The sequence below is a fragment of the Pelecanus crispus genome, chromosome 12 (assembly GCF_030463565.1).
Source record: "Pelecanus crispus isolate bPelCri1 chromosome 12, bPelCri1.pri, whole genome shotgun sequence".
NCBI classification, from domain to species: Eukaryota; Metazoa; Chordata; class Aves; order Pelecaniformes; family Pelecanidae; genus Pelecanus; species Pelecanus crispus.
Genome location: NC_134654.1, coordinates 12899250 through 13042485, shown reverse-complemented (window position 1 = coordinate 13042485; position 143236 = coordinate 12899250). Strand labels below are relative to the sequence as shown.

The 143236-nt window shown below is 47.2% G+C and overlaps 3 protein-coding genes and 1 pseudogene across 3 annotated transcripts; 1 reads left to right on the top strand and 3 right to left on the bottom strand.

Moving 5' to 3' along the window:
* The first annotated feature begins 5538 nt into the window (after positions 1–5538).
* On the top strand, positions 5539–19144 carry LOC104024842 (myeloperoxidase). The gene is made up of 13 exons (XM_075719774.1): positions 5539–5632; positions 6197–6314; positions 8189–8364; positions 8998–9121; positions 11010–11139; positions 11747–11947; positions 12043–12358; positions 13530–13690; positions 14051–14303; positions 15739–15909; positions 16774–17011; positions 17513–17730; positions 19104–19144. The coding sequence occupies exons 1-13, from the start codon at positions 5539–5541 to the stop codon at positions 19142–19144; spliced, it is 2241 nt and encodes a 746-aa protein (XP_075575889.1).
* A 2069-nt stretch (positions 19145–21213) lies between these two features.
* Positions 21214–27598, bottom strand: LOC104025417 (1-acyl-sn-glycerol-3-phosphate acyltransferase alpha). The gene is made up of 6 exons (XM_009478516.2): positions 27373–27598; positions 25730–25863; positions 25095–25270; positions 24726–24821; positions 24137–24209; positions 21214–21359 (listed from the first exon to the last, which is right to left on the bottom strand). The coding sequence occupies exons 1-6, from the start codon at positions 27555–27557 to the stop codon at positions 21214–21216; spliced, it is 810 nt and encodes a 269-aa protein (XP_009476791.2). The 5' UTR covers positions 27558–27598.
* Positions 27599–34625: 7027 nt separating this feature from the next.
* On the bottom strand, positions 34626–57687 carry LOC104033145 (myeloperoxidase-like; annotated as a pseudogene).
* A 5525-nt stretch (positions 57688–63212) lies between these two features.
* Positions 63213–135355, bottom strand: TSPOAP1 (TSPO associated protein 1). Its single transcript, XM_075719626.1, has 31 exons — positions 135026–135355; positions 122199–122306; positions 120356–120484; positions 118007–118183; positions 114447–114716; positions 108694–108801; positions 107745–107828; positions 106191–106280; positions 105024–105146; positions 104514–104618; positions 104107–104157; positions 101840–101860; positions 97973–98156; positions 97423–97643; positions 94958–95067; positions 93229–93338; positions 90995–91810; positions 90323–90474; positions 88670–89260; positions 86356–86658; positions 85880–86059; positions 80129–81253; positions 79393–79519; positions 79087–79238; positions 78731–78899; positions 76573–76644; positions 76161–76196; positions 75007–75110; positions 72975–73046; positions 71732–71860; positions 63213–63425 (listed from the first exon to the last, which is right to left on the bottom strand). The coding sequence occupies exons 1-31, from the start codon at positions 135353–135355 to the stop codon at positions 63213–63215; spliced, it is 6462 nt and encodes a 2153-aa protein (XP_075575741.1).
* Positions 135356–143236: the final 7881 nt, after the last annotated feature.

Genomic DNA, 143236 nt, shown 5'->3' with positions numbered 1-143236 from the left:
TGACTGTACAAACATTCCAAGTGAACATGGTTAAGCATTGAATCAAACCCCAAAATTTGTGCTGGTTTTTTACATCTACTCATGTGTTCAGCCTCTCTAGAAATTAAGCTGTAGTCCAGGGAAAAGAGTTCACTGCAGCAAATGACTCCCATGTCTCCCAGTTGGTATGGCGTGATGAAAACTACAGTGAGTATCTAAAGCTTCTTCCACTCTCTCTTTGTTTAAATAGATCTCTGGAACTTTTGAAGCCATGTATTCTCCTAGTGCCTTTCTAGGGGCCTGACAACTGCTTCTGCTTTGATGTATGGTTGTGTTCCAGACTCCCAGATAAGATGGGAATGGGTTCCACAGCAGGAAAATAAAGTAAACTGGAAGAATGGAGAAATTTTCCTCCTGCTTGGCATAAACAGCAACTGAGGTCTCCTTCTAGACCTGTCAACTCGATCTCCAGGGAAGTCATCTCCCATACTCCAGCCTGAGCATGGGGGGTTACAGTCTGAAAGAAAAGTGGAAGGAATGGAAAGGGGGTTTTACTAAAAGATGGGGAGGAGTAAGTTTGAGTCATGAGGAGGAGCTGAAGATTTTATTCATGGAGAAGAGAAGGAGCTTGGTCCATGGGAAGAAGAAGAAAGGACCAGCTCCTGGGGAAGGAGAGTTGCTCACAAGAAAGAGGTGTGCTACCTGCTGCTGAGGACAGGAGTCATGTTTGGGCCTTGCATGGTCCAAACTGCATTTCCATGGATGGATGTGCAGTATCTTGTCCTGGTGGGTGTGGTGGGTCCTACCACTGTGCTGGAAAGTCACAGATGGCCTTCCACAGCTTTCCTGCCTTGGGAACTGTGCCTACTGCTAAGGGCCGAGATAAGTCTGGGCACCCTACCCTGCTGAGTCATGTTGAGTTGGTATAGCCTTATGACTGCAGGGACTGCCAAGAGTGCTGCAGGCAACAGCGGCAGCAAGAGTGCTTGGGCTGTCCTACAGTACAGCCTGAGAAGGCCACAGATGGTCAGCCCATGGGTGTCTTTTCTGGAAAGAATCATGAAGCAGTCTGTACTCACTGACAGCACTTCCCAGTCTGTTGGGCTCACCTACTTCTGTATGGAGGGCAGAGCCACTGTGCGCTTGCCTGGGGTACCTTGTTGTGACTGTGAAGTAGTCTTTGTGGCTGATGGAAAGCTGCCCTAAGAAGGCTTCATAACCTTGGGTGTTGATGAGTGGTGAGCCTTTAAAGGTGGACTTCAAAGAGAGGTAATAATCTCACCCCTGGGCATCATGCAGCTGGAGAAACCCCAGAAGTGAATACCTCAGTGATGCTGGAAAGACTTGTGGTGCGACCTCCTGAGCATCCCTTGCTGTTGCTGTGATTCCCACACCACCAATGTGAAAGGTCCCACTAAGAGAAGAGTCAGAAGTGAGCTGACCATGCTGTGGGCATGAGGCCCTCAAGGACATGTGCAGCTACTGCAAGATGGGTACCAGCTCCTGCTGGGGGACTCAGGGTCTTTTTCTCAGCAAACCTCACCAGTTACCATCCCAGGCTAGAGAGCAAGACCCTCCTGATGTTCCTATTCCCCTCCTCCAGAGCTGCTGGCTGATGGGGGTAGATCGGTTGAACCATAGACAGAAGGAAAGTGCTCTGGGTGGGAGACCTACAGCTCTACAGTATGATGACATAAAGAGGAAATAATCTCTTAGCCCACAGCTTCGCAGTTTTTAATTCATGTGCTTTCAACCCACATTGCTGCTCTGGGGTTGGCCCCTTACATGTTCCCCAGAGAGCATTCAGTAGCAATCCTGTATCCAAACCCTGGATGTACCCTTCAGTCACAGAATCATAGAATGCTTTGGGTTGGAAGGGACCTTTAGAGATCATCTAGCCCAACCCCCCCTGCAGTTAGTCCATAAGAGCTACTCCAGGAAGCTGGACTATGGAGCTGTGCAGAGTATTCTCATCACCAGCTTGCTTCTGTGGACTGTCTTCTGAAAGTCCTCTGCTGCCCAGGGGCTGTATTTGAGTGCAGCACCTGGCCTTGAGCATAGAACCAGTGAGCCTTCTCCATAACGAGTTGCAGTTACTTTTTAGTGCTGCAGCCTTTATATTTTTAAAGCTGGACAAACTGGTTTTATTAAACGTCACCCCTGAACTGCTGGGAACTTTTCTTCTTCTACTCACCCTACAATTTCTGTGCTGCTAACTTATCACTTCTTACTTTTTCCTGTTTTACCCTGCTTGTTCCATCCCTGTACAATCTCTGTCCTTCATCTGTTGGAGCAGAAGATGCACTGGACACAGTTTTGTAAAACCATAGTGGTTCTTCCATGCCACTGCGCCCTGGACAAGGACAGGCTTGGCTTGTACAGGCTTTTGGCTCTCAGTAGTATGTAAATGAATCCACAGTTTGAAATACAGGAAAAAAATGCCATTGGCAGGTGAAGAAGGAGCTTTGTATATTTGAAGATGTACCTGAATTAAGCCCTTAATCGCTGTTAACCTTGAGACATAGTGATTCATGCCTGGGTTTTACTAGCATAAATGTGTCTGTGTCATGAAAATGGGTGCTGAAAGAGCATGCAGGAAAATCAGAGGTGTGTCAAATGGGGTAGGGGAGGATGCTGCTTTTTTCCGTTAGGATGGGAAATAAGGAACGTAATAATGAGCTCTTTCTTTTTTGTGTTGCTTAAGTTTAATGATCTTGTTGCTACAGCTAATACTTAATCACATATTTAGCAAACACCATCAGTGGTCACATAGCTACAAGTTGCTAGGCTTACAGTCAGATTTACAGGTGAAGGTCTGCAGCCTCAATAGAGGAGTAATATATAGTAATACCAAGAAGAACATTAGTAATACCAAGAAGTAATATTAGTAATACCAAGGGCCTGGAAGAGAAGAAATCTGTAACTTCTAATCACTCAGGACAGAGAGGAGATCTGATGGAGGAACCTGCTGCTTGGTAGGTTAATTAATGGATAATTAATGCCCTGGCTGCCTGGATGTCTGGAGTGCTCAGCTGATGAACATCAGCCTTGGTGGGCAGAATACCCTGCTTTCTCTTGAAGCTCAAAAGGTTGCACCAAAACACCATAAATCCTAGTTGGAAGTGACATAGGACAGCTTGCCTGTGGACATATGAAAGCCCTGGGTACTGCACTTACACCGAGGCTAGAGTAATTGGTAGGACATATGTAATGTTAATGCAATGTTTGCACGGCAGGTGACTACAATCAGGAGCAGCATCGGGCCACCTGCAGGTGATGGGGCACAACCCTTGAAGACAGATGGTGCCACTGTACCAAGGGCAACCAGTGTTTCCCAGACTGTCACTGAGGCACTAATGCAATTGTAATGATACATGTCAAAACTACAAAAGAAATAGCAAAACCATCCTTCAGGTACCTGGACTTCTGCTTACCTACTTTCTGTAGGCAGAAATCTGGATGGGCAAGGTAGACCACCTGCCAGGGTGATCAGAGTCCCTCTGATACTATGGGCCAGCTTCTACTTTTGGTTTTGAATTTCTCTTTAGGGGAGAAATATTGACATTGTATTTTCAGCTTCTGAAAACCTGACCTTCACAATTTTTTTTTTTTTTCAGATTTAAAATGATACATATTTGTTAGCAGTTTCCTTTCTCATGTTTTCTTTTTATTTATTTTGGCTTAATAAGAACCATGGCAGAACGTCAATAAGAATTCAGCATTGTCTTTTGTGATCAGCCGGATTGATGTTCAAAGAATTAAATTATTTCTGCTACCTTCCCATTTGTCCACTAAGTAAAGCCTTTTTCTGATTGTATAGCTGTCATAATCCACTTTGAAGTGCTCGGCTGACCCAATTCTTTGTTCCTTTCTGGATATTTCAGGACGGAACCTCCCATTTTTTACCTCTGGCCTGTTCTTATATGCACATATATAACTTGTGATTGTCCATATTATTATGCATGTGATTTTACTGGAGACTGTGAAACTGCCTTGTTCTTTGTCCACAATGAACAGCAGTTATTTTATTGGCATTTCCAAATCACTGATGATCTGACTACTGTTTAATTACACAAACCATCTCACTAAGCAATTTTAAATGGGACACAACTTTGGTGTTCCTGGATACAAATTTTGGCAGGTCCACCATTCAGACATGCTGCATACTCCACAAATGCATGTTGGCAAAACAACCCATTTCTGGCTTCCCAAACCATCAGACATGCCAACCAACATGAAAAAAGAAGCCAAATTCCACCATTATCTTTTACTATCATAAAATTAAGCCGATCTCTTTCACTTGCAGAAAAGAAATGTGTGCCTTTACTCTTTTTCCTTTTTTACAGACTTGCCAAAAAGGAAGTCAACATTTACTCAGAAGGAATGGAGAAGTGTGCACCTTTCTGCTTAATCCGGGAAAGCAAACCAGCAGATATTTCCTCTTGGCTGAATCTGGTCCCAGTTTCTCCCTTTTTGGCCGCACCCAGGTCAGACCCAGCTAATTTCCACCCTGGTGCAAGTGCTATAAAGGACTGGCTTGTTTCCCAGTCCTACCAGCTCTTCAGAGATGGCAGGTAAGATCAGTGCTTTTTAATTTTATATCTGTATTTGACTGTTTTGACATTTCTGGCAGGGGTATTGGTGTATTCCATGGGTGAGCCCAAGGAGATGAGGAGACAGAGTAGAGCATTAGAAGCTGGTGGTCCTTCATACTTTCTTCTCCCCCCGTATATGAAATACACTTATTTTGAGAAGCAAGAAAAGGCAGCTTTCCTGCCTCATGTAGCAATACCCTGCAAGATTGCAAGGAATAAGCCATCTTGAATATCTGTGAAAATGGCTGAGGAATTTCCACAGATTATAAATGTAAAATAACCTACCCCACTGTGAGAAGTTCATTAGTTCTTCCAAATTTTGTCTGTCTTCCCTGTTCTAAACAATTAAAATATTGACTAAATTACTTAAAATATGTCTAATTGCAACCTTTTGGTTAAAGATCTCCTTTTGGGGAAGGCACTCTGCCATTGTATATAACACTGATGAGACCAAATGATACACATTCCTAGCATTAATGTGAAAAAGGAATAGAAATAAATTTCAGGGGGCATAAAGAAGACTAATAAAGGGGGTCGAAGGCTGGACGACGAGTGCTAGACATAGCAGTTTGTTTTGCTCAGACTGAGAGGGGGCAGAGATGGACATGTGGGGTCTAACCTCTACATCAGCCACCTGAGAAGGATGCTCCCACAGGCAGGACACCAGGACACTGTCCTCTTCCAATGCACCTTCCCAATAGTCTCCATCCCTGAAGCCTGGACTGTACTTGGCTCCCTCCTCCTTCGCAGTTACTCAGCCTAATCTACTGAACATCCCACACCACAGGGATGTCCCTGTGTTCTGCCAACACCTACAGCTACAGCCCTCACCAACCAGAGTCCCACCTATGGACCTGATCAGAGGGGTGCTGTATTTTATTCCTAGATCCTGACAGAAATATTCAAACCAAACCTGGCAATCTCTTCTGATGTTTTAGTGAAGTCCTGCCCATTCAGAAGATTTATGTTGCATTTCTCTCTAGGCATAAAAGGAAGAATTACTCTCTTAGGATCCATCATCACTCTCTGCTTAGTTGGAGCCTTAGACTCATCAAATAGTAAGTTTCTGTTTCTCATTGTGCTACTACTGTGCTTGAAAGGGCATGAGTCAAAACTCAGTCTGAGTTCCTAATTGGGTATAGCTCCAATATAAAATGGAAATATCTGTAGATTGACCCACTAACAGTGAAGTCAATGCCTAAGCAACTTGAATTGTCTATTTAATCAACAGGTCTTCCAAGCACATGATCATTTTATGACAGGGAACCTGGGCCACAGTTCATATATTTGGCTGCTTCTGTGCATGCCCCTTCTTACAGGGAAGAATAGCTTCAAAAAGAAGGGTGAAAAATAACTCCCTAAAAGCCTCCCAAAGCCATCAGAGCCAATTCTGTGAAATGGATAATAAACTAGTGCTTTACAGCCACTTCTTGTCCTGTGACTTTCAGGACCTCAGCAATGGTGTGAAGCAGATGAGCAAGAGGAGACCAGATAAAGGTATCCAGGTAGCACTAAACACACAGTGGAAACTGCATGTAAAATGAATCAGTGCACCTCAGCACCCAGTGATGGGGTGGGATGTGTAGCTCCTGGTGTACATTACAAAGTATCCCCCATTTCAGCTTTTTTTTTTCTTTTTTTAGTAGAGGACTCAGAGGTGCTATCAGACTCGTCTCTTCTGAGCAGCATTAGTGAAGCTAGGCAGCTGGTAGACACAGCATATTTACATGCCCGAAAAAGGTGAGTCCTTTTGGCATGACGGCCCCAACATTATAAGGAAGTAAGAGAAAATATACATGTGTTTCTTCTGTTTTCCAACATATATTTGTTATGGAGATGCCTTTGTTCAAGGGCTCTTGCTGTCATAGTTGGAGAGAATCTTTTGCTCAGTTTGGCTGTATTCTAGTGTCCCATCCCCAGGGCCACCCTTCATCACCAGCAGCTATTGTCTCCTCACCCACACTGAGGTGGGTGCACCACCCACTGCATGTCGAGTCCTCTCCTAGCTGTTCAATTTCTGCCCCTCTCCAGAAGGACCACAGTCATGAGGCAGTTGTGCAGATGAGGACCCTGTCACAAATAAGTTTCAGTGGAAGTCAAAACCTAGATGTCTTTCTGTGTATTGTTCCAAAAGGCTGGTTCCTGGCAGCAGGATGCTTTGGGGAGTAGTGTCTCTCCACTTACCCTATGGAAGGTTTTTCATTGTGCAAGAAAGAGCCATGGGACCAGGAAGAAAACCAACAGGACCAAGGTTGTCTCTTTGGTCATAGAACATATGACGTGACATACTAAATGTAAAATTTTATCCACTCACTGAATAACTCAGTTTTCCACTGATCTAGCTTTTCACATGATATGACAAAATTTATTGTGACAAGGACATAATGCAAACTGGGTGGGAGTGTTGATCTGCTCAAGGGTAAGATGGGCCTGCAGAGGGACCTGGACAGGCTGGACCGATGAGCCACGGCCAGCTGTATGAGGTTTAACAAGGCCAAGTGCCAGGTCCTGCACTTAGGTCACAACAACCCCATGTAATGCTACAGGCTGGTGGAAGAGTGGCTGGAAAGCTGCCTGGCGGAAAAGGACCTGGGGGTGCTGGCTGACAGCCGGCTGAACATGAGCCAGCAGTGTGCCCAGGTGGCCAAGAAGGCCAACAGCATCCTGGCTTGTGTCAGGAATAGTGTGGCCAGCAGGAGCAGGGAAGTGGTTGTCCCCCTGTACTCGGCGCTGGTGAGGCCGCACCTGGGTTACTGTGTCCAGTTTTGGGCCCCTCAATACAAGAAAGACATTTAGGTGCTGGAGCATGTCTAGAGAAGGGCAATGAAGCTGGTGAAGGGTCTGGAGCACAGGTCTTATGAGGAGCAGCTGAGAGAACTGGGGTTGTTTAGTCTGGAGAAGAGGAGGCTGAGGGGAGACCTTATCGCTCTCTACAACTACCTGAAAGGAGGTTGTAGCAAGGTGGGTGTTGGTCTCTTCTCCCAAGTAGCTAGCAATAGGACAAGAGGAAATGGGCTCAAGCTGCACCAGGGGTGATTTAGATTGGATATTAGGAAAAATTTCTTTACGGAAAGGGTGGTCAGGCATTGGAACAGGCTGCCCAGAGCGGTGGTGGAGTCACCATCCCTGGAGGTGTTCAAAAAACAGGTAGATGTGGCACTTTGGGACATGGTTTAGTAGGCATGGTGGTGTTGGGTTGATGATTGGACTGATGATCTTAGAGGTCCTTTCCAATCTTAATGATTCCTAGTTTTTACTTTCATTATAAATAATCCAGCCACCAAGCCAGGAAACATGAAATTGCTACTCTAAGCTTAATTGGTTTAGTGGTGGACTTGGTAATGTTAGGTTAATGGTTGGACTGGATGATCTTAAAGGTCTTTTCCAACCTAAACGATTCTATGATTCTATGAAACTTTAAATAGAGGATCACAATGTGTTTGCCAAAATCTGTCTGAGATGATGTGCAAAGCTGATGAGCAGCCAGCTTGTCCTAGGTGAGTAGAGCCTGCCTGGGACCCAGCTGTGCTGTCACATCTAACTGCACCCAACCTAGCATGACAGAGGAAGACTGACTTCAGAGAAGGCACTTCATGGGACTCTTTTATGTTCAGCTTAAAGACAAAACTAGAGGAAAAAGTTGCCAATCCAATGGATTTCCTGAAGCACTTAAAGGACCCAGTGGGAAGAACCAGATCTGCAGTCCGTGCTGCCGATTACTTTGAAACTACTTTGAAACTCCTCAAAATAAAGCTGCATCTCTCTGGGAAATGGAGATTCAATGTTACAGGTAATGTGGTTTAGACCAAAATGTCTTACAAACAGCTAAGAGCGGAAAATCAACTACAGTGGGAGTGTCAGAGAGCAGCTCTGCCATGATCCAAATAACTGGTGATAAAACCCTTCCCCGCAACAGGTGAATAGACTTTAAGCACGCTCAGAAGCAGACCAGACCACCTAGTGTTTTAATCATCATCTTTGGCAGTGCCTGTCTCATATCTTTGATGATAAAAGCAACAAACAATAAGTGTGATAAACCTGGGACAAAATGTGCTGAATGGCAGGAGACTCTGACTGCTGAGAACAGAAGCCCATCTTCCATTTCTGGTCCTCACACTCATCTGTCCAGGTTGTACCACACTCTCCATGCTCATAATTTTGTTCCCAGTCTAGTGTAAAACATTGCTGGTGATGATGCTCCCCATATTCCCCTGGAAAGTTGTCCATGCCAACCCAGTTTCCCGAGCCCAAAGGTGAGAGCTGATCCACAAAAGGGTTTGGGCACCAAATTAACAAAAATCAAATCCAGATGTTATATATCCACAGCTCTGACTCAGCTGATTCAAAAGTTGACCTAAAATACTGAGACACTAAAGTAAAAATGAGTAACAGCAGATGTTATTTTGCATGGTTTCTCTTGCAGACCTGCTAGACAGAAAACAGAAGGAGGTGATTTCCAAAGAAACTGGCTGTGACTATCAGATTCGCTCCATTAAATGCCCAAAGCATGACATTTACCGGACCATTACTGGGGAGTGCAACAACAGGTAGGATTTGCGTGTGGACAAGAAGAGTCTCAGGTCTGTACTTTGACCCAGGATAGATGGCTTAAGGTCATTTGTGTAAGTACCTTTCAACAGGGCAAGAAGAGTAAAATGCTCATTTTAGTAGTACCTATAACAAATGTTTCATTTCTACCTATGCCTGGTAGGAAAAATATGTCATTTCTTGAAAATTTCAGATTTGAGCCCATTGCCCTCCATGTGCTGCTTTGGGTGAAGGAAGGGACTTCTCAGGGTGGGGGGAGGTGAAGAGCTGAGGAAAGCAGATTTTGGGGCTATGACAGCCAGCCTCTCACTCAACTTGAGGCTCCAGGAAACCACCCTTCCACTCTTCTCTAGCATGGATAATACTATTTCCCAAGGCTGGTTCATATGAAAATATTCAGCTATCAGCATATCTGTGTGGCTACTGTTGTGATGCATAAGGATGGGAAGTAAATAAGACTTTGACTTTTCTAGCTTTGTGTATTGTGTATTCTTCAGCTTTTTGCACATAGCTTCCCTCCTGGTTCAAACCTGGGATTATACATTTATTTATTTCCTTGTTAGCTTTTTTTTTTTTTTTTTGACCAGAAGATGGCAAAATTTCTAGCCTAATACTTGGACATCAAAGCTCACTGTCCTGTTCTGCCATAGCCTGCTGTGTTAACTCCAGCTCCCAAGTCTGAGTGAGACTTGCATCTGATGTGCATCTGGCATGAAATAGATGTGCGAGATGTGAAGACATAGAACAACTCTGCAACACACATGCAGGGAGCTCACACTTACAGTGCTAGTGTTTACTGTCTGTACCTTTACCCACATATCCCAGAGCCTTCAGCTCCTCAAGGACAGCAGTGTCCAAGCTGACCTTTAGGCTCAGGGTAGGGTTGTCCTTGGATTTGCTAATCTAGTGGGCTGCCAGTGAGATAACGAGGCACTCAGAAACAAGGGGTCTGTGTTATATGCTAACATTTTTCTAAGGATCTTGCTCAGCTTGAGTCTCATACCATGAGATAATGCTTGAATATTTTGCAAAAATCTGCCTGCAAGGACAGTAATAGCAATCAAAACAAGAGCTGTGGTGGTATTGAGTTTTTAATATTTGATGGAATTGCTTCAGCTGTGATGTGGCAATTGTTCTAGGGCATGCTCTTATTTCACAGCACACAGCTGTAAATTCTGGGTATACCACTCCTTTTTCAGTATAGGCAGGTATTACCCAGGTTTTGTGGATTTATGAGCTTAAACACAGAAAGTTGCTGTTCACCAGCTGATATTCAGTAACTGCTTTCTCGAAAAGAACCTGTGTCTCTGTGTCCTTAGGGCCACAGATCATTGGCTCAATCAGCATTATTTTTCTTCTGAACAAGTGTTGCTGAGTTTACTGTTTCAAATTCTTCTGAGCAGTGTGAGGCAATATAACAAGTGTCCACAGCTGCATATTGCAGTGTGAGAGGTTCTGTGTTGGACATGGGGAAAAACTTCCTGAAGGGGCAGCCTTGGCACAGGTCCCTGGAGAGGTAGAGGATCTTCATCTTTGGAAGCTTCCAGCCCTCAGCTGGACAAAGGTATGGCCACCCTGATCATTGGTGATGGTCCTACTCTGAGACTAATTCTGTGTGGAGCAGCAGTGGAGACAGGTGCTACAGAGATTTAAATGCCAAATAAAATTAATATAACAGCATGAGGAATCTTTTCTAAATGTCAAAAAAGTTCCTTTTTCTCTACAGTAATTATCTTGTTATTATTTACATCTCAGTGTTTTCTGGCTATCACCTCTGTTACCAGAATAAACACACAGGGATTAAAGGGCTGCAAAACATTAGTCTCTATAAGCCTGTTCATTTCTGAAATAATACCGGTGTTTACTTTTCTTCTTGTGATGCTCCAGAAAGCATTCTCATCTGGGGTCCTCGAACCGTGCGTTTGCTCGCTGGCTTCCAGCAGCATATGAAGATGGAGTGTCTGTTCCCAGAGGAGCAAGTGAAGGAAAGCTGTACAATGGATTTCCTCTCCCACTGGTGAGAACACTTATTCTTGTCCAGATAACAGTAGTGGACACTGCCCTCACTGCATCTATCAGAAATGAAACAGTGGCAACATCTAGAGTGTAAATTGCTTGATCATTTCCTTTGATCTCAGGTGCTAATTTGAGGCTTGTTTTGTACAAGTGACATTTTTTGTTGCAGACAAACATGAACAAAAATGTTGTGAATATTTCACTAAGCAAAGCATGGACAACATAGCATCTTCAGAAACATGCATCCCAAGGTCTGATGCAGACAGCGCCACCGTGTGCTCAGATACACCACATGTTTATAGAAACCATAAGGCTTGGGTGTTTCTCAGCCGTCTTCTTGACTTTCTGGATGTGTGCATGCACATCAGTTTCAGCCATAAAAGGCTTTCCATGAAGCTGGGCTTGGATGAACAACTGTGGTGTCAAGAGGGTGCTACTTACTACATCTGTTTTGATAGAACTGGGGCACAGCATGGGTCTGTTTAATGCCATAATTAACTCTCATGAGCTTATCTAAGATCATCTTACACATGATCTCACAGTGGGTGTTTACCGAGAGGTAAATTCACTGTGGTAGTCACACATATTTTAATTTTGATTTTCTGCAGGTTAGAAAAGTGTCAAATGAAATTGCTCACACAGCCAATGAGAATATCACTCAAGATCAAGAGCTCTCTCTTGTCTTCATGCACTGGGGCCAGTGGGTCAGCCATGACATAGACTTAGCCCCTTCCAGCGGTGCAGGGGCGAGCCTGGAGCTTCACTGTGAGACTGATTGTGCCTTCAAGTCCCCTTGCTTCCCAGTTAAGGTATCCTGACTTCTATTCCATCCCACGCTATCTTAAGACAGTAAAAATAAAACCACATGACTTTCTGAGGTATCACTTATGTTTGTTTGCTTTAGTTTCCCCCTGATGACCCACGGATGCTGAGGTCAAACTCTTGCATGCCGTTCATCCAGTCGGCGTCCATGTGCAATCCCAGGACATTTACTCGTGAGCAGATCAATGCTGTCAGCTCATTCATTGATGCCAGCACAGTGTACGGCAGTGAAGACTCTGTGGCAAAGAGTATTAGAAATCAGACAAGCCAGCTGGGCTTGATGGCTGTGAACCAGAATTTTACTGATGCAGGGCTGGAATTATTGCCCTTTGAGAACAAAACTAAAAGTGTTTGTGTTCTCACCAACGAGAGCATGAACATACCCTGTTTTAAAGCCGGTAAGCATCTGTGGAGTAGTTTTCAGTGGCCCATAAAGTCAAAAAGGATCATTATGGTCATGTGTCTGATGTTTCTTTATATTTGTATGAGGCGCTGCAAGACATGATTGTGTAAGGTGAAAGACAGGGGACCCTCCCCCAAATTAAAAAAGAATAATAATTGAACAATAATTGTTTAATTCAACACAAATATTATTTTGTTTTAATTTCCCAAAAAGAGTTACAGCAAATCATCCCCCCTTTAAAAAGTATTTTCAAAGGCAGGAAAATTTTCAATTGAATAACCACCAGTGCTGAAAACTTATCAGTGACTTTTTTTCCCCTCCTACCTAGAATTCACTGTTCAGTTTTCAACTCAATCAGTATAAACAATTAAACACTCTTCATCAATTTAGTTAACTCTCTCTGGTACCACATTCTAAATTTTTAATATTTCAAATATCCCAGCCTACATCAGAAGACAAGTCTAGAAGTTTGTCTGAAATTTAAACAAACTGATGACTCAAAACACAGAACTTTTTAAAATGGGAATTGATCCATCATAGGCACAACATTAACGAAAAAAATTATAAAGAGTGAAGCTTGCCAAGTCAGTCATAAGAATATAGAGTGTTCCCATTGCACATTATTTTCTCATTCCCTGCACACGAGAAGAATTCCTTGCTGACTGAGGAGATAGTGCTTCTTCCATCAGCTGTCAGAGGGTCTTCACTTCATCCCCTCCAGTTTTCTCTCAGCATCTCTGCTGAAGGCACATTCACAGACCTCTCAGAGGTGTTTACAATTTGGGTGAACTGAGACAAATTTTCAAAACCAAACATTCACAGCATGGATATAAAAGAAGACTGTATCCTTGAGGTATGAAAGGAAGGCAGACATGAGATTTTTCACAAAATGAGACACCTACAGCTGCTTCACAACCATGTGCAATATAGTTTAAATTGCCAAAAGCCTGTTCTCCAATGGTTTTGGCTAAATGGTTTGGACAGAGAATGTTTCATCTGTGCTGGAAATAAATATCTGACATGAATGATGACTGCTAGGAAGCTTAACCATGAGCATTACTGCCAGTAACACTGACTATCAGTTGTTACTCATCTGTCCTAACATAAAAATCTGCTGCTGAAATAAAAAGCAATTTACAAAATTCCTAAAATATTTTAATTTTTAGGTGACAAACGGGTAACTGAAAACCTGGGACTTTCTGCACTGCACACTGTCTTTCTACGAGAACACAACCGCCTGGTTTCAGAGCTGAGCAAGTTAAATCCTCACTGGGATGGAGAAAAGCTTTACCAAGAGAGTCGAAAGATTGTAGTTGCCATAAACCAGGTACTGATCACTGCTTGCTGTTTATCATCTGCATGCTTAGGAATGTTTTTTCCCCCAGGAAAAGGAGGATCTGCTTTGCAGATCTAGTGGAGTTGAAAATTGTGAATAAGGATGGTCCATCTGAGACAGCACAGGTATCCAGAGCTCTTTTATACATTATTTTACCAATTTATCAATTATTTATTATATTAAATGATTTTAATATATTATGCCAAACTCATGCCATTGCTACAAGCTCTTTTTTCTGAAGATCTTAATGAACTCTGCTACTGGTCGGAGAGTCCATGTTCATGCTCTGCACTTTCAGCACATTTCTGCTACAGCTGCTGACAACTTGCTCTGCTTTTGTGCTTTTTTCAGATCATAACGTATAGAGATTACCTCCCACTTCTGCTTGCAGAGGAGACGAGCAAGTGGATCCCTTTGTACAGTGGCTACAATGAGAACGTGGATCCTACAGTCTCAAATGTTTTTTCCCTGGCTTTCCGATTTGGTCATACGTCAGTACAGCCTTTTGTATCCCGTTTGGATGACAGTTTTCAGCCTTTGGGTTCATTCTCCCATGTCCCTCTTCACTTGACCTTTTGCGCTACATGGAGAATTATAATGGAAGGTAAGAATATGGGGCAGCCAGCAGTCCTGGTCTGGTCCTGAAGCAGACACTCAGGTGGAGGTCAGCTGGTACGACACATGAGCCTGGACTCCAAAAACTGCTTTAGCTCCATTTATTTAACTGGCCTCACACAAATTGCAGTGCCATTCAGCTTGGAAGTTGCTCACGATATGTCCACCCAAGGTGTTGTGGACAAATCAGTCGTCTGCTAAATGCAGGGAACAAGGACAGTCCTGCAGAATTGTCACCAAACACAACCTAACACTGGTTCTGCATTGTACCCAGGCAAAGAAGCCCTGCCAAAAATTACATGCTGTTCTAGTCCAACCATTGAATGTTATCAAGCACCAGCTCCCGCAGAAGTAGCCCCATTGGAGCAGAATTTTGCATCAGAACATACGGTTCTGTAGCTTCTTTTGCACAGTTTGCCAGTGTTGTCTTTCTCAGTTCATTGCACAGTAATTGTATTCATATTCTGAACATGTCAGTAAATAACCAGAGTATGTAACAGATCAAACATCCTTCTCAGGTTGCCGTACATCTCTCAGCTCAGCGAGACCCAACAGTGTGAGCATTGCACATTCACTCAAATAGTGCAACTACTCATGCTGTTCCTGGAGGCCTGAGAGTCACAGAGCCAAATGTCAGTCAACCAAAATTTAGGTCAATCTAAGCTATTATATCCCCCTGTAATTAGTAGGCATTGCCAGAGGGTGATGCATCCAGTCTAACTGAGCTAAGACAGCATAATTACTTCCTAGTGGTGGCCATCTCTCTTCATGACTCTAAAGGGAGTTATGGGAACCTGCTTTTATATAGCTGATATCTGCAGGCATGAATCTTTCCAAGGAAGGCAAATGTCTCTTCCAAAATGAGTTATCTAACTAATTACAGAAAATATACCAATATACACATGTGAAGCCAATTTTCCTGTGTTTTACTAATAGTGTCTTCTTAATGGCTATGAAAAAGACATAGACAGACAGACATGAATTGATTCTATCATTGTATTTAATGTTTTAATAAATATTTGTCAATTAATAGCTAATTACAAACAAAATCAATTGCAAAACCTAAAACTTGGACAGAACCCCATGTATCAGTACATGCTGGGGTCTGACAGGCTAAGGAATGGTTCTGCAGAAAGTGATCTGGAGTCCCAGGTGGGCAACAAGTGGATTTAGGGCTGCAGAAGGGAAGGTTGAGGGATGGAGATGGGGAGGGGTGAGGAATCTAGTTACCAGAGGCCTCATCTACTGGCATATGCAGGTATGTACATATGCACTAGTATATGTTGAAACAGAAATATGGAGCTAGGTGAACCCCACACAGCCCAGAGTAGAAAAGAATGCAGCACTGTTTCAGCTGCACAAAATGGACCATCAAAGCTGGAACTTGGTACCAAAAGTCTTCTCCTGATTTGCAATGAATGCAGGTGGCATTGACCCACTGATACGAGGCATGGTGGTTGACCATGCAAAACTGATGAAACAGAATCAACTGCTTGTTGAGGAGCTCCGGAACCACCTTTTTGAACAGACAGAGATAATGGGTCTGGATCTAGCAGCTCTGAACATGCAACGGGGAAGAGACCATGGCCTCCCAGGTAAGGAAACACAAGTCCATACGTCCTGTGAACAACAGTCTTTTTTCTTCTGCTGTTTATAGTATTATAGTGTTTATAGTTCCACGAATGTAGTAAGCTTTTTCTATACCAACGGAAAGAAACAGTACCTTGATTTGAGGGCAAAGGATGAATAGATAGTCAAGCTCAGGGAAGAAAAGGTCTCTGTGTTATAAAGATCTTTTTCTGAGGGATTTAAGACAAGGACAAAAGGCTTGGAAAGCAAAGGGAATATTTGGGATAATGTAATAAAGGGAGTAGAAACAATGGTGTATTGCAAAGAGACAGCATGTGGGGTACAGAAGGTACAGATGCAAGCAACGAAGTTCAGCTTTCACATAGGCTAGACAAACCCTCTGTGCTTTGTTCTTTGCCCATTGATGCTTATTTTGTGTCTTCAGACAACCCAGAGCTCTGAGCAGAAGTGGCTTGCACCCACAGGTATGATTGCCCCCAGGTGCTGGAGAAGAATGGGTGCTCTTGGGTTAAGCACAACCAAATGTTGCTCTTTTCTAGGACTTTGATCCTAGAAATTTTGCCTCCCAAAACTGCAAAGACTGGTGCATTCACCCTCAGCACTACGTGGCTTTAACTGACAGGATGTAATGAACCTGTAGTTAGATGCAAAGACAACCCGAATTGTTAGTTTAGTGTGTGCATACAAAAAGGACTTTTGTAAACATGGCATTTGTTGTGACTGTCTAGGCAATAATGTCTTCCAGATCCTTTAATGCCATGAGAAGAAGCAGACATTGCTCATGGGCCAAGGGGTCTGTTTAGCTCCTGAGCCTAGGCAGATGGTGGGGAGGCATGGGTCCTGATCAGCTGCCGTTCCTGCTTTTGCAGGTTACAATGCCTGGAGGCGCTTCTGTGGGCTCTCCCAGCCTCAAAGCTCAGCTGACTTCTCTGAGGTGCTAGGCAATTCCAAACTGGCCAAGAAGTTCATGGAGTTGTATGGGACACCAGATAATATTGACCTCTGGATTGGGGCAATTGCAGAGCCCTTTGTTCCCCGGGGAAGAGTTGGACCCCTCCTGGCCTGCATCATTGGCACCCAGTTCAGGAACCTGCGTGATGGGGACAGGTAGGTAGCTCTGAGAGCAAACCTTCCCCATGGCATTTATTATGGGAAAAAATGCTGACATTTCATGCGACACAATAATCCAGCCCATCTCCAACATGCCAGTGAGTGCTCCCCACAAGGCTCACACCTTGATTTTAGCCCAGTTGCAAAAGGGTCATGCAGCTGAGGAGCACCAGCACCAGGCTATGGATGATCTACAGTAGTGTCTGCCTGAGGTGATATTTGCTCTCAGGGTACAAAAGGGGAGGATTAGTCACTGTGTCCCAGCAGCCCAGTGAAAATGCATGGAAGAGGCAGGCTCTCTGCATTGGCAGGTGAGTGGCAGAATCCAGACCTGACCACACCTGAAGACACCTCTTTCCAAAGGGGTATGCCAGCTGCCTGATGAATCAAGGTGGACCTGAGCAGAGACTCACCTTGGCCAGATTCCCATCTTGCCAAGTAACCAGCACCAAATGCCTTCAAGGAGACTATAAACTGCTTCTGAAAATATCATTGCAGATTCTGGTGGGAGAAACCGGGAGTTTTCAGTCCGCAGCAGTTGCGTGCACTGAGAAAAACCTCACTGTCGACAGTGATCTGTGACAATACTCATATCAAAAAGATACCCAGGGATGTGTTCAAGATCACCAGTTATCCTGAGAACTTTGTTGACTGCCATGAGATTGATGCACTCGACCTCTCACCCTGGAAAGATGAGCCTGAGGGTGGCACAAAAGGTAAGCAGTTGTCTGAGGTCTATCAAAAATAACAAATGTCTTACAAGGTCAGACTCTTGTGTACCTAAAGAAATAAAAGAATTAAGGTAATCACAGTGACTCTGCTCCCAAAAAGACTTTGACCATCCATTCAGCCCCACTTGGACACCACTGGACGCAGACATGCTGTTAGCCTAATCTCCTTGCAATCCATCACCTTCATCATCCCTTTGTAGCCTGACTCTTCCTCTTCAACTAGATCGGAAATCCCTGAAAATCCAGTCTGTTCTGGTCCCTGTGAATGTGTCCTTCTCTAAGCACCTTATTCAAGGACAACTGGAGTCTTCCTTCACAGGAAGAGTGTCCATGAAGAAATCAATCAGAATTAGCCAACCTGCTCCAAATCCTTACTTTGCTGCTCCAAGTCCCTGCTCTTCCCTTGCCTTCCCTAAAGCTTTGAAGCGTTTTAAAGTATATCTGGAGTTGTTCTGAGACTATATGGCCTGACATATCAGTAGTTTAATACACATAGTCAGAGATTATGATGTGCCACATCCTGAAAGACAGTAAAACAGAGTCCTCATATATGAGATGAGAAACTAGCTGTGTCCTACTGATATGTTTTTGGTGTGGGCTCTCCCGGTTGGAAATAATGTAAGGAGAACAGGGACTTGCAGAAGACAGGTATGGCCTGAGCAGAATGGACTGGATTGAATCTTTTCCTCTGGTAACGCATTTATAGATGGTCACAATACCTGGGGATCACCCACTCTGTCCTTCTGCAAAGCAGAGATCACAAAGCATCTCCATGCAGTTCCTGTACTGAGTTTGGTTGTCTCAGTATTTGAGACAGACACTGCCATTTAAGAAAGACATTTGCACTTGATATAAAGGCCAAATTATGGTGACTTCACCTCATTCTTTAGGAACAGAGTCCAGCTGTTGCTCACCTTCTCTCTAAACAATAGAGGCTTCCTGATTTCTTTTATTAAGTTAATATTATGGTCACTAAAATTTGCTGGGCCACTTCCTGTAGGTCTTTTATCACCAGGCTGGGAGGAAGCTGCACTGTGTTTGCATAACCCAGAGATAATGAAATCCCAGGGTATTAAAAAGAAACTGCTAGAAGTTTAACCTTTTCAAGTGCCAAGAAATTGCCCCAAAAGCACTCATCCAAAGGGCTGTTTGATGATAGGTCACTGGACGTACCTTTTGACAAGGCTGGAAGCACCACAGTGTCTCAGAGGTGTAAGTATACACAGGTGACCTGCTACTCAGTTACCTATTCACCAGTGACTATTTTAATCTGTGGAGTCAAATAAAAATGTGGGGAGAAATATTGTGACCCAGAAAGACTTTCTGCCTCTCAGTAGCTTTTTCTGCTTCATTGACAGTTTCTAATCCTGCTCATCAGACCAGTGTTGGAAACTCCTAAAGATGGCACTGAGCTGCTCTTAGGAAACTGCTGACTGTACATCATGCTCAGCTGAATGCTGTCAACTGAACCTCAGCACATGATTTGTCAGAGAGGAGCCCAAGACTATGCCTACTGTTTTATTTCCTATACTGTGATTTTAATATCATTTATTTGTAAAAGCTTCCAGTAATGTAAGTCTTGAGATGGAAAGGTAATGACATTTTATTGTCTGTTGCCCTAGAAAAATATTCAGAGGTGTGCAAGACTTAGTTAGGTGCTGGATGCTTTATGACTCTCTAAAGGCACAATCAAGACAAGTTTTTTACTTCCTGTCCTGAATGGGTGTCAAATCTGGAGGTTGGCATGCTTGCATTTCAAAATCAAATTCCTTATCCTTTGTACCTGCTCAGAAATTAGCAAGTTCCTGTAATCTTTATGAAAACTTTCCTTATCTCCTTCTTGTTTTGCACAAAAGCATAAACTGTTTTAGGCTGTTTCTAATTAGCAGTGAGATTTCAGTCTCTGAAGACACTGGAGAATAGCAACTGCATCTTGAAGCCTAGAGACATCTTTTATTTAAATCCTTTAGTGAACATGTGTGTGTTTGGGTGTGCTGGGCAGTAATAAAATACATTGGCATCAATTCTGGTAAATCAAATGTGTCTAAAACATTCTTTGGCTATGGTTCATAGCTAAACATATCAGCATAAAAAAGGAAACAATAAGCTGGCTGGTATGTAAACCACAAACATTAGGGCTAAAAATTAATAATCTGGCTGGGATGATCATTCCCAAGATGGTATTAATTCAATAAATACAAAATAAATACATGTAATAATCATATTAAGTATCCATCTCGCCTTGGCACAACCAGGAGGGAAGGAGGGGACTGGGAGCAAGAAGGCAGCAGTCTAAGGTAGAGCAATGGGTGAAGTTTTTGAATAGAACAGGTGCCTCTGATGAGGACTAATGAAGGAGATGCTTGGTAAAATCCCATGGCTATGGCATCTGCATGCATGCTTTGCCATGGCAGGGTGGGGATGTGCTGGCAAGTCATGCCCATCTCAGCCCAGTGCCCCATGCTGCCCACCCATGGCCCAGGGGGCCCACAGGAGACCCGCAGGGCTGCCAGGGTCCTGGGTGAGCGATAGAACATGGGGACAGTGCTGATCCACGAGTCCCCAGCGTGCGGGGAGCAGGGAAAGCTGTGGTGACCCTGGGCAGAGGAAGGCAAGATGCCATTCTCTGATGCGCAGAAGACAGGGCAAAACCAGGCAATATTCAGAAATCAGGAGCTGCAGCTCCCAGAGTATATTTGGACTGAAAAATATATAGGTTGTGTTAAAAACAATGAAATTATCAGAGCATGGCAAGGGTGTTAAGCAACATGTTTCTGCTGTTTGCCTCTGGTTTCTGAGTCCCTAGGCAAGTTCCCCTCACACTTTCAAGAGCTACCCAACCACTGAAAGCAAAATCTTGCTCTGCTTAAAAGGAAGGCTAAGAAAAACAAAGAGACCACCAACCTCTGCAGACACATGTAAGGTCTTTAATTCCCCTCTCCCAAAGCTGCCTTGGCTTTCCCCTCTTATGGCAGAGGTATCTCCCAAGTCCACCCCAGGGAAAGAGGCAGGAGACAGTGCCTTCTCCTGAGTGTACTTCCAGGGGAAAATGGCAGCCCTCAAACCCCAGGATAGCCACTTCCCTAGGCAGGAGGGCCACAGGTTCGGAATGAATGCATCCACCTTGTTGGTTTGGAATAGGAAAAGTTGATTATAAGATGTCCACAGGGAGGGTCTGGCTCTGCCTGGGGTCCAGCCGGAGAGAAGTTCTCAGGGTTACGATTACAAAGAAATGTCCAGCTATCTACTGTGTGTCTGTCCACACAGGTGGCACAGTTTTCTGGAAGGAATATGGCAACCCTTTCACCACCTACACTTACAAGGTTTTCTTCCTCTGTGGATGTTTTGCTTGTCTCTGGTATGTCAGGGTTGCAATCCATGGTTGTCTCTGCTTCCAGATCTTCTTGTGGTTGCCATGCCCTCCCCCTCAGCTGCTACACACAGAGCTGGAGCTGGAAGAGAGGTTTGCTAATGGGAAGCCCTGTTTGTCATTCCTGCTATGCCCTGATAGGTGGCGAGCATGGACTCACGGACCTGCTCGGTGAGCTTGGGAACATTATCTGGGCCCAGGCCTACAGTATCCGCTGCTGGCAGGATCTGGACGATGCTTTTCCCTGGAAGAGTGAGACAGGAGGGTCGGGGGGAGGGAAGGAAATATGTGAGTGGTGTAGAACAGCAAGAGAAGATATAGCAGAAGGATTGGTACAAATGAAGGAACAAGACAGATATGAAGGGAAATGCCCTCTTTCACACACCAACAGCTGTAGAGCAACCCAGCCATGTCCCACATGCACACAGCAAAAGCCTAAACCAGACTTTTCCCATCCACAGAGACCGCAACAATCACAAATACAGAAAGAGGTGAACCTCTCCCCAAATAGATTCACTGCAATGATTTATATCTAATAAGTTTTCACAATGGAAAGACCTTATGGTCTGTCTGGATCACAGCAAAGAGAATGAGATGTCTGTAATACAACACACACAAACTGGCCATACTCTGATTTATGTATACCAAATTCATAGAATCATAGAATGCTTTGGGTTGGGAGGGACCTTTAGAGGTCATCTAGCCCAACCCCCCTGCAGTGAGCAGGGACATCTTTAACTAGATCAGGTTGCTCAGAGCCCCAGCCAACCTGACCTTGAATGTTTCTAGGGATGGGACCTCCACTACCTCTCTGGGCAACCTGTTCCTGTGCTTGACCACCCTCACTGTAAAAAATGTCTTCCTTCTACCCAGTCTAAATCTATTCTTCTTTAGTTTAAGTTAGTTAAAATTATTTAGTTTAAATCTGTTATTTAGTTTAAATCCATTGTTCCTTGTCCTGTCACAACAGGCCTTGCTAAAAATTCAGTGGAGTCCCTCCTTCCAGAAACAAACTTTGGATAAGAGAAATTGCACCCAAGACTCCCTGTTTGTCCAAGGTGTGTCATACTCCTCTTGGGAAGCACCTGAGCAATGGACTGGTACAAACAGGATGACTATACTGGGGAGCTGTCATCATGCTCTTCTGCTCTTGCACCCAGTGGCCTTTGTTCTGGCCAGCAGAGACAAGACACTGCCTGCACAGACACCCACCTGAGGATCTGGGGAGTGTCTGTGTTATTTTTTAACTTTCTTGCATGTCTCTACACATGTGCTAGGAAATGGGATCCAGAAGTGTTGCTAGCAGACCCATGCAAGGGAGGCAAAACAGAAGCATAGAGAAGAGCTTCACAAAAGAAGAGGGCATTCTCCCTGCCCTCACACCTTACATCCAAAGGCAGGCCTCGTATCTCAGGAGTCTACTCTGCTTCACTTCGTCCTACAGAAAAAGCTGAGTGATGACGGGGCTGTTGCTGAGACGGTAGGTCTCTTGGGGTATAACAGACTTCCAGCAAACACCAGACTTCCTCCACGCATAACAGTGTGCACACACTGGACATGGAGTTGAGCTTTCCCGAAGCTTGTCAGCATGCCCAGAGCCACTGTGGACATGGCGAACTGTCTGGACCTAAGGATCAGCCTTCTCAACATGCAGAAATCTTGGCCACGTTTAGCACATCATCAGAATGAGCCCTGGCAAAACTTGCAGGTAGGAGAAGTGGGGAGGTACAGGAAAAGCTAACTGGTTCTTTCTCCAGCAGTGAAGGTCCTACCTGTTTAACAGCAATTTGGGAAAGGGTTTAGAGGTCAGCTAACCATGAACTCCCAGGGTGAGGTTATTATAAAGGCAAATGTACATGCAACTACAAATAGTCTTTCCTGAAAAGCTCAGGGATGTTGTGGAATCTTGTTCTGTGGAGTTACTCCAAACTTGGCTGGACAAGGCACAGAACAAACTCATCTATCTTTGGAGTTGGTCTTGCTTAAATCAAAAGGTTCAGCTGCTCCAGAGATGCCTTCCTACTGCCTAATTATTCTCTGATTTCCCAGAGGAGTGCTCTATCTTTGTTGCCCAACTGAGCAGGGATGTGATTGGGAGGGAGTGGGCTAGCAGAGCAGGGCTGACATCCCTGCTCATGTTCCTATCAACCCCCCATGTGGGGGAATGTTTCCAGTACCAAAAGGCTTTGGTGTGTGGCCAACAGAGACAGAATAGACCCAGCAGGTGAAAGACGAGTAGAAACAGATAATGCAGTGTTTAATATTTGCACCAACTCTCTCTTCCAGGTGTTTGCCTGCAAGGAATGACTACACCCAGGTACAAAAATGGGAGGAATGACAATTTCAGATGCAAGTCCTCCCCTTAGGAAAAAGCAGTGCTGGCCTGGGGGAGGGTGGGAAGTGACAGAAACCCATTTTGGGGTGGGCCTCAGGGAAGAAAGCGGAAGAACAGGGTGGTTTATTTTTCTCTGTTGGAATTTGAAAGATTTTTTCTGCATTTTTCTTCGGAAGCCCATGACATGTCTTTTTTCCCCATAAAATTTTATCAATGACCAGCAGAAATTTTTGTTACCATAATGGATGACACACAGAAAGAACAGTGTAACTGGGAGAAGACACACTCTCAGCATGACTTTTGGTTTTGGTCCCCAACTCTACATGCACCTGCAGATCCAATGACAGCATGGTGGGGCCAAGGGCAGGACTTGCCCTAGGACTCTGCTGCTTCTCCAGGTTCCCTCATATGGGTATTGGACAAGCTGCGAGAATGGTCTAGACTGTGCTTTTGCCAAGAGAGGTTGGACCAGATGATCCCTGAGGTCCCTTCCAACCTGGTATTCTATGATTCTATGATTGAAATCCAAGAGGTAAAAGTGATGCCTGAAATCCCACATTCCCTCCCCTCCCAAGAAGACAGAAACTGCCGCTGTCTGGCTGCTATCTCCATATTGCACATGGCTCCCTCCAAGGACTGAGCTCGCACCAACACGCAGCCCACTCTCTGCACCAAGTCATCCTCACCTGGTGTAAATCTCTTGTCCTTCTGGCTGTAGAAGTCGTGGTAGGAAGAGATCACTATAGGAATAATGGGGACCTGGAGGGGAGGCAGTCTACAATGAATTTACAAATTACCCCATTCCTCCACCAAAACGGAACTGGTGTTCTGATTCACAGCAAGGTGAATCCTGCACCTTGCTGATAATTATCCCATCCAGTTTCATAGTAGGCACTCAGAGGGATATTTAGATCATTTAACTGTATCACCCAATGTCCTTGCTGTTGGTTTTTGCACTTTCATCTCTCTATTTAGGCCAACAATGTATGGATTGCCAAATTAGTGTGTACAGAGGCCTGCTCAGCAGAAACTCCCCTCAGGCAGGTCCAGGGCTCTTGTCAAGGTCCCCCACCTTTTTTCCCAAGCTGAGTCATGAAGGTTTTTCACCTGTCCCAGAAACAACCCCCTCCTGTGCCATCTGCAAGCTCCTGCTGGGTTCTTGGATGCATGCTTGATCCAAGGGAAGCCAGGCACCAGAAGCTACATAGCCCTCGTTGCTGCTGGATGATGGTAGGCAAACAGCACCCCAAGAGGCAGGGGGAAGGTGGCTCTCACCTGGGCTTTCACAGCCAGATGGAAGGCTCCACATTTGAAGGGCAACATGGAGCCACCATGATTGCGAGTTCCTTCAGGGAAGATCAAGACACAGACCTGCAGGAGAGAGAAGACATTGAGATAGAGGGACCTCCAGTTACTATTCTAAACCACTGCGCAGATGTACTCCCCTGGGACTGATCTGTCTGATCCTGACCATGCAGGGACATCCACTTCAAGCACTTTATGGACACACAGCACACTGAAACCACCAGAGATGCTGTTACTCTGTTCTGCCCAGTGCCCAGGCCAGAGACAAAGATCCCTTTCCAGCCACATCAAGGTTCATGTTTTCCAGTGGCTCTTCACGAAAGAGTCCTCCCCACTCACTTTTTCCTTGTTCAGGGAGTGTGCCACCTCTGTCAAGGTAGTGATAGATTCTTCTTTCTTCTTGCGGTCAATGAAAATGAGTCCTGAAAGCCAGCATGCTAGGCCGAAAGTGCCCCTGTATAGGATTTCCTTCTTTGCAATGGGCACACAGCGACTTGGTAATATCTCCATCACCACTGGAAGGGGACAACAAGGACAGAACAAGTTGTCATCTGCACTGAGGTTTCCTCCAGATTCTGGGCTACAGCACTCTGCTCTGGGAGATGCCATGGCTGCAGTGCTTATCCAGCTTCATAGGATCAGAAACATGTTGGGAAAAGGATTCTGAGGGTCTCCAGATCAACCACCCACTTAGAGGAGGACTATTGCTGACACTGAATGAGAGCAGCTATGACACAGTTGTGGTCAAATGACACTCTTATCCCCATTCTCTTGGAAAAGATGAAGCTGATTTAGCTTGAAAATACCTATTGGGCTCTAATACCCTGAAGAACAGCCCTGGCTTGGGGCTAGCTGGTAATGGACTATGTAGCAGCTATGCACTCCTGCCCCTCTGCCTGTGGTACTTGGGATTTCATACTAACCTCCTCTACAGACAACTGGAGCCAGGAGCAGTAGGCAGGATCATCACATACCTATAATGTCAAGGGAGGTCTGGTGATTCAACATGAGGACAAAAGGTTTCTTGGTCCTGAGGTTCTCCTTGTCCTTCACTACTATCTTGAGCCCAAAGATGTATTTGAGTGGCAGGATTGACATGCACAAAAACCTGGAAAAGGGGAGCAAACATAAGCCAAAGAGACACTGAGACTGGGTAAAGGAACCAAACACCATTCTTCCAAAGCAGCCCATCTCACAGACTGCTCCTGCAGAGTATCTTGTTTCTCTGGCATTCCCAGATTTGACTTGCAGAAGAGCAACTAGTACATCTCTTCAGCTCATCACTTCATTAGAGAAGACAAATACACCTGGTAGGTTTTCTTTAAGACAGGTTAGACCAACAGCCAAGCAACTTCAGCTACAGCAATTCTGTGAATAGGCCAAATATTAGATAATACCTAAATTCATAGTGCAGCTGTTTGTACTCTACTTCCCTGCCCACCTTGCTGAATTGTGAACACAGCCTGCCACAAACATGCCGGGTTAGCTCAGTTGGTTAGAGCACGGTGCTACTAACACCAAGCTCACAGGTTCAATCCCTGCTTACTGCAGGGGCGGTTGGGCTCGATGATCTCTCAAGGTCCCTTCCAACCTAAAGCATTCTATGATTCTATGAATTATGCCACATACCTAACTCTGCTATTGCCCACGCTGTGGAAAGAGTGATTATTTTGCCTCTGGGTGACATTAGACTGCAATTCTGGTAGCCATATTTTAACAGATACTGGAAAAATAAAGAAAAGAATAAAAGTCAGGCACAAAAGTCAAGAACTGAAGAAAATTTCTTAAAGTGAATTGCTGATGCTCAATTAAGAGATATGAACTCCCACTGTAGCATACAACAATGAAGTAGTAAATCCTCCCTCTGCAGCACTTCAGGAGGCTACAAGCACTATGCTGCCATATAGCAGACTCAGCTTCTAGCCCCCACTCAACCCAAACCCCAAGTTACTAATGCCCACCACTGCTGATCACATGCATATACCCAGCTGTGCAGCCTCCAGGTAAGTCCAGCAGCTCATTGCAGAGGCAGTAACAGATGGAGAGTGGGGATGGGCAGCAAGGGGATGGGGTCAGAGACTGCCAGACCTGGGGGCACTGGGCTGTAATTGCAGTGATGAGGACACCAGGGACAATGCAGTTGCCAGCAATGCACCTTATTAATATCTGCTCGTGCCTGTTCAGGTGGGCATTGGGTCAGAGTAAAGTTGAGAAAGAGAAGAATACCTGCAGAAGCTTTCTCAATACAGCTCAGAAGTTGAATGATCAGCCACACGGAGGAGGGAAATACAGCTCCAAAGACCAGATAGGAGAGGTTTACCAAAAAAAGCAAGTTACTTTACCTGTGTATTACATCCAGTTTGTTGCCATTACCTAGTTTGTCAAATTTATGTCACCTTTTACATCCTTTCCTTCCATCATTCATTATTCTTTCTATCAACTCAAATACAATACTGAAACCCACATCCCTTCTCTGAATTGCAGGGCCTGGCAACTCTCCACACCAATATACAACAACTAATTCCTCCCCTCTGCAGCGCAACTCCCAGGACCCTCCAAAAGAGTGTGAGTTGACTCTATCCATGCCCAGAGCAGAAAGAAGCCACAGACAACTTACTTCATGTTTTCCACGTTACGTCCATGAGGAATACTGATCATAATAACCAGAATGCTTAGGGTGAAGAGCCACAGCTTATAGAAGGTCATCTTGCAGAAGTATCTGAATGCAGGATTCACCTGGTAAAGGACTAGAAACATGATGAACAGAAAAGTAAATGGGTAGCGAAGGAGCAAAAGCTCCATCCTTCCAGCCCAGAGTTAACCAGAGGAGTGTTGCACAGAGCAGTAAATAAGTCACAGGCACCTGATGTTGTGAGGCAGAGTTTAGATTCCCTTGATCAGCTACATGTGGTTGGTACAAGGCTGGAACGAGATTCGGGAGCAATGTTTCAGAAAGTCTGTGTTTGCTGCTTGGAGCTAAATTAACTGTGGAAAGCTGGTTTAGCAAGGGATCTCCAGCAGCACTGTGTGTAGGAGCTGGCTGGCAAGCAGGGGCAAACATGCAATAGCAAGGTTGCCTAAGCACAGGGGGTGTGTGTGGCTCTGGGCTGGTGGAGCAATGACTGCTTTGGAGACACAGCCCCCCTTCAGGGGGGCTCTGTGCATAGGAACCTTGAGAACTTTTAAGAAAATCTTTGACAGGAGGGAGCAGGATGTGTTGGACAGCACAGACACTAGTCTGCCTCACTCTCTGTGCAAGCATTGAACTTCAAGAAGTGAGCTGGCTGCAAGATATCCAGGAAATCAGAAATTAGTATTATGGAGGAGAGAAAGAGAAAACCAGTGATCCTAGGAGCCAGCTCCTGCCCCATACATCTAGGCATTAGAGGCACCAAGCCGAGCAATTGGACATTCTTCAAGTAGAGTGGGAAAAGTGGAAAAAGTGCCATCTAGACAAAAAGATAAACAAAGCAAGAGCAGCTACTCCTGATGTTTTAATGGCCAGAGGCAGGTACATGTTTAGACAGCATCTGCATACATAAGAAGTAAAACAGGAAAATGAACGTATAACCTGGCAGCACTCCAGCTGCATTTTATCTCCTAAAACCACTGCATGAAAAGGATCTTTGCAACAAGTACAATGACTAGGTTGAAAACCAAAAGCTTCAAGTTTCATCATCTGCACAACAGGCCTTGCTCAAGCAGCTGTCACTTAAGAGGAGCAACAATACTAAATTCCATCCAGGACTGAAAGCTGCAGATTCTCAAAAGGGAATAGTCCGAGGACCCATAAAACCACACTGATTGTCACCTGCAACCTAAAGAACAAGATGAAGTCCCTGAGAACAGTAAAATGGACAAGACTCAGCAATATTTCATGAAGAAACTGAGGAAAGGCATGATAATAAAGAAAGGTATTGGATGTGCTCCCTTGCCTTAGCCAGGGACCCATCTTCTCCTGTCTTTCATGAGAAAACTGGAGTGAAGTGACTGCAGGCCTTGCTGCTCAGCTCTCCCAAGGCTTCCCTGCAACCACAGGAGAGGCAGCCAAAGCAAAGAGCTTCTTCCACAGCCTCCTCACTGTCCCTGCACCAGCACATGGAAAAGACAAGCACTTCATGTGCTCACATTGGACCTGGGCATTGTGACCCCTCTGTGCTGGAGCTGCAGAGACTAGCTCCCTTTTGGAACCAGTTCATAGAGACTAGCCATGGATGCTTTGTGTTTATCCAAGGTCTGATCCAACAAACAGTTACTTTCCTAATGCCTTCTTAAGAATTAACCTTCCTAATATCTCATCAGTATCAATTATGGCCTTTCACAGTTGAGTGGAGGTTGATTTAACATGCAACTCGTTCATCCTGACCTACCAGGAGGGAGGTTCCTGAAATGTAATGCCAGTGAAAGGCACTTTGAATGCCTGTCCTGCAAGCACAGCAGTAGCTTTCAAATCACACCTGCTGTTGTCAGGCTCCTAATGCAAGAGGAACATCTTAAACAACTCTGCACATGAAAACTCCTCCAGAATGTCTAGGGACAGGGAAGAGTGCAAATAGGAACTCATCACAAATCACTGAAGAGCTTTATTTTTAAGTCACTGACAGTAATTTACAAACACTTTCATCAAGGCTGTAAGGAAATTATGTTCCTGGAGTATACAAGGTACTACCAAACAGGTACTAAGCTGTAGCAATTTGATGACTTACCCAAAGGAACACAGCCACCCTAAAATACAGCTGACCTACAAGAACACAAGATCCTGAACCTGAGGGAAAGACAGAAAAATGTCTCCAGCACATATGGTGGTCTGCATGCAGTCAAAACAAAGCATAAACAGAGAAGGACCCACATAAGCAGATTTACATGTGTGAGGATCTGTTAGACTCTCAGTGTAGCCAGTTTATGTGAGGAGTGCTTCTCCATGGCACCACCAAACTGAGGAGTAACCCAACAGCAGCTGAGCATTGCTGAGCTGCTCCATGCAGAAAGGTAAATCCACACACTCGGAGCACTGAGGATGGACATGGTCTCAAGAAGACATCAGATATGCAGGAGTTTGAAGCTAGGCTGATTGTTATTTGGGACTTTCAACAGCTGGTAAGTATCTTTGATGAGTATAGGAAAAGGCAAGGATGTAAAGAGATAAAAATTATACCATTCCCAACTCATCAGATAGACAGTCAGCTCAGATCTACCAAAACACTTAGGCTCCAAACCCACAAATACTAAAATCCTCAGCTATAATTCTCTTCTGTTGCAAGGATCCCTAGCACCTAGATCCATCATTCTTCTGTTCCAAAAGCAGTCAGGTCCTGCCTAACCTGTAAGGCATTTGCAGAAACTATAGCTCTAATGAAGCTCCCAGTTTTCACACTAAATGTATCCATGCTCAGTTGACTCCCTTTTGCCCGTGGGTCTTTGCACCCTTTTCAGAGTCTGGCCCAATTTAAGCTAATCTTAGTAAGGAGAGGAGGGGCTTGCTCATACCATGAGCTTTCATCATGCAGCTTTAATGACTCTCCAACCCAGCAACGCTGCTAAGCAACACATTGGCCAGAAAAGAGAGGTGGAGGCAGGGAAGGTGATCTAATCTAACGGGAAAATGCTATGAAAATTGTCTTGTTCACAAGACAAGTAAGCAAATGAAGGCTCAGAAGAAAATGGACTGTCAATAGAGCAAGAGAGAAGAGTTACTTAAGTTAAAGATCACAATTGACTTCTAAATGTGAAAGCAGTAATTTCAGGACAAAATAAGAAGACTGGATTCTGAAATGGGAGCAATTCCCACTGGAAACTGCTGGCAGAAGTAGCTCCACTGGAACAGACTGGAACAAGTTATCAAAGGGCAAAGACTGCTCATTGCCAAGAACCACATCAGCCACCCAGTCTTCAAAAGAAGAACAGCACTAAAGGGAACTCATCTAGTGCATACAGTTACTACACAGTTAGAGGCATTAACATTGATATTAAAAACTTCAGAGGGACTGCAGGGTAAATATATTAGAGACAGGTCATCAAGACTGAGGAAACTGTATTTATCATGCTCCAGCTGCAGCTCTATGATGAATCCATGCATCACTCAGTTTTACAAGGCACAGGTTAGCTTTGGATACCTACTTATGAGCAAAGACATAGCTGCAAATTTTCATAATGACAGGAGAAGAAGAGTTTCTACAAGAAAATGTGTACTGACTCATGAAGGTTCCTGTGGTATCCAGACAGCCCTGACAGAAATGTAATGTGACAGGCTAGAATAGCTTGTGCTATAGGACTTGCATCCAAGGGGGTAGTGCACAGTACAGCCAGGTCAACTGTGGGCTGTAAAATAAATCAGTTTATCACTGTAAATTACAGAAAAATTGATGTAGGAAGGGACCCCTGGAGGTCTGCAGTCCAACCAGCTACTCAGAGCAGGGTTAACTCCAAAACCAGATTAGCTTGCTCAGGGCCTTGTCTAGGCAAATTTGGAGAATCTCCAAGGATGGAGATCCCACTAGCTCTCTGTTCCCTGTGTCTGCATTGCACCACTATCATGGGGAATCATGTTTTTCTTTGTCTAACGGGAATTTCCCTTGTTGCAACCTGTATCTATTACCTCTTATCCTTTCACTGTGTGCCTCTGAGAAGCATCTGGCTTCATAGCCACTCTTTAGGAAGTCAAAGACTGAAAAGAAATCACCCCCCCTCTGCCCTTCTCCAGACGGAGTAAATCCAGCTTCCTCAGCCTTCCTTTGTACATCATGTGTACAGGCCCACTGACCACCTTGGTAGGTTTCAACTCAAGTGAAGTGTAATCACTGGGAGAAGGTCCTGAGCAAGATAGACTCGGGATGGACATCCATTCCCAGAGCTGAAACAGCTGAGGAGGCTGCAAGTGGAAAAAAAGTGAATGAGAGGCCCCAACAGAGCTGGGAAGCAGAGCTGCATTTCTGAAATCAGCAGCAGAGGCTGAGCAGAGCAAATGATCCCATCCTGGCTCCTGCAGGCTGTGTTCCCCACCTCAGTGGCTCCACAGCCAGGGAAGGCATGCTCTGGGCAGTCCTATTGCAACAGCCCCCATCCTGCCATAAATGCATTTTATGGGTTTGATTAAGCAATCAAGCTGATAAACTAGATTAAATTTTCCATATTTCAGCCTTTTCAGCTAAAATTGGAAAAACAGGTCCTCTGTGCTTAGTGCACACAGAAAGATGGTGGGTCACTTCGAGCCAGTCATTTCCTCCCCCTTAAGTTAATTGCTGAAGTCAAAAGGTAATGAATGAGACCTCCTCTGTCCCCAAGGGGCTGAACGGATGCTGGAGGTGCAGGCATTAGAGTTAGACAACTAATACTAGAAAACTAAAGCTAGAGAGACTGAAAAACACATCCCCCATGTAGTCAGGCATCTCACACCCATCACATCTGTTGACTCCCTTGTAGCTCTCAGCACCAGGAACTTACCCAAGAAACAGTGGCCTTCAACCCACTCCTAGGGCAAGCTTGTATGCTTTCTGCCTTCAAAACATGTCCAGGATTACGTTTATCAGCTACACACCTGGGGCATTATGCAGCCCCAGCATCGCCCCTACACTCTGGCCAAGTGCTGGCAGAAGTTCATATCTATGCTTGTTCTTTTTCTCCGAGAATCTCACAGGGGACTTTTCCCGTTTTGGGGGTGATAAGGAGGAGATTATTGTCATGTGTTTGTTGGAACTAAATCCCGCACCAGCCCCTTTCTCTGAGGAATATTTCATCGTACCACAAGACACAGGAGTATGGGTCAGAGACCTCAGCAATAAATATCTTATTTCATTAAAAATACACAGGTTCTTGAATCTACTTTGTCCAATATCCCCATACAAAACCTACCACCATCTTCCACTCACCTGTGGTTACTGCAACTTTTACAAAGTGCAAGGAACATTTTGGCCTTGGCTCAAAATTGCAATTTATTGATTGATAGCAGTAACTCAGCAAACTACAGAAGAAGGAGAAAGCGATTTTGATCCCTTTCAAGGTAAGATATTGAAGGGACAAAGTTGGAATAAGACTAGATTACCTTTTACTTTCTTGTGCTTTAAGACTGTTCTTATCTTTGCCAGGACACATCCCATCACCTCCACAGCCCAGAGTTAAGTCACTCTGGCTCATGCCAGGCTGCAGGAATAACTTGTCACAGTTTTCCATCACACTAGATGATGCGTTAGGCATTCTGGACTCAGGGTGAAAAAAGGTGAGAGAACAGCTTTCTTCCATGAGGCCAATTTCTTCATTCCACATTCAAGCAAAACCTGAAACAGGGCATTTTAAACGAGTCTATTTGGGGTGCATGACAGCTATTGTTGCTTCACTCAAAGGCACGATGAAATTAGTAGATTTTCTCTGGAAACTGAAGTATGTACTTTTTTTTAAGGAAAAAAATTAGACAGCAAGAATAAGCAGTCATTCCAGTGTCCCTATCTCTTTCTATGTAGGTTGGAAACTTTGAAAGGAGGGTCTAAAACATGTTTTTGACAGTAAAGCTTACTGACATGCAGTGTATATGAAGTTGCCTATGTTGGTTTGATTGGGAGTCAGTCTCTGGATAACTCATTTTGCTTTACTTTGTGATATTGAATGATCTGCACAGATCTGGGACATCTTTTCATCATGTTCTTTTATTGCTGGACTCCACCTCACTAAAAAGGCTTCATGCAAACTAAATTGAGCAAATTACAGCAATCATGCCCAAACATTTCAGGCAGTAAAAGCATACACACAGTAAAAAAAAAAAAAAAAAAATCAATCTCAGAAGCTTCCCAAGTCTGGACTTCTGGGGAATCCTCAATGTTCAGCATTAAAAGTCACCAGACACTTCTACAGGACATAAAAAACCATGTGTTAACAAAAGAGAAGAGGATATGCCATAGTTCCCTGTTATCTTGTGTGACTTGTTTCCATAGATTAAGCTGAAAAAGAGGGACCAATAACTATGGTACTAGTCCTGATTGCTCTAAAGACCTCCAGGAATCCCTCCTTGACTACAAGTCTCACTTTTTCTGGCACCATGAAGATGGTATTAATGGTTGTATCCTACCACACTTCCAAGCTGATAATCCCATAGCCCTGCATAGAGCATAATAAACCATTCTCACAGAAAGTGGGAGCTGACTGCAGATGGAGTTGTCTGAGATCTTAATGACTGCTGTTAGCTGCAGACATTTGTTCCTTCTCAGGGCCTGTATATTGTCATAAGAGCATGGCAGAGCCTGATGAGAGCAGTGCAGAGCAAAGGAAATACTGTTTTGTTAGGAAAAGGCATGGCCCTAAGGCACTGAAGCAGCCCACCTTTCCAAGGGGAGAGTCACTTTTGCCTACATCTACTTCCCAGGAATTTCAGAGAGAATTTTGGAAGAAAAGCATTAAACATCAAGAACTTTACAAATCCTTAAGGCAGCTGAGGGAAATAACTGAGGGAAATATAGGCAAAAACTTTCCTAGCAGAAGTCAAACTCCACGGTCTCTTCCATAAAGTGGGAATCTATACTCAAGTGCAGAGCTGCTTTTGGTCTGACCAGGATGTGCTGACAAGCCTGCTCAGAGCTGTGCAAAAGACAGACCAACCGCCTAGACAGAAAGACTAGCCTCCCCAATCCAGGCATCACTGCCTATGCAGAAAAGCATGGGCATCAACAGAGAAGAGCTAAACTGAAAAGTCTGTTAATCAGAAAAATCCCAGAGCAGTGAATTTAGCTTGGTCTTGCAAAGCCGATGCCAGAAAATCTGCATGCTGGAGGAGATACTCACAGTGGACCTGATGAAATGGAGTATCTAAATGTGTGCTAGATATGTACCTGGCACATATGTTCAGATCTGTGTTAGGCAATTGTGCTTTAGAGCCTTGCTGTCTGGTTATCCCAAAGGTTTGCAGGCAGGAACTGTCTGCTGTTTGAAGCTTATACCTTGCTCTGTAATTTCCTCAGTCCTCTTTGACTTCCGGGCTCTGAGGTCCAGCTTTGGGATCTGGCTGCAGCTCGCAAAGCCATAAGGGTATCTGTTAGCCTGGAAGATATGTCTTGGTACTTTAGAGATGTGGGTGTTGTCACATATTATTTGCGACAAAGAGATTTTGGCCAGTGAAGAGTGCTGCCAAGGAGTGAAAACCCTCTGTTCTCCCACCAAAATCTGCAGGAGAAAGAAGAAGGCACAAAAGATTTTTGCCTTCTGGCTTCTTCACATTCAAGACTCCTGCAACATTATTTCCCATTAACACCAATAACACATTTCTCTTGCCAAGAACAAATTTAAATTTCTATTATTTAAATCAAGAGCCCTGACTCACCAGCTGGATAATTTAACTTGCTTTTCTGCCATGGACATATCATAAAGATGCAAATGAATTAAAGCCTTGCCCTGTGTTCCCTCAAATGAGACACAGGCACCCTCTTTCAAATAGAAAAGTCTGCACATACCATACGCAGGCTGTGGTTACACCCACATGACTGCCATGCTGGAACCAGCCCTATAATTACTCCCTTAAAAAAAAATGGGTTCTTGTATCCTGCCATAAGAATAGGATTTCTAGATGTGCAGTAGAATGTTTGCCTTTAAACTCCCAGTACTGGGTTTTGAGCTCGTAGTAAGTCTTTCTAGGCAGAAAAGTTTCCCAGAAACGCTGGTCATGTCCCCATTTTCAAGCAATATTGCTAGCAAGTACAGGGACCTTGCTTCAGAAATTAAGCTTAAAATGGGGCACATAACTCCCTTCTGCATCTGACACCTCTGAGCAACTTCAAGGAGGAGGAGGACTACAGGGATGTTAAAAGCATAACAGTGCTCCAATGATTTTGGCTGACAAGCGAACTCCAACCCACCCATATCCCGGTGCAAGTGAAGCCCAAACGCTGCTACATGTCAGACCACAGGGTTCCAACTCAGAACTGGGGTGAGAAAGGAGAAATAGTGAAAAATCATCTCTAAGACCCCGAGAAGTGCACAAGACACTGTGGTGGTGCAAAGCTATGTATTGCAAACTCAGGAGATGGGAAGGTGGACAGAGGTTTGACTTTTGTAGGGCACAGCAGCCCAGGAGGAGCAGTCCCAGAGAGAGGGGACAGGGATACTGCCAGTGCCGAGGAAGCAGCTTGGGCTGAGCTGGGACTTAACCAAGAGAGAGCAATCAACCTCTTTTACTCCCTGCAAAGCCTGAGAGCATGTTAGTCCTTCAGCAACATCCCTTGGTCTGCAGGCAAATTTTCAAAACTACCCAAAGCATGAGCAACTACCCAACAGATGCTGAGAACCTACTGCCAGTACAAGCCACTTAGGCTGATTAAACCTGACAGCTTTTTTTCTAATTGGTGAAGTCAATCCATCTAGATTCTGGTTTTCCCACCTTTAGAACTGTAACTATTTTTGTTATTAAGGTATTTACATGTTTCCTTTTGCTGGATTGAGCTGCTGTTTGAACACACAGTAACATGGGCCTCCTTGAAACCATTTATCTGAAGGAGGAAAAGAGCTCAGACATTCACACTGGGTGTGAACCATCAACATGGAGAAGGGCAATCCAATTTACACAAGTAGTGATTGGCAGCAAAAGGGCTGAGAGTGAAAACATTTGGCTGGGAAGGGATCTTAGCCTAGGATCTCAACCATCATGTAGACAGGGAATAAGAACATCACCAGAAAGGGAAAGAAACATTTGGAGGAGTAATGAAAAAAAAGCAACAAACAACTGGAACAGTTTCCAAATCTGCATAAAGAAATCTGCATAAACTCGTCTGCCTCTGCCCTTTGGGATACCCAGCTCCACTCTTACCTGTCCCCATCACAAACATTCCTGAACTGGGTGCCAATAAGACAAGCTATGAGAGGCGCAACTCCGCCTACATTCACAAACGGTTCCGCAAGTGCCCCAAATCCAAATGTCAATATTCTTTGGTGTCCCCTACAGCTGTATGAACTTCTTCACCAGACCATGATTCCTCAACACTTGAGCAAGTGTCTTCAATCCAGAAAGTTGTGAGAGCCTGGTATATGAAACAATCTCCTGGTGGTAGGACTGAGGAACTATGGGAGACCCAGCCCTGCTGAAGCTGCAGCAGAGAGCCAGAGGAGCAACTCCAGGGCATTTCAAATAGCAAAGAAGCCCGCAGAATTGTCTCCAGGAGTTATAACCTGCAAGTAGTTGGGTATCAGAGCAGACAGCTCAGTAATGTGTTTCCCCCTCCTGGAAAGACTTTTTTCCTCTTTCCCAAAGCCAGGGCACAGGTAGGGTCCCAATATGTTTAAAACATTTTTCTAAATTTTTATTTATTTCTGTTAATGTCATCAACTTTCCACTCCTCCAGAGCCAGTTCATCCTGCCTAGCATTTCAATGTTGTTTATGGAAGGATCTTTGCAAGTGATCTCTGCTAGTGGGAGTTGCTCCACCACCTTCCAGCACCGTTTTGCTGTTCCACTCAGCGGCAAATGCAGGTGCCTGAGTACAGGCCATAGTATATGCAACAATCTCCTGGTGGTGTGACTGAGGAACTATGGGAGACCCATGAAGCTGCAGCAGAGAGCCAGAGGAGCAACTCCAGGGCATTTCAAATAGCAAAGAAGATGTATGTCCAGGCACCTGACCCTGCATGTGCTGTGACTGCTCCTAACTCTGTGTTGTGGGTGCTCAGCTGAAGGGTCTGGGCATGCCTAATGGCTGTCTCATATTCACTGTGACCCAGGAACCCTAAGGGAGCTCATGGAGCAATACAATCTTGGATACCTTCAGCTAGAGCCACAGGGGAGAAGTCCACACAAAACTCATTAATGTTGCCTTCATTGAAAGTGAATCTGGACACAATACTGATGCTACCTCTTTCTGTACAGCAGAATAGTAGCAAAGTACTTCCCCACAGCTGGTCTTACTTGTGTCCCTGTCTAGTCAAAGGGACAAGCCATACCACCCTGCAAAGAGAGCTCTACATAGCCCAAGTTACTTCAGGTGGAAGAGGACCACTGGACTTTGCCAGCTGGACTAATTTTTCTGTACTGCAAACAGCTGAAAATACACTGGTGCATAATTCTGCATCTTGGTGGACAGGGCACATACCCAGCAAAGGGCAATTTGTGACTCTGTCTTATCAAATGACCGCTGAAGTAGAGAAAAAGTCTATGGAGCACTAATGTGCCCTCCTACCTGCCAACTCAGTAACTCAGTGAAGTATAAGGTGCAGAGGTGAGATGATCATAGAATCACAGAATCGTTTAGGTTGGAAAAGACCTTTAAGATCATCCAGTCCAACCATTAACCTAACATTACCAAGTCCACCACTAAACCAATTAAGCTTAGAGTAGCAATTTCATGTTTCCTGGCTTGGTGGCTGGATTATTTATAATGAAAGTAAAAACTAGGAATCATTAAGATTGGAAAGGACCTCTAAGATCATCAGTCCAATCATCAACCCAACACCACCATGCCTACTAAACCATGTCCCAAAGTGCCACATCTACCTGTTTTTTGAACACCTCCAGGGATGGTGACTCCACCACCGCTCTGGGCAGCCTGTTCCAATGCCTGACCACCCTTTCCGTAAAGAAATTTTTCCTAATATCCAATCTAAATCACCCCTGGTGCAGCTTGAGCCCATTTCCTCTTGTCCTATTGCTAGCTACTTGGGAGAAGAGACCAACACCCACCTTGCTACAACCTCCTTTCAGGTAGTTGTAGAGAGCGATAAGGTCTCCCCTCAGCCTCCTCTTCTCCAGACTAAACAACCCCAGTTCTCTCAGCTGCTCCTCATAAGACCTGTGCTCCAGACCCTTCACCAGCTTCATTGCCCTTCTCTAGACATGCTCCAGCACCTAAATGTCTTTCTTGTATTGAGGGGCCCAAAACTGGACACAGTATCCCAGGTGTGGCCTCACCAGCGCCGAGTACAGGGGGACAACCACTTCCCTGCTCCTGCTGGCCACACTATTCCTGACACAAGCCAGGATGCTGTTGGCCTTCTTGGCCACCTGGGCACACTGCTGGCTCATGTTCAGCCGGCTGTCAGCCAGCACCCCCAGGTCCTTTTCCGCCAGGCAGCTCTCCAGCCACTCTTCCACCAGCCTGTAGCGTTGCATGGGGTTGTTGTGACCTAAGTGCAGGACCTGGCACTTGGCCTTGTTAAACCTCATACAGCTGGCCGTGGCTCATCAGTCCAGCCTGCCCAGGTCCCTCTGCAGGGCCTTCCTACCCTCCAGCAGATCGACACTCCCACCCAACTTGGTGTCATGTGCAAACTTACTGCAGGTGCACTCAATCCCCTCACCCAGATCATTGATAAAGATATTAAACAAGGCTGGCCCCAAAACGGAGCCCTGGGAAACACTGCTCATGTCCAGCTGCCAACTGGACTTAACTCCATTCACCACAACTCTCTGGGCTCGGCCACCCAACCAGCTTTTTACCCAGTGAAGAGTACGCCTATCCAAGCCATGAGCCGCCAGCTTCCCAAGGAGAATATTATGGGAGACGGTGTCAAAGGCATTGCTAAAGTCCAGGTAGATGACATCCACAGCCTTTCCTTCATCCACCAGGCAGGTCACCAGGTCATAGAAGAAGACCAGGTTGGTCAAGCAGGACCTGCCTTTCATGAACCCATGCTGGCTGGGCCTGATCCCCTGGTTGATCTGCACTTGCCTGTTGAGTTCACTCAATATGAACTGCTCCATAATCTTCTCCGGCACCGAGGTCAGGCTGACAGGCCTGTAGTTCCCTGGGACCTCCTTCTGTCCCTTCTTGTAGATGGGTGTCACATTGGCAAGCCTCCAGTCATCAGGGACCTCCCCTGTTAACCAGGACTGCTGATAGATGATGGAAAGTGGCTTGGAAAGCTTGGAAAGCTCCTTGTCAGTTCCATGGCAGCAAATCAGCAGTCAAAGCTACAAATTCAGGATTTGTGGTTCCGATCAGGTTCTGTCCCTAGATAAAGCATGGAAAAATCGCAACCTTCTGTTGCAAGAAAGATGGAGCAATCCTGTGACCTGACCATGCACCTGGATATATTGCAAAGCTGTTGTCTAGGCTTAAAACCTGTGAATCCAGCTCCAGCCAGGCTGTGACTTCCTTGCTCAACCTCCTATCCACTTACCTATGGTTGTACAGAAATGATGAAAAGATTTGGGAAACAGTAATTTCAGCCAAGCATGGGCTGGAGATGTTCTCAATGTTTAATTACAAGAGTACCTGATTTCCACTTGTTTTTCTTTGGAAGCTCTGCTCCCACAGCCAGCTTACCTGGGAGGCCATGATCTCTGCTATGCTGCATGTTAAGCATGGGTAAATCAAACCCAACCTTTTCAACCTGCTCAAACATCCAATCCCGGAGCTCATCCATGACCATTTGCTGCTGTGTCATCAACTTGGCCTGATTAGCCATCAGGCTCTGGAGAAAGGGGTCAATACCACCTGCAACAGTTACACAAGGACTTGTGAGCAGTGCAGGGTGGCAAGTGTGTGTATAAGAGGCTCAGGAGAGCTGAATGCAGCTTATATTTAATTATAAGCTTCTACTACAAAAGAAGTAATTTTCTTGCACTTAAAGAATTAAAAAGAAAATACTTTGAATAACGTTCTTAGAGTCTACAGCAATTAAGAAATCAGACTGCATACTTCATAATAAGATGGGCTGCATTTGACTGCAGAGAACAGCTATGCTGGGAAAAACTCTGGCTGGTAGTAAAGGTCATTTAATACATGCAAACTGCTTTTAAGTTTGGCTGAAGCAGGAAATCATCCAGAGAGGGCAGAAAAGGCTGAATGAAAGTTACACTGCAGAGGTGCAAGAAAGGCTTTACCTTCTTTAACAATCCTCCAGACAGCAAAGGCAGCTTTTCAAAATTGAATTTTGGGACCTATGGGCTTGTAATTTTGTTTTAAGTAGTCAACAGTTGTGGGAACTGAAGCATGAGCAAAACGAAAAGGCAGGGTGAAGACATTGGATATTCGAGGATCCACAGACTCATTGTAGCCAATGTAGCAAGGAATCAATCTCTGGAAACTGGAAACCAACAGAAGAGGCAGGTAGTCCCTGTAGATCATAATCTAGGGGGAAACAAGGAAAGTGTGAATCATTAATTGCTTGGCCATCAGTTTCTTTGGAAGCAAAGTTATTGTTCATGTCTCAAACTACAGGAGCTGTCACACCAAATTTCTTTGATGGGATTTATGTAGGAGATTTTGCTAGCACAGATGTGTAGCAGAGAGACTCCCCAGGGCCAACCTTTATTTCACCTCATCAGGCCTTCACCCAGCTGCTCTGACAGTGTGGTGAGGATCCTTTCTGGCACTGTTGAGTCATGATTTTGTTTCTTCAGCTCCATGGCCTTGGTTCAAAGCCTCTTCTGCACCTGGCCATTGTACCATGCCACAGGTGGTGCAGCTCCAGGCACAGACATAGGCACTGCAGGCCACTGCCTGGGTTCCTGGTTTCTCCAGCCATGCATGGTGGGATCTCTACACTCTTTAGCAGTGATGAGACTTGCATGAACTTGCAGTGATTTGCATGAACATGCAAAGAAGACATAACTGCTCCAGGAACATCAGGAAGCACAGACACTGCTTGTGCCTGACCCACGCTCATCCTCTGCTTGTGCAGCAGGATCTTCTGCATGTTGGTGCTAAGGACTTGGCACTCAGGTGTTCCCAGACATGCTCCTCCCTGCCTCAAAAGCTTGGCAGGTCAGAGCAAGATGAAAGCATGCCAAATCCTCCCAAACATTCCCTCCTTGTCTTAAAGATAGAATATATTCCTATCAGCCAGGTAGAACTGCATTTCCTCCTCCCTCCCACCCTACATGCTTCAGATGACAAAGTCTACAACGTTGGCACAGATGATATCACCACCCATGGGCAGCTGTGTTAGACCTCCCATAGTAGAGGTTTCCCATCCTGGTCTTATGTCTCTTTGGGATATTGAGGAGGTTGCACAATAATTTAAAAAAACAAATTCTTTGTCAGCAGATGAAAAGGTCTTAATTGTCTGAAAATTGCAAGAAGATGAAACCATTGATCTAAACATGATGATGGAGACAATGCTTTTAGTACAATAGTTTGAGTCTCTCCATGTTGGCTTACCCAACATGTTTATTCAATAATACTATAATATTTCAATTCACAGTTTTAAAAACTTAAACCTTTTGATATTCCTGGTTTTTGGTTTTTTGTTTGTTTGTGTGTTTGTTGAGCCAACTCAGAAGACAGGTTTCCAATTAGGTATGAATAAGCATTGCCTTTGGAAACCCCATGTCTTCTTCTATCATAGGAGCCAGCCTTTTCTGTTGGCTGTGAAACCTCATCTGGTTTTGAAGCTGGTCCTGTTCCAAACCAGAGGCTGGACAAGAGACTTGAGAGGTCCCTTCCAAGCACAGAAATATTTCTGTGACCCTAGGATCTCATTCAGGGTGAAGTCTGTGGTGCACCACAGTCCTGAGGGGCTCTTTGCCCCAAAGCAGTAAGGACAGAAGAATGCCATGGCTGGTTGCACCCACCAGCACATGGGGCTTCTTGAGAGGATAAGACTCACAACCCAGAGGAATTTTAATCCAGATCTCCAGTACCATTTTTGTCTTGTACCAAACACTGGTTAGAAGAACTTTTCCTCTGACTTTTCTGTCCCATGTTTCTCAAACAAAAATGTGCATTTAAAAACCCATCAAGCAATTTGGAAATTTAGCAGTAGAGGGACATCATTCAGGGGGACCCCTCTGTGCTTGTTATTTCAGGTATCTCCATGTGATTTTGCTTTGGATGAAGGGGGCTGGTGGAAAGAATTTGGTCATTTTCACCCCCAAATACTGCACCCTTTGGACACCCCACACTAATAAAGCCCATCACGTTAATTCTGTGAGACTGCAAGACAAGGCAGCAGAGCCAGGACATATGACATGGTGGCTGGTACCTGGATCATGGCACCCAGGATCTTTCATGCCTCCTGGTAAAGCTTCTCTCCATTCCAGTGGGGATTTAGTCTAGCCCAGGGGGTTGTGCTCCCACACAGAGTGTGTGCATGCATGCCGGCTCCAGCATCTCATTTGCTCGAGAATCACCTAGGAGTATCACAAGTGAGCAGATTTGTACTGCCAGTGACCTGCTGCTTGGCTGCTTCCCCCGGGAGGTGGCAAATGTCACATTGGGAAGCATGCCAAGAGAAATTTTTAGATGGCTTGATATCTGCATTGTGAAGAAAATGGGTAAGAAACACACAGGAGAAGGAAACCAGGGTCCGGGCTCCAAGTGTTGGAGAGCACCAGTGAAAAGCCAAATTTCTGCTGAGGCAGCAAAAGCCAAGGTGCCACCATGGTTGCGCTCAGCATCACAGAGAGATGGGGAAGATTTTTTTCAAATAAGGACTAGGAGCATTAACTTAAGAAGCCAAACACAAGTAGGTGTTCTCCAGGCTCCCATATCAGAGAGACAGTCTCACAGCTCAAGAGAGAAAAGAAAATGGGCAGAGGAGAGTCAGGACAGGAATTCTGAAAGTCAGAAGCCATCCTTCAAACCAGCTGAAACTATGGCCAAAACAAGATGACAGTCACAATCAAGTTCTCTGGTGAGTTAAAGTAAAAGCAAAATGAGTCACAACTTGAAGGAATAAATTACAAACAGTATCACAACAAAATATTAAATCCTTCTTCAAACATCTAGGGCAGGAAACCCAAGAGCAAGCAGGTGATGAGAGTATAAAGAGACACTCAGAGAAAAGTAAATACGTCGTATTTAGTCCCCTAGTCCCACAGTAAATAGAGGGATTTGCTCCTGCATTCATCACAGAGCCCTTTTCATTTACTGTCAAAGGCTGTCTGTAAAAGACTGCGGAAGAAGAAACAAAAGAAGCACTGTGCAGTTTCCTCAAGCAGAATGCATCCACCCAGGGCTTCCAACAGAGCTCCAGTAGGAAATCAGTGAACCTTGTTAGGCAACAGCACACATAAAATTTCCCCAGTTCTGAGGCACCGGAAAAGTCACAAATAAGACACTGAATTTTCAAAGGAGCTTCTGAGCCAGCCTGAACTGTTCACTATAAATTAATTGATGGCTATGCACCCAGCTATGGAACAGCAACTGCTCCAGCAGCCCCTAGCTGCAGAGTCCTGGCGGCTGGGAGCCCACCCTGGGAAGCATCCAATACACCTGTCCATTCTGCTCCTCAGCGGGTGTCTGCCTTTGGCCACAGGTCCTGTGTGGTCCTCACCAAGGAGGGACCTGCACAGAACTGGAGAAGCAGCTGAGACATGGAGCAACGGATGGGACAGATGGAGAGGTGTGAGAGGCTGAAGGAAACATAAAACACCAAGAGCTGAAAATGAGAATGCTGGAGGGTGACACCAAGCAGAGCTCTCCCATTGGTCACACCACCAGGTCCTGATGGTATCCAAGGACCATGGGGATGTTGTCCTGAGGAGCTTGGGCCACATATGTAGGGGGCCAAGGGAACAGAAATCAGCTCCACAGCTGATGAGATCTGTTGTGCCCTCAAGCTTTCTCCGGCAGTGCCATGAGTAGCCCAGTGTGGCCAGAGCCAGCAGGAGTTAGCCAGGAGGTCCTGCTCACCAAAAGAAAAGGACAAGGGAGTGAGACACTAATTCACAAGGTGTATCAGAAACATCCCTCTATGGGGTCCCACAGGCTTGTGGAAGCATCTTGGTCCTCACCAGCAGGGGCCAGGGAGAAGGGAGCAATGCTCAGAGCTCCAGGAGGTCAGTTATTTTGTCTCTGTGTGCTGGGGACAAGAGAAGACAGCAAACAGCAGCAGATGGGAAGGTTGTGGTGGCTCTGCAGTGTTTTGGTTGGAGCGGAGGCATGGCTTTGGGAGGCTGTGCGCAGGACAAAAGCAGTTATTTTGGGTGGAAGAAGTGGTCAAGAGGATACCAAAAGCGTGACAAAGGATAAATGGAGCAGGAGGCTGTCTTGATGGACTGAAGGCCTGTGCTGATGTCCTGGCTGGTGTGCTTCCAGTGAAACCCCAGTCTTCTCAGTGGTGGGGATGCATCTTAAAAGGTCACCTCAGTCTGTGGCTAGCCTCATTCTCAGTCCAGCTGGGATCTGAGCTCCTCTCACAGTGCAGCAGATGCACTGTTGTGCAGCAGCACAGGCAAATGTTTCATAGAGGTGACCCAGCCCAGCACCAACACACCTGTACCCATCCTGATGGAAGAGAGACAGCCACCAAGTGACAAGTATGGACAAGCCATTGCTTTCAGACCAGTCTGCTATTGCTGTGTTTGCTGGGCTCCATCATGGCACTGGTTCCCAGGTCACCTCCAGCACTGCCATGTGCTCTCTGGGCCCTACACCAGAGCTGCTGAGCACAGATGGGACAGCTTCACTCTAGGCATATAGTCACAAAGACGACTTGGAGACAGTGAAGACCTTTCTCCTACTTAGCATAGCCTGTCTCAGTCTTTCACAATGTTTTGCTATGCTCCATTTTCTACTTAAATAAGAAAAACAAACAATTAAAGAAATTAACTGGAGCTGGTGGAATTTTTCACTCCAGATTTCAGGGTTAGGAGTGCCAGTACCCAACTTACCTGCAAGAAAACAAGGGATTTTAGCTCCCCGCTGACTATAAGACAGGGGTCCTTCTGCATGCTATCAAAGGGCATATATGCCTTCCCCCATCAGTAAAATTCCAGTTAACAACCAGCAAGCCTAGCTGGCTGGTCTGATCCCTCAGTTTGCTGGCCAAAGGCACTTCACTGCCATACACCATGCTGCCATCAAGAAAGGAGGTGAGCATGTTGATCTGATCCCGAATTGCTCTGCCACTGGTACAAGCAGGAGCTGAGCAGAAGAAAGGAAGGCAATCTTATGTATTTTAAATTCATGGGTCATTGGGTGGGATCTGCAGAAAGATAAGAGAATAATTCATCACCAGTTCAGGGGTGCAGAAACTGCACTGTGATATTATAGCCATAAGAAAAGCCAGGCAGGAGCCATTTCAAAGGCAGTCTCCATGCTAGATTACATGGAGATCAGTCATAAATCCCAGATATGAAGGGTCAGACTGACAGCAGTGATGCTATTTTAGGAGTCCAAGTTCCAAATATGCATGAAAGCCTGGAGATGCCTAAATTTCCATGAAGTCCTACAGATACATAAACTTTTTCCCCAGAATATATACATATATATGTATATATATATGTCCTCAGGGACAGGGGAATGGAACAGAGCTGACAGATCTTTAAGGACACCTTCCATAGATCACAAGAGCTATCAGTCCCCAGGTGTAAGAAATCAGGCAAGGAAGGGAAGAGACCAGCATGGCTGAGTAGAGACCTGCTGGTCAAACTGAAGAGCAAGAAGGAACTGCACAGGCAGTGGAAGCAGGGACAGGTGTCCTGGGAAGAGTACAGGGAAGCTGCCTGGTTGTGTAGGGATGGGGTCACGAAGGCCAAGGCGCAGCTGGAGCTGAATTTGGCAAGGGATGTAAAGAATAACAAGAAGGGCTTCTACAGGTATGTCAACCAGAAAAGGAAGGTTAAAGGAAGCGTACCCCACCGATGAACAAGAATGGCAACCTAGTATGAACAGACGAGGAGAAGGCTGAGGTACTCAACAGCTTTTTTGCCTCAGTCTTCACCGGCAACCTCTCTCCTCACCCCTCCCAAATCGATGGACCGCAAGATGGGGACCAGGGGGGTAAAGCCCCTCCCACTGTAAGGGAAGATCATGTTCGAGAGCACCTGAAGAACCTGAATGTACACAAGTCTATGGGACCTGATGAGATGCATCCCAGAGTCCTGAGGGAATTGGCTGATGTAGTTGCCAAGCCACTCACCATGATATTTGAAAAGTCATGGCAGTCAGGTGAAGTCCCTGGTGACTGGAAGAAGGGGAACGTTGTGCCCATTTTTAAAAAGGGAAGAAAGGAGGACCCTGGGAGCTACCGACCTGTCAGCCTCACCTCTGTGCCTGGGAAGATCATGGAACAGATCCTCCTAGAAGCTATGCTAAAGCACATGGAAGACAGGGAGGTGATTCGAGACAGCCAGCATGGCTTCACCAAGGGCAAGTCCTGCCTGACCAACCTAGTGGCTTTCTATGAAGGAGTGACTGCATCAGTGGACAAGGGAAAAGCAGTGGATATCATCTCTCTGGACTTCTGTAAAACCTTTGACACAGTCCCCCACAACATCCTTCTCTCTAAATTGAGGATATGCGGATTTGATGAGTGGACTGTTCAGTGGATAAGGAATTGGTTGGATGGTCGCATCCAGAGGGTAGTGGTCAACGGCTCAATGTCCACATGGAGACCGGTGACAAGTGGAGTCCCTCAGGGGTCTGTACTGGGACCGGTGCTGTTTAACATCTTCATCAATGACATAGTGGGATTGAGTGCACCCTCAGCAAGTTTGCAGACACCACCAAGCTGAGTGGTGCAGCTGACACGCCAGAAGGACGAAGTGTCATCCAAAAGGGCCTGTGTGAACCTCATGAGGTTCAAGAAGGCCAAGTGCAAGGTCCTACACCTGGGACGTGGCAACCCCTGATATCAATACAGGCTCAGGGACAAAGGGGTTGAGGGCAGCCCTGCAGAGAAGGACTTGGGGGTACTGGTGGATGAAAAGCTGGACATGAGCCAACAATGTGCGCTTGCAGCCCAGAAAGTCAACTGTATCCTGGGCTGCATCAAAAGCAGCATGGCCAGCAGGTCGAGGGAGGTGATTCTGCCCCTCTACTCTGCTCTGGTGAGACCTCACCTGGAGTACTGCGTCCAGCTCTGGAGCCCTCAGCACAAGAAGGACATGGACCTGTTGGAGTGGGTCCAGAAGAGGGCCACAAAAATCATCTGAGGGCTGGAGCGCCTCTCCTACAAGGCCAGGCTGAGGAAGTTGGGGTTGTTCAGCCTGGAGAAGAGAAGGCTGCAGGGAGACCTTATTGCAGCCTTTCAGTACTTAAAGGGGGCCTATAGGAAAGATGGGGGCAATCTTTTTAGCAAGGCCTGTTGCGACAGGACAAGGAGTAATGGTTTTAAACTAAAGAAGAATAGATTTAGACTGGGTAGAAGGAAGACATTTTTTACAGTGAGGGTGGTCAAGCACTGGAACAGGTTGCCCAGAGAGGTAGTGGAGGTCCCATCCCTAGAAACATTCAAGGTCAGGTTGGCTGGGGCTCTGAGCAACCTGATCTAGTCAAAGATGTCCCTGCTCACTGCAGGGGGGTTGGGCTAGATGACCTCTAAAGGTCCCTTCCAACCCAAAGCATTCTACGATTCTACAATTCTATGATTCTATATCGGATTGAATCTTTAAAGCTCAGGTGTTCCTATCTCATGTTGGAGTCTAGTGTCTGTATCAACATTGTGGACAGTTGTCATCTAGAACTTGTGACCCTGCCTGCATTCTCAAATGCATGTTGGGCAAATACTCAGCGATGTTCCATCCATTCACAGTTTTTCTTGAAAGGAAATACAGGTACATGGGAGAGCCAGAGCTGCAGTACATCTTCAAAGGCAGGAGAGCAGGGCTGCAGGGTGGACACGTACATCATTAAGCATTTACTGGAGCAGAAACTGCAATGTGACTGTTGTGCTTATGCCTTAGCCACTATTGAGAGATGCTCATCACTTTCTTCCCCCACGCACTACTGAGCATTTAACCATCAAATGGGCATGGATTTGCTGGGGTCTTGACACCCATCAGCTCCTGTCTCTGACACATTTACTGTATTCCAAGTATCACTGATGTTGCCTTTGCACCCTACCTCCAAAGCAAAGCTGTATCATTGAGGAAGATGGGTAAATGGTTGGAAATGGGAGAAAGACAGGCTGTGACTGTGCCTGACATCTGGGGACAGCCCCTGGGACCCAGCACTGCCACATTACAGAGAGCGGTCTGTCTCCCTTGGCCTTCTTTGGGAGGATGTCCCTCCACGGCCAAGGACTGGGAGAGCGACCAACAACTCCTGGCTGGAAGGCAGATACTTTCTCCCCCTCTTCCCTGCAAGAAGAAGGCTGGGTATGCCTTGATGGGAAAGCAAGAGAGCTGCTTGGCATACCTGGTATCACAGTCCACCTTTCCGTGACTCTGGCTGGGGTTTCTGGAGAAATCCAGGTCGTGGTCAATAAACTGGCCCCACTGCACAAACACGAGTGATCTCTGCTGGTCCATCCTGAGCTGCACAGGGTGGAAGTGGACAATCTCATCTGACACTTTTCGAACCTGCAGGGGATGAAGGCAGAACATGTGCATTAGGAAATGACTTGTACAAACAGGTGCATCGGTTCATAGGGTCATCAGCAAAAATTCACAAGGCATTCTGTATACTTCACAGAAAAAAAGCCAAATCTCTGTCTGAGTTGGAAGGCATTAATGAGTGCCCCCTTTGCTGAGCATTGCATTGTTCTGGCTCTAGCCAGGTCCGTGAGCCTCTAGGCCAAGAATACCCCTTGATGGACATATGGAAACAGCTAATCAAAAGCCATACTAAGTAGCCTGGGAAGGGAGGCAAAAGATTTTAAAAGACCACTTGGCAATGGACATGTGGAAAAAAATAGTCTTTGGGAATTTCTGAAAATTATCTCAGTAAACTCCTTCCAGCAGGACACTGTCCCAAAGCCCTCTTCCTTTCTCATCCTTTCCCCATCCATCACAATTCTCCCACCATCATGTATTCCTTCCTTCCTTCCTTCCTTCATGTATTACTACAGAAAAAGTGGTCAGAACTCTGCTCAAGCCCTGACACTGTGCTCTAGAGCTGAGTTAGGAAGTACAATGAAAGCATGATCATAAGGCATACAACCCAGAAAATTGCAGAGCTCCTCATTAGTGCTGCTGTTGCACCAAGCCCAAGTGACCAGAAACCACATCACAGTGTCCCTGCTCCCGCCCAGGTGCCACAAGAGCCACATGGTGAATTTAACTTCCTCCTCCGAATCACCACCATGCCAGCTGGTGGTTGTGCACTTTGATGCCTGTGATCTATCCAAGGACTGGCAGTCCCTAAGCCCTGACACTGCATTTTCAGATGACTGTTACAAACGTTACCAGTGGAAAGGGGAATCCAGAGAAACGCTTTCCTTCTGTCCACCCGTGGGGGACTGACATGCCATCCTCATATTCTGCTGGCAACCATCTGACCAGGGCTCTGTTTGAAGCTCCTAGTGATGGGTTTCTCCTGTCAGAGAGAATGGAAGAACAAGAAACTATTAGTGTCATGAAGATCATAGCAGGGCCAAGAGCTCATGGATGTGGAGAGAGGCAGGAATGGGACCGCACAGCAATGTATGACAGCTGGGGAGCTGCTGCAGCCCTATGGATTTGGTGCTATCAATAAGCCACAGGTTTAATAATAATAACAACAAGAAGAATAATACACACCAAGCCTCAGCTTCTCTCAGGCAAGAACTCAGGTTGCTGGTGACTCCTTGTGTCTTCCAGCCTGAAGAAGGGCCCTCAACCTCAGACCATGGGTGGAAAACAAAGGTGAAAACTTAATGTCAGAGAAGAGGGGCAGAGACTTTTGCCCATTCATGTAATGGTATTACCAGTAATCTTTAATAGAAATGGGGTGATTTGGATTGTGAGTGTTACTATGCTGTAATTGGACTAAGTGGTTATTTTACTTTGATTAGACCATTACAGTCTTAATTAGACTAATAATATATTTAATTTTGGAGTGCATGTATAAGATGTGTTCTCTGGTTGCCTGTCATACACTGTGGGTGTAATACTGCCTAGGACCAAGCAATGGAGGGACACAGGGCACAGCTGAGCCCATCTTCTCCAGGGGTTCAGGGTCTGGTTCAGGTGTGATGGACCTGTCCTTATCCCAGAGCCCAGATCCCCCTCCTGAATGAAGACACCCCTGTCTGAAAAGGGAAGGAAGCAGGTAGGTCTCTCCCTGCTTCTTATACAGATACCTGAAGGCTAAAGCATCCCCTAGGCATGCAGAGCTGTCTGAACTCCTTCCTCTACCTGAGGTGCTTCCAGGACATGCTCTGCCTACCAGGTTCTTGGTAACAGAGGGAAGATGGGGAATGCTCCTATACTGTCCCTTTTAAAACACTCCACTGTTTAGCACAGCTTCCCTCATCTCTCACATTAGTCATGCTCCTCCATTTGTCCAACCATGGGACATGCAGAAGGTGCTCTCTCCCAGACCGTGTGCCAGAGTTCCTCCTGCACATAATGTGGGGCAGGAAGACAGCCAGATCACTGTGGGTTTGGGTCAGGAGCCAGATAAAACCCAGATAAAGCCCAGGGGAAAGAAGAAAGATGCAGCCTGATGACAGAGACCCTGGGCTGGAGAGTTAGTCCCCAACATAGATCTATTTGCATTTTGGCCAAAGAGTTAGTTCATGTATGTACAGCACCAAGAACCATCGAAGCAAGACTGTCATTTTAATTTAAGCTTTTAAGCTCCACACACGTAGGAAGCAACACTGTGGGGTGTAAAACCCTAAAGAAGGCATACTACATGGATCATCCCTGGGGACATGGGTCTAGTTCTACCAATGGAGGACCCATCCATCCATCCATTCATCCTCCTGTTAACACAGCCCCCTCATCTGTTGTTGCACTCACGAGTGACCATTTGGTAGTGGCGAGAAGCATCACAATTTATTTTCTTATCCTGCTAGCCACATCCGCTTGCCTTGAAAATCATCCCCAGCTGAGCTGGTGTCAGCAAGTCTGCCAGGTAACAACAGAGAATAAACGTACAGGAACATACTGGCCCTGCTGGGTTTGCGGTGCCTCCCAGGCTCAGGAAAAAGTTTTCCTTCTTGTACCGTTAATGGTTTCTTATCACAGTATTATCCAGAAGAGCACAAGGGGCTGTTATTTAAGGTTTTCCTGCTCAAAGATGTGCTGAGAATGCTCTCTAGAGCAGCAGATTGCTTTTTCTGGTTTGGAAAGCATTAAACCCAACAAAGTTGTGGTCAAGTCTTATAATTACATGTTAGGCCTGTGCAGCAGTGGAATGATTTTCTAGCATTAGCAATCCTTTTTCCTTCCTCTCCCCTCCCTTTTTATCTCTACCATAAATTGCTAACAGCTACAGTCATCCCAGTGGTGTGTTACAAGTTTTTGCCCCCTGTGAAGCAGCCACCAGTGTGTATCACCACTGTTCAGAGCTGCCTGGAGAAGAAACCACTAGGTGGCTGGGCATCATAAGGGGATGCTGGCTTTGCATTTCTACCATGGAGATTTCCCTATGCATGGCACACAAGTGGCCGAGTTCAGCCAGAAAAGCCTTCTTGGTTACTGCTGCTAGCACTCCATGTCCTGAGTCCCTTGGAGGTTTTCTAGTCACTGCTGCCACCTACAGTTTGGGTCACAGCATGGTTTAAGAAGCCACTGCTGCCTCCTGGGCAGGTGGGTAAGAGGTGGCAGCCAGGTAGTCTGGCAAGTGTCTGGAGCAGTGCTGGAGCATCACTCCTAGATGGAGAGGCTGAAGCAGAGCACAGTCAGCCCTGCCTCCCTCTTCCTGCTCACCCCGTGCTGGAGCACCCCATGATGTGTGTCTGGGCCTGCCAGTGCTTTGCTGTAATGCTGGGGAACCCCATGAGTTCATCTTTGTATGGCAGGAGCCCTCCCTGTGCCTCCCTGAACTGTTTCTCTTACTGCCCCTAATTTGCCTTCTGCTCTCAGCAAACTGGTCTTGCTTGGAGGCCAGGACTGCCACTTCACAGAGGACATTGCTCCTTCAAGACACATGCTGAAATATCCTTTCACATTGGTCTGTTCTCATTCTCTATTTGTGCCTTTCTCACAGCACCCTGCTCCAAATGCAGGACAATCTAGCAGTGACTTTGACTATTGCTAGCTGAAGTCTGGCAGAAAAACTGCTTACCTTGGGGTTGAGCTATTGTGAGTCACACTCCCTGTGTTTGCTCATTCCCTACACAAGTAAAAGAATATTGTCTAGCAAAGTCTTACAAGCTTTGACCTGTTGGTACATTAACTGCTATATTACAGAAAGAACCAGTGAAGTGCACAAAGCACTTTCATTAACTGATAAACCCCCAAATAATTTTTTAAGATGGAAAGAGGGCACAGAAAAAGAACTCAGTTTTGCCTCCCAGCAATCGCATGGGAGGGATTTGAATTGTGGCCCATCATAACCCTCTTTCATTCCCTCCTCCCAAGCCCCACAAAGACCCAGTGACCAAGCCCCATATCTTCCTCCTCTGTCTTTCTCCCAGCAAAGTGAGATCCCTACCTGTGACATTGAAGTCACCCCTCACAGCCCATCACAGCTTCTCCTTGAGGAGGGTCAGGTTGGTTTCCATGTAATCTGCATCCCAAATGGCAACCCAAGTCCCTGCCACCGGCTGTTTGAAATATCCCAGAAGCTCTGTTGGGGTCAAGGCATTGTTCTGCAGGTGCTCCTTTGTTCTGCAAGGGAGAATAAAACAAAACCTGCAGGACTGAAATGGGACAGAGGCAAGAGTACTGCAGGTTATACACCTGAGCATTGGGCACCCCAGCTCTCCTGGCATGTTACAATTCTGAATTGCAAACAAAGGCAGAGTCATCTACCTCCCTGCACAGTAGCTGGAAGAGACCAGGGCTGTTCCTGCCACCCTCAGGAGAGGAGCAGAGTGAGTTGCAGGAAGGGAATCTCTTAAATTGGCCAGTTCCACCTGCAAGAAGACAAATCCTAGGTCTTTACATCGTTGACACAACCAAACCTCACTCAACTGTTACCCAGCTCATCAATGTCTGCAGGTGCCAGTCTCCATCCAGAGGTCCCAAATGTCTCCAAGTCACCCTGTCTTAATGCTGCTGGAGCCTCTGCTCAAATGGATGGGTCTCTAAGCCAGTGAGAGGTTTCAGAGGATGGCTACTGAAGGAGGATATGTGCGGACTGGTGGAAGCCATACACTCCCAAACCTTGGTGGCAAAAGCTGGGCTCTCCTGCCAGATCCCACAAAACGTCCTCACTGCAGCCTAAAGCAGTTTGCTCCCTCTGTAGGAGGGAACCACTAGAAATCAGCAGGAGCCTGTGCTGGCTCCAGTCCTCCTGAGGGATGAAACAGAGCCAAGAAATACTGAACTGGGAGGAATGGCATGCATGGAGGAGGAGAGAGTTACAGCTCTTAGTGACCCAACAGACTGGAGGTGCAGTGTAAAAACAGGGTGAAGACAGGCAAAATGCTGGATTACAGCTCACTGTGCTCCCAGAGGACGTTGCACCCTTGCCCAGTCTGCTGGGGCAAGGAGGAAAAGCCAGTGATGCTGCAGTGAAGGCAGGGCATGCAGCATATGCCAGCAGCTGAGCCCAGCCCCGACTCTCATTGGTTGTGTGTGCACTTGTAGGCTGCATCCACCAGCTGCTTGGCCTTGTCCATGCTGCTCAGGAGGCATGTGTCCAACAGCTCCTCTGGCAGATCTTGGTAAGTGAAAGGAAAGAGCAGAGGTGAGAGCACTGTCTCCCACCTGGGAGCATCTCTGTGCTGCAGTGGGGTTCTCTTTGTGCCTCCAGCACCCAGGGATGTCAGCACTGCAGTGCTGGAAGCAATTGCTGCTGTTCTCTCTCTCTCTCTCTCTCGATATCTGTATATACATATATTCCTCAGGGGAGTCTGAAAGAGTCACTCCCAGGCATGAAAAGGGTACCTCTATCGGTGGAGGCTTCAAATAGCCACGGTGAGAGATGTAGGCATCATTCCTCCTGCTGTTTCACAGGAGAGCAGTTGCTATTTCTTCAAGACATTTTTCAACCCCAAGTAATGAGATTCATCTTATTTCTATGCCTCCAGCCATAGTTGTCTTCAGAGATCCTGCACAGATACCGCTGGCTGCCATGACAAGCATTAAAAGGCCAGCACTAAGAGCTCTCATCTGCTGTTTTTTTCTCAATGTCTTTACTCTTCCACTTTTTATCCTAGGTTGGTTATAGCCATGTTGCCAATACACCTATGGTAGGTTTGGGTCCTTCCCCATGGCACCAACTGGCCAAAGCTCATACATATCCCCCTACACCTCAAGGCAGAAGGATACACAGCCCAATTTCCCCACTGCTTTCCCCAGTCCATCCACCAACCTCCTGCCACCCTCACTGCTCCCCTTCCTGCTTGGAGGAACTCCCAAAAATTAATTGTGTCCCCATCATCTGCTGGCTGTGGATCACAGAACAGCAGAGTGGGCTTCTTGGAGTGAGAGCATTTTCCTACAGCTTCTAGGGAAGAAGAAAACTTCAGAAATCAGCATGAAGGAGATAAATATCTCTGAATTCTCCCCAGATTCTTTAAAATATCTTCCCTGATCAACCCAGAGTTCACCTCTTCGACAATCTTGGTGAGAAAAATTATTGCCTGGACCACCACTGGAGACAAATGAAAGGTCAGGCATGTGCTTTCCATAAGGATTTTACATTGTAAATTAACAGGCAGAGGTCTTTATATATTTTGGAGTAGTGATTCAGAGTTGGATGAGTGACTTCCCCACCCCAAACTCCACAGCCCCCGGTAGCTCCAATTCACCAAATGCTGCAGCAGCTGAAGCAAGTTCATTTCAGAAAGAGACAATAATTCATTCCTCACTTTGAGAGCAGGAACCAGCCACTCTGAGAAGAGGGGAGTTCAGTTTTCAGCCTCCATAAAAAAATAGCATGAATGCAGTAAGGGAGCTTTGGAGCTCTTTTTTTGGGATCCCTTTTTGGAGGGCCACAAAAATGATCCAAGGGCTGGAGTACCTCTCCTACGAGAACAGGCTGAGGGAGTTGGGGTTGTTCAGCCTGGAGAAGAGAAGGCTGCAGGGAGACCTTATTGCAGCCTTTCAGTACTTAAAGGGGGCCTATAGGAAGGATGGGGGGCAATCTTTTTAGCAAGGCCTGTTGTGACAGGACAAGGAGTAATGGTTTTAAACTAAAGAAGAATAGATTTAGACTGGGTAGAAGGAAGACATTTTTTACAGTGAGGGTGGTCAAGCACTGGAACAGGTTGCCCAGAGAGGTAGTGGAGGTCCCATCCCTAGAAACATTCAAGGTCAGGTTGGCTGGGGCTCTGAGCAACCTGATCTAGTCAAAGATGTCCCTGCTCACTGCAGGGGGGTTGGGCTAGATGACCTCTAAAGGTCCCTTCCAACCCAAAGCATTCTAGGATTCTAGGATTCTATGAGCTGCCCACTGCTGAACTGCACTCTCCCAGGAGAAGCTGCACTCACCACAGTGTGCAGGGAGGGAAGGAGCCGTTCTGAGAACTGTCCTCTCCTTTAACATGATTTTAAGAAATCAGATAGGATGTTAACTGATAAAAATGTGAAACAACCAGAATTGCTGCCACAGCATGCTCCTTCTAACACCTCTTCAAGACTTTGCTGTTTATAATAGAAAAATTCAGGCTCTGGTAGGCTTAACTTTATCTTTTGTACTCAGAAAAGTCCCTGATCTGGAAAACCTGAGAAAAGGACAATACCATAGGAAGAAGATACAGATGCCTGGAACAGGCTGAGGATCACCAGCAACACCAGGAAGATTTCTGCCTTCATCCCTGGAAAGAAATGCAAGAAGTGAAGAAAACCAAGAATCTGTGGATCTTGCCATGCATTGGAAAGGTCAGTGCCGAGACTGCTGATGGCACTTCTTAAGGGAGCTCATGAGGTGTCCCCTTCCCAATGCAACGCTCCTCAAGAGCGAGTGTGCTGCCTGGGAGGTCCTTGCAGCGGCACATGGAAAGGGAGCTGCCTCCTGTCCCAGGGACCTCAGGCACTGGTGGGAAGACACTACTTTGGGTCTACGGGAGCAACACAAAAGGGAGCAGGGGACAGAACATGCTGCCAGTGTTGCAGGCAGGCAGCTTGCCGGGGAGCCTGGGCAGCAACACTGAGCGTGCAGGAAGAGTTGGTGCATGGGATTAGAAGAGCTGGAGGGGAAGAAGGAGAGGGCAGCATGGGAGGTCCTCTACACATAGACATTTTGGATGTTTTAGCCCAAAGCTGACCCACTCACCTCACAAGACTGCTCTAAAGCAATCAGCTCTATCAGAATGAGCCCAGAGCTGTGGGCTGTGCCTACTACACATTGCTTAGCACCCACCATGGAGCTGCCAGTAAAGGCAGCCCAGAGTCCACTCTAAAATGCCAAGCTAAACCCATTGCCTGTGGAGGATCCCCTGATGACAGCAGCAATGTGGTCCAGCCACATCCTTGCTGTGCTCCAGCTGTGCTTGGTGCCAGGCAGAGTGGCTCTGCCAGCCCTGCAGCAAGGTGGGGGAAACCATCACACAAGCAGCAGGAAGGACAGACCTCAGCTGGATGTTCCAAATACAGCTGCAGTCCTCCTCCCATGGTACAAAAACAAGTGCTCCACAAAAGTAAAAGCTAGCGTGCAATGGGCCAGGCTCTCACCTACGATCTTCTGCTGTACTCACCACGGCCCCCTCTATGCATGCATTTTTATCTACAGCAGGGTGTTATCTGCAGTGGGTGCCCCAGTAGGGCCGACCCATGGGGCTTGGAAATTCCCTTATGGGTTCATGAGGCCAAGGCAGCGCAGCATCCACCTCCCTCCCCAGCTCCCTAGCAGGGAGGCTCCTGTGCACCTTGCCTGGATACTCAGCCTGATGCTCAAGCAGAGCTTCCCCAGTTTTTTGGGGGGAGGAGATGTTAGGCAGTACTTTGCCATGGTTTGCGAGTCTTGACTCCTTCTGGGGATGTCTTACAGGGACAGGGTTCCTTCCCCCATGGTGCTTTTCATCCTTTGTTGCTCTTAAAGGTTGAAAAAGTTGGCTTCATATCCACCTATGGAGGCACCAGCTCTAAAGGGTGTCTGGTCTGCTCAGCACTCCCCATCTCACCTCCCTAATCCTCCCTGCCCTGGGTCCCTGTTGTGGTCTGGAAGGGTCCACAAATGCTGCTCCTTGTGGACTTCCCTGCATAGACAGAAGCAGCAGGATGAGGCACTTGGATGATGGTTTGAACAGGCTTCACCAACCTCCAGATGCTGATCTTGAGCACAGGGCAGCTCAGGTAGGGTCTCATCCAAGCTGCCATGGTACTGGGAGCTCATGTGGCAAAGCACCACCTCTTCCCGTGGCCAAAGCCCCTCTCCCTGTCTGAGTGCAAATCTAGCTGATGGACAAATCTTTGCCATGTTACAGCTGTGCCAATGAGGCAGGGCAGTTGGATACTGCTGGATCGGGTGAATGATGTGCTTCAACAAGCTGGTGTACAGAGAAGTAGAAGAGCTGCTCACCAGTGCAGCTCCTCAGCTCACTCCTAACTAATTGCATATTGCAATTGTGTTTTTCCTTCTGTAACAGAAACTCCTTGGTTTAGCAGCACAAACTGAGAGCACCTAAGTCGCTGCCAGTGTTCTCCCAGGGTAGGTTAAATGAATGCCTATTAGCTGAACTCTTCCCGGCATGGGGCACTCCAGGAACAGCAGTGGTTGTACAGTGCCTCTAGCAGTGACTCTGCAGGTGTCCCTGTCCCTGATACTGGGCTACTTGCAGATGGACGCATTGTCTTGGTCCTTCAGGGCTTTAAAGAAAATCTGCAAAGCAAATTGCAAATCTTGCAGTGAGTCACAGGTGAGGCTGCACCTGGAACACGTGTCCTGTTTGCAGACCCCTAGTCCAAGACAGGTTTTGACAAACTAGAGGGAAGCCACCTGGAGCACAGGACATATGAGAAAGCTGGGTTTGGTCAGCCTGGAGGGGAGAAGGCTTAGGGAAGCCTCACTATTGGCTTCAACTGTCTCATGGGAGGGCTACAGAGCAGATAGAGCCAGTCTTTTCCATACCTCACAGTGAAAGAGGCATTGCCCAAGAGGCAATGGGCACGTAGTGCCGCAAAGAAAACTCCCATTAGATATAAGAAAAACACCCATGGGAGTGGTGCAGTACTGGGGTGGGGCCCAGAAAAGGGGTGGGATCTGCATCCTTGGAGATAGCGCTCACTTGAACAAGACCCTAAGCAATCTACCCTGGCCTTCGAGGTAGCCCTGCTGTGGGCAGGGGAGGACCAGAGACTCAGGAGGTGCCCCCACCCCACACCTTTCTGTGCTCCTGTGAGCTCAGTGTGTTTGAGACAGAAGCAGAGTATCTGGCTGAGCTGCCCCCACCACCAGCTGCTTGCACAATAGCGAGCGCAGCACCGCTCTTGTGGAAAGGGACAGAGCTGGCAGATTTTTGAAGCTGTTATCTGCATGCTTCCTCTGCTGTATCATGCAGCTCACCAGTTAGAGGAGGATAAGGATTTTTCAAAGGCTAGTGAGACAGTTAGTACATATCTGTGCTGATAATTGCATTTCGCAATTAGGAACTTACTTAATTGCTCTCAAAACTGCTTCAGAAACCATGAAAGTGGGAGTTTTTGAGAGATGCTTTGTCTCTTGAATGTTCATTTTCCCCACAGACTTGTGACCCTGCTCCCAGACAATGGTGTATGGGAAAGGCCATGTATTTGGGTGAGCCTTCTGTTGACCATCAACGCAAGTGCCAAGCCCTCCTGCTCACCACCTTCAGCAGCAAAGAGACCACATGCTGCTCCTCTAGAGTCAGGAAACAAGAATATGTCAATGCAAGCAACAGCGCCTCAGAGCAGAGATGTGCCATCAACACCTGGAATACAGCAGAGCAATTAAAGGCAGAGGGTGCAAAGCAGAACATGTAGATTATATTTGCATTTTACCTTATTTTTTTTTTCTTGTAGCCTTTTGCGTTTAGCTACCAAAGCCTGAAGGTCTTAAACCTTTCTCAAGACTTCTCTCAGCTTTGCTGTAAAGCCTGCCTGGTGTCGGGGAACCAACTGTATTAGGGTGACTTTGCTAAATGATGAGAGTCTGTGTCCACCACAGCAAAATTTGCCAGGAAGCAGCCCAGCATATGCCTGGGGAGCAGAGAGACAACATACACCTTCTGGTCACAAGGGCTAAGCTGAGGAAGGAGGAAGGAAGCACCAGGAGTAAGGGAGCCATCCTGCAGGCCCTGGCTGCACATATAGCCTCTGGCTCTGGGCAGACTCCAGAGCATTACAGCGGCTGCTTTTCTTCCCAAGGGTTTTGTTCTTCGGTTCATCCCCTGATGAACTGATAAAAGCAGCAACAGACAGTTTCTTTCACAAGACCTTGAACAACTTGCTTAGGAAATGCCAGCTGGTAAATTCAGTTAGAACAGCAACCAGCTTCCTCCATGGCAGAGCAAGCTGAAGATAAATTACTGGGTTGCTGATGATTTTCATTGCTTAAGACTGCTTCAGAAGTCATGGAAACTCCTCCCAGCATTTATAGCTGCAGCAACTCTATTACTTCAAAACTTTCGGTCCAGCCTTGCCCTGACTCCTGTCCAGCACAGGAGACAGTGGTTCACTGCAATATCAAGATCCTCTTGAAAAATTTCTAAGGTGCAGCAGCTTCCCAACTGAGTCACTCCAGTCAGGGGAATCCTGCAAAATCCCTGGAAAAGCCCGCAGTGACTTTTGCCACTGTGGCTGAATTCCCAGAGGACCAAGGTACAGAAATGCCACTCCACACAACTGACCAACATTTACGCACCAGTGGCCTTCGCAGAGCCCCACATAACACCGCAGATCGCAGTTTCAAGTGCTCACCTTTCCACTGATGGGACTATAAGGCATCAACTACTCAATGAGTTGTAAAAGCGAGGTACAGAATCAACACCTGCAGTCTGTCCTCAGAACTTTTGGGGTTTCCTTATTTTTCCCTCTTGTAGCCTAAGTATATTGAAGCATATAAAGAATATCATCCAGCTGAACTGTTCCAGCTGGATGAGAGGGGAAAACCACCTTTTCTGTTCTCCTTTCTTGGAGTCAGATGCCACAGAGAGCAGCTTTGCTCAGTTCCAGAAGTCTTCTAGGCAAACAGGCAGAAAACCTGCAACTCCTGGAAAGACCAGAGGAAAGCTCAGTCTGTCTCCAGCATCTCCACCCCTGTCTTGCCAGATCAGAGAGACCACACAGGATTAAGGCCCTGCAGAACTAAGCTGCTAGAGCAGGTCCACATAGGAGGATTGGACATCAAGTAGCCCAAGACTCATGTCTCTGCTGAGGTGGCACTACAGAAATCAGAAGGAATGGCATTTTTAATAATACACATTTAGACTTTTGCATAGGGCAGTAGTCTCCAGAACAACCCCAAACTGGGAGACTCAAAGGCAGCAAAGCCTCTTCTCTAGGCACAGCACTGAGTCAGGGCTCCTGGCAGTAGGCTGTTAATCTCTTGGGTAAGAAACATGGGAGAAGACCCTTGCAACAACCTCTGAGCAGCTGCTGGCAGTACTTGGACAGGTCCTGCTGGCTGAACAGTACCAGCCACTGCTGGCACAAGATGCATGTGGATTCTCTGCAAGTTGCATCAGATGTTTAGGAAGCCTGCAAGTGGACTGTGGATTCCATGTACAAGATTGTTGTGGTGGGACTGGTCTGTATTTGGGCCATCTGTTCTGATAAAGCAGATTTATTGTCTCAGTCTATCACCCAAGCACAGCAGCGGTTGTGTCAGAAGACACAGTAACTGCAGAGAGCTGGTCTATTGCAGCCAACCTGCCCTGTCAGCACAGTGTGGAAAGAAGCCAACATCTGCAAGGCATACACAGATCTTCCAGCCTGGCTTGAAGGTGGCTTGCTGTGGAGGAGCCAATTAAAAAATGGAAAATGCCAAAGCATCTGAAACTTAAAAAGTAAAAGCTCTACTTCTAACAAAACCCATCACTGACCTGTTAATTTTTGCTCTATTCTAAAAATGAAATCATCAGGGAATGAAACACTGTCCTCTAGATGTAGCCACCATACCTGATGCTGCTTTCACTACTCTGCTACGTTGACACAACAGGGAAGCGTGAGTGGAGCTGTGTGGCCTGGGTACTCCTGGCACCCTCGGGCCCAGCAACCCTCCCTGCTGACCTGCAATCCCCGTGCAGAAGGTGTGTCAGGACAGCCACTTCAGCCCTGTGCCCTTCACTTCATATCCAGGAGCACCCATGTACAGGCAACACCAAAGAGCAGAGAACATAACTGCAGAAGAAATCTGGCTGTGCAGGTCCCCGCAGGCTTGGTGGCACCTGCAGTGAAGGGGTCCAGTGCCCAGCTCCAGGGACTAATGCTGCATGAAGCCACCCAGGCAGTGCAGCAGGGCTACGTACATGTCCAGCTGAGGTCTGGACATGGTGTAACTGTGCTCAGGCACAGTATAACACCATGCAACCACACTTCAGTGCTTTCTCTTCCAGGATTAGGTCTCTGAAACAGGAGAAGCAAAGACTTTTCACTCCCAGAGAAGGTACCTTGCACCATGATCACAGGAAAGGAGAGCTCCTATATGAATTGCTGCAGAGCATCCTCAAAGTGCAAGTGATTGGTATCATTTTCCTCTCTGCCCCCCGCCTCCCCACAAGAAACATCACTGAATCTTTTGCTTTTTTAAGGAAAATTTATTTTTGTGAAAATAGACTTTATTATAATAAAATTCAATATTAAATAAAAACATACCGTATCACCAACACTCATAGACGCTGTGCTGGCATCATTCACGTACCTCACATAACTGTCCTTCTCAAAACAAGTACCCCACTGAAACATGCAAAGAAAGAAACACTGAAAAGGACAGAAACCATGTAGTACAAAACTCTCCGTGGCTTAGAAACAGATGTGTCTTAACTCAAGGAACACATCATCTCATATGAAAATAGCTGCAAACTCTCCATTCCCAGCTCTGCTCTCCAAATGCTCCAACTCAGGAGCAGCCCACTGAAACAGCCAAATAAAACTGCAAAAGAGGCAGACAAAAAATAAATAAATAAATAGATAGATAAATAAATAATTAAGGCGGAGTCCCCAGCCAGTGTGTGGTCAAGGTGAACCAGCCAAGAGCAGCTTACAGCAGCCCACCCTATAGGCAGAAGTATTGACCCCCTTCAGGGCATTGCTCCTTCCTCCATGGGAATCCTCGTGCTGAAACATGACTGAGGCAGTGTGGGATGCTCCTAGGCACAGCTGCATATTTACAGGTTTACAGTACAAATAACTCACTCGTCAACCCAGAGACAGCAAAGGGTATTCACGGGAACAGAAAAGTGCAAATTTTCTTTGCAGGAAGTGAAGGAGTTAACACAACCTCCTTTGGACCAGCGAAATACCAGGGTGTGTAGTACAAGGGATCTCTTCATAAGGGGCTGGGGCTTTGCTGGGAAAAGCCATTTAGCTAACTTACAGCCAGAATATAATTTTTAAATTAAAATATTTACAGGGAACTGGTGCATTGAGGGCTGCATGGAGCAGGACACGCTACTGTGGAGGTAGCTGTATCCTAGAGCTGAAGCCTCACACACCCCAGTGTCATGACACTGTTTTCAGAGCCACCACCCACACTGGGTGGGCATCCACAGCTGGGCTCTCAGCAGAGGCCACAGCTCATGGACCCAATGAAGAGTTTTCTCTATTCAACATACACTTTTTCCCTATGAAAATACTCTAATCAGCTTATTGCAGAGGGCTCCTCCTGAATTTTCAGTCCCTCTGTGGACTGCACAGGCAATCTTTACAGAACAATAAATCCCTTGTTAATTTTTCTTACTGGACCCAAGTTTTTTGAAGAGCTTTTTTCCTTTGAAGAAGAAGCCTCTCTTCTTTTTACTCTGACCAGGTACATCACTGCATTTGAGAAGGGCCAGTGATGCCTGCTCTGGACACTGCTCGCCCATAACAAAGCAGGAAGGTGGTAGAGCAGGAGTTGGTGAGGAGTTGCTCTGATCAACAGACCCATCCGGATTTAACTGAGTGGGAAAAAGAGAAAACAAAAGAAAAAAGCGAAAGTTAGAGCAGATGGACATCACACCAACATAAACCTCAGCCAGAAAAGCCTGCCTTCTCCCCGCCAGTCTGTCCCTCACCCTGCAAGGCTCAGCTCCTCTATGCAGTTGCAGATCCAGCTAGAAAGTTTCCAGTGGATTTAATCTTTTTTGTACCCACTACCCAGACCCTGCCTGAGCTCAGACATTCTGAAATTCCTCAACTTTGGGCTAAGAATAGGACAGCAGAAAAACCCCACTGGGGACTTGGTGAAAGATACTGCTTCACACCTGAAGATGCTGTAAGTGAAGCACCTCCTGAGAGCACGGATGGATAGATACTGATGCATCCACATACACCTGTTGGCTGGCTGCCTGGGCTGGAAGAGCTTGGTGGGCTCCCAGCACCCTCTGGGACAGAAGGCAGGACATTAAGAAAAAAACAACCTAGTAAGAACAAGGGCCATGCAAAACCTTCAGAAGTTCAAGGAGGCTGGCTAAGTTGGGAGGCTTCTGCAACTGTAGCCATGCTCTGTGATGGTAAGAAGAGAAATCTGGAGTCTTGTAAGGCAGCTCACCATCTATCAGATCTAGTTGCAGGAGGGGCAGAAAGCAAAGTCTCATGCTCTGCAGTGGCACCAATAATGGAGAAAAAGTTCATGATGGAGCAAGGCATGGAGAAGTCTTGGATCAAGTGGCACACAGCAACTGACGTGTTCCTAAGTCACCTGAGCATTTGAGAGTGTTAACTGGGATCCACAGTCCCAAATGATGCACTATATGCTGCTCCTTTTGGAAAGGGCTTTTAGAAATCAGAAAGTGCCCTAAGTCCTGGGCTCAGTTTCCTCTTCACAAAATACTAATGGCAGCTCAGTTCCCAGCCACAGCCTTCTTTCCATGATCTCCTCTCGCTGGGTTTAGGTGTCCAGACAGTGACCATTTCTGATCTGGCAGGACAAGCTTTCCCAAGAAGCTGCAAAGTTCACAAGGGAAGAGGCTCTGGGTTTCTGAGGCCTAGGAAAGCACTTGTCCCACTGTCTTCTCTTCCACACAGCTTTCACAAACCAGCATCTTCCAAGCTCCCAGCCGTACATCCTATCTTGGCATTACCCAAAACACAACATGACAGTGGCTGGAGCTGTGCTAAGAAGAACCCTCTTCCTTGGCACACTGAAACATCATGCCCTCATCATCTCTTTGCTTGTGTCCCACTAAGTCAGGGAGAGTCAAGTACATGTCCCTTAAGGGTCTGTAAGCAGCCACAGCTCCAATAAGGAAGATGAGTTAGTGACACTGGCAGCAGGATGGTCTGCCTGGAGTGGAAGCATTCCTGAAGAGCAAAGACATTAGATTAGCCCTGAACGGGAAATGTGTGAGAATGACAGCAGTTGCTTGCAGTTCACTGGCAGGAGTGGACGTGCTTTGGTCCTGGTCCCACACTGCACCTGGGGAAAGCTGCTGAATCAAGCAGATGCACAGACATAACATTACTGCCATAGCTATAGCACAGCCACACCTCTTCTCCCCTCACAGGTTGAAGTTATGCTGCTGTATTCCAGTTGCTTCATGCTGCTGCAGGACAAAGCACTTCTGGTACAAGATGAACAGAAACCTCTTCTCTAGAGTCAGACCTAGTACGTGCAATACCTACCAAGTCAGTCCTGAGCAGACAGGAGTACAGGACTTTTAGAGAGCTCTGTCTTGGTGTGAATATACAACCACTCCCAACCCCAGGAAGCTGAGAGTCAACTACTGTCTTGCAGCAATCACTTTAAACTGTCCCAAGTGACAGTGTGGTCAGAGTCTCTCTTACCTGAACTAAAGGTATCTGGATAAAGGGACAGAGATGCAAGTCCTCTTCACCCCTCTTCATTACAGTAAACGATATAGTGGCTGATTTTTCCTGAACTCACACTCTATTTTCACCTGGAAATCTTGTTCCACACACTTTCAGAGGCACCTCTGTGACTATCCAGATATGCAGCACCATGTTGAAAGCCTAGCTACTGCCAAGGACATGCTGCAGAGGGCTTGATGGCACAGCCTGGCCCTTGTGAAAGCTGCACTCTGCCTGCAAGGTCCACTCCTCCAACTAATGCTGCAGCACCAACTTCAATCCTTCTATCTCCTGGCAGCACACACGTGCAAGGTGCAACGCATGGTGTTGATGGCCCAAGTGCTAGTCAGGTCTGAGAAGTCTAGAAATAAATATGAATTAATCAGGCTGAACCATTTTCAGCTACTAATGCAAGATTTATGAAGGCAAGGAGAAAAAGCAAGCCAGATGAGGGCTAACTTGGTGGCCTACCAGATTAGCTGTGTGCAAAAGTAAGAACCTCTGGTTTCTGCTCCAGAAGCTATTTATGTGTTGTGCAACGAAGAATCCTTGGATAAAATGCACAAAAGCATTGGGCTAACATCAGAAAGGGTTTCACCAACGTGCAGTAAGTGATCTTCCCTATGAAGCTCAAGCCTTGGGCTGTCTGGCTCAGCAGTCCCAAAGGATGTGGGAGCGATGTAAAGGCCCCTCTGCAGCCAGGGCAGCAGAGGCTTGGTACCCATGCACCACTGGAAACCATTTTTCTGACAAAGGTGGAACAGTTTTAGGACCCAACAAACCTTATACAATTTCTCCTGTAGAGCTATGCATGAAAGACTGCATGCAAAATGAGAGGCAGGTACCCAGACCAACTCACAAATGTCACAATTATTTATTGTGATAAGGATACTGCAGTATCAATGTCATTATCAAGTATCAAACAGTTGAAAGGAAGTGACTAGCAGTTTCCTGTCTTTGTGGCTGAAAGTCCTGCTGATTCCCAGCTGTGGTATACGATGCCCAGGCAGATTTCCACACACAGGCACTCTCATACACAAGTACATGCAGATATTCTCAGAGGTCTCTATCTGGCAGAAAAGCAACAGAACCAGTTCACAGATTCATTTGGTAAGAGACAAATGATACTAAAATTAGGGTTTCTTCTCTAAGAGAAACATGAAGGAAAAATTGCTCTGTCAAGATCCTGATAAAAGCTATTAGGGTTGATAAACAGAAGAGTCATGTTAGTTTTCAAAGGGCCATTTTCAGTGCTGTCTCAGATTATTACCAATTTGCACAATTTCAGGAAAACAATGTTTGACACTAAGAAAAACACAGATATGCTCCCACTACCCCCAAAACCAGGGGTCTCATCCCCCCAGCCCCAAACCTGTTTCTTTAAGTGTTATCAGACAGAACAATTATCCACAAAAGGTTGGTTTTAGGGACTAAATGTTACTACTTTAAGTTGATGGTGTGCAGGGTTTTTTCAGGACTATACTCAGGAAGGAGTAAAATCAAGATGAAAAAAACCACAGGCTGAATATGGGGTGTGCTCAACCTGAGCAGGATCTTGCAAAGGCTAAATGAAGCTTTGGCTGTTGATGTCTTCGAACAGTGGTAGAAGGGCCAGGTTGAATTACAAAGCAGGTTTTTTCTAAACCTGAATAACCAGTACAGTCCCATCACGGTCCCCAAAACCACCAGATAATTGTTCCAAACAATTGCACTTCATGTGCTGAACAGATCACAGCTTGTCTTTAATACAGAAATCTGGCAGGTAAAGGTCTGCCAGCAGACGATTTGAAGGTGGACTTGCTAGCAGAACCCCGAACCAGCCTGTCAAACTACAAGCAAGAAAAGGAATAGACTGCATGTGCAGAACCCTTTAATATGCTAGGCTGGGTGGGAGATTGAAGAGGTCTTCTCACACAAACTTACATGGTTGCTCTCTCTCTATGTATCATTCATATCTATCACTGGACTCTCCTCTTCCTCATTCTCTGAAGAAAAGAACCGTCATGGGTGCATAATACAGGTAGAAATAAATACATGAAATCAATTAGAATCAAAAACTTTCTGAAGGTGCTTTACAATCAATCTTTGACAGAAACTGCATATTACTGATGCAAAGATATTAATTTGACAGCTGCAGAATTAAAGCAGCTGCTCTAAGTTGGTTAGCATGAGTGTTTCAGGGCCCTAGCTTGTGACCATAACTTCTTGGATACTCTTCTTTGTGTTGTATTTTTTATTGCTTCATCTAATCCCCAAATGTTGTCAGTTTGAAAGTTAAACTGCTTCACCCTTTTCAGTTGCCAGCATTTTAAGATTACTCAGAAATAATTAAAAATTATACACCTTCCCCAGTTCAATTTGGAAAGTAAATTGTCTCAGGTCTTTGGCACAGCAGCAGGGAGAAAGGAAGTGTCAAGAACAGACAGGGTGAAAACATCAAATCCAAGAAGTTACAAGTGATTTAAAAATCACTCATGATCATGCTGCAGAAGCTTCTGTTAAGATTGTAGCTAGCTTTAATACAAGTTCAAAGCTCTGCCGTGATACCACAGTGTGTATGCATGCTCCCTGATGTGTTAGGTCTTAAGCTGGGACTGGTAAATTTGATGGGAGTCTGTTTTGCCATGCTGTCTTTCAGAAGATTCAAACAATACTTCTCCAGGGGCTGCCACGCATCTTTTGCCTTTGGTGATTTTTTGCATACACCCCACTTCCCTCATCCCAAACAGCAGCAACGGTGCTTTTGTTTGTGTTGTATATGCCAACGACACACTTTAACAAACAAGTTCCTTAACTCTATGGAGTGAATATGTCACTGGACTTTGGAAAGCCCCAGGCATGGCTGTATCACTGTGAGAGTTCATTCCAGCTCAGGGATGGCCCTTAGAATATGTATGTTTTACACGAGGAGGTCTTCCTCTGCCTCACCCATCAAGTGTCCTGCCTGTAGGTAGCGATGCTGCGATTGCTGTGACAGAGCCAAAAACTCAGCAGGGTCAGGTTCTATCTCGCCTCAATAATCACTAAACATACTTAAATGTAGTTAACTAATACAAGTTTGGTTATAAGCAGGGTATATGTAATGCTTTTAAAAAGGGTGCAAATGAGCCCTTCATATTTGGAATCTGTTTAGGTAGATCTGGATTGCAAAGCACAAGCAGGAGGCAGGACTGCACATAGAGTGCTAAGCCAGAATCACCCAGGACAGGTATCCTGGTGAAGCAGGGAAACAGCAGGACAGGAGGCAGTCTGTCACTACACAGAAGCAGCCAACACAAAGTCATGGCTAGATAGTTAATGTGGTTTCCCACTGAAACAAAATTGGCTTAATCATCAACAAATTAATTTTCCAAGTCCCCAGGCTTCACAGACTACAAAGAATAGCAGCTCATGGATCAGCCAAGTGCCAAAACTGCCAAATTGATCCTGACCTATGACAACAGGTTCCTGCTCTGCAGACCCAAAGTCAGAGCCAAGGCAAGGGGAAGCTCTGCTGGATCTCTGGCAGAGAAAAGTGGAGACAAATGGAAAGGTCTGAAGGGCAGGCAAGCAAGCCTGAAACACATCTATTTTATACGGGCTGTTTTCACCTGTTTGAGAAGCATTTCTGCTAAAAAAAGGTGTCATGACCCCTAGGGAAAAAAGCTTACAGCCTTGAGCATGCAGGGATATCTGGGCCAAACTGCTGTGTCCAGGGGAACCAGACACCGATTGCTGAACCCAGAACCAGTGGAAAGAGGAGAGGAAGGTGGAGCAGCAGCAAGCTGCAGGACAGCAAGCAGGAGCAGCTTGTGCTCCCTGCTTAGCAGCAGAGCAGACAGGACCTTGTTACCCTGTGAGGTCCATGACAAAGCCTGGGACATGGCAGGTCAAACTGCTGTCACAGTTTCCTCACCAGTAAAACAGAAGAGAGGGATGCAAACAGGAATACTTAAGTAAGGGCAGATTGTTGTATATGTTATCCTGTTGTCCTGGTTTTGGCTGGGATAGAGTTAATTTTCTTCCCAGTAGCAGGCATAGTGCTGTGTTTTGGATTTAGTAGGAGAAGAATGTTGATAACACGCTGATGTTTTTAGTTGTTGCTAAGTACTGCTTATGCTAGTCAAGGACTTTTCAGCTTCCCATGCTCTGCCAGGCGCTCAAGAAACTGGGAGGGGGCACAGCCAGAACAGTTGATCCAAACTGACCAAAGGGCTATTCCATACCATATGATGTTATGCTCAGTATATAAACTGGGGGGGGGGTTGGCCAGGGAGCAGCAATCGCTGCTCGGGAACTGTCTGGGTATCGGTCGGCGGGTGGTGAGCAATTGCATTGTGCATCACTTGCTTTGTATATTATTATTGTTATTATCATTATTATATTATTATCATTACTATTTTACTTTACTTCAATTATTAAACTGTTCTTATCTCAACCCAGGAGTGTTTCTCACTCTTACTCCTCTGATTCTCTCCCCCATCCCATCGGGGTAGGGGGAGTGAGCGAGCGGCTGCATGGTGCTTAGTTGCTGGCTGGGGCTAAACCACGACACCTGTTTATCAGCCAACTTGCTCTCTCTTACCCACCTTTAATAAAACACCATTAGCTAAGCCAAACCCTTCGCATCTGCAAGTGGCAGATGAGCTCTCTGAGCCCTGAAGGTTATCTGAATTTCCCCATGGTTTCTGGGAGGACCCAGGCTGGGGCTGGAATAATGGTTGCCCAGAGAGGTGGTAAATGCCCCATCCTTGGAAACATTCAAGGTCAGGCGGGAAGGGGCTCTGAGCAACCTGATCTAGTTGAAGGTGTCCCTGCTCATTGCAGGGGTTTGGACGAGATGACCTTTAAAGGTCCCTTCCAACCCAAACTATTCTATGATTCTATGATAATGACCCCTGGCATCTGAAACAGGCCCTTGTTGCTGCTGGTTGATGCCAGAGAGAAGGGTTAGATCTGTAATAAGCTACACTACGAATTCAACCTGTTTTAATTTTACTGGTTCAGGTCTCCTTTAGCACCCTCTATTCCAACAGATGAGTAATTTGAGAAGAGTAAATAATTTTTAGAGGGAAACTGAAGAAGGAAATTCAATGACTGCTTGTTTCTCCCCAGGAAAGTTAGACCTGTGTAACCTCAGGGTTCTTAAACCCTGGTAGTAACAGCTTATTAACCTGTGATTCCCCAGAATGGACCAGCACTTATGGGCTGGGAGGAAAGGGACCGAGTACCCTAAACAGGTAAGCACAAGGGACCCAGAAAACTTGCGAGTTTAGAAGATGATCCAGCAAGCTACCTACAAACCTTATTTCTCAGTCAGGCCTGCCACCTGCTCTTTGTAAAAAGGCACTGAGGCTGTAGTGTAGACACTGTACCCACAAAGCTTGAAATGCCTGGAAGCAAGAGATGGGACTGCAGGTGAAGCCTAAGGGAGATCAGGCAGCATTTGGAGATAGAGATGGGAGGTGGGTACAGAGAAAAGGAGAAGCTGAGCATGAAAAATAGGACAAGGGATGCTGCAGAGAGCAGGAAAGCTAGAGTGGCACCAGTGGAGAGTTCAACAGAGGATTCAGGGACACATACTTCCTCAAGGACTGGCTCAAAGCCAATCTGGGCCTGCTCTTAGACACTTATGGGTCTGGCACCATCTGAAAGTGCCAATACCTCCCAAGAAGTTACTTCCAAGAAGAACTGAAGGTTGAGTACATGTGAGCTGGGGCCAAGCTGTATTCCTCCCTGCCTCCCATTCTCTAGAATTACACAGGACACGAGGTCCAGGAATGACCAGGAAGGTACCACGCTTTTGACCTCACCCACTGAGGACTGACTGAATCTGGCAGATGACCCAAACCTCCTGCTTAAGCATTTATTTCAAGAGTATCAGCAACATATGCAAGGAGATAGCTCAACCATTGAATTCCCTGCACCTGTGGGTTGCTCTCAAAGCCTTAGGACCCATCCCACAGATCTGTTTGGGAAACTCCCCAGTGTGTTTTGAATTTATCCAAAAGCACCATGGACTGGATTAAGATCTATCTAACTCAGGATGGGTGGAAGAGCATTGGTGTTTGGGTGTCGATAACTCCAGAAATCTTTGGCATGGATATAAGCATATCTGAGGAATTTCATGTGTCTGGGGAGCTGGCTGAACTGCTTTATTTGCAGAAAATTCTAACCCTTTTGTGGATCTCAAGAATTTGCTTGTTGGACCTGGGATGCTCTTGCTCACCTGACCATAATAAGACTGAGGCCTGAGTGGATGCTTTTGCTTTGTGTCTCTTTTTGCACTATAGGTAAGTCTTCAAGAAGAGCTCCTAGCACTTCCCTCTAAACTTTTGAGCATCTCCCATGGGATGAACTGAGCTGCATGCAATAATTTAAATGATTCCATCAGATACTGCATGCTATGCCATGCCCAGTCTCCAGCCACATCACAGTTTGGTTGTCTGTACTGTGCAGAGTCACACAATCTTACCTGGCTCTCAGCACTCAACGGAAAAGCTTCTTTATCTTTTGAATGAAGTTCCTCAACCATGCCTCCATCCGAAGTTACAGCTTCCAAGAAGTTAGATGGGACAAGCCCTCTGTGTTGGTTCAGCTCTCCCTGCAAGATAAACATTCATTTCTCACATCAGGTTTCCTGGCTGATGGAGAAATAATAAACAGAGGAGCAGTCCCATGCAGAGATGGCTAGGCTATGGTCTAAGAGAAGCCCGGGAACACACTCATGTTGGAAGGATCCTCAGCAAATTTCATGACTCACATTCCTGCTTAGTTGTGGAACAATTCAGAGTGCAAAAACACAGAGGAGAGTAAAGGAAGAAAAGGTGGCAGCAAACCATGACAAATGTATTTCAGCAACTGGTCAATTCTACAAACTGCTATCCCAGATGCAACTGGAACATGACTGTGCCACAGGCTTTCTAAAGGTCTTTGATTTGCTCTGGCATTTATTTATTTTTTTGAAGAATGAGGTACTACTAGTACAATGCTGTAGGCATTGTCTCTGTGCTCATTATGGTCCAGAGCTGCAAACCAAGCTTGGCTGTATTCCTAAAAAATTGTCTCCAGTTCAAGAGCAGGTGGTTGGGTGAGACAAAACTGAACCCAGCAATGTTGTTTGGCCAGCACTATAAAAGAAGTCAAACAATGATTCACAATGATACCCTCCAGACTTTACCTGGAGCCGAACCTCAACTTTGATGTATGAAGACACACTGCTTTCTGTGTGGGAAAAGGTGGATGATGCAAGGGCCAAGGATGGTGTCTAGCACACAGCTCGCTGGCAGGCACAATCTCCACATATGCACAGTAAATTAAACAGATACCAGTGGTTGCCGAAGTTGATACATTGAAGTGTGGCCGGATGGGGGTCACCATACATTTTTATTCTTATGTCACCATTTTAGCCTCCTGCCCTGGATGAGACCATGTGTCTGCATGCTTGGTGACAAATATGCTGATTCAGCTGATGTATATGCATCCTAGGCTTTGGGAAACCTGCAGTCAAGTTATGCCAAGACATAGACTGAGAACCATTTGGATATTGGGTTTACAGGAGCATAGACTGCCAGAAACAATCTGTCCTGTACTAAGCAGATATGGGTTTGGTTTTTTTTTTCCAAAAGCAGAATATTTTGTTCCCTGCTCTCCTGCCACTAGATGGACTCCAACTATTTCAGATGTAGCCACAGGATCTTCCCAACCCCTGTACTTACATAATAGAATCCATCATCATCCATGGACCCAAACACAGTGATAATGTCCCCTGCACTGAAAGTCAGTTCAGCCTGCAAAGAGCAAGAGAACTACGGTCACAAGAGAAGCACTGCCTGGAATTTCTCACCCGAAACACAAGGTCACCATGGGCTTCTTGCACAATCTCGCCATGAGGAAGGGTGGCCACTGTGTTAAGACTTGCAGAACCAGGATGCAGGAGAGCAACCGAAGTGGGCAACTGTGGAATTCAGCACTAAGGAAGCATTTCATAAATTAAGATGAGCAAAGCTTGTTTTTTAACCTAATTTTAATAAGGCTTCAAAATAGTACCTACCACCTGTTCTGGAAAGGTATGTTGAGAACAAGCTGAATAAGCACCAGAAATATCTTTCATTTCTTTAAATATAAGTACTAAATCCCACTCCCTTGGATGAGCCTGTTCTGTATGCAACGCTCAGGGATTAGTCACTAGCAGGAATGCATACAAATGGGAAGATTTGACCTGGAAACAGAACATTACCGCACAACACACATGACCCTTCACCATCAAATCTGTCTGTCCTGTCAGCCACACCAGCATGCGCTCCATGGAACACAAGACCGAAGACAAAGGTGTAAGCAGTCTCTTCTAATGGAAGAAATTGCCCAGTTACAGCAAAAAAGCTGCTCTAAGATAGAAAAGGTGGCATCTCCAAACAGGCTGTGTCCCACTCAAGACACACTGGCTTTATATGCACTTCACAGAAGTGTTAGCTGGAAGGGACCTACTTCTAATATATTTACCTTAGTATATCCCTAGTACTCAATTTATCTCTGGAGGCTGCAGGTTCCTCCTGTTGGCTCTGAATTACTTTGTTCTAGCAGAAAGACACTTGTAGGGAACTTCACTCACAGACACACAGAACAGCACAGCTGATCCTACTATGTCTTGGTGCAAGTTCACAAACAGCAGCTGCAGCCTTCTAGCAAAACAGGTGACCAAATTTTCTGGGAGTGTGAATGGTGAGCATCTCCAACAATGCAACAGAACTGCACCAGCTTGTTTCAATAATTTGAGCTCTGTTCACAGAGAAGGTTCTAGGAAGACCAAATCACTGAAAAAGAATACAGTCATCTTGTTGACAAGGGCTCAAAAGTGTTCTTTGTCTGGATGTATGAATACCTATACAGATTCTGGCTGATACATGCTCTCACTGTATCTCTCCCAAGATAATCCTCCACCCCTAAAACTCTCTGTCCTCAGAAGCAGGCTGTCTTGCTCATGAGACACTCAGTTTAGGAGGGGAGCATTACCTGAACTGTGCCACCTCTTGGCCATACACTCCTTTCTGGATATATGGAAAGACTCTGAATGCAAACCCCATGTTTATGTTTGCTACGAGTCGACTAACACTGCTATGGAGGAACAGAGAACAGAGCATGTTCTAATTTAGAAAGGTTTTTTGCAGAAAGGATTCTGCATTGTAATCTTTCCACCAGAAACACTTATCCACAAAAATACTGTTTGGATTATATGCTTGAAAAGAAGACCCGTCCATGAAATTGGAACTAAATCTTCTTGCTTGAACAAAGACCTACACAGGTAGTTAACACAAAAGGTATGCTCCAAGACATGCTCACCTAAAGTATCAGAAGTCCATTCAAACTCTTAAGCAGGTGGATGCCCTGGATCAGTTGCTAACAGCAGGGGCTGCTTCCTCCTGCCCCAGAACTGCTAAATCATGTCTAAGCACTAGAGGATGCTACGAGGCCATGAGATGCTCACTTAGTTTCACTGAGACACATACTGAAAATCATTAGGGGTATGTTGCTTCATATTCTTCAGAGATAACTAAACACTGTTATCAGTGAATGCATGAGAGAACATACCAGTGAACTTTACATTTTATGACTTCAGCCAACCCCTTTTAGCAGTTATATTGCCAAGCTCTAATTGTCTTGGTTTTGACCACAGTGCTAAGTGTCTTGGAATAGAAGAAAAAAGAGAGAGGAAAAAGAAGCCTATAAGAGGAGTGAGCAGGTGGTTGTTACCTCTATGTCTGCATTTGGAGAGCTCTCCTTAGGGTTATAGTCAAAGACGGCCACCATACTTCGAGGAGTCAACAGTTCAGCTTCAAAGTCCTGATGCTTCTGGCCTGCAGGACAAAAATAAAGCAAAATATCCTGAGCTGGAAGTTCTAAGACAAACTCTCAAATCACAGCAACATCTTCACTGTTCTTGGAATGGACTGAGCAAAAAGAGTACTAGGGGGCAATTGAGTGGAAATGGAATGGGAGAGAGATCTTAGAGGCCCCACGTAAAGCAGTTTTCTGATCTCCTGTATCACCTCAAAAGCACAGAACTGGGGTCATTTCCCCATTCCAGCATCCTGGTGTCCTGTCTATATATACAGGAATGTTTTATTTTATGTTTTCTATTTATGCACACGCATATATACATACACACACACAGAGAACAGCAGTCTCTTCACAGTGTTTCGAATGGACATTTCTCCTCCCTCCAAGCAATGCTCTGCTATCGACCTACAAAGTTCATCCTCCAAGTGCCAGGGGAACAGCAAGAGTCCTGGACAGCACTGACTGGCAGCCCAGCCACAGCAGCACAGAGCTCAGCACAAAGTGAAGGGCAGGCCTCATCGTCCAGGGAACGTGCTGCATTTTCACAACCACCACCTGCCTGCTCAGCCCCATCATTTACAGACCTGCTCTGAGTCTACAAAAGCAAAGTCTGGTGTTACAGAAAACACACATCATCCAGTCATTCATTTTATGGATTTAATCACTGCTTCAGGACAACACTGGATGGGCTAGCAAGGCGTTTGCAGGCTGGGCCTCTCTGGACATCAACAGATGACTGTGCATCTAAGCAGAGTGAGCACCCCCTCAAGGGACCTTCAATTTTAAGGACTGCTGCCATCAGATGAGTAAGAGATTTCCCTGCTCCTCCAAAGCACAACCACACATGCCCTCCACCTTCAAACACCCCCTGTTTAGACAACGACCATTGCACCCACTACTAAATAAAAGAACTAAAACTACTCTTTCTTGAGAATGACCATTTTCTTACAGTGCTCTGAAGGAACACTACAGGGTCTTGCATTGGCCCTTGACCACAAAACGTGTCTGCATTGCGATCATGAAAATGTACCAACCCTCTTTTCATAATAAGAGTGAGCGATTCTCACCTGGATGAGACTTGTACTTCCGTTTATCCAGCCCTGCTGAGGGAAGAAAATGTCTCATCAGTGAGAGTTCGTCTTTCCACACCATGACCACACAACACAACTGACAAACAACAATAAAAAGAACAAAGACCAAGGCAGCAAACAACAGAATCAAACCATTCATGCAACTCAAAGTCTACGCCAGTAGTCATGACTGAGGGACGTAACAGGAAGCAGAGGTCAAGCTCCAAAACTATAAAAGACATCACTGTTGTTAAAAACTTAACACCAGCACAGGGATGGGCTCTCTTTCCACTTCCTAGCAGTCGTACAGAGACAAACATCTGAGGGTCCTGTAAGCAAGTAGTAAAAATTCAATGCAGTCTGTAATCCTATTGCAAAAATCAAAGAGGAAGCAGTGAGTGACACAGACCTTTCTTGGAGCGTCTGGGTTTTGGAGGAGGGACAGTTTGGCGGCGTGGAGGTGGAGAAAATGTGCCATTTCCTTAATAAAAATCAAAAAAAGCAAATAAATAGACAAGAGAAACAGACAGTGAATGGAAAGTGAAAAGCATCTTGAAAAGTGAACAAGCAACAGAGTAGCATGACATGCTTCCCCTGGGAAGCAAACACCATGATTTCTATGGGGAAAGCCCCAGTCTCCATTTCTCATATGTGGACTCAGATGAGGCATGATCCACATCCCAAATACACACAGAAATCCACCTTGTATTTATGCCCATTAGCCATACCACAGTACACATCAGACAAACTTCACCGCTTTGCTGCATTTTATCTTTCAGAGGCTGCATCATAAGGATAAAATAAAACCTTGTACCATTAACACCTGAAAAATGCCAGGTGAAGTGAACCCTATCAACTCACTCAGGTGGGAAAGGACCTTGGGAGGTCTCTAGCTAAAGCTTCTGCACCAAGCAGGGTCACTACTAGACAAGTCCCCCAGATGAGCCTGCAGAAGGAGTTCCCAGACCAACACCTCCAAGGCATTTTCTTAGTTATGAGGCTGTAATATGGGTTTATGGCAGAAGGAAAACAACAGAAGTACATACAGCCTGGCTGCCTAAGGGAACAAGGTTTATTCTCTGCACACACGTGTAAGGTGTGTCCACTGCCCTCCTGAATACTTTCAAAGCCACTACATTTCATGCAGTCCTAGAGCTGTTTACTTCCTTTATTCTCCTAAGAGAACACAGCGGGGCAGAGGACAGAGAGCCTTGTATATCCACGCAGGGGCAAAGGCCACCTCAGGCAGCCAGCCATCTCTGGGCACTAGTGAATACATGCGGAAGACACATTATGAATGTCCCAAGTGTGAAAAAAGCCTTACTAGAATCTCTCATCTCCCTAGACATGAGAGAGGCCAAAGGACACAAACCTACCAAAAATCACACAGCAAAAGCAACAGCCTCCTTCATCCCTGTGCTCCTCAGGATCAACCTTCCAAAGACCCTTGTTTATGAGCTGGGTACTATCAGCCCCTTAGCCTCTAGGGCTAGATACTGGGTGTTACTGCAGAGAAATGGAAACAAGTTTGATCTTTTTTTTTTTTTTTTTTTTTTTTTTTTTACTTTTTTTCCTCAGCTCAGTCAATGTCAGGGCTTACCTTTGCCATCAGACCCATGCTTGTGCTGTTTTACCCTGCTGAACTCATGGGGAAACAGTGGCCAGCCAAAACAAGTATTTCCTCTTGTTTTAACAAGTGGAGCAGGTCAAACAAGTGCCACTGGCAGCAAAGAGTACACCGAAAGGAGCAGGATGAGAGATGGGGGGGGATAAGGGACAGGCAGTGGGACACCAATATGTTGACAGCAGTCTCAAGGCAGCTCACAGCCACTGAACTGCAGCCTAACTCAGCCTGAGCTGTGATGGCTGTACATCCCACAGAAGGTTCCTCTCCTTTCTCTGAGTACACGAGTGGGAAGAAACAGGAAAGCCTCTGCAGTGCATAAAGCACTGAACCACTACTTCAGGGCGTAAGGAGGAGCCCAAGGACCAGGTCTGCTCCTTGTACACTGCTGACTGCCTACCTTACTGTCTCACACCCTTCCTTCCTCTTCCCCATGAGTCTCTCCCCATCTTCCTCCATTCCCAAGTCACAGATTCTCTCATCCAAGAGCAGGGTCACTCCTATGGCTTCAATTACAGACTCACAAAACAAAGGAGAGAACACAGAAGTGAAAATTCTTGTTCACATCCTTCAGATCCTCTTCAAACTTTTTTGTTTCCCCTTCTCTAGCAAGGATCAGCCTCACTCACACTCCATGCTTAAGTTCACAGACACAACACCTCAAGCACAGGAGCAGCTCCAGCAGCTGCAAATGCAGCCTTGGTCAGCACTGTGCTGCAGTAGAGTCAGGTATGAACTGAGACCTCAGAACACCTGCCTCCCTCATCCATTGAGACCTTCCTGCTTGCTACCGCAACAGTCACTAAACAAGCCTTCAGATCCTGGGGATCGTTTTGGTGGGCTACACTGGCCACACAGCTTGATAGCATGACTGAGCTTTCCACATTTCAGCAAAGAAACATGCTGACAATAGCACAGCACACACATCAAGGAGATACAGTACCTATGCTCTCCATTGGTGTGTCGGCAGGCAGGAACCCTTGCTTTAGGAGCTGCTTCTTGATTTCATTGTTCTCCACCTGGACTTCTGATACCATGTTGCAGGGAATGTACCCCTCCCTTCCTGCACATTCACCCCTGTAAAAGCCATCAGCGTCCTTGTCTCCACATACCTGCAAGCGAAAAGACAGGCCAGAGACTGTTTATACTACAGGGACTGAGATGAACAGAGAAAGGAGAAAGGGAAGCTAAGGAAACTCCCAAGATGAAGGAGGCTCTGCCTCCCAAGGTTTATGCTGTCCCTGGAACATCAGATGGATCCATACAGAGCAGGAGATGTTCACTAAGGTGTGCTCTTACTTTCAGGATCTGTCCCTCCTTAAATGGAAGCTCCTCTTCTGCTGCATCAGGGTTAGGAGACATAGAAACAGGATCGTAGTCAAAGAGAGCCACAAATATTCTAATGCCATCATCTTCAACAGAGGTTTCTGAAGCAGTGCTCCTTGGAGGACCTGTGCAGACAGGGGACACACCAGAGACAATGTCAGCACCATTCCCCTGCCATAGCCCTGCACAGCTCAAATACTGTCTATTAGCCTCTCTCCTGCCATTTCCAATAGCCTCCCTCTCTCCTGCTGCCCAACTCTCTCCCCCTTGCCTACTCACCTGGACTAGAGAGCAAAGGTTTCTGCATTTGGCTCCTTCTTACGCTCTTGTTCCCTCTTCTGCTGGGAGCCTGCCAGACAGCTGCACCAGGCAGCTCCTGGCCCCTAGGATCTTTATTACCGGATGCCTGCAACAGGAACCACCAGAGAGTTAGTAGCAGCCTCTGCCTTCCAGACTCACGTGAGTAGTGCTCAGCCCAAACGCACTCCACAAAGAGCAGTGCATCCAAATGCAACATTCCTCTTCAGGGACACTCTAGAGCTGAAAATACCAAGGGAGTTGGAAAACAGAACTAAGTACAGGCAGGCACCCTGCCAGACACCAGTGACAATACCCTTGGTGAGCGTGAGGACGCAGGAAAGGGCATTTCGAGGGGAGGCAATGACATTACAGTCATCATCTACACAAAGCTTTCACAAAACAGCTTATTTCACCAGGGGTTTTCATTTGGGTCCCACAGCCTCCTGCCGTGGGGAGGAAGACCCAGTGCGAAAAGGAATACTGCATCTGTGACACTTGGTCAGTTAGCAGGAAAAGCAGAAGCAGCTAATACAAGAAAAGCCATGGAGCAGCACAGAACTACAGAATCTCTCAGATATTCTTCCGACAATCCTAGAGGAGGGTCCTTTCCCTGGACAACACTGAACAAAGCAAGATACAGGCAGGCCAGGGAAGCAGAGGGAAGCTAACGCCACTGCAAGCTGCTTCAAAGCCAGAATAGGAAAAGTCACCCAACCCTTTTGTGCAAGGAGGTGCTATGTATCCCCTTCGAAGGATGTTCGAGCCTCCTTCTCCAGCCAGGTGACTTACAGTCCAGCTCCCAGCCCTGCTCCTCAGAACTGCTCTCACATCTCAGTACTTCCTTCTCCCGGCAGAAGAATCGCAGGTGCTGGCTCAGAGACCCAGCCCACTCCATACCCTGCTCTTCCATCATCTCCAGTCTGGTCAAGTCCCTTCTGTCATCCGTGTGGGCAACCTCAGATTGACTGGAGCAGTCACTCCAGTCCCCCTGACAGCTCTGGGACCTTTTTGGCCACAGCCTGCTCTCAGGGGGGGATGCACAGGTCGAATCCTGATCATCCTCGGAGTCATATTCAATATCTATTTCCAGGCTCCTGGGGCTGGAGCAGTATGTTGCCATCATAGCAGGTTCTGCAAATCCTGAAACCACTGCTTTCATGTGTTTTTTTCGTAAGGTGCCTTGTCTGGCATGACTGTACATATCAAACCCCTCCTCAGCACCAGCACTGCTCACAACGTTCAGCTCTTCCCTGAGGCTAGGAGCTCTGTGTAGCCTGCCTGCCATCTGGCTGCAGTTGCCCAGCAGACGACTGCAGTGTTCTGTTAAATCATTCTGTCTCTTCCTACCCATCTCAGGCCGACTCCAGATCTTCTCTCGATAATTATTTCCCTTCTTGCTCCAAGCAGGACTTGCCCCAGTCCCAGACTTCAGATTGTTCTCCTGGTAGCCACAGTTCCAGTTTGTCTTCTTCTGACTCCATGCCAGCTGGACAAAGGCAGGATTCGCATGGTCAACATCCTCTCGGCTCTCCTTAACACCATGCTCCTCCCGCAGAGTCTGAGCAGACAGGTCTGTGGAGGTATTACTCCCATCTGCCTTTAGAAATGGCTCCTTGATGTTGAGCGGCTTCTCTATCCTTCCTGAATGGTAGGTAAGCTTTTCCAAGGAGTCTTGAGGGTCTGTCTTTTCCTCCATAACACACTTCTCATCCTCATCTTCATCCTCATCCTCAGTCACTTCAGGGATGCTAAACAATTTCTTGCTGTGGTTCTTCTGAAGTGGGAGCTCTAGTATCCTCTCCAGAATCTCCTCATCGCTGTCAGTATCACAAAGATCCATCTGTACCCAGCCCCCAAGAAAAGCCACAGCCAGGACAAGCAAAGGAAAAAAGAGAGGAAATAAACATTAAAAAGAGAGGCAAAGTTACACCTGATTCCCTCCCAGCACAGCAGTATGGAGTGGCGACCGTGGTCTGCAGCGAAGCAAGGGTAGGAAGCAAAAGAGAGCAATGGGTCTCCTGGCAAAAGACAATCAGATGAACTGGCAATGCAGCAGAAAGCGAGGAAGGCCAATGCATGGAAGAGCTCCCTCCCAGCCTCTGCCTCTACACACACAACTATCTGCAGCACCTTTCATCCTGCCCACTTGACTCCCCACAGCTTCAGCATCCCCAGTGTGGGATGACGGGGCAGGAGAGGCACAGTTCCTCCATGGCTGTTCACTGCACATTAGAGTTGACTGGGTTCCTCCCTCCACAGGGATGAGCCTCACAGCCTGTGCTCACACAAGGACCCACAGTCCTCCCCTACCTTCTGTCCTTGCACTGGAACAGAAGGAAGTGACCCGGTGCAACAAGACACCCCTTGGAGATATCGCTGCTATGGAATGACCTTCCTTAGGCCCTTCCCATCATTTGTCAGGGACCAGCTCTACAGTAGTTTACTGTCTGCAACTCCAGGTGAACAAAGTTGCCACAAATACACATGAAAACCCTTTACCTCAAAGGGGTCACACAGACTTGTACTTCACTTGCAGCTGGGTAAGAGCCTACCATGTTACATAAAACTTTTGGGAAAACACTGCTGAATTTTAAAATTTGTCTTGGACCAACTGTAGCCTTTATGTTTTCTCTCTTACTACATGTATACTAAAATAAAAAGGTAGAATCCCAGGTGCATAGTGTAATTTAGGTTGGAAGATACCTCTGGAGGTCTCTTGCTCAACTTCCCTGACAATTTGTAACATGACATGTTCTAAAAACATTTACAAATAGTTTACAAAGCATATGTAGCTACTGATGTTTTAAGCTACAGGCATGAGCAGGCCTGTTCAGAGATAATTAAAAACTGAACCACAGTGGGGAAAAAAAAAAAGGCAGTTGTAAGCTGCCTATTGATTATTCCAACCTCCATAACTTTTTCCAAGCAAAAGTTGGTCTTAAATTATATTTAGAATTGGTTGAAGGGGCCTCCAGTTCAATCTCCTAATTGCAGCAGGACTGTTGCCAAGAGTAAATCAGTGTCTTTGCTTAGCTGAGGCTTGAAAACACCAAAGAATGAAGATCCCCCACCTCTCTGGGGACCTGTCCCAAGGCTGCACCACACTCCTGGGAAAAAAAATTTGTATTCATCTCCAACGTGAACCTTCCAAACAGCAACTCATGACTGTTGCCTCTTTTTATATCATCTGCCACAAACAAGACTACTTCAGCGCTCTCATCCTTTTAACCAGCCTTCAAATAGTTGCAGGCAGCTACAAGATTTCCTGCTAGCCTCCTCTTTGCCAGACCAAACAAGCTCAACTTCCTCAAACTCTCTTACAGGACATGCGCTCTAGGCTCCTGCCTTGTTAGCACCAATTAGGAACATGCAGAATTTATACATGTAACCATAAAATGAGTCCAGTAAGACTTATTTTAGCTGCTTACAAAATTATGGCTTTTGCTTTTGAGTTCTAATATAATAAATAGTTTCAGAAATTAAACAACTTACTTGAGGTTAAACATTTTAAAAGCAGCAGCTCTCTATTCCTTCTTCCCTCAGATCCTGAAAGAGTTGGCCGAGGAGTCTTGAGATAACCCAAAATGTTACTAAATACGCAGAATCCTAGAAAACAGCCCTGCTGAGACCTGGCCCACTTCAGTCACCATCTTCCATCACTCTGTAAGGTAGTGTTGGGAGCTCTGTGCCCTCAAGCTTCCTGCCCCTGATGCCCTCTCTCCTTTCAGCATCTTGTCATGCTCACACCCTCAACTTGTCACTGCCAGAACAGAAAACAATCGCTTTATCAGGTCAAGAAGCACCAGTTTGCTCAAAAGGATGTGCGTGGGGTTTTGGTGTTTCTTTTTCAGAAAAACCCCAAAACATTCAGGCCAATAAAACACCCAGGAAAAAAAGAGACAAAGAATGGCATTCTTGACTGTTCTTATTTCCTCTTTTCTCCTTCCAGGAAACTGTTTTTCTTCCATTTCTTTCCAGGGCAATCTCAAAACTAGAAGCCCTTTCAACAACTCCTTCCCAGGCAGCCCCAGCATCTCCAGCCACCAGGCTCTCCTAGGGCTCCTGACACGCTGCACTGCAGGTCCAACCTCCCCACCCAGCGAGCAGAACCCCCTTCAGAAGGGGAAAAGGAGCGGCAGCAAATTTACTCCAGAATCATTACACTGTCTCCTACTGATCATTAATGCTCACCAGACCCATCCCATCTATGCTGCAGGCTAGCAGCCACACAGGTCAGCATCAACAAATTACAGATGCTCTTTGGTCACGTGAAAAAAAAAAGAAGAGGGTGCTTTCTTGCTATACAGGCATACCACATTTCCTGTAAATCTTTCCAATTCCTCAGTCATTCAACCTCAATACATTCCCTCATGCACATTCATCTCAACTGCTGTAATTTGTATGATCATAGAATCATAGAATCATTTAGGTTGGAAAAGACCTTTAAGATCATCCAGTCCAACCATTAACCTACACTACCAAGTCCACACTAAACCAGTCAAGGGTAGACTAGACTAAACCATGTCCCGAAGTGACACATCTGCCCTTTTTTTGAACACTTCCAGGGATGGTGACTCCACCACCGCTCTGGGCAGCCTGTTCCAATGCTTGACTACCCTTTCCGTGAAGAAATTTTTCCTAATATCCAACCTAAACCTCCCCTGGCGCAGCTTGAGCCCATTTCCTCTTGTCCTATTGCTAACCACAGGGAAGAAGAGACCAACACCCACCTTGCTACAACCTCCTTTCAGGTAGTTGTAGAGAGCGATAAGGTCTCCCCCTCAGCCTCCTCTTCTCCAGACTAAACAACCCCAGTTCCCTCAGCCACTCCTCATAAGGCCTGTGCTCCAGACCCTTCACCAGCTTTGTTGCCCTTCTCTAGACATGCTCCAGCACCTAAATGTCTTTCTTGTATTGAGGGGCCCAAAACTGGACACAGTATTCCAGGTGCGGCCTCACCAGCGCCGAGTACAGGGGGACAATCACTTCCCTGCTCCTGCTGGCCACACTATTCCTGATACAAGCCAGGATGCTGTTGGCCTTCTTGGCCACCTGGGCACACTGCTGGCTCATGTTCAGCCGGCTGTCAGCCAGCACCCCCAGGTCCTTTTCCGCCAGGCAGCTTTCCAGCCACTCTTCCACCAGCCTGTAGCGTTACATGGGGTTGTTGTGACCTAAGTGCAGGACCTGGCACTTGGCCTTGTTAAACCTCATACAGCTGGCCGCGGCTCATCGGTCCAGCCTGTCCAGGTCCCTCTGCAGGGCCTTCCTACCCTCCAGCAGATCGACACTCCCACCCAACTTGGTGTCATCTGCAAATTTACTGAGGGTGCACTCAATCCCCTCATCCAGATCATTGATAAAGATATTAAACAAGGCTGGCCCCAAAACAGAGCCCTGGGGAACACCACTCGTGACCAGCTGCCAACTGGACTTAACTCCATTCACCACAACTCTCTGGGCTCGGCCACCCAACCAGTTTTTTACCCAGCGAAGACTACGCCCATCCAAGCCATGAGCTGCCAGCTTCCCAAGGAGAATATTATGGGAGACGGTGTCAAAAGCTTTGCTAAAGTCCAGGTAAATGACATCCACAGCCTTTCCATCATCTACCAGGCGGGTCACCAGGTCATAAAAAGAGATCAGGTTGGTCAAGCAGGACATGCCTTTCATGAACACATGCTGGCTGGGCCTGATCCCCTGGTTGACCTGATTACATACCACTTTCCAGTCATGCAGTTTTAGGCACATTAGCTGTCACAGATGCATTATAATGCACTAACTAGCTTTAACTGTTTGAACTTGTAACATGAATCATGTTAATTAATGTTACAAGTTCATAGAATCATAGAACCATAGAATTGAGATTCTATGAACTTGTAACGTGAATTAACATTATCACTCACATTTCAGCTCAGTCAGTATTTCCTCACTTGCAACATTTGAACCGCAAAGCCACAGCTCTGCTCCTACAAGCTATCTATTCCTACAGAGAGCACCAAGGTCTAAGCAAAATAATCTGCACTAAGTTATTCACATTCAGGAGTGCTTGCAGGACTGAGGACAAAATATTACATGCCTGTTTTGCCTTAGGAGGGAAGGTGGGTTGGTACAGGATCTACAGATAGGTGGATTTACAGATCCCTATGTGTTCACTGTTTATATTAAGAATGTGATCAATAGGATCAATTTTTAACCCTGGGTTCTAAAGTTCACATTACATTGTGTGTTTTTCCAACTAATTAAACCCTGGGTATATTCATTACATATAAACACCCTTCCCTCTCACAAAGAATTTACATTTTTACTAGCTTAAGACAACACTGGGAATAAAAGCAGAGCAGGCAGGAACTTAGCCAAGCACTGTTCAGAGCACTGGGCTCAGACTAGCACCTCCTCCTGTGAGCTGATGACATGAGATGGCTGCACTGGCGCTCCCCACAAGCATTACTCTGCTACAAGTTACCTTTTCCCCATTCTCCTGATAACATGGTTCTCTCTGGTCCCATTTCTTCTCTTCCAGAGCTTCTGAAGAGAGTTCATCTTCTTCCTCCTCTTCCAAAATATCTGAAAGGTCAGAACTACGGTTGTGCTCAGCAAAAAGGGTCAGCTGTCGTCTTCCCATTTCAGACATTTTTTCTTCTTGCTATTGAAAAGTAAAACAGATTTCCTCAGTCCTCTCAGGCACTCTACTTCAGCAATAAAGTAGCATTTTACCTTTCTCTAGTACACACACAGCTAAAGTGCAGCAGGAAATAAATTGGGCAGCACCCAATGCAGCAACTGGCACAGGTGTACACACACACAGAGACGCACAAAACCATCAGACATGTTTTATAGCCTGCAGAAGAATGGTACTGTATAAGACTGTAAAACACAGGGGTGTCAAATACAATCCACATCCCTCCATGGGCAGAGACATTCAACCAATGTTAAACAAACCTCTCTTTTCACTCTGGGCATTTCTTTCACCACCTCCTTGCCAGGGGACAACCTCAGGAACTCCTGGCAGCTGCTCCCATCCACACCTGCATCTCGGAAGGTGCCCTCTGTCCCCTCAGCCTGGCTGGGGCAGGGTAGACGTTCTGGGCTCAAGTGCTTCTCCTTTGCCTCTTTCTTTCTTTCAGCACTGGGACCTTTTGGTGACTCTTCCACGGAATTTGCATGGCACGTCTCCATACGTATCTTCAGACTACTGTTAGACGGGCTTTCCAGCTCTGGTGCTTTAGTTACAGATTGCTCCATCTGGGAAACAAACCAAAAAAAGGTCATCACAAACAATGAAATGTGCGGGAGATATCATGCAATACTTGTGCACCAAAAGGGGGTCCTTACCACCCCAAACTCTCTGACAGAATACTATGTGTTCTGCACTGTTGGCATATGAATATTTTGGCAGACAACTTGCAGCTGGGAAGGCTGGCCAGCCCTGGAACAAACCCCTCCCTGACATTAGCTGCAAGTAGACACACGGTCTTTCCACTGGTGCAGCTCTGGCCACCACACGTGGCTAACGTAAGCCACAAAAGTGTATTGAAAATAATTAGTTTTAGAGCAGCAAGAAGAAGAGCCCAAGCTATACAACAAGGTCATTTCCCACCCTCATCTGCCAGAGGAATGTCCTACACACCAGCCTGCAGGTTAGCTTGAGCTGGAGGTGAGGACACTGCCCCAGCACTTCTTGGAGCTGGTAAGGGCTGTGAAGAAAAGGGGAATTAATGAAGAAGAATATACAGAGTACAACTGCACAGAGTACAACTGCACAGAGTACAACTGCACAGAGTACAACTGCACAGAGTACAACTGCACAGACTTGTGGTTAGGTCACCTAGTTGGATTACAGAAATTTTAAATTTTCATCTGGTTTCCCGTCAGTTCAGTCTGGTGTTTAAGAAAACCTCTGGGAGATGGAACCCCAAGAACGAGGAGGGTAAGGCAGATGGGCCTTCATCAACCACCCCTTTCTCTAACCCTCACACTAAAATAAGGCAGCCTCCACTGTACTTTGCAATGGAACACAACTTAGGCACACTTTGAAAATATTTACAGGATCAGACCCCTAGGGAGATTTAGACACTGCAGTGCCTAGTTTCTGAGTGTCCCCTGGGCTCAAACAAAAGCCAGACAGGTCTAGATCTCATTTAATCTGACAGCCAGGATCCTTCTGCCCTGATTCTTTTTGTTGACAGCCAAATGCAGACACACATCTCAAGCAAGAAGGATGATTTGCGTACTGGAAGCACCCATTTCACTCCAATGACTACAAAGGAGGCAAAGCAACGCACCCATGTGTAGGCATCTACACTAGACATCTACATGTGGGCAGATTAATCGCAACAATTGACCTGAAGTACTGTGAGCAGCAAATAACCAGGGGTTGAAGAATGATGACTGAAATTTTGGACTCAATATCTTAATTCTTCCGTGTATCTACCTGACCTTTGGTCTTGGGCCCACACAGCTGCTGATGCTCCAGCAATTATCAGAAGTCTTCCCCGCTTTTGTCCAACTCTGAGCCTTTGCAACCTCACACTGCCATGATTAATAAAGTCATGCTGAATTTAACAGTTTGAAGCACTCCCCTGAGACCCTGATGTCAAAGATCAGAATGGAAAAATGCTCCTTTTTCCTGATATAATACGTCACACACCAACAGGACCCGCTTCCCTCTTGTCACAGACCAAGCACCTTATAGATCATTTACCCATTTTCTTATGGGGCTTAGACATCCTCACCACTGTCCTAAAAACGCCCTGAAAGCACTCACCCCGCCCTACAGGATTCCAAATACCCAATGTCATGGTAGCTTACCAGTTCTTCCCCAGACATGGCTGCCTCGCTGTGCAGTCCACTAAGGTGCTCCACCATGCTAGAATGCCTACTCTGCCTTGCGCAAACCCAGTAGACTGGAGAAGACCCCTTCAAGTCAGAGAGCACAGCAACACTAGACTGACGTTGACATCATCATGAGTGGGAACATCCTTTTCACCTTCTATCTCTGAGGAATTCTTGCCTTCCTGACTATTCCTGATCTGCTTGCACACATGCAATCAAGGGGCAAGCTTCATCTGCTCTTCCAGGTACACAACAGCAGCCAATACTCCCTGCTGGTTTGCCAACCACCAGATGATGGCCCAAAGGCAATAGTGTGTCACAGAAAGAGAAAGATGTTCAGTGGCATTTCATTCCATTCCCCAAAACGACCCATTCTCCTTCCCAGCACACATGGTACTCAGTAGGAGATATAAGCACCTACCTGCACCTCCATTCCTTCGCCCAAGCCTTGCAATTCTGCTTCCCTTGAAGGGACAGACTCCATGCCCTCGCTGGGGAGTGCTGTGCTGCCAGCTTGCTGAGGAGGCACAGTCAGGCATTTCTTGTCTCGTGCAGTGTCTGATCCCTGTGGGGAAGTACCTAAAACCTGCACCAAGGAAGCACTGGGGGAGGAGAGGTGTGGCGAAGAGGCTTTCTCTAGCAGAGATTGCACTGAGCCGTCCTGGCTGGAGGAGAGATCAGTCAATTTGGCATCTGAGCTATCAGTGGGAACTTTTTGTCGAAGCAGGAGTGCAGCCATCTGGTGCGTGGGTGGACTGCGTGTAGGCAGAGAGCCCCTGGGTTCTCCACGGGGCAGTCTAGAGGTAAAAGTGGTAGAAACAGCAGAATCTGAAGGTGAAGAGCGGTGAGAGGCTCGCAGCAAGTCCGAGGAAATCTGGGCTGGAACTGAATCCACTGACTCCCCGTACAGAGACATCGTTCTCACAGAAACCTCACGGCACTCCTGGAACATCTGAAGCTGGGACAAGTCCACCAGGACACTCCCAGCTGTTGGAGAAGTAACTTCTATTGCCTACAAGCAAAAAAACAGGGAGCAATTATTTATTGTGCAGAGCTCAGCCCTACTGAGAACGACAATTCCTGAACCCAAAGTTAATGACAGACCCCACAGCTCTTGAGAGCAGGCGTACAGAATTCTCACCCTTCTGCATAGTATCAGGGAATAATGAACAGTAAAGAGAAATTGTTACCATAAACATTTGAGAAACTCGATATTCTATAAAATACGACTATATTCCCTCCTACTCCAGGTTTTAACTCTCCTTATTCCTTACGTTTTAAAAGGCTACCCCTTTTTTTGGCCTCTCTTTCACCTACCTTCTCAGGCTCCTCCATTTTTGACCTGTGTAGAGGAAAAAGCATTTCCATGATAAAAGAGTAATCAAGCAACACAGCACCACTCTGTTTTGCACTGTGCTCCTTTAAACAGCTGTGGCTTGCCTCTCCCATGGCCAATGGCACATCATCATGTGTGCAGAAGGCTGCATGGCACTTTTAATACAGAATATCCTTGGAGGTTCTTTACCAGTATTTGTACTGGACCCTGGGGTGTTTGTACACCTCTCCCTTCGCCTGTCCCTGATTTGAGAAAGGACTGCAGAACTACACCTTACTCCTCATAGTCCAGAGACAAGCTCCAGGTGGTGGCAAGGTTGTGTACTTGCCCTTGTACTCAGTCCATGCCCTGTGGACTCATCGCTCATTGAACTCATTGCTTCCCCAAGGATCAAGCTAGGGCCTAGCGTGAGACAGAGAAGGCTGACACTAATTGTCCCATTTTGCTAGTGAAGGGTCCTGCCACAGGGACTTCCCTAGCTTAGTTATATCAAAAACACATCAAAAATTTGGGCAGATGTCTTTTTTGTTGTGCATCAGTCAAAATGAACAGCCCAAGTCTTGTCCCTTCTCTGATATCACTCCTTTCCAGGCCAAGGACTATCATTGCTTCCTCACGGCATGCTTACTGGATCAAACTTTCCAGCTCTTGAGGCTCTGCAACTGCCTGCTATCCCTGTACTAGCCTCCAGTCACCCACGTGCTCAAACGTCAGCCTTGCACAGCATCAGCACAATACCTTCTGTCCATCTGCATACACAGCGTAACCAGTGACTCGAACCCCATTGGAAGATCCTTCGGCATCAATGGTGACAGGTAACCAGCTGATAACGAGGATACCTGGCGAGGGACCAGCTTCTACCTGGACATCCAAAGGAGCATCAGGTGTGCCTGCGAGAGACCAAACAAATTTTCCTCTTGCTTACCCAACTACAGAATAAAGTTAAACTAAACCCTGGTTAGAATCAAAGAGAAAACTCCCATGCCAGACTTGCCACTGCAGAACCATACTAGAATAGCCAGGCTACTCTTGCGAAATGATAGGCAGAACCAGAGAAAATAATGCGCTCTTGTTCTGTGAAAGCTTTAATGCACAGAAAACAGGACTTTGCAAAAGTAGCTGAGGCCAAGATGCAGCAACCCTTACAGCAAGGTCGTGGCAAAACAGATCTTCCATGCTGCTCAAATCAGCAAAGGGGATGCCTTCCCAGAGCAAACAAAACCAAAAGAGATAATAAATTTTTAAAATAAAGGAAGAAAAACAGTAAGACAAAACAGTACAGCACCTTAGGCTTTGGGACCTAATAAACCTTGCTTCCCCTCGCCCCAAGGCTTCATAGCAAAGTAATGACAGAGCGCACTGCTCCAAGCACTCCATGCACAGTGGCAATGGGCATGACTGCTCTGATACCTGCTAGTGGGGTAGTGAAGTGTATCACAGCTGAGTTCTGCTCCTGCCCCTCTGGGACCTCTTCCCAAGGTGTTTTCAAGGGCCGAGCCTCCAGCTTGGCAACATAATGAGTGCTTGGCTGCAGGTTGTGGAAGGTGTACCAGTAGACCCCAGGTTTTGTTATGTCACATTCCTCCCCATTGAGATACACTGCATGGTTGTAATTGCTGTTGCAGGGAAGCCACATGACCTCTGCTGACGTGGCAGTGACACTTCTGACTTTCAGCATAGTTGGTGCCACACAAAAATCTTGCCCCACAAAGAAAGTGCATCGCAGCTTATCAGAACTGCCTTGCTCCGTCACAGTCTGCACAGATACACGGTAAGCCTTTGTCTTTAAATCCAGCTTTTCAATCACTGCTTTGGTCTGAAAGCCAGTCTTCACATTTTGACGTAGCTCTTCATCCACATAGATGTTATAGCTTTGTATGTCTGGGCAGCCAGCTGGCAAAAGTGGTGGTTCCCAGCCTACAACTATGCTTCTGGCAAGCTGCTTGATCAAAGTCAATTTTCTTGGGTAAGGCACTGCTGTATGACTAACAGGTTCCTCCTGGTCTCCTTCTGCTTTACTGGCCAGTGGACTGATGCTACTCTCTTCAACGGAGAAATCACTCTTATCTCCACTGCTGGTGCTTGCACTGACAAAACTTTTCTCCTGGTATGAACTATGGGTGAGATCACACAGCTCCGAAGGCAGAAATGTCATGAGGTCATCATCTGAAACTCGCTCAACAAAATTGGAGGGGACCAGCCCTCGCCGGCCATCCATCAGCTCCCCTAAACAAAAAACAGGAAACCTGTTACCACTGCACCTACCATTCAGCCTTCCAACCCATCTGTCACAACGTGACAACATCTATGCTAGGTCATAACCGCACTGTAGTCAGGAATGAAAAAACCTCTGGGAGGTTATTCCTGGCAAAGCTTCCTGCATTTCCTAGGGCTTCCCTAGTTAGATCCTAATAGCCACAAGCGAGAACACTGCTCCACGCATTCCAGAGCCAACTAACTAGGAAGCTGTTTTGTGTAATTAGCTTAAGTGTTTCTTCCTTCTTCATTATCCTATTGTTCCTCATCACAGCTCTTTCACTAACTTAAGTGTCTTTTCTAGCCATCCCAAACTATGCAGATTGATGATTTTACGTCTTCTCCCAGCCATAGAGATTTGGGTTTTGTAGTAGTTCCTCAAGAAAAGTCAGTATTTCCAGCTCTGTATTCAGCTCTGGCCTTCTTTTTAGTTCCCTCCTTTGTTAGGCTAGCTTCTGTACTAAGGATGGCACAAAAGGACCCATGGGGGCAACTGATACCACTGCACCCTTGGCACGTGCAAGAACCATCAAGTCACAGTCAAACAAGCAGTGTGTAGGGATGGCACTTACTTTCCCCTTTCAAACTCTACCTACAGCAAATCAATTGAAAGCAGGGAAAGCAGAAAACTTTAGTAAAGAATAACCTTTTTATTCTTTAAACAATAAACAAACAAACAAATACATGAGAAGCTTGGAAATAGAAAGAAAGAGCGAGCCAGAACAGTCAAAGAGCAAGCAGTGCAACATGGCATGCATTTGCCTCAGCTCTTGCAAAGCACCTCAGTAAATTAGGATCCTTCATTCCATGAAGTAAGCCAGCTCCACAATGAAACTTCATTATAAATTTACAGTCCACAATTCTTGGTTTCAATTCCATCTGCCTATTAGTCAACCAGGATCATGTTTTCAAAGGTGCCAAAAGACAAATACACTGTATGACACCAAATAACAACCGTAGTTTGTACTGCTTATACCCTACTCTGACAAAAGAGCAAGAGGTAATCAAGACCAGCTGCCTACAGTCTCTGGCTCACTATGCAGTCACTGGAAAGAGGGAAACAGACCATCTGCAGAAGGTGCCCAGGGCTGAACATGTTCCTCTCCATGGCTAGGGAGGAACCATATGGGGATGAAACCTGGAGCTCTACTGAAAGCCATGGCAAAATTCCCACTGAAATCACTAGACCAGGATATCATAGACTTAATTTAATCATGACATAAATAAACCCTTTTCCAAACAGAATCTGCTCTTCCCTCTAACAAACTAACTTTGGGCAGAAAACCTTTATCCTGAGGTTTCAAGATTCACTAAATTCTCCTCGTTTTTTTAAAGAGAGATAAACTCTGCACAGCAGTTCAGTCACATTTAATCGTACTAAAACACACCTTCAAAGAAGCCATCTTCATCCATGTCTCCATAGATGTAAATATATTCTCCTGCAGTCAGCGGAAGCTCTGCCTCTGGATTTTCATTAGGTCCATCAAAAGGATTGTAGCTGAAATATTTACAATATGAAGACTTACTTTTTATAGGAACTTTCACAGCAACATGTTCAAGCTGTGATATGATGTTAGATCACCTTACAGTTCACTGGGACTGCATCCACTTTTCGCAAGCAGCAAATTCCACAGACAAAGGTCAAGACTCTAGTTTACGGTTTTATATATAAACTAATAACGTATTGCTTCATGTTCAAATAGCAGCTAGGAATAATTTTCTGAGTAGCAGAACAGATGTCTTGTGACGTCTGAAGGAACAGATCAGAGTGACTCAAGAAAATGTTTAAAAAAAGATCTGAACTACCTGAGTGCCTGCTGTGTTTCTGAGTGTACCAAGTAGATAAGTTATAGGACTCTGCATTTCTAAGAGACATCCTTAAATTCACCTGCACTCTTAACTATTTTATGTAGATAGCTCTCTACATTTCATGTAGTTAATAGTTTTAAAAAAGAAAAAAAAAACCAAAACCAAAAAAACACCAAACAAAAAAAACCCCACACCACCAAAACCCCAAATCCAAAAAACCCAATGCCTCAAAAATGCCCCAAACATTTAAGGTACACTTTATCAGCCACAGACTGTCATGGACAAGCACAGCACAGAATCTCAAAATTCTGATGTTTAAAACCCTAAGAATGAGCTGGTTTGTGCAACAAGAAAGTTATGCGAGTGAAGAAAAGCTTTCTAGCCTTTCTCTTCATAATTACCCAGCCCTCAGGATCCAAGTTACACAGCTCTCAGTGCTGTAACTCAACATTTTAAGCAGCAGTCCAAAAGTTCCACTAGCATGAAAATGGTAAATAGGTGATAGGATTTGGACTCCAGATAGTTCTAACCTGCCTACCCAGGGATCCTTGAGCTAATCAGAGGGCCTATCATGGAAAATGCCTCATAAAAAACCTTTATCTTTGCAAGCACCTACTGCTAATTCCCGCTCTTTAGTCTTTGAAAGGGATTTCAACATGCCAAAGCTCTCTATGAGCTGAGAGAGAGCCTATGGGCCCAAGACTCTGACATGAAGACACAGATCACATTCGATCTGCTCCACAGAATCATCCCAGTTCTCTTCCTCTCAATCCACAGTCTAAAAGCTGAAGGGTATGCGAATACTTTTTGAACTGTAATAGCTAGTGGCTATTGCTCAGTGGATTGCAACAGTTCTCAAAAAAAATCTGTGTTTATCTGTGTATTTTTTTTTTAATTACAACCAGACTGATTTTGGTCAAAAACTTCAGGATTTCTGGGCTGAAATTTTCTCAATTGTTGGAATAAGATCTTCTTGGAAAAAATTTCTTGGACTATTCTAGAGAAATCAGACATTTCAAGGAATGTGTCAATTCAAACTCAATTTTCCATCCAGTATCATATTAAATTAAAAAAAAAGTTTCATACAGTGCCATTCACTGAACGACAACTGAGCTTACTATGCTTTTGTTAAGCCAAGCATATTGGATTTGCTTGTACAGGAAATCACAGGTCACAAAAAATCACATGGAGGAATGGTCTAACCTAATACCCATCCCTAACAGTGGTTAATGCTAAAGAACAGGGTAAAGTAGGCAACTGTGAGATAACCTGTCTAACCTCATAGACCACAAGAAATGATCCCAGTACCTGTATCGAGCTAAGAACACCTGGAGCTTTGCAGGGCCTTGGCTGCCTGGCTCTGGCATTAGAGAGATGCTGTCAACATCCAGTTCTTCCATTTCACTTGCAGTGTCCACCTACAAACATTAAAGAAGAAGGATATGATATGGCCCAAATCAGAGTAAAGGAACACTCAGGGTTTGAACATCAGTGAACAAGTCCTCTAAGCTCACGTGTGGTACCAGTCTGGCCACTGGGCTAAGAACCACCTGGAAGAATGACTTTTAAGGTGAAGTAGTAGTAATAAGAGGCAACATCTCCAAGTTGCAGCTTCACTGGTTCTAGTCAGACATTAGGAAAAACTCCTTGCCCAGGTGGGTGATGCAACCATGGGACAGGTTCCCACTAAGGTGGGGGATCTCCATTCTTGAAGAACTTAAGAGCCTCAGCTAGGCAAAGCCACAGCCACACTGACCTAGTGTTGGTGATAGTCCCGCCTGAGTAGGAGACTGGACTAAAGACTCTGGAGGGCCCTTCCACCCTATATATCCAAATTCAATATATTCATTTCCTGCTACTCTAAATGGTAGCTGTCCCTGTGTGCAACATAAATGGTAATCTGAACAAAGGAGACCTTACAGCAATATTAGATGTCTAAGTCTCTAAGCGCTTTCGTTCAGGCAGTTCCCTTCCAGCACCTGTAAATACTTCAGTATAATGTTTTTGTACGTTCAGAACATTAGAAGGCATACCAGTTCCAACCAAAGCTCTAACTAGTCCAAACAGTGCCTCTGGTAACAGCCAGTAGCATATGCTGAAGGAAAGTGTACAAGAGACAGGGTAAGCATGAAACTCTCCTCTTCCTGGTACAGCCTCTTGGTTTGTAGCAGTCAGCTACTTATGGACTTCCTAAGCTGGAGGCTACACCCTGAATGCACTTCGTGGCTACTGGCACAAGCATCTTTGAGAAATTTGTCTCAGTATTTTTGATCCCATTGACATTTTTGAATTTTACATCGAGTAGCAATGAGTTATGTAATGCAATCATACTTTTTGAGGAAACACACTTCCCTTGTGTTTGTTTGAAATGGCGCCAATGAACCAATTCAAGCTGCCTTTTTAAAAAGCAGACCTCAAGGCAAATGTATTATTGATGACGACCCATCACAGGCACCAGAATACAAAGTAGGTATTTTTTCTAGTATAGGAACTGCCAAAGTTAATCTCCGAAAGAGTTCAGAGCACCTTTTCAAGGTAGTGGTACTCCTCGTAATGCAATCTTGCATCATGTCCTAGGGTAACAAACTGCCCCCTGTAACACTCAAAGGTAGACCCAAATGGAGTAGCTTTTAGTAGCCTGGCTAACACTCTGGAGCGTTCCCATAACCACGTGTTGCTGAAGCCCAATGCTCTACACACTAGCTCTTTTTCAAGGATCCCACACTGACCTCTGCAGGCACTACTGGCCTTATCTCTCCATGAAGGCATGGTGGCTTCCAACCTTTCTCTTGAACTAAAAAATAGTAATTTTTCCCACTACAGAATTGATAGTAGTCATGTACCTGTTCCTCCCCAGGTGTGACCTTCACTTTGTCTCTGAACATGACAGCTTCTCAGAGCTCTTACACAGTGGTGGACACTGCCTGCCACAGCAGCATCCCTTTGTTAGTGCCCTGGCCTCAGTAGCTCAAGACTTCAGTGTCCTCCACATATACAATGAAGCACTCCATGTGGCCTCGAAGGTTTTAGCACTCAGGAAATATCAGTGGACCAAAACAGCAAAAGCTGCCTCCCATGCCATCACACCCAGCCCCACTCACAGTGCTACTTTACCCTAAATTGTCACGTTAAGTGATGTACAGCAGACAGCATGAAAGACTGCTTAAGTGAGGCCTACAATATTACATAAGAACTCCTGGGGAGGAGAAGCAGCAACCGTTTATGAGATCTTGGTAACACAAACAAGTAAAGGTTATTAATTTCATCCCTCTGCTAGCACAAACTCAGCATCTTTTCATGGTTTCTTTCACCAACTAAAATTCTAATACCTAAAAGCACCAGCAAAGAAGTTTGAGTCCCTCATCCACAGCTCAAGGCCAAAAATAGTCTGGACACAGTTCCTCAGCATGTTAAAAATAACAGTTTCTAGCCTTTGTGTTTTAGCAGTAGCTGAATGTCACAAGGAAGCTTAGCAAGAGCTTTCCCACACTTCCCATTAATCGACCTCCCCACCCCACTCCTTCTCCAAGCTCCCAGTACTCTGTCTAGCCAGTTGTTTCCTTCCTGGAGCACAGCAATCTGTTCAAATGAGCATTACAGACATGGGCATCCAAGACCTTTTCAATTTTCTCCTACAGCTTTTCTCTTGTTTTTCCCCCATTTTCTTCAGGTGGCCAGGAGGGAATGACAGCAACTTTATTGGTGGTCTCAGCAATACATTTATTCCCTTGTGGCTAGAAAGCACAGGCTGCAGAGGGGACTCCCATACCGACCTCTGGAGTTGGGCAGGATTTTGGACTGTTCTGTATGGATTCTGATTTTGAAGAGTTTGACTGAGATTCCACTTTCTTGGCTTGTTTCTGAGAACTGGTAGCAGCAACTGGAGAGCCAACAGTGGCATCAGGAGCCTGCTGTGATGACTCCAACTCATCAGTCTCTTCATTGTGAACCTTCTTTGCACTCTGGTGAGTGAGCGATCCAGGAACAGTCGATGCTGCAATAAAATAATCTGTCCATTACTTTTAGCCACAGGCAGAATACAAGATCAGCTGTGAGCATCACAGTGAGCAAATACCATCTAGAGAAGCTCAAGCCTCTAAAAATGTGACTCATTTCACAGCGCAACAGACTGGACACCCTGGGCACTCTTTGGTCAGAGAAATGCCAAGTTCTCTTTATGACTACAAAATGAACCGAAGGTATTTACGAGAGACAGAGATCCCAAAAGTTAACTAAACATTTGCATTATTTCCTTTACACCTTTCCATTTACACAAATAACAACTGATTTGTCAAAACACTTGTAGACATCCCCAGCAATTACCCTTCTCCCAGTGGGGCTGTGGGGTAGAACTGCACAGAGCAAGAGGAAGCTCAGAAGTCACCAGCGTAGAGGTGAGAAGGTCGATTTTTCCTGTTTGAAGCCGGAATTGTTTGAGTTCCTGAGACAGGAGGCTGAACTGCTCTGTTTGACTGCGACACTGGTCTTCTAGATCTTTCACCCGTGCCTGACAGGAGAGACACAAGATGAGGCACAACCCCATATCAAACCACTAGTGAGGCTCCAAACAGCATTTGCCTTTGCTGCATCTTTTCAGTGGGTCTCAGACTCCAAGAACCTAAAGGTGTGCCCTGCCCAGGAATGGTCATTAGGAACTGGCAACTCTGTACCTACAGTATCTTTGAAAACCTGAGACTCATCATCTGTGAGGGAACTGACTGCAAGCTCAATTAGGAATTATCCCTGAAATGTTGGGTTTGAACTTCAATATCCTATCTGAGCCCTGTACAAGACCAGATGAGATAAGTCAAAGATAAATAAGCCTTGAATAGAAAAAGATTGGAAAGGCTTTGCATGTTTACTGGAGCATTAAAATCCCATCTCCAAAAGGAATTGCTCTCCCAGTGCTCTGTCTCGTCCACACTCCAGAGGCTCCAGCAAGCTCCCGAAACCTTACCCTGGCTTCCCCACCATTCTGAGCAGGACTCCTCGTTGCCCCTCCACATCTTGGCTCCTCCAGGCACTACGAAGGGCAGAGAGCATCAGCACCCTGGCTCTTGTTGCAGAACATTTCTTTGATGTGGGCAGCCTACACACTTTGCCACCAGGTCCTACAGGGATGACTTGCTCCAGGTAAATGCATGCTGAGTACAAGAAACCTACATCTCAGTAAGATGAGATGCACGGGAGCCTTGGGGAAATATTATAGAGAGGGAAAGATACATTCATACTAGAGAACCATTTGTATTTTCTAGTATTCTTTTTCTACCATCTCTAGATCTTCCCCTTCCAAAATATTGCTGAGTCCTGGCTGTCCTTACACATCCTCACATACTCCCTAGTTGTAGGACTATCAATTCCCAGGAGAACGTAACTGCTCCTTTCCCTCTTCTCAACCCTTCCACCGTGCAACAGGATATCTGTCTAGGAAGCCAGAGTAACCTATGTAGTCCTTACTCATGCACTTCAGGTAATAAGTAACAAAAAGCATTAGTGCTGGATGGGAATATATCATCTAATCAGCAGTTCTTCAACAGAGTTAAAGCAGACAATATTTAATTTGGCATTAGTGTATCTGGCTGATGAGGTGCAGGCTCTGCCTTGCAAGAGATTAAATTTGTTCCCTTTTTTGCCTTTGGGCTGGGATCACACCAGGCTTTGTAGTCACTCATCTCATCATTTTGCGTAGGTAAGATGCATCAAAACAGATGACTGCATTGTGCTCTTCAAAAACACCTTGTAGAAAAAAATTTCTAAGTGTCTTTTTCTCCTTCCAACTCAAAAAATAAATCATGCCCAAAAATATGTGAGACAAAAAGTGTGGTTTCTAGGCAGCTCTAAAAATAACACATCTGACCTGGAAAAAGCTTTTTTTTCTGGTCTCAGAGTACCACAAAATCTTTCTAGCCCATTCCCTACCAACTTAGAAGGGTGCATGAATTTTTATTTTGTTGTGACATATCCGTTTTAAATACGTCAGTTTATCACTTGTTTCCTTCACAACTAGCTAGGTATTCTCAGTCTTTAAGGGAAGCCTGGTGAAGTCTCTGAAGTCTGGCAAGAACTAACTGTCTCTGAACTGAAAGAGAATGTCAGATGCCATGAGCAACTTCCAGAAGTGTCTGTATTCTCCATTTGCTCAGAGTCAACTCCTTGTTCACTAAGTCATGCTGTACAGGATTCCTCTGCAATCATGAGTGTTTGAATTTACTTACAGTTAAGATTTTTCACATAAATGCTTCTCCCCTACACATTACATCTTAATAGAGAAAAGCAACCATGAACAGTGAGAACAGTTGCACTGTATCAAAGCAGGGCTTCCTTTAGACCAACATCTGTTCCCGATCCCACCTTGGGACACAGCCTACGACAAGAGACAGGTACAGAATGACTGCAGGACCAGAGAGGGGTTTTCCCATCTTGTCTGGAGACCTGAGCCAGCAGATGCATCTGGATATTGTGTTTAATGGCATCATAATAGTACCTTGGTTCTGTAAATGTATTAATCACAATTTAAATCCATTTATACTGGTGGCCAAGCCAATAGCCTGGATAATCCACAGTTTAATTTGGAGATACCTAATTAGTCAGGTGTTTTTTAAATCTTGTGTTATTCAAAACCATGTACAAACATCCCTTAAGTATTACTGCCACATCATACACAATGCGTACTTCTAGTGGACTGCTTCCAGAGGTTTACAGACAGCTTGGCAAGCAGCAAGTTTCCAGGGCAGCACTAGGAGGCAGGGGGATAAGGAAGAGGAGCCTAAGGACATGGCCAGGAGCTTCAGGGAACCAGCAGGAATCAAGCTCCAGACACAGAAGAGAAAGGAGACTTTTGTGCCTATGCCCAAGCCAAAAGGGGGAGAAAGAGGAGCCTCACACCAACTGAGATTGAGTAGCATGATTACCAGAAGAGGCTGCAAGAGCAGGGAGCAGAGCTTGGTGGGGTCAGTTTAACCACCAACTAGGAACTTACTCAGATCTTCTACACCAAGCTAGATCCAACCACCACCAGCTCAGCCCTGTCCTCTTAGACACTCTCCTTCTTGGCTGCTCTATTACACTTCTCCTACAGATGACGTTCCCCATCCAGATGTCCCTTGTTACCTTTCTCCATATCTCTTGCTATATGTTTTTGATATCAGAGAATCATGATTTTGCTAGAAAGGAAGTCTACAGGTCTGCAGTCCAAATGCCTGCTCAAAGCAGGGCTAATGCCAAAGGGATTAAAGGAACATCCATAACTCCACATAGACACAAGTGCTACTTCTATAGAATATGGGCATATCCTAATAACGTCCTTGGCCTGTTCCCAATTTTCCTAAAAGTTTCGAACAATTGTACTTGCCTTTTTGACCAAACTTGTGAATTCAGCTGACATTAAAAAAAAAAAACAAAAAACCAAACAAAACCACACCCTACCTCAAACACTGCACTTCCTGCCACAACAGGTAATTCAGAGCCCATCACTGTGCATGTTTAGTCACAGCTGCTTCTCCTCCATGTGCATGCCTTTGCACAGTCAGTGTTACCTGTCATTTAATCTCCCCATTACTCAGGAGATCTTCTCACAGCTCTTTGCAGTCAGATCTGAAGGAGACTGTTGAAAGTTGTTTTCTGTCAGCTACAAACCCCATCACTGCCACATAAGCCTTCTTTCCAAATAATTTGTGAATAGGCCAGCTAGCACAGCTCCCAGACTGTAACTTCATTAGTTTCTACCTCTTCTGTTAAAACTATTATTCACAATTTCTGCTTCCCATCTTCCAAACAACTCCAAAGCCAGCAGGATCTGTCTTTTTCTCTGTGGCACTTTCATTTGCAATGATATCACCATTGCTTTTGAGTTTTGAAGGAAACACTTCACTCCTGGACTGCAAGTAGTTCCCAAAAGACCTTCAAATGTATGTGACACATGCAGAAGGTGCACAGTTGGACAAATCTAAAAATCTGGAAATGCCAAAAAAATAAAGCTTCTAATTCTAATTGGTCGAGAAAGCAAAGCATTTAAACAGAAAAGCAGCTGCTCCATCAATTCATAGTAGTACTTCATTTAATTACATTTATTTCTTGGAGTTGACACTCTTGCAATCTTTTCCAGAGTATAGTTAAAACAAGGATATCAAGCAACTGTCAAAGTCAGGACAGAGGAGAAAAATGTCCTGTTTGACAAGATTATAGCAGTACCTGCATGCAATCCAAAGTACTCTGGTAGCAAGAAGAAAAGCAAAAAGAGATATAAAACCACATCAGCAGTTACACTAGCCAAAGATCAACAATCTGCCAAAGATAACCCAACCCTTAGTTTGAATGAAATTGTTTTCTCACCAACTTACAGTATCTGCCTTGTTCCATACTGAGATTTCCACATCATTACCATAAGCATCTGCTTGCTAAACAAAAGCCAAATCCCACATACCAAATGCATGAATAAGATAACCATGCACTGTTTGAGGGCATCCAAACCACGATATGCTTTGAGCCAAATCACAACATGCTTTGAGTGTCAGTGCTAAATTACAAGCCCTCTTTTCCCAGCACATTGCAACCACCCATAAAATCAACAGAATGGACACATTGCGTCCACACCTTTCCCCAGGTCTGAGACCAAGGAGTGATGGGAATCAAGGCACAGCTCAGAACCTGGCTTTGATATGATTTCAAGCTGCTGATAGCCTGCTCAGTCATGCACCCTGCTCCTCAGTCGGGGAAAACAAGCAAAGTTAAGCTCTATCACCATATTTCCCAACAAAATTCTACACTGGATTCCTGAAATCAGGCTGTCTGTCGCCTTTTGCATCTATGCAGTGCAAAAGGCAGTTGAGAATCTTTTCTCATGTACTTTGGAACCATTACTGAACTCCTTAATTGCCATGACCATAACACTCGAGATTTTCCTTCTAAGCTGAGACAGTCCTTCTATCCACGGCATCTCTGCACACAGAAACCATTCCATACCTCTACTCACCCCCATCACCGCCTTATCACAGAACTACAGAATAGCTGAGTTGGAAGACAGCTCTGGAGATCACCTAGTCCAACTCCCTCAGCTCAAAGCAGGGTCAGCTAGAGCAGGTTGCCAAGAGCTTTGTCTAGCTGAGTTTTGAACATCTCCATGGGGGGAGACTCCACTTAGGACAATCATGTGACTGAACTCTTCCAACAGGGAAATGGATCACACTCATTCTTCATTAGTATTGCATCAAAAAGCAATCCAAACACATGTAAAAATGACAATATGCAGCGTAGGCACCCCAGACCCCCTAATTTTGTCCTACACTGATGTTCCGGAATGACTATGATTATAGTTAAGTCATTTAAATGACTGTTGCTCCACTTTAAACTAGCTTCTAATGACAATTTCTCTTTCTTTGGTCCACCTGGTCTCATTGACTTATAAAGCATCTCTGTACCAGTAACATGAAAGCAAGAATATTTAACTGATGAGGCCATTGCAGAAGAACACAACCAGCCTCCCAAACACAGAACAAAATGACTGTCCCTTTCTTCCTTTGCACAGGTAGATGTCTCCCTTCCCTTAAAGGCTGCTAAGAAGTCAGCTAAATACCAACTGCCATAAGAGCAGCACCCATATCAGCTCTGATCCTGTCTCTGCAGCCAAAAGCAGATGTCCCAGAAAGGATGTGGAAATGGGGCAACACATAATGTCACTGCCCCACAATATTCGCCCAGCCTACAACAATTTCAGTCCCATCCAGTGGGAACCCAGCACTCTCAGGCTCTCCAGTTCAGATACAGGCCAGGCTCCCTTCAAAGGAGATGTTATTTGCAGCCGTAGAGCAATCTCCTCCATCAAGGACACTTACCATCTCACGCAACTCTCTTGGGCTCTGAACAGCCACAGAGCTGCTGCACAGGCAGCATCCCATCTGCCAGACCGCAGCATTAAGCTGTCTGCCATGACGGCAAAGCATGTTCTGTGTGGATGTCAGAGCACCCACACAGCTGGGCCAGCCTAGCAAATGGGGCAAGGGAGCTACCTCAAACTTCATCACTCACTACGCTCAGGCAAAGGTCACATTTCTCCTTTTTTTCCCCCTAATAAAAAGCATAGAGTACATATACATAAAAGCAATTTCAAATCACATGGACGCAAGTATTCTTCCTCCCTGCAGATGACACTGGAAAATGGAGCAGGCAGATCTCAGGTTGGTTACTTAACACATCCCTGAAAGAGTTGTTGGGCACAATCTGAATGAAGTAACCTGAGGACTGAGCAGGCCAGGATTTAATCCCCCAAAACGTTGACCCCAGAGACTACTCCACCAGCACAAACGATACTTGTTCACAGCAGCAACATGTTGCGTCTGATCAAGACGTTAACGCATTTTGCTCAAGAACCAACAAAACTCAGGGCATCAAGAAAGCTGATGTTAAGAACAAAAGATACCAAATCTGCAGCCACTAATCCATCTTGTTTTCTTCTGTCTTACCTCTAGAAGCTGTACTGCTCCTTCATGTTCTCTTTTTGCTTCTGCCTGTGCCTAAGAAGAAATAAGAAATGGAGTAAATAAGAAAGCAGCCTACCTAAGTTCACTTCTATCATCACCACCTTGATAGACCATTACAGATTTAAAACACTGTACAGACTGAAAGCATCTTTGGTCTTTGGACAAACAGCAGTGAGAGATCAGAACTGCTATTCATGAGAAAAGCCCTTCATTTTGCTCAGGTACCAGAGTTCATCTAGATGCAGACACTCTTCCCTGCTTTACTTTATCCTGTAAACTCACGTATACCTCCTCCATACACTGCACTTCCAAGGAAACAATGTGCAGGAGTCCCATCACTTTCCAGGGATTCAGAGAGTAAAGTGTCCATTCTCTCACACACTGCATACCTGCTGCAACCGTCTAACTTCCTCTTGCTTCTCCTGCAGGACTAGCAGCGCTTCCTTGTGCTCGACTTCCAGCTGCTGCCTTCGCTCAGCCACATTTCTCATGTGCTGCAGAAAAATTCACAGACAGCTGAAGGGTGACATTACTGAAATACTGTCCTGTGTCCTATCATGGGCCATGAAGTCAAAACATGGCCTGTATTTCATGTCACCATTAAACAGAGGAGAAAGTAAGAAACTCTTACCACAAGCCAGAGTAACACAGGCAAAAGAAAATCCTTAAATCAGTGATGGCCACCTTGTTTCCCCTCCCACCCAAATCCCTGAAGCAGCCTTTCTAAAGCACCTCTGCCCACTTTGGAAGGGCATGTTCCAGGATCCTGCAGAAGCACAATTTCCAATGGAAGCACAGAGACAAAAAAGAATGGACAAAAAAAGCAGAGACAACATGTGCCATCCAAAAGCAGCATTAAGTGTGTGGGCAGTCCTTCCAGCCATGTGGATCCTACTGACCTTCAGCACCTGCTCTAGATTCTCCAGCTTGGTTTGGAGTCCTTGATTCGTCCGAATTACTGAATCCCGTTCCTTAGTAACCAAAACAACCTGCAATTTCAGGTCAGCATTCTCAGATTCAACCTGAAGAGAAAGGGAGCAGGGAAGAGTGTGAGGAGTCCTCCCTCTGAGGAGGAAGGAGCGGCAGAGATGACATGTGATGAACTGACCGCAACCTCCATTCCCCATCCCCCTGCACTGCTCAGGGGGAGGAGGTAGAGAAGATTGGGAGTGAAGTTGAGCACGGGAAGAAGAGAGGGGTGGGGGGAAGGTGTTTTAAGATTTGGTTTTATTTCTACTCTGATTTGACTGGTAATAAATTAAACCGATTTCCCCAAGCTGAGTCTCTTTTGCTCGTGACGGTAATTCGCGAGTGATCTCTCCCTGGTCTTATCTCAACCCACGAGCCTTTCATTACATTTCCCCCACGCTAGCCTTCCCACCTTGGTCTAGTTGAGAAGTGGAGTGATAGAGTGGCTTTGGTGGGCACCTGTCATCCAGCCAGGGTCAACCCACCACAAACATGTTCCTAGAACACAATCCTCCAATCCACCCTCCCCTGAAATCCGCTCTGCAAACTGAACGATGCAAGTATCTTGCCTTTGTCCCAAGACCTGAAGCTTTTGGGTTTTCCATCTGGCAAAGGCTGCTTTGAATTGCAGGGGTAGCTTTCTCCCCTGCCCCATCATCAGCCACCATAACTCCTCCTCAAGGACAACAAAACAATGTCAGAGGTGACTGAGGACTTTCAAACACACCATATGCTTGCACCACTTGCAGTGATGGGTTCTGCTCTACTACCACTGTGACCAGTGCACACTGCTTCCCCACCAATCACTGTCCATCTTTGGTTATGAACTCATTAACAAGTTACCACAGGTAAACAAAAGTATGAACTTAAGTAAGGACAAAGCATCTCACTCAACTCTTGGGAAACCCTGTAATAAAAATAAGGCAGTTAACTGCTCTGCTTGCAGTTACCATGGGGTATGCAGGACAGAGAGGTACACAGAGGGGCGTACACCCATTACTCAGCTGGCAACGTGAAAACCTAGCATGCTAGCAAGTTCTCCTCAGCAAAATTTTACAGAAGCTAATGCTCCATCTGGCAAAAATACTGCTTTTTACCTGTCCTGCCCATCCAGCCTTCTCGTTCAGCTGCAAGTTCTCTTCGGCCAGACGTGCATTTTCACTTTGTACCTCCTGCAGCTGGATCTCCTGTCCAGAAAGAAGAGGCATTACTACACCAAGACCCTCAGACTAACTCCCCCCAATTATTCTGCAGGGCAGCTCCACTGCTCCTGTTGACTAATGGTGCAGGATGCTGATGGGATGCTGCTTGAGGGGTGGAAGGCAACAGCATGCATCACTGCTCAAGCAGATACGAGCCCTGTGCCAGATGATCTCTTTAGTTTCTTTTCCCATTAATGTAGCCTCAAAGCCCAGAATGAGAAAGACATTTCCTTGTCTACTTCACAACTCCAGTATCATATTATTTACATATAGCTGTCTCTACCTCTTCATCTCTACCTAAAACAATTCAAGTTTCACTGTTGGTTCAAGATCACAGTCTTCTTGACAATTTCAGTTAAGGAAGAAAAATTATTTGGAAGAATGATGCCAAAGAGAGTTCTAGACTGCAAACTCAAGAGTTTTAAACAGCTGACTGAAACCAGGATTCAGTCTGGAGTTAAGAAAGCAACATGAGCCAGCTATCACTCTGCCTTAGAGAATACTGTCTCTGAGCAGGCAGGAGACCATGGACATATGGAGAGACACTGACCGAATTTGTCAGGTCCAGCCCATCCACAGCAACTTTGTACAGCATTAGATGAATTAAATAGTTGCATAATCACATGACTCCACATAGACACAGACACACACTTCCCCATCCCAGTGTTTTACGGATCATCAAATATTTTCTGGCTATCCCAAGAGCTAATTCCCTGTGCACACAGTCTAAGTCCCAGTACTTCAGGGTGAGTTGGTCCCTTCCTGTCCTTGAAAAGCTGCTGTCTAACAACATACAATGACCAACTTATTCCTTAAATGTCCCATTCTAACCCAGACAATGAGGCTGAGCTATGAACTATGAACTGCAATTGAGTCTGAGCTGTGCATTAGAACTGACCTGAACTGAGATTTGAACAAGACGTAAAACATCTATTCAGAAGGTAAGCACCCTTGGGTGAAACTAGACATTGTCATAGTCACTAATGCCACCAGTGCTGCTCAGCAAAGTAGAAACAGAAGGGAGAAATCCAGATGCTGTGATATGACCTGCAAAACCTCCATGAAATTAAACAGAGGCAGGATTTTACCCAACAAATAAGAAGAACAAGAAAATGACTGTGGGTTTGTGTAATTACCATCTCAAGACACAGAAATGTTTCAATACTCGTCTAGAGTGCATGTGAAAATGGCAAGTATCTCCTCAAACTAGCAAAGGCCACAGAGTTTCATCCAGTGACTTATGTAGCTATATTCAACCCATAGCTAGCTGAAAGACCAAATAAACAATTCCAGCCTCAAGGGCTGGAGCCCAAAATTTGTGACACTGTTCAAATTAAGGACTGGTGATTCCTTATGAAGATAAACTGAAGAGAATCCAAGAGAGGCACACAACAACCTAGCTTCTCTTCTACCATTATGCTCACAACAGTATGCAACAAGAACACTTACCAGTTCTTTGCATCTTTTATGCTTTTTCCTTACTTCATGCTCAAGGTTTTCACATTTTTTGCGCTTCTTCTTGAGCTCAAATTCCTGCACAAAACAAGCATAAGTAGATCAGCAAGTCCACATTCTTACAACGCATAAGAAATTCAAGCACAGCTTCTCAGACCCAATGCTGTATTAGATATTTTTATTTTCTTCAGAAAATCTCTTTGTGACAAACATAAACAATACAGAAACCAAGGGAGATTTTTTTAAAAGGTAGTAAAACTAAAAAATTTTTCAGATGGAATAGCTGTTCCTCTCTTCCCCAAGCCTTTTGTCTTCTGGAAACAGTTCTCTGTTTCCCATTTACACAGATTGTTCCTACTTGTATAGGATAGTATGGAGGACAGGATGCAGGGGACAAAAACAGCTGTGCAAAATATTCAGCTTGAAACACTAGCTGTGCTATCTTAGCTCCTATTCTAATCCAAACGACACCTAACAGAGAGCAGACATCCTCTGGTTATATACCTTTATCTGCAGTTGCTCACTACTACTCTTGGTTCCTCAGATAGATAAGAGCAGCTAAACCACACTGTGAACTGTCCTACTTTGCTGGAATAACTCACAAGGGACATATTCCTCACACGACAATTGTCCCAGGTTAATCATATCTGTTCCCAGTTCAAATAAGACTAAACCAAACACAGCACAGAATCTACTGGCGCATCTCCTTCTCATTTTAGCATGACATATTCCCCTGCCAGCCCTATATCTGGACTTGCCACCCAGCAACACTCTCCCTGCAGATGGCCTGTGTTTTCCCACCGATTCCCCAAGCTTCCCACTTTTGCAGAGCAGCTGCACCTAAAAACACTTCAGTCTCCAAAATCTCTGCCTGGATTGAACAGGTGAAAACCCTAACAAAAAGTATAGCCCTCATTCACCCAAAACCAGGTTCACAACTCACCAGCTGCTGTATCTGTTGGCTGCTCTCTTGGTCTGTTATTGCATTTTTGGGAGGGAAATTTTCATGTCCTTCAAAGGCAGGTTCCAGCGGTTGCACACCTGGTTCCACCTGGAAAATAAGCGAGACACTAGAGAGCTCAGTGACAGCCAGAACTACAGAGCACACTATGCACACCAGGAGAGAAGAGCCTCTCCTGGCAGTACTGGCTGGGAGAGCAATGCTCTGCATGAAAATCACTGATCTCTGAACTGCGCCACTGGACACAGAGAAAGGTGAACACCATGCCAGGGATCTCTCAGCCACCAGAGACCTGTGCTGGTAGTCTTCTGGAGCCCAGCGCCAACCAATCCAGCTTGACTAAATCACCCCATGCAACAGTGGGCTCCAGAAAACTCTCAGATCTGAGTTCCCATTTGTACCTCATCTAAGGTTTCAATGAGAGGCATAAGAAACACCTTTCATGGCCTTCTCCAAAGCAATAAAAAGATGACGGTCAGAAGGGAGAACACAACCCTCAAAACCAGCAGAAAGTAGAAATCAGTGAAGATGTCAGAATCTAAAGGCAGGGAAGAGCAGACAAAAAATACCAAGAAATGGAGCATCCCACCTCAGCTGGTAGCTGAGAAGGATTGAAATGGCAGCATATGTGCCAACACCAAACCAGATGAAATGAGACACTTCTCTCTACACATTTGCACACAAGTTTCTAATAAGATGCCTTTTAATTTGGGCTACAGACAAACACACCTTTAATCCTCTGAATTTTCACTCTCAACTGATTTGGGTTGGGCTCGATGATCTCTCAAGGTCCCTTCCAACCCAAAGCATTCTATGATTCTATGATTCTATGACATTGTCTGCCTAGAGTAATCCCTGACAGCGGAACAAGGCCTGAGGTAAGCAGAAGAAAGAGGGCTTTGATAATGTTTTAAACATTGAATTTAAAGTTATTTTTGATAAATAAATTTTAGGGACAGGAGATCTTTAGGATCATCAAAGCCCACTTGTACGGTGAGCAAGCAGCAGGATTTTGTGACTCTATCTCAGCCTTTACCCTTTGGTTGACCTCTCAAACGTGGAATTTCTCACTTCACTTTGAACACCTACAGTGCTGAGGGACCTATGTTACTAAGTCTGAGCTCCCTTTACAGTCAGTCATCAGGCCAGTGTCTAAGCACTATACCTAAAATGTGATTTCTTTTACCTATTTTAGGCTTGAAAGCCACAGGTTTTAACTACACCTATATTCGTGGCTCCACTGAGGAAAGCCAGAAAACTCTTAAGAGAATACACTCAAGCCCAGACTATCAAGGTTTTCACATTTTCTGCTACAAAGAAAATTCTGAAACCACCTGTGATGTGAACCTTATTCCCTACCACCCATGGAACAAGGTTCACTTGGGAGTCTGCAGTCTGAGCACCAACCAGCAGCTGGAAATCTCGAGATCCTCCACCCAAGCCATAGCACCTTATAAGCCCCAGCCCTTGGGAGCTTTCAAACATGCTGTAAAAACAGTATTTAACTCTGGAATATCCATGCATAAATGTTTCTGAGACGCTGGGGTTTTTTTAAACCATCTGGCACATACTAAGTTTCAAATCTGTATTTCACAGCTCCCCTCCAAAATTATGCTTCCTCACAAACTGAAAACATTCCATTTAGTCAACTTTAATGAAATTAGGTCCCAATAAATGCTAGTGGATGCCAGCTAAGGTTAGATACTCACTGCGCAAGTACCATGCAATATGCTTCATAAGTCACACTCTCTTGCAAATAGATATGCAAGACAAATTTACTTGTTTCTGATCATTTCCCAGCAAAAAGCTAAACAAAATGATGACATTCCTAATTACAGACAACTTACAAAAATTACAAAATTATAAATTTACCCACATGGACCTAATTTCCACCCAAGAACAATGACACGCCCCCAGCCACATGCTCATATACTGTTATTTTTATGCAGAACCCAGACTCATCACCGTACTAAACAACTGATAAACGAGACTGGCACACACCATGAAGACAGCTGTGACCTGGAGCTGTGCCACCCCATTCACAGCAGGGACTGGAAGATGCACAATGAATGAGCCAGATGCAAGGAATCTGTTCAACCATACAGTTAAAATTCACTGTAGAACAACTGCTTTCTACCCCCAGTGCTATCCACCTGGGCGCACTGACGTTGGCAGAGACCCTGCTGAGAGAGCAAGATGGGGCTGTACAACTGATCAGCATCCCCGGGGTGTACCAGCTAAAGCCGAATACAGAACAGGCACAGAAGTACCTGTACTTTAGCAAATGACCAGAAAGTTTAAAAAACATGCAACAGAGTAAATTAAAAATAAATTAAAAAAAAAAATAAAAGCTCTGCCCTTGGTGCCCAGAAAGCATCATCACAATCCTGCCCTAAAAGAATCGCTACCACGTTTTCCATCTAACCATGGCCCATTCCCTCAGCTGTGCCAGGGCAGCTCTGTGCAGTGTCAGGCAGAGCTGGATCAGAAAACTGATGCAGGTTTCAGGACAAGGGGCGAGGAAGGCTGGGTTTGCTATTGTTTTTAATTCAGATCCATTACATCCCGCTGCTCAACATGAGTTGCACTGCCACAACTAAAGGGGCAGTAGAACAAGCAGTGGTGAACAGGCAGCTGTTTAAGCCAGCACCGCCACTGAAACAAATCCCTGCTAAATTATGATCCGTCATTACAGAGATAAGCATCACCCCAAAACCCTAAATAAAGAAGTAGAGAAATCAGAAGGAGAACAGAGAAATGGGATTTTCCAAGGACATTTAGAAGAGAAGTTTGCTCTTTATACTGAGGAAGTTATTTGAAATCTGGGGAATACTACCCTGATGCACTGTGCTGGGGAGCAGGAGAGAGGAGCAAAGTAATTCTTTTAATTACGATAATTGTGGTTACTGCTCCAAGAGCCGACTTCATCCTCAGCATGGCACCACTGCGCCCACATGAATACAGTCCGTTGAGCGCGGAGTGTTCTCTATTACAGGTTTCAGCTAAGAGACTGGCAACAGCCTCCTTGCTCCCCCTTCACTACTGCTGTCAGGCTTAGTCTTGTTACTATTTATCAGCCAGAAAATCTTCTGACAATGAGGACAGACTCTCCTGAATCAGAGAAATAAAGAGCATCCATGAGAAAGACTGTAATACGTGTTCTTGTCTGACAGAATCTGCAGGGTCAGTTGAAAACCAAGGTATGGAATGGCTGTTCAAGGAAGGCAAAGCCAGAGCAGAGAGTGAAAAAAGAAGTCTGTGCATCCCTCTTCACCATGGAGGAATTTGCGGGGTGATGGGCCACCAGGGCAAAAATCTCAAACCATGAGGAACAGCTGAGGATCTCTCTCAAACAGAACTGTCTATAAGAACAACTGTGGAAGCCAACAAAATAAACAGTAACAAATCACTAACATTAGACAATATTCACCCAAGGGTTCAAAAACCTTCTTCAGAATGAACTGAGTATCTCACTTCAGCAGTAACTGAATTAAGACATGTAGTGTGCCACTTCTCCAACACAGCCTTAATATGAAATAACTGGAAGATGGCAAACATCAAGTTTTAAGAGCATTACAGTAGAGATCTGTGGAAACACAGACCAGTATGTCTGACACCTGTTCCAGGCAAACTGACAGAAATTGCAACAAAGATTAGGCAGATACTTTAAAAAAAAAAAAAAAAAACCAAACATATATTGGGGAAAAAAAACCCCACTCGCAAATCTCTTTAAAGAGTTTTGCTAAGGTGTCAGCAAGCCATTGGGTGAGGGAGATCCAGTAGGTACAATCTGCTTGGGTGCTCTGAACACATTCAGCTACAGTGCTTTGAAACGCTTCTGCAGACACCGAGCCACCACAGGATGAGGGTGAAGGTTTTCTCCCAGGTAAATAGCTAGTAAAAATGAGAGGACCAAAAAAGAGGCAGCAGGAACCATGCTGTCCAAGTACTGATGTAGCAAAGAGACAAATGGTGAAGAGGGCCTCATGACACTGAGAGATTACAGAGGACTGTCAGACAAGTGACGTTTTAATAGAACCCAGTGCTTAGACAAAAAGGCAAAGACATCTATTGGGAAAGGGAGAGAAAACTTCATTATGCCACCATATAAATCAATGACACAGCATCTGGGATACTGCGTGCAGTGCTGCTTCCCCAACACAAAAATGACAGAGAAAATGTACAAAGGAATGAGACAATGATTAACACTGAATAATGGACGAGGTTAGAAAGAAACAAACAAAAAAAACCTGGCTGAAGGAGACAGGCCTATAAACTCACGAGTGACTTGGAAAAGACAAACAAGGAATGAATATTCAATACAGCTTCTATAAGAGCTGGAGAACAATAAATGAGAGCCGCTGTTGGGAGTTTGAGAGAAGACGAGTAGCCCATCCTCACACAGCCTACAGATGTGAAATTCTACCACGGGACACCGTGGGTACTGAAAACTTCAGAAAGAAACCGGGTGAACCCACACAAGACAAACCCACCAGGAGCCAGCAGACCCCGCGGTGCCGCCCCTGGCTCAGGAAACCCACAAACCGCTGGAGCTGGGGGGCACTGGGGTGCATCTGGCACCCGAGGCCCGGCCTCACGCACCCACCCGCCTGCCAGCCCGGCCTGCGGGCAGCCCTGGAGGCCGCTGCCGGCCCCTCACCACCAGCCCGGCGCCAGCTCACGGGGACGGTGCGCCCTCGCCGGAGGCGCCCACCAGGACGGGCCCAGACCTCGGCCCCCACGGCGGGCTGAGCCCCTCAGCCGGCCCCAACCCTCTCACCGCGGCTTCGACCTCCTTTGTGGAGGATTTCGCCGCCGAGCGCTAAGGAAAAGCCCCGCTGCCGTACCCCGCAGGCAGCGGAGGCCCCGGCGGGCCTGGCCCGGCGTCCCGGGAGCGGCCGGGACCGGCCGCGGGAGAGGCGCTCCCCGGCGGTGCCTCGGGCGCGCCCGGCCCGGCCCCCGGCGGAAGCGGCGCCGCAGCCGCCCCCGGCCCGGCGAGGGGCGGCGCGGGAGGGCCCGGCCTTACCTGCCGGCTGCGCGGCCCGCCAGCGGGGAGGCGGCGCCCTGAGGCAGCCCGGATTTGCCGGGCCGTACCACTGCGGCCGCGGGGGGGTGCGGCCGGGGCCGGGCCGCGCCGCGCCGGGACCGAGGGCCGGGGTCGGCCGGGTCGCGGCCCTGCTCCTCAGCGCGGCCTGGCCGTGAGGCGCGGCCCGCCTTGGGGATTCGCCCTGGCTGGTGCCATTGCGCCGGCGGAGGTGGAGGATGGCACAGGGGCCGTGCGGGGGACGGGCCTGTCCCTGGCAGGGGATAAGGATGGGGGTCACGGAGCAGCAGGCCTCCCTGCCACCGCCCCTATGGCCCATCGCTCGCCCACTGGGAGCCAGTGCCTGAACCTCCACCAGCACTGAAAACGTGTGTTTTCAGCAAATGAGGGTAAAAAGAGGGGTTGCCCAGTATCCTAGGCTGGAAAACGCAGTGTGGGAGACCCATGCAGGGGAAGATGAGCAGCGTGGCTCAGTGTCCCTGCCCTGGAGTGGGCTGCCAGCAGCGCCTGTGTCCCCCCTCAGCCGATGAGACCTGGCGCTTGAATTGGCCATTTTAGAAACCAGCACAGCTCCTGTTTGCAGTGGACGTGAACCGCAGTGCTCATGTGCTCTTAAGAAGTTTCCTAAGAACAGTAATTAATTGAGTAATTAAACTGAAAAACTTTTAGATCACTGACCCACTTGTCTCACCTCCCTGTGTGCTTCCCCACCAAGAGCTGGGTCTCCCAAGTGGGCCTCCTTCGGTAGAGGTGAACCTTTGATGCAGGTATTTAGTGTTGATACGGGCAGTCCCAAGCGTGCGGCAGTGCTTGGCAAAGTGCTGCCTGAACTGATTTTAGAGGAACGTAGACACTCCTTGAAATTCTTCAGCGCGATCTGTCGCTGCAGCCGTAACACCTCTCTCTGGGATTCCCGCAACAGGCGATCAAACTCGGTGACGTTCAGGCAGTGAGGGTCATCCTGCGGGAAATGCAAACACGACATCATGTCGCTGACAAGTTCTAAAAGGTGGAATAGGTCAGGGTGGTGATTTAACGTGCAAACTCCAAAAGCCTTACTGAGGAGACACTGGTGAAAACCAGGTAATGTGGCATACAAAGATTTCTGTTTCCTGGGTCTCCAAAACCTCAAAAGCATTCACTTTGCATCCCTTATGCAAATACATTATTCCTCCCACAGATGAAAACTACCCTGTAATACTTCTGCAGCTAGCCCAGCACTAAGCAAAAGGGCTTTTCTAAGTGTGTGCTTTCTCAGTGCTTGCCAGCAGAGAGCGTGTCAGGATAGCATCATTTCATTTCCCAGCCAAACGAGAGCCTTAGCTGGTGTACCTCCTTGATGTTCGTGCTGGCATTCTCTGCAGCCCTAACAGTGGTTAGGGCTTTAAATGGTGGAAAGAATGACGAACATTTGGGATTTGTTCAGTTCTTTCTCAGGATAATGTTTGCTTTTCAAACGTTGATTTCTAACCTCTTCACAGACAGTATGTGTGGATGGGCCCCTATATTTAGCACAAGATGTCATTCCCATCCACTTCAGACCCCAAACCATCAGCTTTTGAAGGAAACCAGTGCAATCTTACTCTCACAAAAAACGGTGAAAATATGTCACCAGCTTGTTTAAGTCTTCAAAGGTTTTCAGATTTCAGGAAGCTGAAGAAACACGTACCTGCATTTCCATACATACGTACAAAAGCTGATTATGAAAATCTGTCTTTACAAATGTGCTGCTGGAGGAGACATTGCTCATTCCCCTGGAAAGCTCCTAAGCCAGTGAATTCAATGCATAATTGATATCCAGGATAAATTTAATCTGCTTCCCTGTTCACTTCTTATTTGCCCTAAAAATAGCGTGTGCTTTTTAGATACAATTTGTGTAGAAAACCGTGGTTACTCTCACGCTACAAGGGGGAAACTGAGGCAGCATTAATGGGAACTGATTACAGATTCAAGAAGTGAGCAGCTGGGCCTCCTCTGTGCCAGACCCGCATTCAGGCTATCAGGGTAGTAGTTCTTGAAACAAAATTGGTTGTGGCTCTGTATAAAATCTCCCTTCCCCCACCAAAAAAAGGCAGCTATTCCCAACAGACAGCCTCTGAAGCCTGGGGGAACAAGGGAGTAGAAAAAAAAGCTCAGTCCTCCACTCAGTTTCTATTACACACATCCCCTGCAGCTGCCTTGCTGTTCCCCGCATTCCCCACTTGCAAGAATCCATGCTGCAAGAAATTGTAGCCTGGTTTTAGCTGGAGCTGGGGTTTGGTTGGAAGCCCGTCACCAGAGCATAATCTCAGGAAATAATTTTATCCTATCCTAAGAGCCCTGACTTTGCAAAACAAGGCCAATGCTTTTGCAGCCCAGCATGCAGGGTGTCCGTCCTGCTACTGAAAAGGAACTAAGTAGATCCACAGTGATTGAAAAATTTGTGCTGATTTAAATACCCTAGATTCAAATTGATTTGGTTACAAACTCTGAGCGTGCATATAATATCTCTGCATATAAACCCCTCATTGGCATAATGCATTTTGCATGCTGCAGACAGATTACATGAATTTTGAATTTTAACTAGCTGAAAATTAGAATTTAATGAGTGGCTTGCTTGGAAGAGAAATGGGAAAACCAAGATCAGACAGAACGATCTCCTCTCTTCTCTGCAGAGTCCCTGCTCGTGTATCGATGCCCCCCATTACTGGTGCCTCAGCAGTTACACAAACAGATGGTCTTACCTGCTGAGCCAGGGTGGTCACCCATACCCTAGCAAGGCAGCAGCTGAATTCATCAACCCTGAGGATTGCACCCATGTGTATTTCTTTGGCCAGTAATGAATCTTGCTCACCTGCCTTTGTCACACTCCTCTACGATTTGTCACTCTCCTGTCCCTGGCAGATTCAGGTTGCCCAGCATGCTCTGCTAGGAAAAACAGACTGCTCTGGAAAGGGTCTGTTCCCACTTCTGTGGGGGTCTGCGGTGAGAAATCAAGGGGACAGGAAGGGAATTTCTTTCTGGTGACATCATAGAGCACAGTTGGACCCGGATAACTTTCTCCTGTGGTTTAATGCCAGAAGAGATCAGTGGGGCAGCCTGTACAAACAGCAGACACCTGATGATTCTTGTCCTGATGAGATCTACATTAGGGAAAGACTGAGAATCTACCTTCAAACCCATAGTTAAAATGAACATATGGGGAGGTCAGGGACAGAAATAAAGCTGCTTTCAGCAAGGAAGTATTTATCACCCAAGTATCATATAAGTAGGGTAGGTAGAAATGTAAGTATTCATTCAGCTCAGCTGGGTGCAGGAATGTAGGGTTGTACTTGACCATGTCTGCATTAGCAAAACGGGGGAATCCAGTGTGAGCCCTAGTGTTACTGAGCTTCTCATGAGAGTTTATTGACTAACCTAAACTGAAAACATCTAGTTAGTGAACAAAAGATGTATCTGATATGCCCAGAACAGGTTGCTTTATTCATCTTGAGTGTGAATCATTTCACCTAGCTTCAGATGTCTGCAGAGGCTCCTTTCAGAGTCATCGCAGAGAAGCAGTGCTTTGAGGGAGCGACACATCCAACCAGTTTTAGAGAGCTGTCTTGGGATGAACTGAATTATCCCTTTTATCCCATTATTTATATTGGCAAGTTCTGTGCTGGTGCTGAGGGGAACACAGGTCACTAGCCCAGGTGCAGGCATCGGCACCATAGATGGTTTCATGAACACCCATCCCTGTCTAGTGATTTGTATGCTTAGTCACAGTCATACAAGGATGCACCTAGTTATCACCAGTCTCATGGTGGCTGTGAGCACTCAGAAAGCTGTAGCTCAAGACATGGGATTTAGAGTGGTTCTTGGGAACATGCTTATCTGGTATACTTTTTAAAGAAACACTTTAAAAGGAGGTCCTGCTTCTACATCTTGCTTGAAGCGCAGCACTGTGAAAAGTCATCCTGTATTTGTGGCTTCTCAGGGTTTTCCAGGGGGAAAGTTTTATTGCTGTTGAAAATGGCAGCTCAGACCCATGAATTCACAGAGGGACAACTAGGGTGTCCCCCAACACACTGTTCTGGAGGGGTCTGGACACCATCTCTGCCACACACTCACCCAATGTCCCCCAGTCCAAATCACACATCAAATGCCCTCTGTTTTCTGTCTGCACTTGGGACTAATTGCCCTCACACCGCTTCCTGGAGCCTGGTTCCCATCACTGTTGTTGCACTGCCTGTCCCCAGCCACTGAGTGATGTCCCAGAAAGTGTCTCACCTTCCCTGCGATGAGTTTAGCCTGCAGCTCCCGGCACTCCTGCTGCAGAGCTTCAATCTGCTTGTCTTTTGCCAGGAGAGCACTGGCTTGCTCTGTCAGGTCCTTGGCACGCTGACGGGCAAATGCTTTTTTACACAGCTCCAGGCTGGAGCCCTTCAGAGGCATTGGAGCAGTTACCTACAGCAGAGACAGCAGCAAGGGAGAAAGCCACATGCGTTAGTGTTCATTAACCATCACCCCAACAGCCATCCGGCAGGGATCACTGTTGAGAGATGCAACCTAGCCCCAAAGGACAGACAAGCAGGCAGAGGAGCATGACAGATGTACAAAAAAGTGGGAGGAAAGAGGAAGGGCTGGATGGAGAAGTGGATCAGAGAAGAGGTGGGAAGGAGAAGATGCTCAGAGGATGAGGCCAATGGGTACAGGGGGCTGCAGGCAGGACAACAATGGGTGGGGAGAGGAGAGAAAAACATAACAAAGGTGGAAAGACAGGAGAAGGCAGCAGAGAGGAGGAGGGGATGATGGCAGCAAAGATGAGCATGGATGGAGGTGGCCAAACCAGGAAGAGAAATGGAGCTTCTGTGGGTTTCTAGGCAGTGGGAAAGAGGGCTTCAGTACGCATGGGTGGAAGATACAGGCAAAGGGGGAGACAAGAGAGAGCCCAGCAAGGGCCAGCATGGCCGGGGGAGGACTGGGAGATGTTCAGCAGGAGAAGCAGTTCAGCTTCACATGCTCCCTGCGAGGGAGGGAAGAGCAAGGGTGGGGACAGCAGTGCGCTACAGGGGGAGCAGGGCAGACAGGGACAGGCAGCTGGCTGGGCACAGGCTCTGGGTAGGGGCCTCGGGCAGGAGCTGAGGCTGCCTGGCTGCAGTCTCCCTGGGATGCCTGCTCTCAACATGCGCCCCCATCCCTGGGGCTGGCTCTCCCCCTGGGTACCAGCACCACAGAGCTGGAGGAAGGGGCAGCTCACACCCCCCTGCTCATCCCAACTCTCTGGGCAGTGCGGTCACATCCAGTCCCTGGGTATATCAAACCCTGCCTCTCCCTCTCCAGCTATTTTTGTCTGCACAAAGCCTGACAATTCGGTGAAGGAGGACTCTCTCCCCTGCCTGATCAGGAACATGGCATCCTCTATGCAAACTTTTCCTCCCCAGGTCTTCCTGAGCATCTCGCCCACATGCAGAAGCTGCATGCTGGGCCTTGGCTCCACAGGACCTGTGTACCAAGCTCTGAAGGCAACTGCTGCCAGATTAATCCCAGCTCCTCAGGGCCCCTTCTCTGGCAGGGCCCCTTCTTTGGCCATGCAGCTGCCTGGTCCTGCCTCCAGCCCACCCTCCAGGAGCCTCAGCCATCCAAACTGCTCTTGGGCCAGCAAGTCAGTTCTCCCAGGTCTTGCACAGGTCTTAAACTGTCACCACCCCAAAGTTTCACTCTGGGAAAAAAATAAAACAGTGTTTGTATAGTCGCTGGAGGGTCTGCATAGCTGTTGGATGTATATCAAATTATTTCTCTTAACATAGTATCTGACAAATCCATCTGGCAGCAACGGTTGCCCTGCAAGTACCAAAACCCTATGACAGATGGGCAGCACAGTGCCTGGGGACAGAGAGGGCAGGCAGTGCCAGGAAAACCCCCTACCTTCTCTTCAGCAAATCTTTCACTTCCTCCTTTCTGTCCTAAAGGGCTTGAATTCCCCATCATAATCCCTGGTTTCCTTCCAAGGGAAGAAAGGTTTTCCCTTACTCTGCTGCAATTAGGAAGATCATGCAGGTGCTTGTGCTCAAGATCCTACATCCTACAACCATCTCCCACCACTCCTGCACTGTGTCAAATATTACAGTGTTTGCAACAAGCTGCTGTTGGGTCAGAGAAAGCAAAAACCATGCAGCTTGCACAGCAATGCAAGCGAGGTGTGGATGGAGCAGAGTCTTTCACCCCTTCCTGTTTTGCTCTACCGCACTCCTTTTCTTATTCAAATACTTCCTGTTTCTTTTCGGTGAAGTCAGATGAATTATTTTCACAACTTGCCCAGGGAAAGCTGAGCTAATTACCTTAAACTAACATCTTAAGGTAGGTCAGCACATTTATAGCAAGAAACCAAGCAGGAGGAAATTGCTCAAAGCCAACTCCCCACACACAAGCAGAAGAAGCTGGCAATGGCTGGGTTTCATGATTCTTGCCCTGCTGCTGATATGCAAAGCGTGTTTGCTGTAGGTTTAAGAAAAGGGGAAAGAAAAGGCCTTTCTAGCTCAATAGAAGTAGCAAGCAAGAAGTCCCAGCAATGAGGTGCTCTCCTAGCTCAGCTTCCCATCCCAGCCATGCCCAGCAGCAGAAAGCCCCCACACTCACGACTTTGAGGTTTGCCTCCTGGAGTTTCCGGGCTCTCTCCTCCAGGCGCTTGGCAATCACCGCCAGCTCCGCATTCTTCCTCTTCAGGTGCTTCACCTTCTCCTCTGCCTGGGGGAAACAGCTCCTGCGCTAGATAACAGAAGGACAGGTTCGAGGTGGAGCCCCTGCTCAGCTCAAAGCTGCATACTGGGGGTGTTAGGGGAGGCTAAGATCCCCAGCCCTGCCTGAGCCGCTCTGTGGCCACAGGGCTTTTCCCAGCCAGGGCTTGGCCTGTTCTGTAACTGTCCCAACCATTAAACACAAACCTCTGCTCTTGTCGCCTTTCCAGTCACTGAAACCTGTGTTTTTCCCAGTATTTTTGTTAATGTGAACTCTTGGTCCCCATGAGATGCCTCTCACCACACCCCAGGCCACTCTGCAAGGTCCCTCTCCATCTGCAATACGCTCATTGCAGACTCTGCAGGCTGGGATTTGGCACATCTCCAGCATCAGTCTGGCCTGGCCATGCACCCTTTGGGGTTTCTCTTCCAAAATCTTCCCAAAGTTTATTTCCCTGGGGTTACAGGACTCAACACATCAGTGCAGACTTGTGCTGCCCTGCCACTGCAAGCTTTGCCATTGTCCTTTTTCTCATGACACTGAAGCATGAGTTCAGGGGAACAGGGAGAAAGTGGCAAAGGACTTTATGATGTTTGCAAAGCAAATTTCTTTTTTCTTCCTATTGATTCTGTTCGCTCTTAATCCCCTTTTATCTGTTATCTGTCCATTTCAATAAACTGCTGCTTGCCGATGGCTCATTCTCTCAAGGTCGTACCCAGATGTGTTGTGCTGTCTTTTCACATCAGCAAAAATGTCAGGTCAGCTGATCCTTCCAATTATTTTCCTCCCTACCCCTGTGAGATCCCACCATGGACACTTGCTGCTTTCACTGGTTTTCTTCAGCCGGAAGACTGAGGCTGATTTTTGAGAGTAAGATTTGATGAGAGCTTACACAACAGTGCTTTGCTAAAATCCAGATGACTGATAAGGGGTAACCCCCACCCCCCGCCAGCATGCAGGTCATACTGGATTTATGCTTTTAGTGTAAGAAAATTATCTAAAATATGCATTTTGAATTTGGTGATATAAATCTGAAAAGCTGAGCAATCAAATTTTCAGGGGCCTGGGTGTGGCCGCATCACCATGCCTCAGGGCTGCGCAAGGGGCTGATGCTCTCCAGGGAGGATGCAGGAGGGGAACATCCCCTCTTTGTATTTCCCGAGGGTCCTGGCTGCCCACCATGGCCCTGGGGAGCCAGGGATGGGGGAGCAGGGCAGAATGGGCAGCAGCCTGGCTTGGCTTTGGGTGCTGGCGGTGCCAAGCTTCCATGGGAGCAGGGGGCAGTGCTGCACTGTCACCCAGAGCCAAGGCCGAGTGAATCAGTGTTTCTGCTTTTCCAATTAAAGAGGAAACAAGAGTGACTTCCCCCTCCCCTGCCGTCAGCTCACAGCTGCCTTGCTCTCTGCCTGCTCTCACAGGCGGCTGCGTTAAAGCCTCTTGTGGTTTCCAGCAGGCAAGTAGCACCAGACAAAAATGGCAGAGAGGGCAGCAGAGGGACCTGGCCCAGCTCTGTATTGTGAGGAAGGGGTCCTGCTTGAGCCAATGATGGGTGCAGTGCGAAGTCACCTAGAAGACCCAAAGCACCCAGGCCCTGCTCAGAAGATCCTGTGTGCCGGGATCTCTTGGAGTTGGCAGCAGACAGCAGCTCACCCTGGCCAGGACTCCCTTCCCATGGACCATCCTGTGCCGGCAGCTTGCCCAACACCCGGCCAGGGCACGGGATGGGGCTACATCCTCTGCTCACCAGCAAGCTGTTCTCCTCGGCCAGGCTGGAGCAGCGGTGACGCAGGTCCTCCAGTGTGCTCAGGAGCTTCATGTTCTGGCTCACAAGGAAGCCATAGTCAGTCCCGCTCTGCAAAACAGCACAGGAGAGGCAAGACAGGACTTCGCCTGCCTGGGGCGAGGGGAGAGGGACCGCAGCTGCATGCCTACCCTGGCCCCGCAGCGACCCCAGACTGGCCGTGCAGGGAGGCTGGCAGGATCAGGGTGCAGGCAGCGAAGGGGCAGGGTGGAATGCAGACGCTGATTTCAGGAGGAGGTGAGGGGCTGCATGTCCTTTGGGGGATGAGTGGCCTTCAGGGCTGGGCAACATCACCTGTGGGAGACAGCTACTGCCTCCATAGCTTTAAGGATGCTTTCAACTTGCCCAGACCCTCATGTCATTCCCAGCCACTTGCATTTTGACATGGTACCATCTAAACCAGCTCAAGAGCCAGCAAGAGCCAGCCAGGCAGAACACAAGCCGTGATACCCCAGACATGTGCACTGCTCCACACGGCTCAGGGACCCAGCAGCCTCTAGCACTGCATGGCTTTTGTTGGCAACGAGAGCTCCTCACCCATCTCCCTGTGCCAGCTCTCCCAGTTTGGCCCAGGAGCCCACCCAGGAGCCAGGCCCTGGGCTCTGTCCTCCGTGTCAGCCTCAGCTCCGGAAGAAGGCGACATGCCGGATTTCTTTGCAAAACACCACCTTAATTTTGTCACATCAAAAGCAGCAGCAGCTCTGCTGGGAGCTGTATATATAGCTTTGTGGTTACTGCTTCCTGCTCAGAGCAGCTCGCCGCAGGCTCACTGCTGAAGCAGGCTCCCAGAAAGTATTTTTGTGTGTTAGCAAAGCTCATAGCCAAGCTATTGCTTCACAGCTGCCATATGGCAGCAGCAAGCCATGCACCTTGGGAAGACCTGGCCAGATGTTTTCCCAGCAGCCAGGCAGGTCTTGCAGGACCTGCTGGCGCCGCTGAATGGCTGCGACCTTCCTGGTGCACAGCTCTGCTTCTGCAGTTTGCAAGCCAAGGCTACGAGTGAAACAACCCTTAGCTATCATAGTGCCCAAGCTTTTTTGGTAACAAGAAGTCAGACAGGCAGCTCACAGCACTTGCATGCCAATAAGCTCTAGGAGGTCTGAGACTGGCTAAAACTCACTACACTTTTCACCAATATTATATTTTGGCTTCTCAATCACAGCCATTGGAGAAAACCGGCAGACCAGTCCCACAAATTCAACCCCACCGAATCCCCTGGTATGGCTGCTGTGCCCATGCCATGGCTCTCCCAACCTCTCATGCGTGTATGGAAACACCTTGGCAGAGCGGGAAAGGAAAACACAACTGAAAGAGATTGAAAACAAAATAAAACCACCCTCAAAAGATAACACCCAGCCCACCTCACTGGCCTCACGCAGTGTCCCCAGGTCCCACCAGCCCTCTGAGCCTCCAGGAGGGGATGGTAGGTGCCACAAATTGACAGGCCTTGGGAAGAGTGGTTTGCAGGTGTCCACCCTGCAAAAATCCCAGGGTTTGAGAGAGCTGGAGTGAAATGCCCCATGGGAAGAGATTGTACCAGTTTCCACTTGTGGGAAAGGAAAAATATATTTATTTTCCTCTATTCTTTTTTTTTCTCCCCTAGGCACAAAGGCCCAGTTACTGCCACAGTCCCCAGGGACACTGCAGCACAGCAGCTCCCAGGCACCTGGGTGCCCTCTCCAGTGACTCGGTGCTGCTCCCAGGGGTGGTCAGGGCAGGCCCAGGAACCAAGCAACTCCCCAGACTCAGCAGCCTGGGGGAGCCAAGAAGCTCCCCTGGGAGCCTAGCACTGCACTGGGCACGGTGCTTTAGGCCCAGAGACCCAGTACCAGATCCTGTAGCATTGATCCCACCCCTGCTGCTTTACAGGGACAGCGAGGTGCCCCTGAGAATATTTCCCTATTGCTGGCTCCAGCAACAGCAAAGCACTTCCTTGGGCTGGGCACCCATGCAGAGGATGCTGTGGGTGCTGATGGGGAGACAGAGCAGGGTGGGTGTGCAGGGTGGGGGGTCCTACCAGCATCTCCCGTGCCGTGCATAGCAGTGCCATTCACTACTGCCATCCCCAGAGCCAAGCAGGCAGCCCCTGGGATGAAGTCAAAATGCATTATTTCCACCTTCTTGCCACTGCCAAGAGGCCTCAAGCTTCTTGTCTGTGCTTGCTTGCACTGAGACAGGCTGAGCAAATTCAGCCAGCGACCTCTGCACTAGGAGCTGGAGAGCTTTTGCAGAGGAGCTGATGTGCTCCTGCCTCTCTCCATCAGGCAGCTAGGACTTCTGATGTTGTCAGCACCAGGTTTCTGCAGCGGACAATTAGCACTTCCAGCATGGCAGGGGGATCTTTTGGGGACTTACATCCAGATTTCTGTATCTGAAACACTTTTTCTGTAACTATAAAACAACATCTTCATTGGGGCAGGATGCAAAGACTCACAACTACTCATTCTCATCCTACCGGGCTGTCCCCAGTTCAGCCCAGGTTTCTTGCCATGACTCCAGAGCCCATGACGTGGCAAAGGCTTGGATGCCCCAGACCATGCAGAGACCCTTCCAGCTCCCTGGGTGTTGCAGAAGCCCCGGGCAAGGTGCCATGGAGCAGGAGAGCGTGGCTGTGTGCTCCAGGCTGGGGCCAGGCACGCAGCCAAGCCTCCTCCCCAGCCAGCACGTCCCACTGCAGCCGCAGATCCTTGGGGCTTTGCCCAGAGAGGCACACGGAGCATCTGCAGCAAGAAGACGTGGAGGCAGGAGATCCTTGTTGTGCCAGGACATCTGTCCCACACAGGGACCTCACTGCCCAGGAAAGCTTTGCCAAACCTTACCGCCGGTGCTGAGCTGGCGCCGGCTGCGTCAGCTGAACCCTCCTCCAAGACCACATAGAGCCTGGAACTGAAGGACTGTCTAGACGTAATCCCATGCTCATTAAACATTCATTTCCTATAATGAAATAGCTTTTAATTTATTAACCGCTCCACTGTTGCTCAAGGTTCCTGCGCTGCACGGTGCAACCTTGCTGCAGGCTACACTCATGGCCCCTTGGATGGTGCTTTCCAAAGGGAGCTGAGGAAATTGTTAGGGAGAAGAGGCACAGAGGCTGCCCCTGAAGTGACTCTGCTTGATAAAGACAAGCAGAAGTGCTGGCAGGAGCTGAAATCCAAAAGCATCCCTTGGTTAGGGAGGTTTTCAGTGAGCTGGAGTCAGCAGGAGCTGAGGCAGAGCTGATACCACAGGGCAGCAGGGAGGGTCTCCAGGAAGTCATGTCCCCCAGTTCAGGAGCATCATTGGCCATTAAAAAATTAACCCAAGTGACATGTTCTTTGGCTGTGGGGGAAATTTTCTAAAACCGGAGCAAGGTAGGAGAAGAGCAGCAGGGCTGCTGAAGGAGGAGAGCAGACTGCAGCTCCCCTGTGCAGCAGGCACACAGCTTTGAAGCCTCCCATTACAGGAAAATCATCATCATCTGTCAGCATTTTTGGCAGGTAGAGCCCAAAATACAGTTTCTTCAGGATGCATTGAGAACAAGCAAACAAAGAAAAGCCTCAGCAGGGCAGCTGCAAGCAAGCTGCTGCTTTTTCACCTGAAAACTTCAAAAAGCAATGGAGAGCTGCAGCAGCTTTTGCAGGGAGAGGTGCCCAGCCAGGCTGCTAAATGGGTAACACAGTAAAAATCCCCCTAGAGTGCCCAGCATCCAGCGCAGTCTTTAAAGTCCTGCAGAAAACTTGCAGGAAGCCATTTGGGTGACAAACCACAGACGACAGACACTGCCTGCAGCAGCTGCTCTGCAATGCGCTCGGGCTGCCAGTGCCTTGCAGCACGACCTGGCACAGACCAGCCAGGAGGGCTTCCCCCACACCAGCCCTCGGGAACCTGCCAAAGGCTAAGCCCAGCCTTGTTTTAAAATCCCTGCAGAGAGTCAGATGGGGAGGAGGAATTTGCCAGGTGGCCCCATGAGCAGGAGGTCTCAGGTGGCCTTTGGAAACAGGCAGTCTCATGACTGATTTTAAAACATCCACAATTTCAAGATGTCCCTGCAGTGACTTCCCCATCTCCAGAAGATATGGGTCGAACTGCTGGGTTTGCTTCACAACAGCTGTCTCTGAAAACCAACTCTCCCTTTGCAGACCTATTTCCTAAGTGAAACTACACCAGCATTCCTGCTATCTTGGATACATTAAACCCACCACTTCTTCTTCATTTGAAATCATTGTCACCAAGCTTCCACCATGTCAAAGCCCTTTAGCTGTTCATTCCAGCTGACTTTGGTAATTAGTTTCCTTAACTTCTCAATCCTCGCCACTTGGAAATGAAACCTGTCATTGCCAATCCATTTTCTTCTCTTCCATCCATTTCAAGGGAATTGGCTCCCTCACAGAACAAAGTTATTTGCCATAGGCAGCTCTTCTGCAGTGCCCTTGCTGCGTGTTAAAAGCAAGGCAAAAATAGCATCACCTCCTGTTTGGTCAGTGAGCGAGAGCAAAACCCATCCGCTGCTGCTGCTGGCACAGTGAGTGTGCCTCACGCTGTGGCGAGCATCATCCCAGTGGGGTTAAAAGGGATATTTTTGTTAAGGGCATGGGAGAAGTAAGAAACATGCCTGGGATGCAGTCATGGTTATTCTGCCACTCCTTTGATAGGCAGTCTGTGCCCCACAGCTCTTGTTCTTCTTCCTTCATTTTGTGCCGAGTTCCTGGTTTCAGACATAAACATCTCTGTTCTTCCGTTGACTTCATGGCACTTCCCCATCAGCCATTTCGCCCTGTGCATTGCCAACTCCCATTTCCATGAGTCAGCATTTTCTCCCGTTGCCCATCCCTCTTCCAGCCTACTATTTGACCTTATTTATATGATTTCCTCATTTATCTGATTGTTATCATGCCATGTAACAAATTCACGGAAGAAAAAATCCATCCGAGGCTATTAACTTCAAAGATATGGCCTCCAGCATGGGAAGTGCTGGACCCACAAATTGCAAGATATTAAGAGAATATTCAAAGGAACACTCACTATATATTTGCTCTTTCTTACACTTCCCCAGGCAACCTCTCCTGCACGCCCTCTGACCACTGCCAGCTCTTCATATGCTCCTCACAGTGTGTTCAAAATGAGATATTCAGCTAAAATTGGAGTCTCACACATTTGTGTCCTCGCTATCTTTAAAGTCTCTTATGAAAGCACTATCATTGGTCCCAGGAAAACAAACCCAGCTACTCCAGGAGGAGAAAAATCAGCTCAGTAGCTCTGACCACCCTGGCTTGGCTGTCTTTTGATGAGCTCAGCTTCTCCAGTCTCCCCAACCAGGGAGAAATTAATGTTCCTGCAAAACTGAGACGAGGAGGAATGTGAGTGGAAAATAAACTCTCAAGGCAGAGGCAGGGTGTCAGTGGTCCAAAATCCAAGGCTGTAGCCAGGTCCAGCATGCAATCCGGCACGATTTCTCACCTTTAACAGCAAATCCAAAATACAAGAGGTTTTGCAAGCAGACAAGAGAAAATTACACTGAAATACCACATGGCTGCTGGAAAGGCAGCTCTGAACCACTCCTGACATACTGCACATGCATTTCTTCATCTTTCACAATCAAACATAAAACAAGGCAGTCAGTTGAGAGGGACAGAGTATTTGGAGAAATCCTTTTGCTTCCTTTCCCCCAAGGCCAGCCTGTCCCTGCACCACAGAGCCCAGCACAGAGACCCACAGCAAGCAGTCCTCTCAGGGATGGGCCCAGTGGGGATTCTCGCAGAGGAAAGGTCCTGCTCAGGGTGCAGGTACTCATCTGGCTGAACAACTTCTGGTATCATCAGTCCTCAGTTTGCTCCTTGCCTTGCTCTCCAGTGTGGTACCCATACTCCTTCCAGATGGCTGTTACCTACCTAAAGCAGAAGCACGACAAGGCGTGTGTGGTACCAGACAGGCTTTCCCCAGCTGTGACCACGTTAAACGCAAATCATTTTGCAAACCCAGGATGTATGCAGTGAGAAACTACAGCTGATGATTGCTGGGATATGATCCATCTTGGTTACCAAATAATAACCTGCAGCATGGGATTATGCAAAGCAAGCTTCTCAAGTATGACAACATCATCACCTTCCTGCCCTTGGGTCACTCTGTGACCCCTGGGCACCCCTGTGTCCCTTGTAGGGTCTTTTCCCACCTACACACCTTGTGAGAAACACGTACAAAGCCTGTTCTACCAACTGGCATTTTAACACTGATGTACAAGCTTCTCCCTTGTCTCTAACAGCTTTCAGAAAGATTTGGCCTAGCCCCACTCTGGTAAAGCAGAACTGTGCTCCATCCCCACCACAGTCAGAGGACACTAATGGCACCTCTGTTCTGTTGCACAGCTTGGGAATTTATGAAAGCCAGGCAATATACCATAAAACCTAGTTTGGTTGTAAAACTCAGATGCCCAGTGAGGTGCCAAGACAGCCAAGCTACGTTCCCCCCCACCCACTGCAGATTTTTCTGGGTGCTGCTGAGCAAGTCATTGAATCTGCAGAGACGTAGGCTCAAGCAACAGTATTTCCACTAGAAAAAAGCAAAACATAGAAGTGGGAAGTAAATGTGTTAACATCTTCAATGCAAACACAGAAAGACTTTGCAACCTCTGCTTCTTACATACTCATGCACGTTGCCAATCATTTGAGTTAAAACATGGGTATTGGCTTCCTATAGAAATTTTTGGGGCGTTTAGCTCTAAGCAAAGGTCAGCCTGCAGCTCCCAGCATTGCAGGCTCAGGCACAGACAACCCCAAGGTCTTTGTGGAGCATCTGGACTCTTTTTGGATGCCATGTGTCAGATAATTCTATTTTGTAAGCATGAAAAAAAAAAACCTGGGGAAGAATGATAAAATTTAGCTCTTTCCAGGTTTGGTATTTTGATGGCTGAAGCGGGGATGATTGTTCTCTGATATCTCATCTTTCTTGTAACAGAAACTCTAATCCAAAGAAACACTCCCTAGAAAGGCGCGAGACTTTGGTACTGACGAATGCACATGGGAACAAAGTGCCTGTCCACAGTGTGTGGCCCCTGGCTATGTCAGGGCTTCACCCGGGAAAGCCACTGAGCTGCAGTTCAGTAAATCCCTTACCCATATAGAAGTGCCACTGCCCTCTAACAGCATCATAGCTTGAAAAATTAATACTGGGTCTCCTTCCCACCTCAGAGCCTCAGTAACAGTATTTGTGGTCTCACAAGTTTGCTTTTATTCAGTGGAAATACTCATTACCTACCATGTTCAGCTCTGAAGAGGAAGATGTACTCTTCCACCTTGGAAGATACATCAGGGAGCTAGAGTGGCAGATTTTGTATGCACAGCTTGGGTTTTGCCCACATACCTGCTCCACAGTTCTCCCCTACCTGTTCCTGTTTTCCAAATTACTTGCAGTTTCCCAGGGCCAAGAGCACCTTTTCTGCTTAGGTCACATTTGCTTAAAACCTGTTCTAGTTGCCCAGGCGCTGGCATGTCGGGAATGACATTCCTTTCCCCTCTCAGTAAAGCAAGAACTCATTTGGGGCAATTATAGGATTTTGTCCTGGACTGGTAAGTCCCAAATCTCCAATGGCTGTAACAAGTAGCTAAGAGATGGAGGGAAAAAATCATCCCCTTGCACCACTCACAAGAGCCAGAGGTGCTGTTCAGTGGTCAGTATGGAAATGTGAATGGCAAGAGCAGCAGAAGACATACAAACTAATGCCCAATAGGGTATTTTCCCAGAACTGCTAAGCAGATATCTGGGATGCAGAAAGCCTGCACTCACAGCAGGAGGAGGGCAACAAGGCTGCCAGCATTGCACATGCCATTTCTCTTCATGTTATTCCAGCAGGAAGACTACATCCATAGACACCCAAAACAAGGAAGCAAAGACATTGGTGAGTCCCCTCACCAAAAATTTACAGAGGGTGAAATGAGAAAGATGCTGAGGCAGAAGATCATGGTGCAGTAATGGCCAACACCTACATAGTGTGACAGCCCTGTCCCAAAACCAGTTTGTCATCACCAGTCCAGAGGAGCCAGGGACACAGTGAGGAGGCAATGGCTGGTGTCCTTCATCCTCCACATACCACAGAAGTAACCTGGCCAAGCCATTTGGACGTGTCTTTGTATAAGCATGAGCTTATTTAGAGAGACAGTTAAAATGAAATTTACCTTCCCTTTCATACAGTCTCACTTTGCCTTTTCTTCCATTCATTCCTACAAATAAAGTCACACTGGCTCTTCATGGCAGGCAGCTATCTGAAGTTGGCCATACATTCATAGTGCTTGCAGAAAACAGCACTAAGTCATTTGCATGAGGCTGAGCATTGCCAAGACAAGAAAAAGTAATTTACTCAGATTTTGAGCAAGATGGAGTACAATCTTTTTCTAATTGGCATTGCAGGAAATGGTGTCTGTGACAACAAGAACTGGCTTCATTGCCTAGGAAGACCTTCTCACCCTACTGCCATCTTTTATTCTGCTGACCTACCCTTTCTAGTCAAGGGTACAGCTCTACACACCCTCAGACACTAAATGAATAGTTTTTCCGTCTTTACCAATGGAAAATTTGAAGCTCTTGAAATACCATGAATTCCTGCAAAAGGCACTGAGCTTATTGTTAAATGCAACTTGGCCTGAACACTTGACATGAAGGATCTTCTTACTGTATCTATGCTTTGTGTTATTAAGACCCACTGGGAGAAACAGGTTGTTTTGTGGATATTTAAATTTCTACTGACCTGGGCAGTCCTTGATTTAAGCACTTTCTGATGGGTTTTATGGATTTATTGAATATTCTCAGCTCCGTATGACCTCAAGGGAAGCTGAGGCTTGGCTTTTAAGAAATCCAGATCCAAAGCAACCTCCTGAGATTGAGAAGTAGTCATGATAGCCAACTCTGAGTGCCCTAGATGTGCTCCTTGCTTGTGTAGTCCATGGGATGCTAGACCAGGGACATGGTCAGCCCCTGAACTTATCCCTTCTGTAAGTGCAGCTGCGGCAGTTGGGTGGACAAGTAATCCTGGAAGGGGCGGATACAGGGAATATACAGGAAGTGAATGACCTTGCTCCTCTCCCCTCCTCCAATTTAGGGCACCAGGAGAGAGCCTTCACTTCAGCAACCCGCTCCCAAGCCATCCCGAGTTTCCAGGGCCAAAGCAGATCCCACTGGAGCAGCATCCCATAAGAGATGCAGACAACTGAGCTCTCATAGGAAGTGTTCTAAAACCCATCTGACAGCATTACGGGAGCTTTCCAATTTCCAGCCAGACTATCTGTGCCACTGTCCTGGTTTCAGCTGGGATAGAGTTAATTTTCTTCCTAGTAGCTGGCATAGTGCTGTGTTCTGGATTTAGTAGGAGAAGAATGTTGATAACACACTGATGTTTTTAGTTGTTGCTAAGTACTGCTTATGCTAGTCAAGGACTTTTCAGCTTCCCATGCTCTGCCAGGTACACAAGAAACTGGGAGGGGGCACAGCCAGAACAGTTGATCCAAACTGACCAAAGGGCTATTCCATACCATATGATGTTATGCTCAGTATATAAACTGGGGGGGGTTGGCCAGGGAGCAGCAATCGCTGCTCGGGAACTGTCTGGGTATCGGTCGGCGGGTGGTGAGCAATTGCATTGTGCATCACTTGCTTTGTATATTATTATTATAATTATTGTATTGTTATTATTATCATTACTATTTTACTTTATTTCAATTATTAAACTGTTCTTATCTCAACCCAGGAGTGTTTCTCACTCTTACTCCTCTGATTCTCTCCCCCATCCCATCGGGGTAGGGGGAGTGAGCGAGCAGCTGCATAGTGCTTAGTTGCTGCCTGGGGCTAAACCACAACAGCCACTTTAACCCCATTCTTCCTATGCAGACAATGTTTTCCTCCTTCTCTGATATTTATTATTCTGATTGGGATCCTACACCTGCAGTGTCTGGACATTCTCAGCAGGAAAGTAATTTCTTACCTCCTGTGTCCACACAGAAATTTTGGAAGGCAAGACTAAAGTAATTTCAAAGGCCCAGGACCAAGAATACATTTGTGAGAGCAAGCCCCCAAGTAGCATTAGTAACATGGTAGGACATGTACATGTCTGTGCCGTTACTCGGCAGAGGAGCTAGGAAACCCTGCAGTGTATTGCAGGATGCAAAGACACACAGCAAATGGTTGGGAAGCCATGAGTTGCAACAAGGGAAATTCCCACCAGACTGATGTAGAATGTTCTTCTCCACAAGAGTACTGCAGCTTTGGGACAGGGTTAGAGAGGTGGTGGGATGCCAGCCCTGTGAGATATTCAACACTCACCTGGACAGGTGCTGAGCAACCTCTTCCAGCTCTGCAGCCAGCCCTGCTCAGGGCAGGGGCTAGACAGGAGGCTCCAGGTGTGTCCACCAACCCACCTCCCTAACTGCAGAGATCCCTTGCCAGCTCCCAAATGGGAGAAGTGCAACAGTTCTCCACCCTCGGCACTCAGGAGGGACCTGAGCAAGAAAGCTGAGATTAACTTGACCTATGGATAGTCTTAACAACTGCCCATAGACTGTCCCTGAGGGAATGGCAGAGCAATAGTGGCAGAGGCTGGGACACACGGTAAGAGCTTCATCATAAAATCAACATCTTTAATCAACTCTGTCAGCGATGAGCCCTTGGGAGGCTTTTCTCCACACTAGGAGATTACTCCCTGGAGGCAGCTGTCCTGTTTGCATAATGCAGCTCTGACATCCCAAGGACAAATGTCCTAAAGGAAGCCCAGCCCCAGCAGCAGGACACATGACATCCATAGCACTTGTCCCAGCCTGGCCAGAAAGATCTATGCTTTTGTAGGTGACCTATGTAAGCATCCCCTCAACCCCAGCTGTAACACAGCACCTTGCTGCCTAGGAAGTGGGTTTGAGGATGTGGCTTCCACAGCCCAGCAGCACCAGCACTTGCTCTGCCAGTGACTGCAGCACTGAGCTCCCTCCTGGGTCTGAACTGGAAAACCTTTCACATCACTAAAGCCACTTGACTTCAGGATGAAATTCTGGATTTCCCCCCCTCCCCCCAGGAAAAGACAAGTTAACCTTTCTGAGGATCAACATCAATGTTAAGGGTGGTACTGCCATGGTGCCACCAGTACCACCACAGTAACATCATGGTACTACTGTGGCATGACCACAATACAGCAGAGCATCACCAGGTACCACAGCACCATCAGTACTATCAAGTATCACCATGGTACTGCCTCGGCACACTGGTGCTCTGATGATGCTGCCACAACCCCATGGAAGTGGGAAGCAACATATTAGCCACCCACCAAGCCAGGAGCCTCCAGGATCATGGGGAAACACTCAAGGGCCAAGGGAAACTCAATGGCAGGTGCCCAGCAGTCACTGCCATAGAAACCAAGCCAGGCCCTCACCCCCTCCACCACCACCCATGTGCACAGCTGGTGCATGGGGGACCCACTGCAGGGGTCAGCTAGATCTGGGTGCATGGCCCCTACCCCGCAGGATACTGTTCAGCCACTGGAGCACCCACAAACACCCCTTTGAACCAGCCACCTGCCCCCCTGCCACTCCCAGCCTTCCCACCCAGGCACAGTGCTCCCTTGCCAGTCAGCTCCCCCAAAGGGAAGAGAAGACAGTAAGTTTGGCACAACCAATTTGACTCTCGGGATGGATAGAAAAGGTGGGTGGGAGCAGAAATCCTTCCCATTCTGGTGCCCCATTTTTTGACTAGAGTTGTTCTGGAATGACCAGGGGCTGTGGTCAGAGGCAGACCGAGGACTTCATGGTTCAATGTGGCCTTTCTCTAAGCATCACTATAAACAGCCCTTCAAAAAAGAGCTGTCTTGAGTGAAACCATTTTCTCTCTTGGTGGGTTTCCAGCAGCACCGTTTCTCCCTGTGGGCCGGCCCAGCCTGCTCTCCAGCCAGGCTCAGCAACACAGCACAGGCTTGGTTCAAAAACCTCCTGCTAAACCCCAATCAGCTCTGCTCAGCGTTTCTTCCCCATGCTCAAGAAGAACATGCCAAGAGCTGCTTTCTCCCCTATTTTAAAAGTACCACGCAGCTACCCCAGACCCCAGGGGATCCCAGGAAGATGGCTGATTTTACCCATGGGAAAGGAGGGCAAGCCATCCTAAGCAGGACAAGCTGATGAACTTTTGTGGCCTGGATCAAGGAAGTGAGAGTCTGAGGGAGCCTTTTTGGCTGTTTTTAGAGAGACGCTGCAAGGGGCCAGGCATTGCATTGCCTCAAGGTGCCCTGGTGCTGTCTGCAGGGACAGGATCCCCCTGCAGTGCAGGTGCCCCAAGCCCTCCCAGGCTATCCTGAGTGGAAAGGGGATGCTCTGGAATAGGGTGGCAGTGAATCATGTCCCTGTCAGTCCCTGCAGAGCCATTGATGCTGCTGGAGTGAAGACACGCTGCAGGGACAGCTCAGCCTTTGCTGGTGCAGGGGCTGTGTCTGCACCAAGCTGGGTCTGCCCAGTGCTGGCCCCGTCAGGACTCCGGTGAGACCCCGCACCAGCTCCAGCACCAGCCAGGGGAGAGGCAGCTGGAAATCCCTGCAAAAGGGCAGTGAAGGCAGCAGCTCCTTCTCTCACATGCCGGTGCATAGCAGCAGCTCTGGCAGCTCCCAGCCCCACAGGGAAGGTTTTGTAGGTGGCTCAGCCACAGTCAAGTGCAGCTATTTCCCATGCCCATCTTGTACCAAGGTAACATCCCCCCGATGCCCTGACACCTCTCCCCCCAAAACACACGTGGCCGCACCCCTCTTGCCAGCAAACGCACCCTGGCAGCCGCCTTACCTGTGGGGGTCCGTCTGTCCGGTTGCATCCGAGCCCGTCTATCGCTCTCAGTGGCCTAACAAGCTCCAGTGCAGAGTGAACCCACTGGGGGTCTGGAGGGGGACTGTGGAGGGTCCCCGGGGACTCTTCCTGGGATTGGGGTGCTCCGGCCCCCGCTGGCCCTGGCGACAGCTGGCAGCTCGCCCTGTCACCCCCCACGCCTTTACGCGTGTCCAGGTCTGGGCAGGCAGAGGCCGTGGGGACGGCATCGCCCGCTGCCGGGGCACCGCTCTGCCCCGCTGCCGGTTGCTGCAGATTCGCGCCGGGCACCCCTCGCTCCGGCTCCTGCATGGCTGGGGCAGGGCGCTTGGCTCACCCGCTGGCGGCGAGGGCTCCCCGTGGCTCCGGGAGCCGGCACGGAAAACCCGAAGGCATCAGTGCTGCGGCGGTGGCGGGAGCAGCCCGGGCCGCCCTCCCTCCCGGCGGGGACGGAGGCGGCGGCAGCAGCAGCATCCCTGCGCCGGGGGAGGCTCCATCCCCGCCTGGATCTGCCGGCTCGGCGGGCGGGCGAGCGACTGCCGCCCCCCCTACACACCGTACAAAGGCTGCTGCCCGCTGCCCTCAGCCGCCCCCGGCCCCATGCCCGCCGCCCGCCCGGACCGGGATGACGTAGCGGAGGGGCCGGGGGAGCCGCCAGCCCCTCACCGTGGCTTCGGGCAGCCCCCGGCGCAGACGCTGCCGAGTCATCAATATTAAGCCGGGCTGTGCACCCCGGGGGGGCCGCGCCGCGCCCCGGGCCGCCAATAGCGGCGGCTCCGCCGGTTTCCATGGCAACGGTGCGGGAATGGGGATTGCTGCCTATTGATGAGGCAGCGGGGGTGATGCGGCAGCGCGGTGAGGAGCGGCCGGGCTGCTCCCTACATTGCATCGCCCCTCCACACTCCGGGGTCGGGGTCCCTCAGAGCCCCGCACCCTGCCAAGATAGGGGTTTTGGGGACAGCACCGGCCCGCAGCACCCTGCGCAGGGCAAGCAAGTCTGGTCCTGGGAAAGCCAGCGGGTTTTTCCCCTTCCCTCCTGCTCTGATGACCACTGGGCATAAGAAGGGGCAGCTCAGCCCCACCCTGGGGATGCTCACACACCTTGCCTTTGGGCGAGCAAAACCTCAGCCCAACGACACGGCCCACAGCACTGCATGCTGGAAACAGCCCACTGCTGAAAACACAGGCTGGGCCTTGCCTGCAGCATGCCCAGGGTAAAGGCTGCAGCGGGCAAGAGGCAGAGAGTGGTGTGAGTAGGGAGGGAGGTGTGGGGGGCTGATATGATCCACAAAGACGGGAGTTAGCAGCATGCTATAGCTAAGCAGGGCACTGCCATCTCTGAGCACTCACACACATGCAGAGCAGGCAGGTATGTGCTCTGTCTCTGTCTGCCTACTCCTTGCCTTGCTGCATCTTTGATGAAGATCACCTCGTTCATCAGACTGCACGGTGTTAGCAATGCTCAGGGGAAAGCCACCAGGCTACACCCTGGGGGACATCCATCTGTCCTTGCTCCCCAGCCCTGTTCAAAGCTTGACCCACTGCAGAGCAAGGTTTGAAGATCCCAGAACCAAGAGGGGCAGCACAGACCTCATACTACTGCTGAGCAGCTGGGGACAGGTCCTACCTCCCCACATCCTTGTGTGTAGCAACAGCTCCTAGTCCCACTGCTGGTACTTCCCCACTGTGGGGTGGGGACAGCATTTGGCATTTCACAGTGCATTGCTCCCTTTGTGGTCACAGCTCCTGCCTGCACCAGTAGAGTCTGCTCTGGGCCTCGTGGTCCAGGGGAGGCACTGTTCATGGGGTCTTTGATGCCCCTTTTCAGACACCACTTCATGAGCACCTCCTTTAAGAGCTTCATCAGCTCATCCAGATGTGTACTGTGCAGTTGTGTGAGCTCTTGAAACAGATGCCACTGCTATGCATCATCTCCGCTTGAGCGGAGACAGCACAGGCAAATCACTAAGTTACTTCTCACTGCTGACTGCAAAGGGTGTAGATGACCCACTTAGAGTTCTGCACTGTAGGGAGTTACCAGCAGGTCTAACAGTCTCACATCACACACAATGCAGGAGCCTGCCATCCCACCTGAATCCCAGATCTCCGAGCTGTCGGTTTTTAAGGAGAGCATGTGCATGGTGGGGGGGAAGCACCAAGCTGGTGATGAGCAGCAAATACAGCCAACAGACCAGAGGGAAGATTCTGGACAACCAGATCCCACCTTCCTGCATGTTCCAGTACTTGTGTACCTTCAAAACACTAGCTTAAGAGGCACCTTTTCCTCCAGGAACACCTCAGGATGAGTTCCACTACCTCCCACTGCTGGGTTTCCGCCCCAGGGAGACACTAGGCAGGATCTCCAGGTGCTGCACAAGCACTGAACAAGGCCCAGGTGCTGCACAGCTCACTGACAAGACAGAACAAGTGGGTTTAATTAGCAGAAAGCAAGAGCCAGCAGCAGGAAGGGAAATGCACCACTGATAAGATTGCATGGTTGCAAGCAGCACACACACCACTCACAGTGCAGCCTCCTTGGAAACCCTGCTCCAACACATCTTGTTTTGTACTTCCACTGCCATGTGGCTGCTCACAGTCTCTGTTCATCTCACCTAGGATGTGGTGCCACCATGGCCCCGAGCAGCTTTCTGCTTCTCCCACTCACTGGTGCCAGACCCACATGGCTCCACAGCATTCTCAGGACCTGCTACCCTGGAGAAAGAGGGGCCATAGACAACCCCCTGGGCCAATGCAGGGCTCAATTTTGGATCTCCCACAGCCTTCACTAAAGGACCCAGTTAGGTGAGGTGAAGGCCCTGGATGGGATGTCCACACATCCCCTGCCACCAACCCTGGTGAGAGGATGTCTGCTGGGGCCCTGAGCTTGGGGAGCTGGAAACAATCTTTCATGCCTTGTCCAGCCTACAGCTATTTAGCCAGCTGGATAAGTCATGGCTACAGACTATCCTTAGAAAGGAGAGAAGAGAAATTCACCTAAGCCATTAAACACTCAGTGGCTCAGGAGGTCCCTGACCTGTAAGTCAATGAAGTCTTCATGAGAGCTCTGGGGATGGGGTGCTACAGGCACCCCTGGTCCTCCAAGTCACCCAGGCATCTGCTGGGGGGGGGGGGGGGGGTGGGTGTGCTGTGCTCCCTGTAGAGGAGATGGGCCAAAGCACTTCCTAGAAAGATCCTTGAAGCTCTCCCAGGACAGAGGAAACCACAGGCTCAGGGAAAAGAGGTGATGATATACAGCAATCAATGAAAAATGGGCAATATTAGAGAGCTCAAAATCAACAGCTCGAGTCTGGGGAGATGAAAAAGTATCCCAGCAGAGCCCCCCAGCAGCACCCACTGCTCTCCAAAGGAGCCAGGCCTGTGACTGGTGGTGCAGGGACAGGGGTATAGTGCATGGTCCCCCAGAGCCTCCTGCCTTCTTCTGTCAGGCAGCAGCAAGGATTGGGCTGCTCCACAGTGGGCAACAAATGAGAAGCCAGGTGTGACCCCAGCACACACAGGGTCCTCAAAAACCAGGAAGCCATCCCACAACTTTTGAGCAGGACACTGGTAACAGGGTCCCTTAGCAGCCCCAGACAAGACAAGATGAACCAGGACCAAGGACCCCAGCCAGCAGCAAGAAGAGACAGAGCCAGGACTACAGACAAGGCTATAGCGTAGGTGTGGGGTCCATTCAGGGCACAGGGCCAGAGACAAGCTACCTGCAACATGGATCTAGGGTCCATCCAGAAGACATGGCTGGAGATAAGCTTCTTAGAATATAGATCCAGGGACCATCTAAGAGACAAGACCAAACAGAGATTTACCTACATCAAAGTTCAAACAATGACTGAAGATGCAGGGCTGAGCTTAAATAATGCTCCTGGACCAGGGGCAGCAGGTCCATGGGGTGGGGCTCCAGGTGATGCTGCTCAGGGCAATTAAGAGCAATTAGTGCCTGCTGGGTCCTGTTGAGCTCCTCCTCTGGCTCTGGGGATGGCGTTTGATAGGGACCAGGAGGGGTTCATGGGAGTTCCACTGTGGTCTCAGCTGGTGGAGGAAGCATGAGTATGAGCACCTGGGGCCATGCCAGCCCTGGGGGACCTGTACATGGGTGCAGGGATAGTGACATGTATCAGCACTCATGGGCACCTCCAGACTGAGGTGACTGGGGGTACCAACCCATTTCCACCTTCTTTTTGTCAGATCCCTGGGGATGGCCCCAGCGAGACCGTCCCTCCTGCCTCTGTGCATGAGCTCATGCTGGTGACTGCAGGAACATGCAGTGACAGACATGGGCACCTGCTCTCCCCTCAGAGTCCTTCAGCTCCCACTTCCCACCTCTGTGCACCCACCCTGTTGGCCAGGGGTTTGCTCTGACACATCCTGGGGCAGCTCCAAGGAGGAGATATGAGTTGCCATGTTGCCCACACTCACTCTTCCCCCTGATCCTGTCACACCCAGCAGCACAGGGCTGGTGGTGGGACCGTGCAGTGGAGCAGTGCGTGGACCGAACCCCTGTTACAAATAACCTAGCAGAAAAGGGCTGGCCCTGCCGGGGGTCACGGTGCAATCCCAGACATGGTGGCCTGGCACAACATGGCATGGAAACACCATTACATGCACTGGGGCTGGCGTGGGAGAGACTGGCTCTTACCCTGGATGCCGGCATAGCCTGGCAGGGCAGCTGTCGGTGCCTATAGCCCTCCCCAGAGCCTCCCTGACAGCGCTGGGATGGGCATCTGCACCCTCCGCAGCACCCAGAGGGGTCTCAGCCACAGCCCCTGCCCTGCTCGGGGCATTTCTGGGTCTGCAAAGCAGCAGGGACTGGGGACCATGCAGCCTGCCCGCCTCTGCGGCATCAAACAGGGCAAGGGTAAATGAGCTGCGGTCCTTCAGAGACCAGGAGCTCACCCCAATAGGGAGAGGACACGTTTCCTTGCGGGAACCTGCCAAAATGCATTCAGTATAAAGGGAGGGCACTAAAAAATTGAGTTGTTTTTTTTTAAAAGAAGAAAAAACTAGCAGTTTCTGTTTTGCTGCTCTCAGCAAGAAAAATGTTTCCAAACGTCCCTCCCAGCAGTGTATGCTGAGTGGCTGTAATATTCCTAACCACAATAGTCCTCGATCAAAAATATTTGGTATTTGTCCTTCCTAATACTTGAATATTCATTATTAGGAGGTGAACTTTAAAAACTTTTGCATGTTAAAAACTTGGACTTGCTTTTCCTTTCCAGCGCACAGCAAAACGAAAGCTCTTCAGGGTGGTCTGCACTGGCTGCTTGCGGCAGGGGGGTTAGCCCTTTTTTGTTTTTACTGTTTAAAAACTTGCCTCCTTGTGACCATGACGACATTTTTGATTTGATTTTTTTTTTCCTTCCGCATGCCCTTCGAACAGTCACAAAGCCAGGGAATGTGGGAAAGCCGGCAGAGTGAAGAGAAGCAAAACACCCCAGTCCTTTCTGGCCAGCCCAGGGAGGTGTCAAAGTGAAAGAAAAATACCCCAAATGCAGTAAAAACACCCACAAACAGTCCCAAGACCAGCACAAGAAGTTTTACAAAATGTGGAAACTTTCCTTTAACATTTGGGGTCAAAAAAGTAAAAAAAAAAAAGTGTATTTTTAATATATTTTTTCTACTATTTTTAGATGTCCTCTCCCATGGGCAGGAGATGGGGAGTCAAAGCCAAGGGTTAAGATGCCTGGGGGGGGTTCAGGTGTTGATGTTTGGAGAACAGAGACCCTCCTCCTGCGTACCTGGAAGCTGAGTTGGTTTTAACCCCCCCCAGGAAGGATGGGCCAGGGTTGTGTGGCTGGAGGGAGACAGGGATGTAGGAGGGTCTCTTCGCTCCACACGGCCTTGCAAACATGGCCGGGGCTGCCACAGCACATAGCAGCTTTGCTGGTGAGCCTTGGGGGACTGAAAGTGAGAGCCCCATGTCAATGGGCTGAGATTTGCCGGCTCCTCTTGAGCTGTTTCCACCACCCCCACCCGTGGTCCCACCAAGGCTTCCCCAGGGCTTTGAAAGTGGTCTCCAGCAGTGTGCAAGCTCGCAGGGCCTCCCACTGTGGGATAACCTCACTGCCCGTGGCCCTGGGCACTGCAAGTGTCTCTTCCCCAGTTTTGCATTTCCCAGGAATAGAATAAAAAGTCCACAAGTCAATGCCAAAAGAGTTTTATTTAGTAGCCTCTCACCCCACTGCATGCAGCAATCATTCAGCAGCACAAAGCCATCCAGGAGTCCCCATCGCCTCCCATGCCTCTCCCCATTGCACGTGGCTGCCACCACCCAGCTCTTCCCAGGGCTTTGCTATGTGGAAAATGAAGATGGGAGAGAAAAAATAGGAATTGGAGGCTTTGCTACCTACCTGGCCTCCCAGCGTGGTGCTTGCTGTGACCTGACAGGCCCCTCCGCCACACACATGGGGCACTGGGCCATGCACCCCCTCCTCCCCACATGGCCGGTCCCCAGGTGCCAGAGGGACAGCGGGCAGAGCATCTGCAGCCCGGGGAGGGTCGCGGTGCCCGTGGGGTGGGTGGCCGAGTGTGGGCACCCCCCCGTGAGCCAGACACAACCCATCCTCTGCTCTCAGACCGCGTGCAATTCGTGATGGGCATGTGGGTCGCGGCGGTGCTCTCTTCTCCGTAGCCCACAGTACACTCATCCATAAAGTAGGAAACACTACACCCTGCAGTGCTGTTTAGTAGTGCTTTCTACTTTATGGGTGACTGCACTGTCTCTCTGTCGGTGTCCGGTGGTTGCTCTCCTCCGGTGAAGTGCTTGCTTCCACCCACGCGGGGCCACGTCCTGCGCCCCACGTGGCCCGGCCATGGGGCCACCTTCGGCGTCAGCATGGCCAGGGACGCAAATTGCAGGTCTGGTCTTGCCCCAGGGACAGAAAGCCTCTACCAGCATCACCTCCTGCCTCGGGTAGCTGTACCAGGCATGGGGGACATCCTTGTCCCCACAGGGGAGATCCTGCCTTGTGCTCCCCTGTCTCCCCTAAAACCCCATCCTGGGCACATCCTCATCTTGTCCCCATGGGCAAGACCCTACCTCATACCCCATCATTCCACCTCGAGCCCTGTCCTGGGCACAAGGGTCATCCTCACCTTGTCCCCAAAGTGGGGAAGCCACCTAATACCCCATCCTGTTCATAGGGGGCAGCTTTGACTTGTCCCCAAAGGGAAGACCCCACCTCAGACCCCATCCTGGTCATAGGAGTAAGCTTTCACTTGTCTCCCAAGGGGGGACTCCACCTAATACTCCATCCTGGTCATACGAAACAACTTTGACTTGTCCCCAAAGTGGGGGACCCCACCTCAAACCCCATCATCCCCTCTCAGACCTCATCCTGGGCACAGAGCGTGTGCTTGCTTTGCCCCCATGGGGAGACCTCCACCTCATACCCCATCCCATTCACAGAGGACGCCCTTGCCTTGTCCCCATGGGGGAGATCCCACCTTGAACTCCATCGTTGTCCTTCAAACCCCTTCGCAGTCTCAGAGGACCACCTCCCCTGGATCCCAAGGGTGAGGTCCCACCTCAGACTCCATCATTGACCTTCAAATCCCATCTGTGTCACAGAGCCCTGCTTTGCCAAGTCCCCATGAGGGGACCCCACCTAAAGAGCACCCTGGTCACAGAGGACCCCTGTGCCTTGTCCCTGTAGTGGGGAGCCCATGGCGAATTCCATCCACACGACAGGGACCCCTTGCATTGCCTTGTCCCCATGGTGGAGACCTCACCTAAATGCCACTCTGGTCACAGAGGACTTGTGCCTTGTCCCCATGGTGGGGATCCTATGGCAAACCCCATCCCCTTCACCCTTGAAATGTCCCCATGGGGGACACCGCCTCATCCCCCCCAGCATTTACTGAAGACCCCCTTGCCCCATCCGTCTGCCCCTGAGGCCACGGGAGCTCCGTGGCCTGGGGTCCCCATGGGACGCCACCTCACCCCATCTGCCAGCCACATGGAGACACTTTTGGTGCCCCCATTGCCCTTCAGGCCATGTGGTGGGAGTCACCTGGAGGTCCCCATGCCTGGAGGTCCCCGTGCCTGAGGCCACGCAGAACCCAGCCCCGACAGCCTCACCTCACCTGCCCCACCAGCCTCCACATCCACCCGGTCCCGTCCCCGCTGCCACCAAAAAGCCCCGGGGTGGCACTTCTGCTTTGGGTGCTTCCCGCCTC

Excerpts from the sequence above, each read along its gene's own strand:
- LOC104024842 (XM_075719774.1), top strand. The coding sequence starts at position 5,539 with ATGTTGCATTTCTCTCTAGGCATAAAAGGAAGAATTACTCTCTTAGGA. Across the intron at positions 13,691-14,050 it reads TTGTAGTTGCCATAAACCAG|ATCATAACGTATAGAGATTA; the intron begins GTACTGATCACT and ends TGCTTTTTTCAG. Across the intron at positions 14,304-15,738 it reads ATGGAGAATTATAATGGAAG|GTGGCATTGACCCACTGATA; the intron begins GTAAGAATATGG and ends CAATGAATGCAG.
- LOC104025417 (XM_009478516.2), bottom strand. The coding sequence starts at position 27,557 with ATGGAGCTTTTGCTCCTTCGCTACCCATTTACTTTTCTGTTCATCATG. Across the intron at positions 25,271-25,729 it reads GACCTCCCTTGACATTATAG|TGGTGATGGAGATATTACCA; the intron begins GTATGTGATGAT and ends GTCCCCTTCCAG. Across the intron at positions 24,210-24,725 it reads ATCTGGCTGTGAAAGCCCAG|GTCCCCATTATTCCTATAGT; the intron begins GTGAGAGCCACC and ends CCTCCCCTCCAG.
- TSPOAP1 (XM_075719626.1), bottom strand. The coding sequence starts at position 135,355 with ATGCAGGAGCCGGAGCGAGGGGTGCCCGGCGCGAATCTGCAGCAACCG. Across the intron at positions 101,861-104,106 it reads GAGCAGTACAGCTTCTAGAG|AGTACTTTGGATTGCATGCA; the intron begins GTAAGACAGAAG and ends TCTTGCTACCAG. Across the intron at positions 73,047-75,006 it reads CTCCAAATGCAGACATAGAG|GCTGAACTGACTTTCAGTGC; the intron begins GTAACAACCACC and ends TGCTCTTTGCAG.